Consider the following 144,179-nt stretch of genomic DNA (forward strand, 5'->3'; position numbering starts at 1 on the left):
CAACGGAACGTAAATAAAAATACAACCAACGCAATCGCTACCAAGACGAACCTTTTGACACCGCCGTTGTGTATGTAGTCCAAATATTGACTGATCCTTAGGGGGGCGAAAATAAACAATAACTAGAAACGGCTGTTCCTGCGAAACAGCAGTGAGAATGCTGAAAACCTGAATGGGGATAGCTGACCATGCTAAAAAAGCTGAAAATAGTGAACATTTAGTAGAAAGTTATAAGCTGAAGCTTCAAAGCAACCGAAAGGTATTTTTGAAAGGGGCTGGAGCAGCATTCCAACAATGATTTGAAAGGATTTACCATTACTTTTAAAGGGAGAATAATTTGCACAAAAACCTTAATATTTTAAAAAGTATAAAAGTGAGAAATGAGAAAATACCTGCAAACTGAAATGAATTTCAAAAATGTGTGAGTCACACAAAAGAGGCAGTGTAAACTGAACTGCATCATCTAACAAAGCTAACAGCTAAAATAGCCTACAATGCGGGAGAAGCTGAAAGCTGAACTGTTAAACAGAAGAAGAAGTAGGCTAGCTAGTCGTAACAAGAATATTATCGTTTTAACAGATGAAATTATAGTTGGGATAGTATTAGCAGTAGCAGATGTAGCCTATGCGTTTACTCGGCTTTCTTAGTAGGATTCAATGTGTTGATGGAATGAACCATACAGCAGTAGGGCCGATACAGGAAGACACGGCGACACTTTGTTGCAGAAGGATGATGGTGCAAGTTTTGTCCGTGGAGCATACAACGATTAATAAAAAAGAATCATGTAGACGCGTTTATTGAGTAATCGCATAACTAATTACACATGTAAACGGAGTAATCGTATTATTGGTATAAACCGACAATTGCTAGTAATCGTGTTTCTCATGGTCAAGTAAATGTACCAATCACCTGTGTGAGAGACTGAGTGGTGCGTGTCTGTCGTTACGGTGATGGTGCAGCTATGATTGCTAACGCGGTGAGGGCGCAGAATAAGAGAAATGTAGCTAGAATCCACACCTCAAACAAGATAACCTAGACGCAAAACTGTACGTCCAATCCAAAATCTAATGATATTTTCCGAGACCCAAGACTCTGCCGAAACCAGAGATATTCTTTATATATATGTGCAGTCAGAAATACGACTCTACCTGCAGTTTCAAAAACGTGTTCCTTTTGCTTTCCTGGTGCTTGTTTGTTTGGTTGCCACGGTGATGGCGCAGCTGTGATAGCTAACGAGCTAGGCAGAGAGAAAAACGAACATTTACCTAGAATCCACACCTCAAACAAGTTGACCTAGACGCAAAACTATACGTCCAATCCAAAATATAAGGATATTTTCCGAGACCCAAGACTCTGCCGAAACCAGAGATGTCCTTTATATGTCTGTGCGGTCAGAAATATTTCTCTACCGGCAGTTTCGAAATCGTCTTCCTTCTTGCTTTCTCTGACTGATTTTACTCACCTCTCCATTGAAGTTAGTGAGAGAATTTGAAAGGCTGCTCTCGCTTCAAGGCTCATAGCTGAACATCTGTAAATGTGAGCTCTTTAGTAGTTACATTGGCTGAAAGAGGACAATTTTTCCTACATTTTAAGGTATAACTTGTTTCTGTAAGTTAAACTATATGAACGTTAGAGGAATTTGTTTGACAAATTAGTTGAATATCAGAAAAAGAGCAGCAAGCAGAGTGTGCCACTCTGCTTGCTGCTCATTCATAAAAATCAAGAAGGAGCAAACATTTTAATGTATTTCAAACTGTCATAATTCAAAATTGGCTGAATATTTGAAAAAGCTGAATCATTTGGGAATAGCTGAATGTATTGTGAACATTTTAAAGGTTGAATGGTGTCTCTAGCTGAAAGTATGCTGAAGTAGTTACGTTTGATAGAGGAGGAAGCTTTTTAATGATTTGAAAGGATTTACCATTACTTTTAATGGGAGAATAATTTGCACAAAAACCTTAATGTCTTAAAAAGTATAAAGGTGAGAAATACCAAAAGTCATAGCCAACATCTCCTGAAGGAGCTGAACGTTTTGATACATAAATTGTAGGAATCGGTGAAAGTATGCAGAACTAGTTAAAGGCCAAAAAACGGAAGAACTAAGAAGTTGAAAAACAATAGTGAGAATGCTGAACAGCATTCTCACAATAAAGAGAAACAGGAAAACAATAGTGAGAATGCTTAACAGCATTCTCACAATAAATAAATAAATATATATGTGAGAGAACAAAGGTTGTGCCCTTGCCGAAGGCAAAGCACACCCAATAAATAAATTACCGCTTTGTCATTGCCTGCGTAGCTGGCTTTGCATAGCTGGCGCGAGGTGAACGACCTAAAGGCCTAATACCTATCTAACGTTTCAGTGTGAGTTCTAGTTGGTTAGGGGAAGACCTTTCCGAATCAAAGGTGTAGGCTTGACAGCGGGCAGTAGCCGAAGTTCCTGATGAGTTTCCGGTTTCCAGTTGCGGAAACGTTCACCTGCTTGTGTCACTCTGGTTGATGGGTAGGCTATAGGCTATACGTAGGCTACGTGCCCTGAGCATATTAAATTAAATTATTTATTTGATCAACACTAATGGGCTAGGATAGCTTAATAGTTATAGGTTTTTGTGTGTTAGCCTATCTATGATATTGTTCATTTACCTTTACATATAAGGACTATGAAATATTGTCCCTATATTGTTAAGCACCAGGTCTACTTAAACACTAAGCCTTTTATTTACAGGTTTCTGATTTTCATTGTGAGAAACCTGTCTTGCAAAGAAGCATTGATGAAGTGTTATTTTGAGGGGGCCCAGTGGGCTAATGTCAGGAGGTTGTCCTATCTGGACCAGGGAGGCTTCAAGGCAAGCGCTCCGAAGTTAAAGAGATTGAGGGAACGGTGTTTAACATATTTTTTGTAAAAATAAAATTATAAACAGTTTTATGTTTTTTTACTATTGAAGCCCTAACATAATGTTGCTAATGTTGTCCACCCTACTCTCTCGCTCCTCAAAACTGTCCTGTAAGTTGTACTGTGTGTTTCAGGTAGACCTAGTACCCATTGGACCAGTTACAGTAACAGTGTTTCAGGTAGTAGCCATCTGAGACGTAGCATTGTTTCAGGTAACCATACCAGTTAGACCTACAGTGTTTTAGGATAGCCATAAAGCATTACTCATCAACCAAACGGTGTACAGTTTTGTGGATAGGCGGTAATGGAGAATAGTGTGTATTGTGTTTTGTGTAATGTGAGTTGTGAAGATGTGGTTGTACTGTATATACTTAGTAATTTCACACCACTTTGGTTGTCCTTCATGGGAGGCTTTTTAAATCCCCTATGGTTGACATAATGTCAACTTGATATTAATTGGAGTTGCGTGTCCAAATTCCACAGATACGGTACTAATATTAGAACTGAGGAAATTCATCTTTTTTCTTTCTCTGAAGTTTTTTTGTTTTGTTCAACCATCGATTCCCACGGAGACTCCCTCTAATCCATGGAGCTGCTTATTTAAACTACCAAACTCACAACTGGACTGAAGCCCAGTGGTTTAAAGCTAACAGGGAATTGCAAGTCGCACAGAAGTGAGCCCCAAGTCACAGCAAGGGGGACCTGATAGGGTCCAGCTGTTTGGGGGGTTGGTAGGCTATGCTGGCTGAAGATACACAACCCCCCCTCCTCAGAGTGGAGGAAGAGCACCATCCGGGTGAGGTTCACCAGAGTCCAAAGAGCATTTCACATACTGCAGTGAACCTGAAAAATAAACAGCGCCTCAGCTGGGGAGTCTCAGATGAGCCCCCCTCAGCCCCCACCCCCTCAGCCCACACACACACATCCCAACCACCAGTCTAAGGAGACTGCTCAGACCAGCTCAGTGATGAAGAAGGATCATTTTACAAATGGAGAAGGTAGTTTAGGAGGCTCTCCTCATCCTGGATGACAATGATAAACAAACAAAAAATCACACACTATTTTAAGATGTTTGTTTTTAGATTACATGGCCAACTGACAGATGAGGAAGGAGGGAGGCTGCGTTCCTGTGAAAATACTTTTTTAAGTGACGATATGTCACAACAATTTGTCCAGACTCCTCAGGTCTGTTGTAAATTTATGTTCACAGTTACATTTATTCACTGCTTTTATCCAAAACAACATAAAAAGGGGCTTTTAAGTGCAGCAGATCATTTTACACTGCACAAAAACATTTGCAAGTCTGCAGTATGTTTTAAATGTTTTTTGTGTTTGGCCACATTCCATGCGTATTTCTGTACCAGATCCTATGCATGACGTTGTTCATAAACTACCATCAATCTGTTGCTGTCAGCCTGGCATATGCTGAATTACAGCTATAACTTTGACACATGGCCCTGAATTAGATATATCCTTTGCTCAGTGGATCTCAGGGAGCTATAATTCTTCCCATGGACTTTGACAGTCGCCCCCTAAAACTGTGAAAGTAAAATTTAATGACGCTTGATGAGAGCAGTTTTGAACTTTCAGATTTCTGCATGCACTATTCCTTACCCTAATTGTTGGGGAGTGTGTGTTCATTTGGAGGTTGGGGCCCCAGAGGGATGTACAGGACAAGAACAACACTGTTATTCATAGGCATTAGTTAATTTACTCACGTCTGCTATTTTGATCCCAGAATGCTTGAAACAGGAAACCGTCTTTGGTGGACTTCCTGGTGTTCCCTCAACCAGAGTTATCTGGCCAATAGGGTTAGAGAACAGTGAGTCACATGATCCGAGTCGATACTGTGTTTCTGTCACTCCACTGACACAACATACCTGTCTTGTTAAAAGGAGAGACTAGTGTCTGGGAGAGAAAGCCTTTTGTAGCATTCACTCAGTAGGAAAGAAGGTAAGCTGCTCTGCATACTATTTTTACGAACTAATGACATGCACTAATGCAAATATCATTCCTATTTATTTGTACAGAAATATGTACATATGCACAGTATGTCTTATGAAGGAGTTTCACTTCAGAGAATGAGGCTCCTCACCTCAAAGTATGTGTGAACTGATGTGTTTTACCCCAGCTTGACCCAGTTGTTTTTTAGCCACAGGTAAAGCATTCCTGGTCCAGCAGTTTCCCAGCTGTGAGTCTCAGAGCCATGAAGAAGACTGTGGTATACACCCACGTGCCTGGCAAGGAGAAAGAAGTTGATATTATCAACATCAAGGGCATCGAGGATATAGGATATGTCCAGCAGGAACCTATAGTAAGTGGTCCCCGTGGTGCCCATGGAGGTAGAGTGGTGGCATGGTGTCTAGAGTGGCACGGTGGCAGCATGTTGGGAATGGAATTCCTGGAATGGGTCCGGTACAGTGGAACCACTGTTGACAGTGGAAAATTCCTATTGATTCCCCCAAATTCTTATAGAGTTCCCACCTCAAAAATTCCTGTAATGTTGGAACTTTACTTGTGACTTTGTGTGAGACGACAAGTATAGAGCAGTGAGGGTATTGTCATTGTTTCTTTCTCGGTTTGACAACCTCTTTTTAGGCCCAATTAATTAGACAATGGATGTGTTGTACACACACATACACTTAAATACACACAGTAATGCCCTCTGTATAGAGTTTATACCAGTTGGCACACAGACAAAAGTTTACAGCATTAAATTTAAACATTGACATTAAACATCGGCTCTCTTGGCTCTCTTTCCCCTCTGTCCTTAGTTGAACTCTAATTGCAGTTACTGAATATGTTGGGGGTATTTCTGGACCCAGACAGTTGGGGCCTCATGTATAAACGTTGCGTACGCACAAAAAGCTTGCGTACGCTGGTTTTCACGCACACGGTGTGATGTGTGTATATTAGACTTATATGTTAGTTTTTCTATATAATGTTCTGTTTGTCTGTTTTGTTCAATCATTTGTCTTTATATTTTACTGTTGTCTTGTTTTGCTTGTCTTCAGACTTGTAAAGCGACTTTGGGTATTTAGAAAAGCGCTATAAAAAATGATTTATTATTATTATTATGTATAAAGATTTACTTGACGTGAGAATGTGCGGGCCGTCACGGAAACTTTTGAGCAGACGTGAGAATGTGCGGACCGTCCGCAAAGTCTTGTCTGGCTCTGTAACATGGCGAATTCTAACTGAAAAGTGCCGAAACTCACCAAACATTACAAAATAAAGTTTCCACTTACTGTCATACGTCTATGACGTTGACTATTCAGATCACACTTTCATTTTTTTTCTTCTTTTTTTTTTCATTAATGTGGATGATCACATCAAAATGCCAAAACCCAAACGGGAAATGATAGCTCTATATAGGCTACTGTTTAATCCGCCACCACTTAATAACTTCTGTCAAATTTGAGGGTGTCAAACGAACGACAAATTCACTAAGGAAATCATGCTGTTATGATGCGCCACCACTCGTTTCTTAATTTCGAGTTTTACATCGGACCTTTTCTTCTTAATTTCTGCCATGGTCCGGTTCTCCGAACCCACAGCATTTACGGCCCTTTAATAATAATAATTGTATTTGTAATGCACTTTATATTTAGCTAAATCTCAAAGTGCTACAGGTAAAAAAAGAAAGGGCGCATGCGCCTGACAGTTTTCTCCGCCGACTTTCTTATGTTGCTAATGCCTGATGACAGACCGACAAACAGGACACATTTTCTCGCCTCCACCTCTATTGTTAGAACCTAGATCTCAGTCTGTGAAATTGTTATTTTGTGTTTAGACATTTTAATTCAGACAAAGAAATGACCTCAGGAGCGTATTTATAGGCTATCTGCATCAGGGCCGGATCCAGTAGATGGTCCCCAAACCATCTACTACTGCCCCTGCGACAAGGGATATTAAACTCAAATGAATGCCCCAAATCCTATCCAGCATCACATCAAACCCAGGATATGTCATGGGTTTGGGTTAAGCCCCGAATGTGTATAACGTCTGGCTCCGTGCCTGATTAACACTCGGATCGTTAAACAGACTCAAAAATGATAACATAATGGTTATATAAAAACTTATACGACCCCCTTCCGTAATCATGATGCCCCTCCAGAAATGTTCACTGCCCCCCCAGTCAAAGCAGGCTGCATCCGGCCCTGATCTGCATATTCATTTATGGGAGGAGGCAAGGCGGGGTCAGTGGCTCGTTCACGTGCGGTCAATCTCACATTGATTGTGATTTATAAAGGAAAGGTGCGCAGGACCTGGCGTACGACCGGTTTTATACATGTGAATATTTCTGTGCGTAGGTACTTTTCGAGTTTTGGCCGTACGCCATCTTCTGGTATGAAAGCTGCGCAATCCTTTATACATGAGGCCCCTGGTCTGAAGGAAGTTTAGGGTAGACCTCAAAAGTGGGAGCTACCATAGGTCTTCCCACTGTGATGAAATAACCAGGCTGGGACAGGCCATGCTAACATGCTCATGTCCAGATCACAAAGATGTCCTCTTTTTCTGTGAACCGGGAAATGTGTTTGATCCCTGCTCATGTGAAGTCCTATGCTCACACAGGATTGGGATAAGGCTGCGGCATCAGATGAGGTAGAGGTTTTTCCAGTTTCTCCAATTTTAGAGGTGTTTCCAGCTGTCAAGTTTGAGTCCCTGGACTTCACTGAATTTATACACATTTTACGTGTCTGACGGATGATCTGGGATATGACCAAACGTCAGAACCCAGAAGTATCTCTCTCGATACAGAGATTAGACTTCAATCAGAGAAGTCTGATTTGTGAGACTAGATATGACCTCATCCTGAGAGCTGAGGAGTGCTGTGAAAACCACATCCTTATGTTCCCAGTGAGAAATGAACTTTGACCCTGCTTCCTGCTCGGAACAGACTGACACATGTTGTCCTCAGGGACAGCACTGGCTGCTGCTGTACAAGGGCCTGCATTTGTTAGCTTTGTATTTTTTTTACTCCTATAAAGCTATAATAAATTAGACCCTAGATGCTATTTTTTAGGGTAATGTAATATTAAAGGTTTTTTTTCTTGTTAAGTTCGCACTTCCCTTTCAGTATGCAACCCATTTGCTATTTTGTCATTCTGCGAAATTTAGTTGAGTTCATTCATAATTTCGTTTTTCTGTTAATTGTACTGATCTTTATGTCATCTTCCCTCAAGGTTTAAGGAGTCAATTGTAGTTTCAAGTGTGCATGCATGATCATTGGGTTGAAGATTTAGCTGAAGATCTAGGGACCCAAATGAAACATGTGTTTATGGTTGGGGTTTAGGTTAGGGTTAAGGTTAGGGTTGAGGATGGGGTTAGGGTAGGGGTAGAGTTTGTCATCAGGGTCAGGATTACATTAGAGTCCATTTGTCCGATGCCTTTTTTTTTTTTTTTTACTTTTAGTTCACTCATGAAGCCTGCAACTTCTGCCTTGTCCGAAATAACAAACTGTTCCCGCCCATTCATTCTCATATCCAAATGAGATGGGGGAATCGATTGTTTCTGAGAAGGATTCTGCATAAACAATATTTGTCCACATTTATATGTATTTGATGTTTTCTCCAGATAAATCCAAGACATTTTAGGGATCTCATCATTGTCTTGATCAGTCCAGCCTTTCCCCAAACGATTACTCGTAGATGCTTTCCAAGTATTAGAGGGACCTATCTGGTCCTGGTATTGTGTCAGTGACACATTTTAAGTGGTGCTTTTCCTGGTGGGATGGGATGTTCCCTGTCTGAGAGCCTCATCCTAAATGTTTGTGTAGCTTGTATATAGTTTACAAGTAAGGCTGTGACCCCTGCGTCATTAGTGCTCCCTTTCAGTGTCAAACAGAAGGCATGTTATTGCTGCTAATATGTAAGTAGAGATGAGAGAGGGCACCTTGAAGTAGTTTGGATCAAGGCTTTATAGTTCTGTCTAATTTTAGCTTGTGGCTTCTCAGACGGCGTCTCAAGTAACAAGACGATCCAGCAGGAAAGAGTTTGGGCTTAGTTAACTCTCATGGACACGAGAGGGAGGGAAAGAGAGAGCAAGGGAGAGAGAGGGAGAAAAAGAGAGGGAGGTAGAGTGAGATAGTGAGGGAAAGAGAGAGGGAGGACAGAGACAGAGTGAGGGAATGATAGAGGCAGCCAGAAAGATTGAGTTGTGTTTAATAGCATTAGTCTTGTGCGGTGTTCGCGAGTGATGGGAAGATGGCAGGAGAAGCAGAGCGGATCCCAGGGAGTCCTCTGTCTCAGAGCTCAGCCAGCAAGTCCCGGCACTTCCTCAAGGATGTGGTTTTTCATGGCAAATTTGAAGTGAGTGAAATGTCCGAGAAAGTTTGGGTGTGTGCGTGTGTATGCGTCTGTGTGGACAGTTGTGCGTATGTGTGTTTGTATATACAGTCAGTGGGTGTGCAAATACGTGTGAGTGTCTATGTGAGTTTGTATGCGTTTATGTGTGTGCATGTTTCTTATGTTTTAGAACATCAACACACAGTACATTGATGTGCTAAATAAGTCATGCTTTGTTTGTACAATATGTTATCTGTTTGCCAGAGGTTTACCATAATGTTTGTATAAGCTTAGTGGCCAAATGGTAGACCTCTACCTTCTATACAGTGATGAAGTCTACGTGATACGCAGGCATACACTGCTTCCCCCAAAAGTATTCCTAAATAGCCCACTATAAAATGAGCAGTGATACATGGGTGCGGGTATCACGAGGAGGTGGGGGGCTTGGTAGGTTGCCCACTACTTGTTATAGACTACACCACTGCTCCTATGCGCTATTTCCTCAGTTAACCTCAGCACTGACACACACATACACACACTCACTCCACTGAGACACAAACACCATGATCCACACTGAGACACAAACACAACATGGACACACTCCACTGACACATACAGACTACACTGACATACAGACCCCACTGACACATACAGACTCCACTGACACATACAGAATGCCCTGATACATACACTTCATTGAGGAACACACACACAAGGAGACACAGGCAGCCCTGACACACTGCTTCAGTGATGAAGGGCAGAGGGGAAGTTAGAGCATGCAGTCTGAACTCCATCATCTTATCACGTTCTTGACTAAGTCAGCTCATAAAAACACACAACTTGCTACATGCGGCCCTTGAACTTCTGAGAGAGGTTGCAGACCTCAACCACAAACGTTCTTTTCTTTTGAATCATTATATCCAGGGTGGGGGCTGTATTTCATGAGGGAATAGAAAATTGAGAACTCGTTAACAACATAACAGAAACACTGCATGTGCAGAGTCTGAAGCTCACGATTATCAACAGACTGCACAGTCCCATTGTGTTGCCCCCCGAGACCGTGATTGGAATAGCATGTCTGAGATTTCCCTAGCTCATCACATAGAGACAGAATGTGGAATTGTCAAATTAGGTCGTAGTGATTGGATCGAGTGTATGTGGGTCGGACCACTTTGCTACATATGGGACTAAAATAGAAAATCAGCTGGGTCGCTGTTAGGAAAACAGTCTGCAGGGATATTGGACAATATTATTGTAAGTGATAATACAGTACTGCCATTCAGAGTATGTTGATGTGGTAGACGGTATGGAGGCAGAGGGTGGTGGTTTGACCTCAATAATCCAGACCTGTAAGGATCACCGTCAGTCAGCTATGCTGTTGAAAACACAGCTTCAAATGTCCAAATGTTAAACATACACAGCCATATACTCATGACTCCACTCATACATGTTAGAGAAATTAAGGATGTAACCTTATGTATGGATCTAAATGACTAAATGTAAATGTTTTATACTGCATAAAAGGATACTAGTGTTCAGCATTCCTTGCGTGAACTTAACATATAACACTGTACAATCACACACAGACACTATAACACGCACACAAACTGAGCGCTCACAAACATACATACACACAATAGCACGCTTGTGTCAGCCTCTTTGTCGGGGTGAACATCTTGTATGAATTTGAATGTCTCTATATCAGACAAGTATTCCAGAAGTGTTCTAAACTAGCATGATCAAAATGATCTGATGTCAAACCAGCCGGATATTGATCTATTAGTAGATTGTAGATAAGCCCATCTCTCCTGGCATTCCAACCACGTGCCAGACTTAACCTGACAAAACCGGATCAGACACACAAATATGACTCACGTCACAAATAATCTTACAATTCATAATACATTATTAGCTACGTCATCTGAAACTAATCAAAGTGTCCAAGTAGCCATCAGAACTCAGGAAAATGACAAGAAGGAAACAGAGTGTCCAGGTAATGCTATGTTAATGAATAGTCCTGTGTTGATTTACGTATATAACACAGAAAACTGGATGAACTTAGACTGGTATTCTGAAACTTTTCCATCCTGCCTGCCTTGCTATTGGCCACAATACCCCTGCCCTCCCCCCCAAGGCACCAAAAAGCCCTATAAGCCACATGCAGGGGGACAAACACAGTTCCACCTTGACCTCCTCTAGCAGTCTCACTGGTCCCTCTCATCCCATGCGGTAAACCGCGCCCCTCACACACACACAACCCGCAGACACACACAAACACACACACATCCAGGCAGAGCCCCCAGCCTCTCTCATGCCCGTCCCTCCCCTCTGTCCCCAGCTCCTGAACTCACTCACACCAGAGCAGAACACACGATGCCAGCACGGACTGTACTTCCAGGACGGCGAGAGGAGAGTGGACTACATCCTTTCCTACCAGGTCAAAAAGCCCCACAGCTCGCATCGCCAGGCCTCCCGCCTCACAGACAACGCCCTCACACGCAGCCTGCGACGCGGCAGGGCACATGCGCCCTCGTCCTCCTCGTCTGGCACCCGCGGAGGAGGTGACCTCGAGGCTGGATCCCAGGACCAGAACCAGGACTGCCATGAGGATGATAAGAGGGTCAGGAGAGAAGAGTTTGAAGGCAACCTGAGAGAAATGGGTCTGGAGCTGGAGAAGGAGGAGGATGTAAGTTGGGTTTTCTGACCACCTGTTGTTTCTCTCCCCCCCCCCTCTCTTTCTCTTCATATTTTATTTTTCTCTTTCCTTTTTCCAACCTCATGTCTCTCCCTCTGTCTTTCTCTGTATTTCTCTTTCTCTCTCTCTTTCATCTATATATCTTGTTTTCTAATGCTCTTCATCTTTCTCTCTCTTCTCTCTCTGTCTCTCTCTCTGTCTCTCTATAATTTTTTTGGGACACACCCAACACCCAGTTGTTAACCCTCGTGCTGCCTTCGGGTCACATGACCCAAAGGTTCATAACGAACCATTGTTGTGTTTACCCAATTTTACCCAATACAAAAACAAATAAAAATAATTTTCTTTTAACCATTCCAATGTGGGGGGTCTGAGACAGCCCGACAGTTAAAAGAAAATGCTTCACTTTGTTTTTGTATGAGGTAAATTTGTCGCAATACGACGGTGGGTCACAATGACTGATGGGTCAGAATGACCCGAAGATAACACAAGGGTTAAAGTCAGTTTTTCCATGGGTGGGGGTGGAGTGGGCGGTTGTCCACTGCTAGCATTAGCTTGCCACTGCAAGAGATTGAGAGTGTGAGAGAGGCAGAGAGAGGGGGAGAGTGTACATTCCACTGCCACACCACTGCACCTCTGCCTCATTGTTCCCAGTCGGTGTGGTCTGATGAGCTGAGCTCAGCTAGTTTCCCTGGAGCCCCAACCTCAACACCTACACAAAAGATACATTGTGGTTTGGCACTGCACTAGCTGAAACCAGCCTATAGTGGTGTAGAGGGGGTGGGGTAACCTTTTAACCTGGCCACAGACACGGGTGTGTGTGCTGGCTTCAGTCATCACAGAAATCTATCGTTGATTATGTAGTTTATTTTATACTCCCACAATTGTTTTTGTGAAGCACTTTAGCATTTAAAATTCTTAAATGTTCAGTTCCCAGTATCTTTAACATATTTTTAAATGTTGTTTGTTTATGGATTTAAAAAAAATAATATATATATATATATATATTATGACCAAGAAAAAAACATTTTATATGTTGTAAAACCAACCACCTATCATCCTACCATGTTGTTGATGTCCTGACTGGCCCAGTGAGAAATAATCGGAGACCATCCAAGAATTCCAAGTGCTGAGGATGGCAAGATGTCAGCTGCCAGTAGGGATCTCTTTACATAGGAGGCAAGGAGGCAGGAAGGAGGTAGGTGGGAGGCAGGTTGGAGGCAAGGAGGGAGACAGGGAGGAGGGCAGAAGGCAAGCAGGAGACAGAGGGAGGCAGACAGGCAGGCAGAGAAGCAGGCAGGGAGGCAAACAGACAGACACAGCCTGGGAGGGAGGGTGAAAGCAGCTATTAAGAAGTGTCATCCTGGCCCAGTCCCACCCCTGTCAAAGCCAGTCATAGAGTTAGAACTCTACCCTCCCCCACACACCAGTCCCCACAGATCTTGGGAACTGGCCTGGTTCACAAAACAAAATGGTTGACAAGGAAATATGACAGAGAGTTGGCTAGGAAATCACCACTGACTTGATAAAAAATTATGTGTATGCATTGGACTTATGAGTTCTGTGGGCTGTATAATACATGTGTGTATGGCACTTGCTTCTAGACCTGGCAAACCATGTAGTGCCAGATGGAAGATCACTCAGAAAACATTCACCCCCACTGCAATCTTGGAGCAGCATGTCTACACTCACAAACACACTTGCACGCTTACATGCTTACACACAAACACTCACTCGATCTTAAACGAACACACTCACACACATATTGTTGCATCTTGTTTCATCTTATTGAGATTCAACCACCTCTGCAACCCAGCGTTTTCTCGGCCCATCAGGTTTGTATAGTTACATTCCCCTGGGGAGGAGAACACAGGGTTGAATCTACTCGGATATTGTCTCTCATTGGAGGACCACAGGGAGTTATGGCAGGCTATTTGATGGTTTCCTCCAGGGCCGGAGTTTATTTTATCGAATTCTACATTAGCAAAACACAAAAAAGTGGCTTCGTCCCAAGATCTCTACAGACAGTGCAGCTAATTTAATGCTCAACACTTGAACGGGGGCTTATTACTTGAAAGAGGAATTATTTACTGTGTCGTTTCAGTTACACTATCAGGGCTTGGAAATACTGTGACTTGCTAAAGTAGGCAAATGACTAATAGAAAATAACATTTCATAATAATTTCAGTAAATCAAGCAGCGCTGCAAGAAATGTTGTATACAGCTAGTAAACTAACGTTAGCGAGCATCGCTAACGACATGGCTAACTCAACTTCGGTAGGCTATCCTCAGTATTTGAAAGCTAGCTAAACTTATACTATATCTAAAATAATTTTGTAGATCAAACAATGGATTTTGCCACTAAATGTTGGCGTTAACTTTTTTATTTTTTCTACAACTCCCCTTTCTACCCGGCAGAGGCTGATTTACCAAGGGATCCTTTTAAACAGTGGTTCTCAAAGTGGGGGTCGCGAGATGATTTCCAGAAAACAAGGAACATTTTAAAACAACTAGAAATAGCATATTTTTAACCAGTTAAAAATAGTAGTTAAATTAATGCATGCAAATAAAAAATCTGTCAGCCTTTTGATTTTCCATTCACTGTAAGTACGGCAAACCATCTGCCATCCGACCAGGAAGACGCATTAGTTGAACTGTCAAGCGACCGAACGTTATAGGCAGCGTTCTCAGCCAAGACACTGGCTGAGCTTTGGATTTCAGTGGAGAGGGAATACCCATGGCCGCGGGAACTAGGGGTACTGAGGGTGCTGCAGCACCCCCTGACAGCACGAGAATTTAAAATAATATGACTTGAAAATCCACCACCGCGGCACAGCCCCGCAGTAGGGGACTGGCCATCGGGAGGACCGGGAGAAGAATAACGATGGAAAACCAGGCTAAGAAACGTAAGGGTGGGGCTGAAAAATTAATAGACAAAGGTTTTACCAATTGAAAGACGTCTATGTTTATTTTACACAAAGCTCAAAAACTATTCTGCGCTCAAATAAAGGCCAAAAAATGCGCGCGCTGGCATTAACTATCGAATTCCCGAACTAGCATCACATCAAACATAGAATGTGCATGCATTAGCAGGTATTAGCTGTGGTGGCGTATATGGGTGCCGGTTCTGGTGGGCCGGTCTGGATCAAAGTCCAGGGCCTATTTTTACTCCCACGTATATGTAAACCACCTCCATGGATGCGGGGGTCGCGAGTCACTGGCACCATTATTTTAGTGGTCGTGGGCTGAAATGTTTGGGAACCCCTGCTTTAAAAGGTGTATACTTTACAGTTGAATATTAGCTGATTTTTAACCGATACAAATGCTGCTAATGCTTGCTAGGTACACAGCTGCCGACGCTAGCTAGCTAACGTTAACACAAAAAATATAACGCTATATATAAAATTATCTTTACCCGGACAAGTGACTTTTGTGCATGGACAAGTGAACGTCAATGTAGGTCTACTTGTCCAAAGGACAAGTGCCTCAAAAAGTTAATGAAGCCCTGCTTCTATTTCTAGATCTAGATAAGTTTTCCGGTACTTATCTGAACTAACGACATGATCACTGTCACTGGATATAAAGAAAACGTTGACTTGGTGCTAATCACTGACAGTAAAAAAAATATGTGTCGTTATTGTATGCACTGCTGTTCGTAGACTAGCTCCAGCGCTCGTTGCTGCGTTGTTAACCCTTGTGTTATCTTCGGGTCATTCTGACCCATCAGTCATTGTGACCCACCGTCGTATTGCGACAAATTTACCGCATACAAAGACAAAGTGAAGCATTTTCTTTTAACAGCTAGGCTGTCTCAGACCCCCCACATTGCGATGGTTAAAAGAAAATTATTTTAATTTGTTTTTGTATTGGGTAAAATTGGGTAAACACAACGATGGTTCGTTATGAACCTTTGGGTCATGTGACCCGAAGGCAGCACGAGGGTTAAATGATAACAACTCACCAGGACACTTTACCAACTCTCCACTCATTCTCCAATTGGCTTTGCCGGCCACCAGTTCTCGGCAATTCCTCATTCGCCCTCCCACGTCTGACAGTCGCTCTCTTTCTCTTTATCTATCTCTTAGGGGAGGTCATTCTCCCTAAAACTTGAACGATATACGTATCCTTTTCTTTTGTTCATATCGTATTTATAAAACAACATTTAAAAAAATGTATACGTCTCAAATACGCTTTTAAGAGAAATCTTTAGAATTGGTTAGTAATTTTCTCAAGTGTATGCACAGTATTAAATATATTGATGCTGATTAAGACTCCTGTTGTGAAACTGTAGGGGGTTAAATATTGGCCAAACAACCAAAACTAATTCCCCTATGGTTTAAAGGAAGATGGGAAACTAAACAGTGACATGAACCAAATTATGTCAATTCCAATGGAATTAATTGACTCTATGGGTTAAATCAGAGCAAGAATGGTCAAAGTAAGGTTTCACACTTGTAAAGCGACTTTGGGTATTTAGAAAAGCGCTATAAAAAAATGAATTATTATTATTATAAGGTTAAAATGAAATAAACATTTAATAACATTGCAAATGAATGCAATCAATTACAAGGCAAGCATGTTACAAAATGAAGGTTAACTCTGACTTATATACGCTACCATGATTATTGTAAACCAGAGATAGAAAGCAAGATGTGAGGAAGGAGAAGGAGTACAAGGACAAGCCAGAGCTGAGGAGGTCTCAGGAGATCAATAATCCACAGAACAATGCTTTGCAATTCCTTTTATACACAAGAACAACCAATCAGACCAAATCTTGACCCACTCTTATCAATATATTAGCAATTATAAAGCAAGGCTACAGTAAGTTACACAATGGGGTGTGAGAGCCATCAAGTTGAGACCCTGTCGAGCAACCCCAGATTTTAGCATATGAGAGGTGGGGGCAGGTTGACACTCAGCCTTACAAAACTCCTGTTTACACACACTAAAGTTTGTTGCTCCAGATGATTAAGCCTACAGTGTATGTATTTACTGTACATGCAATCAAAGAGTATCATGTCTACAGATATGTGAACAATAAAGTTAAGCAGAGAAACTGTTGTGTCTTTGATCCAGAGCAGGACTCCTGGTATTGGCTTTGTGAAGATCCATGCTCCTTGGAACATCTTGTGTCGCGAGGCGGAATTCATGAAGCTAAAGATGCCCACGAAAAAAGTATGTTGAAAATAAGCTTATAACAAACCTCTTACCCGTTACTGCTGCCATAGTCCCAAATGATCAAAATGCGTGAGCTGGGACATGAGTACAGCTCAGAGGTGGAGTCTTTGACTACAGATCAAGAGGTTTCTGGTTTAAATTCCCCCTGAATGTCTCTTTGGGCAAATGGATCTGTTAAATGCATATGGTTGCCTTCAGTAGTATTTGGTTCTGCATATGGTATTTGATAATGTTGATAGTACAGTATTTGGTGCTGTATGCAGCTTCATGTCTTCCTCATCTCGATGTTGTCGTTGTTGTGTAGGTGTATGAGATAAAGCAAGGCAGCAGTGTGTTGGAGAAGATCAACACGTTGATCAGCAAGGCCTCTGAACCTCTACACCCCAATGTAGACGAGACCCAGACACACAACATCAAGCACCTGTCCTACACCTTCTCCAGGGAAAAGCAACACCTGTGAGTGGGCTTAATATGTATTTTTATAATTATTGTTATTATTTATGTTAGTAGTAGTAGTAGGAGTAGTATGTGTATTATTTGTGTTTTTCATAATAATATTATATCATGGTCATATGGATGGATATCAGGGCCCCGTTCGTCGTAAGGGTTGAAGCTAAGTTAATCAATTGTCCCTTTAGCCCGTCAACATTAGCGAGATGAGTGAGAACAGCAAATATTGGTTCGTCAACGGCTGATCCGCATCCAAATCATGTGGTTAATTTCAATCAGGCTAAACTTATCAGGGAAATTGCACGTGCACGTCCTACTTCAAAAGGCAGGAAAGGTCGATCACCAAAACCGTGATTTTCTAACGGTATGATGGCGGAAAAGACCAAAGAGAGAGCGGTGATAGGCTATTCTCGCCATCCGAGCAAACTATTATAATGAGTCTCTAGACAATATATTATCATGGCTAAGTCAAACACCGCCACCGCTGCCAGAGCAAGACAAGCAGCTTGGGAAAAAATTGCCGATAAGCTAAATGCGAAAGTTTTGGGGAAATGTATAGGCTCATCTTAAGTGCCTCATTACCCCAATTAATCAGATCACATGTCTTTAATTGTGCCTGCTGGTATAGGCTTAATGGAAATCGAATGAGATCTTGCTAGCGAAAATAATGATCTCCACTCTTTCAGAATAAGTAGGCTAAATAAAAACAAGGCCAAAGAGTATCTAATTGATACGAATTCATAGACAATTATGAGGATATATGTGGGCTACTGCGCTTATATCATGTACTATATATGTGTATATGCATGTAGGCATATGTGTAAATCCCTCTTTGATGTCATTGACTGGGACATGACCAGGGAATATGATGAATTGATTCATCAGCTGGTTAAGCGCCAAGTACACTTTTCTTACAGCAACGCATGCTGCGGCTTTGCCAATGTTTTCTGCATCGCCTATACTGTATAAAAATGTAGCCTATAGCCTACCTGACGCAAAAAAACCTCAAGGCTATGCAGTCTGAAGCAGTTAAAGTTTCAAGTAGCTTTATTGTCAATTTCTTCACATGTCAAGACATAAAAAGGAATCGATATGACGTTTCAGACTCTCCCACAGTGAAACATATAAAAAGCACAGGCACAACAAATAAGACAAGACATTTCGTAAAACATAGCGTTACATATTCACATACAGCAGCATAAGCTCATAATAAAGCATAAAGCTTGCTGCAGCGTGTGATATTTGCAATGTACGGCCCGAGAAGGTCTTGCAAATAAATGAGTCCATGTCGGCTGAATCGATATCGCTCAAACAAGAACTCATCCGTGTGAAATAAAGGATCTAATTGGCAATCGCGAAGAACTCTATTGGTATGGAAAGCTAATCGAACTAAAATATAGCTCCTTGGTAGCCTGGCTGCCAGCCCAACTTCGTCCCGCCCACAAAAAAATTTGGTCGGGAAGTTGGGTCTGGAGGGTCTCGTATTGGGGACAACTACAGAAAACCAGAATCTGGGCGGACCAATGAAATTGCCAGGGCGGGCTTTATACGATGATGGACAGATGATCAACAGTAACGTAATCACCCACGTCACAAAAGAGCGCTTAAGTTGAATTTGTTTTGAACAAACATGGCTACCGCTGGAGATCTGGGATGTTATGATTCTGCCATTGAGTCTGTTTTAGAAGACATCGACAGCGCATTAATTTTGAAAGAGGAACAGAGAAACGCAATCAAGGCATTTGTCGATGGAAAATATGTTCTTGCCGTCCTTCCTACGGGATTCGGTCAAAGTTAACATACTACGTTGCTCTGATTGGTTGTAGATCTATTCAATTGAGCGAAGAGGCATTTGTTTTCCAGGTTCGTTTGAAACACGCCCCATAGTCACAGCCCAACGGCGAGTTCTCAGACTCATATTCTGACTAGAATTATGAGTATGACAACGTCAGGCTAGGTCCTTGGTCAACTGGGTCTCTCAAAAAGGGAGCTGCCATGTTATTTTCTGGGGGTGTGGCAAGCTTATCCAGCTACACTTACGTTAGCCTGCTCTGGAGCAGGTTAGTGCTAATTGATGTTACTATGGTGATTTATCGAAAGTTGCTTCCACGAACCAAAAAGAGGGGCGTTTTTTATCTTAGCCTGAAAATTAGCTCGCTAAACCGCTTAGCGAGCTACGACGAATACCCCCCAGAACACAATATGCATATGTTTAGATTTAGTTTCTGCTTTAGTTCTTCTTGCCTGAAGCAGCATTAGATACACGTCCAACTGGTGGCATATGGTTTCCAACATATGGCATATTCCTGATGACGCACATTGAGGATAGAAGAAAGCCCTCATATTCTCTGATTAATTTATGTTTTTGAATGTCAACCAAAGTACTGGAAGGCTGGTAACTTCCCACCATCTTGAAATTGTTGTCATATCAGTGGATAGTGAAGTATCAAGGAATACTATCAAGTATTTATTGAAGAGGAAAACAGCATACATAATGGTACATACAATTTCCTGAAAAGAGGGACAGAGATGGGGGGGGGGGGTCAGTGGTTTGTCAGATTGTGACCATGGTTGTGTAACTCCTCCAGGAAGGGGCAGACCAGATTACACACACGTTCTATCCCTGAAGTCCAAATCAAATAAACCCAACATCTCCATGTTATGTTTAATGTTCAAAACAAAGACTTATCGCCTCATCTAGCAGAACGTCAGTATTTATGGAAAGCAGAAGCTTTAACAGGGTTGTGAGGGTATGCCATCGTGGTTGTTGTGCTATTATATTGAAAGATTGGATGGAGAGGGTAATCTCAGTGCTCTATGCTATGACCACATGCTACTCCATCCCTGGTGCAAAATAATCTCCTGCTCCATACCTAGTGTACTAATAGGACTTGAGAGCCTCTCTAGATGTTTTTCAGTACCTCTCAATGGGATAAAAGCTCCTGCCACAGTGTTTATCATCTGCTGATCTAACGCTAGATTGTCTGTGTTCACCAACTCAAACTCTGCTCTTTTTCTTTCTTTCTTTCTTTCTTTTTTTCTGGCTTTTGTCAAAAGGTTTGATCTGTCCGACAGAGACTCCTTCTTTGACAGTAAAACAAGAAGTTCCATTGTAAGTACTGCACCTCTCTTTAAAGACCTCGCTTTACTCTAAATATCCACAGTTGCAGACATTAAGTAACACACTGTTAACTTTGTCTATAGAAAGTTTTATGAGTGTTTTCAATCCAAAGCCACAGTTCATAGAAAATCTGATGTCCTGTAGTAACGACTATTTAGACGTAAGTCTAGCCCTGTTGGCCATGTAGGTAATGTCCAGGGGCCGTATTCACAATACATCTGAAGACAAAAAATAGCTCCTAGCTTGCCCATTAAGGAGAAACTCTTTAAAATAAATTGTCAGTCCTAATTTTAGGACTCCTAATTTCCAACTCTATGAGTATTTCACAAAGCGTTTTAGTGCTAAAACCAGCCCCTAAATCTGTCAAAGGTTAGGGGTGGTCAAGAAGACTTCTAAGTCACTAAGACCAAATCACAAACAACCCTAAAATGTCTGTTGCTGGCAAGCCACCTGGGAATGTAAACATTTTTGAAACATTTTGTGACATTGAGCTTTTTAAAAGGTATTGTCGGGTATCAGCGCTTGACATTAAAATCTTTGCTCACCAGCCACTGTGGCTAGTGGTTTTCCAAAGTTACTAGCCACTCAGTAATTTCATTAGCCACAATTTTGTTGTTGGGAAATTAAGTTTTATTTGATTAAAGTTGACTACGGTTTGCTACAACAAGAGTTGTCAGCCCTGCTACAATAAAAAATATAGAGAGAGAGATATATAGAATTCCACCCGCCAAAATGGCTAGTGAGACTGACTGCTTTACCCGCCACAGCCGAATTCTACCCGCATTTGGCGGGTGGGCGGGTGCTAATGTCATGCCCTGTCGGGTATTATGATTGTAGTAGAGTTGTCAGGGATTCAGTCACTTATAGAAACAACCCAGTGACACCGGAGGTAAAGGTTGACAACTCTACACTACTTGGCCACAGGGAAAATGCAGCTATGCTTTTTGCTAGCCTAACATTGCATCAAACAAAATGCCCTCTGCATACCCCACGTCAACAATTCATATAGCTGCCTTGATGCATATTCGCTATTTGTTTGTGAGATGCACATGTAAGAGAATGACAAGTAGCTTAACATATAGTTGTTTAATTAATGACGCAACCCAGGGCCCCAGACTAACTTTTTGCCTTGGTTGCACTGGTGCGCCTAACTTTTTTATTTAGGTGCACCCAAATTTTTCCTTGCGTCGCCACAATTTCACCTTTTTATCACGCTCCATATACATTTATATATTATGTAAATGATCTTAAACAAGAATAAGGTGTAGGTAAATACTTTTTTTATTTGAAGCACAATTATACTGTATATAAAATGATTTTTTTTTAAGTGCTTCACTGAGCTGCCAAACTAAAACATTTTAAGCAAAATAAAATATTTCAAAATAGTTTCCCTGAACTGAGACCTAACATTTCATGGCTCAAAGTCTTATAGCGGGCCCCCCCTTGCTGTCGCATGCCCTTCAGATGGCCAACACCTGTAATTTGGCCTTCTTGCTCTTTGACTTTGGCTAAACCAGCTTGCCACACTCTCCCTAGCATCAAGATCCGAGCTCCATGGGTTAGCTCCATGGCCCAGCTTCGTAACTCAGGGGTGGGCAATTAATTTTTACAAGGGGCCACATGAGAAACCTGAAATGTGTTGGAGGGCCGCATCAACGATAACTTGAACTTAATTCTGCTCACTATTCATTTTCTCCCATTGTAACAAGCAGTAAAGTATATATTTTGATTAGCTGCTACTGGTTATCAGAAGAATAAGGATATTCTGTAAATATTTATATAAATATTTTAAATGTTGGTGTAGGTCAAATAGGAAAAGACTATAGAAGTAATAAACAGTAAAAACAAAAACAACCATTACATCAGTGTTTCATTTTATTTGTAACTAGTTAATCGTCACAAACACTGAAAAGTTGTTTTGCAGTATCTTAAAGATATGCAATTGATCAACTTAATATAAAAAGCAATACTTTTTAAAGTTCATTTTGTTCTGTGAGAGAAATCCAGTGGGCTTGAACAAGTGCATCTAAATCTGGTTGAATGTCTGAGGTGGATATGCGAAGGACAGCTGACAGGTGATGATCAGGGTCTGCAGCTCAACTAGCAAACCATCAGCGGCCTGCACCCACTGAAACAGTCAAGTTCTTATTATGTCCGCGTTAGTTTCTTTCTTTAGTCCCTTAGTGCCGATTCAAATCCTTCAACACAGCGACCTGTTCTCCACAAACTAAGAACACAGCTTTGACTTTGACCTCAGTAAACAAATACTTCCAAATAAGTCCATGTCTTGTTAAAAACTCTACATTCTGTATCAACCTATCGTTTTTCATTTTTGAGGGCTAACCAGTGTAACGGAGTGAGAACCGTGAAACTCACTCCTCAGGTATGTAAGAGGCCACCCGCGTCAAAGAAGAGCTAGCTTTTCTTTGGCGTAGTTGGTAGTGGTCGCGCTTGGCAAGTCGGAGGCCGAGCGTTCGAATCCCTTGAGTGGCGATCTACCTAGTCAGACGGAGCGTGGCTACGGCTCTTACAGACCCGTCACACCAACAGCTACTATCCTGTCGGAGAGGTTGCGCAAGCGCACATATGTAAATCGCCTGATCACTGTAGTCTTTCAGGACTACATATTTACTACCGCTCAACACATTTATTTATTTTTAATTTTTGATTTACCTAACGAGGGCCGGATTGGGACAATCCGTGGGCCAGTTGTGGCCCGCGGGCTGTACAATGCCCAGGTCTGCCATAACTGATTCTCTGGTGCTCAGGTCGTAATTTCAATCACACAGCACGGAGCAGTGTCGGCCTACAGGAATATCTGGACCACAGCCAATCAGAGGCAAAGACCCGCCCCATCTCTGTCTCTGATTGGTTTAGACCACAATATGATCCAACCATGAGTGTGAGTTCCGTCAAACGAGAACAAACGCTTCGTTCGTGGAGAGGCAGCAGATGCGAGGAGGTTAGGTGCACCGGTGCGACCAAGGAAACATTTTTTACCAAATTGGTCGCACTCTAGAGCCCTGCAACCTACAATTGAATATCTTTATTTGAATATGGCAAAATCTTTATTTTCAAAACCTTGCAAATTGCAAAAAAAAAACCTTGTTCTACAATATTTCTATGATGAAATCATATACAGAGATCCATCCCCTATTAGCAAATCACTGTGGGCATAGTAATGTTAACATCATCCATAGCAACAAGATCAACCCCGCCCTTTGTCTTAGTTTAAGACTCCCCCCCATTCTTTAGTAAAAGTTGGTCTCATATTTTGTGAATATGTTTTAGGAGGAACTTTTACTGCTTTTTAGGAGATCTCTTAGTGGTAATATTAAATGTTTTGTGAATACGGGTGGTTCTGCTCTGTTTAATCTGCTCTCCTCTCTTGTATATATATCAGGTTTTTGAAGTATTAAAACGTACAAAATGCACCAAGGCCAAGTATAGTATGGGTAAGTCAAACCGTGAGTTTGTCTTTGTAATATCTTGTTGTATTGGTGTGTGTGTGTGCACTTGTCAATAGATAGGAATCTCTGTGGGACATGATGAGGACCCCCCCTTTAGACCGCCCTGGGTCATAAACTGAGACTCAAACTGATTTGAGACATGTCAGTTATCACCCACGCCAGCAATGCCTGCCCTCCTTGAAAGGCAGCATGTTTACATTACAGCGCTCAACAGTCTCTACGGGTCTCCACAGTGTAGTCTGTAGAATGACCCCACCCCCATTTGATCTGGTATAGCTTAGTGGTAGAGCATTTTGCCCCCCAACCCCCCTGCCCCCCTCCCCCTGTGAAGTATCTGCTAAATGAACATATGATGTGGTGTTTAACCCCTCTGTACGCGGTTCCTTCCTTCAGGCATCACCAGTCTGCTAGGCCGCGGAGTCTACACTGCAGCTTACCCTCTGCATGATGTGAGTACAACACAGCCTGACCACACTAACCTCAAAAGAGATGCACTTCTGAGGCCTGTTCCATAAAGCGAGTTTACCGAATAAACCAGACTTATGTCAGTTAGTCAGACTCATTTCTAGTTCATTCGGTTCCATAAAGCTAGCTCAACGTAGTTCGAACTTGGTTACTATGGCAACTTAGGCTGCGAAACTAATCTGGTCAGGGTCAGGCTAATTGTCCGGCTTAGACCGTGTTCTTGCTTAACTAGACGTTCAGTTCAATCAGTTCAATATGTTCAACATTGATAGAAAATCAACTTAAATAGCCTACATAGGCTACAACATTTAGCCTAATGCATTAAACGGTGATGAACAATGATTTGATATAGCCACGTAACGTATGGCTATGGTAGTTTGTGATGTCAAATGTTTAGGCATCAGGCATAGGCCTATCTCAATCTAAAATATCCGAGTATAATTATCATAGATAGTTGTTAACAATTGCAAAAATAACTTAATTCCATAGGCTACATCTATCCTCCATTTTCCCGACACAACAACCATGTTAAAAAGTTAGACTACTGGGTAATGTATTGATTAATAGTAGGCTATTTAAAACATGTCAAAAAAGTCAATTTAGATGTGTTTAGAGGGTGTCTGTTTTTTAATCAACGACGTAAAGGTCTAAAAAAGGACCTCGACCTACGTAGCCTATCGTTCACGTCAATCATGGCATGTAATTTTATTTTGATGAAGCGGTGGATGAGAGCTGTCATAGTACACGGCTTAAAGGGAACGTTCTTTCTGGAAGAAGTCACGTGGCCATGTGCATTGCTTTTGCCGTGGTGGATTGTATGATCCATATTTGACCTCTCAGGCTGCTTCAGAATAGGGTGCACACGCAATTAGCTTGACTACTTAAATATGACTTGAATTAGTAGGACTGCGTGAGCTGAAATTGTCCTTTATGGAACCGCTTTAGCACCGCTTGACTAATTAAACTTATTCAAGTCTGGTTTACATTTACATTTAGCAGACGCTCTTATCCAGAGTGACTTACAGTACGGTGAAGTGCCTTGCCCAAGGACACAACATCATTTTGCACGGCCGTGAATCGAACCAACAACCTCCTGATTAATAGCCCGACTCCCTAACCGCTCAGCCATCTGACTCCCTAGAGTCAGATGGCTCCCTGGTTTGGGACTTTAAGTTGATCTTTTTTGAGCTGCCTTCATGGAACAGGCCCCTGATCCTTCATTTTATGTTGTACTTTTGATATGCACAGGGCTTTCAAGTCTCATGCATTTGCCGTGAGACTGCATTTCAGTCATTTCTCAAGCGCTCAGGCAACACCTTGTATTTCACACACATTTCAACAATTTCTCACGCTGAGAAGAATCAGAATAAGAATCAGCATGAGCTTTATTCGCCATGTAAGTCAATGTAAGTCACACTGTGGTCTAGCAGGCTAGACCACTAAGCAGGGTGTAGGGCAGTGCGTCACAACCGGACAGAGCAGGCAAAAGTGCGTTCAAACAAAGAAACCGATTCATTCACCAACACAAAGTATTTCAGGAAGCAAACATAATTTATTTGAAAGCAAAAAATAGGCTTCTTAAAGTCGCTCATTTGGATCCTGCCAATGGTATACACAAGATCAAAGTTCCTCTGGCATCGAACTCAGTTAGTGCCAGGTATGCTCCGCCCTGCTTGGTGTGTGGGTCCACTCTTTTGTACTCTCTCTCTCCCACACCTGAGCTCCCGCTTCAATCAAAGGGCTGAGGCAATAGGTGCGTTCGACTTCATGCAGCGCCGGCGTCGCTTGCAGCCGCCTGCAGCCCGGCTGACTTGAAGCAGCCAATGGCATTCTCAACTTCAAGGCAGCCGGCTGCAGCCGGCTGTCGGCGCCGCCGGTGCTGCCTGAAGTCGAACACACCTATTTGCACCTGTCTGCGTGGTGCATTCTGGGAGATGTAGTTCTCCTGTCAACCATCTTGTGCCATGGTAGCCACTCCTGGAGAGAAACATACCGTCCCTCTACCACACGTTCTCTCGTGATGCCACAACACAAACAAGGAATCTACTGTGGCAGGAAGGTGATGAACCACTGGTGATGTTTTTTAGACAACTATCAACTCGGCAGAAATCTGCGCCTCGTTCGAATCTTTTTTTTTACTGAAGCTGTAACCTTAATTACGGCCAAAACATTTTGAAGCCCTATACTCTTATACGATACTAATTATCAATTGGAGTATTAATGGAAAAAACGAAAAGACTACTTGAGAAAGAAGCAGACAGAAGGGTTGCATTATGCATTTGAAGGTTATACTGACAAACTGACTGAAGAACGAAATAACAACGTGAACAAATTAAGATAGCGTGGCTCATTGGCTGGTTTAATTCCCATGTGCAAGGCGGTAAATAGTGTTAAAATTTGCTGATAAATTTGCCGTTTGTTCGAAATACAAATGTAACTTCATGAATTTTGTTTTTTTATTGTGTCTGCTTAAATGTAGTGTTTTGTTGCGTGGTAATTGTCATTGTTGTGGTGGTTTACCATTGTAACCATGAGTTAAATGACTGTTACGTTTGATAAGAAGAGCTGGATTAAAGCAACATGAGACCATATGCCGGAATTAGCTTCTTTCAGCTAATAATAAGTGTCACTTTGCGAGGGCCCCCGTTCTCGTCAAGTGATGCAAGATCGGTGGCATTGGAGGGGCCCCTAAACATATAAATATTATATTAAATCATAGTAAATGGACATTTATTAAGTTTACTTCTTTAAGTACTTACATTAATTGAAAGTGCACTTGAAAGTATTCCAAAGTATATTTTGAAGTACTTTAGGAAGTATACTTCATGAACTGAAAGTGCACTACACATGTTACTTTAGAGTATTCAAAGGTATACTTTGAAGTACTTTAGGAAGTATACTTCATGAACTGAAAGTGCACTACACATGTTACTTTAGAGTATTCAAAGGTATACTTTGAAGTACTTTAGGAAGTATACTTCATAAACTAAAAGTGCACTACACAGGCTACTTTACAGTATTCAAAAGTAAACTTCAAATACACTATAAGTGTACTTTAAAGTGTACTAAATGACCTAAGAGTGGGCCAATTCAGTTTACTTAAATAAGTACACTGCTAGTATACTTTAGGTACCATGATAATAGTATACTTTTTATAATTAAGTATACTTACAAATTAAACTTGAAGTATACTTCTTTTTTGTAAGGGTTCTCAGCGTGAGAAGTGGTTGAAATGCGTGAGAGATACAAGGTGTTGCGTGAGAGTGTGATAAAATGGTTGAAATGCGTGAGTCTCACAGCAAATGGGTGGGACTTGAGAGCCCTGTGTAATGCAAGCCTGTTACATGAGACATTGTAATGTATTTGGGGTGCATTCAATTTGACTCGTTGTTGGCACTGATCGGATCCCTCCTTACGGTGGGTTGAACAAATCAAGAGTACCAGAGAATCTGACAGTGTTTGGTAACAGTACTCAACCCTAGTGTGATAATTATCCAACAGTCTTGCCATTGCATTTCCTGATTAACATTTTAGTCAGTCAGTCATTTAGCAGACGCTCTTATCCAGAGCGACTTACACTAAGTACAAGGACATTCCCCCGAGGCAAGTAGGGTGAAATGCCTTGCCCAAGGACACAACGTCATTTAGCACGGCCGGGAATCGAACCGGCGACCTTCAGATTACCAGCCCGATTCCCTAACCGCTCAGCCACCTGACTCCAAGGGAGTAAGGGAGTTTGATCATGTGAATGCCAGTTCAGTTCCTCTCCTCCCATGTGAGGCTAATGCCCCATCTGGTGCTGAATCAGCGAAACGTTTTGCGCTGGGGTAACTTGACCTAGTGATCTTGTCTGCCATGAATGTGACCCTCATGACTGTGAAGCCTTCATACAACCTCTGATGTAATCAAGTTTGCCACAGGCTGAAGCTGAAGAAGCCCCTGCTGGAAACAAACCACAGGAAATGCCAGCATGCAAGCCTGCATAACTCTGTTTCATGTGTTTTACAGGGAGATATAGAAGGAGATGCAGAGCCCAATGACAGGAAGGTGAGTGAGATCTATTGTCCTACTCATCACTACATAACTACACAGAGACTCATGACCACATCTCTGTGGTTGTGTTCTAGGGACAGCTCACGTAAATAACCAATGTTCTTGACTGGACCATTCCCTTCTGTACGTTCAGAAGTTGATTTATCCTGATGACTTTTTAAGTACGCATTCACGTTTTTGAGAAACTTCCAGCAACACTTGTTTGCATTGTTAGCGTTGCTAATGGAAACAGATGGGTCCAGTTAGCAAGTGATTGCTGCTATTCATCTTCGACATAGTGAGCTACTATTGCAGCATTCGCCCACAGCCTGGGATAGGGATAAGTATGGAGATAGGGATAGGATTTGGGTTAGGGACATGGATAGAGATTGAGGTGGAGGTAGAGAAAGAGCTTGGGCTGAAGCTGGGGTGGTGGCTGATTCTTTGTTTATAAATGTGTGTGGGTGCATGTTCATGAATCTGTACACAAATGTCTGTATTAGTGTTCTACGAAACTCCGTCTTACTGCTTACCTATGAGTCGTGGATCTCAGTGAACTTTTTACACCAAGGACAGGATAAGAGACAACGTGAAACCAAAGCACCATGGCAATGTACTCATTAGCATAAACACTTGTATCAACATCATTGTGTTAATGTTGTGCTGAGGAGCCATCTGGAGCAGGGGGGCTGCCCTATCATTGAAGGCCAGAATAATGATCCGAAATTGAGGAATTCTCTGGGAAGTGGATGTCAGCCCCCTATTTTATCCCCGGCACCTCTGGCAGCAATTACAATAAGCCCAGCTTGGCAGGAGAGACCGAGAAGAGGGGTGCATGTGTGTGTGTGTGATTGTCTGTGTCTGTGTTTGCTGGTGAGTGTGTTTTCTTGTTTGTTTGTGTGTGCGCGTGTGTGTTTGGTTAAAGACAAGCGCTGCCATGGACACGCTCAAGCTGATTCTTGTTCGTCTCTTATCTTCACCACCATCTGTGTTGTCCTGGCGTGGTCCAAATCTACAGCATTCTACTGTTTTGTTGGCACATACCTAATATCCTGATGCAGCTAATGTAATTGGAGCTGATAAAATCAATGTATTTGTTTTTTGTGTAGTGATTCATTGTGATAACAACCTTGTGTTTCTGTCAAGAGAAGAAATGTAGCCATGTTTTAGATATGCTCTCTCTGAGACTCAAGTTACTATGGTAATCCCTTACAAAAAAGAAGTATATAAAAGTATACTATACGTATACTAAAATATGGATAGTACACTTTTAATTCACTTTTGATATACTTTTGAGAAGTATACTTAGAAAATTGTTCACTTTTGATATACTTTTAAGAAGTATACTTAGAAAATTGTTCACTTTTGATATACTTATAAGTATGCTTTGAAAATAGTTCACTTTTGTTAGAAGTATAATTAGAAAATAGTTCACTTTTGCTAGAAGTATAATTAGAAAATAGTTCACTTTTGGTGTACTTTCAAGTATGCTTTGAAAATAGTTCACTTTTGATATACTTTTAGGTATGCTTTGAAAATAGTTCACTTTTGATGTACTTTCAAGTATGCTTTGAAAATAGTTCACTTTTGATATACTTTTAAGAAGTATGCTTAGAAACAGAAAATGGTATACATTTCTTCTGGAGTAGGATGTACGTTTTCTATTATTATACAGCAAAAACAGTAATAATAGTAATAATTTTAAAGTACATTACAAGTTACATTTTTTAGATCCATCTCATTCTAATTATTCATGTCTATGAAAATCTATTATGCATTGCACATTGAATCTTTTTTGGTACTGAAGCTGTAACCTTAATTACTGCTAAAACATTCTGAAGCCCTATAATCTTATACTAATAATTATCAATTGGAGTATTAATGGGAAAAAAAAGAAAAAAGCTACTTGAGAAAGAAGCAGACAGAAGGGTTGCATTATGCATTTGAAGGTTATACTGTCAAACTGACTGAAGAACGAAATAACGACGTAAAAAAATGAAGATAGCGTTGGCTGCTCATTGGCTGGTCTATTCCCTTGATGCAAGGCGGTAAATAGTGTTAAAATTTGCTGATAAGTTTGCCGTTTGTTCGAAATACAAATGTAACTTCATGAATTTCGTTTTTTAAATGTGTCTGCTTAGAATGTAGTGTTTTGTTGCGTGGTCATTGTTGTGGTGGTTTACCATTGTAACCATGAGTTAAATTACTGTTACGTTTCATAAGAAGAGCTGGATTCTTAAAACATCAACGCTTGCGCAGTGAATAGCTTCTTTCAACTAAGAAACAATGTAACTTTGCAAGGGCCCCCGTTCTCGCTAAGTGACTTATAGTTTGAGGGGCTCCTAAACATTATAATATATTAGTAAGTAATAGTAACATTTTATTTATTACGTTTATTTCTTGAAGTACTTACATTAATTGAAAGTGCACTTAAAAGTATTGCAAAGTATACTTTGAGGCTCTTCAGGAAGTATACTTCATGAACTGAAAATGCACTACACAGGTTACTTTAAAGTATTCCAAGGTATACTTTTAAGTACTTTGGGAAGTATACTTTATGAACTGAAAGTGCACTACACAGGTTACTTTAGAGTATTCCAAGGTATACTTTTAAGTACTTTAGGAAGTATACTTGATGAACTGAAAGTGCACTACACAGGCTACTTTACAGTATTCAAAAGTAAACCTTGAAATACACTATAAGTGTACTTTAAAGTGTACTAAGTGACCTAAAAAGTGGGCCAATTCAGTTTACTTAGTACAAAAATAGTATATAAATAAGTACACTGCTAGTATACTTTAAGTAACATGATAATAGTATACTCTTTATACTAAGTATACTTACAAAATAAACTTGAAGTATACTTCTTTTTTGTAAGGGATAGTATGATAGGATGGCCCCCCTTGTGGTAACATGGTAGGACGATGGTGGACGAATGCTCACTATGGAGGTAGGATGGTTTAAATTTACAATTATATTTATTCATTTAGCAGACGCTTTTATCCAAAGCTACTTACAAAAAAGAAAGTGGTTACTAAGGTAGTAAGGTGGTTACTATGCTAATAACTTAGGTAGGCAGGTCACTATGGTGGTGACATGGTAGTATGGTTCCTATGGTGGGAGGATGGTCACTATGCTGGTAGGTTGGTCATTTAGTCACTATCTCTTCCATTCATTAATTGGTCCATATACTCATCAACCTATCCATCATCATTCAACCATCCATTTTAATACACATCTATTTGTCTACCCATCCATCCATTCATCCACCCATCCATCTACTCATTCATCCATCCATGTATGTGTGTGTGTCAGAGGGCAGGGATCGAAAGGAGCAGGGCACTGGGGAATGAACATGAAGGCACACCAGAGGAACTAGAATATGCAGGCATGTGTCCTCTGTCAGCTCTGAAACAGTGATGAGTGGAAGACACACATCGACAAGGACCAGGCACACGCACACAGGTGCAGATCTGACCTAAATGAGAGGGAGACGGTGTTTGTGTGTTTGAGATAGACTGACGGCAAATTGATAGAAAGTCTAAAAATGAGACATACTGTAGATGCGGAGAGAGAAATATAGGGAGAGGGGGGGGGGGAGAAAAAGTCATAGAGAAGGGGAGTCTGAGAGATAAATAGATATATAAATATGCTCTGAGTCACACACAGAGAGAGACAAACAAGGAGAGACAGAAAGAAAGTCAGAGAGGCAGAGAGAGATCTGGGCTGTGGACTTAGTTGACCTTTCGAGTCCAGAGGGGGAGAGATAAGAGATAGGACAAGACCAGGATGACTGTCTGCTGGCTGAACCTCTGCAGAAAGTTTAGTGAAACGATGTATGCAGGTCTCTCTGAGACGATAACTATCATGGTGTCTGGGTTACATGAGGTTCCCTCCAGTGAAGACACAGTGTATATGAAACAAATAGGATTACATTGTATCAGCATAGAATAGGTTGAGTAATACTCTTGTTTTGGATGTACAGAAATGAGTTTATGAAGCCACAGGATTCTAGAGGGATACATTAGCGAGACTGATAGACTGACACTAGAATGTGCGTATGTGTGTGTACACAGTATATAAATACTTGTATGTATGTGTATGCAGTATGTAAAGCTGTGTGTGTGTATTTGGGCCCTGTGGTGGACAGTGTTACAGGAATGTGTGTGTGGATCATCTTACAATAAGCTGACGTGTGTGTCTTGGCTTTAAGAAATTGTTGCAGGTCATCGAGGTTGTGTGACTTGTACCATATATGTTCCACTACCCACATATTGTACATGTCACTGGCTACACTTAATATGTCCAGTCTAGAGTTACAGTATTCCAGTTCAAGTTTTTGCAAAGCCTAGTAGTGACACAAGTTTAGTGGCATATGTTCAAGTATACATTTATGGTTTGATATGGGACCAGTGTGAAACCCTCCACCCACTCCCACACAGACACACTACACACTCACATATTCACACACACCAAGCTCCCATACACACACCACACACACACACACATAGACACACATTGAAGACGGGTGCTAGACTATGTGACAGAAGGGGAGGACAGTGACATTGACATACATTCAGAGCTGGATCGAAAACACAGCTGTGTCTCCCTCATACTGTACACTGTGTTCTCACCCTCTCCCCTCCATCCCTCTCCATCTCTTTACAGCCTCACACCTTGTAGTTCTCTTTCACCTAGCAGCTCTCTCTCTTTCTTTTTTTACACTCTCTTTCTCCCTCCCTCTCTCTCTCTGGGCCTCATGTACTAACGCTTTTGCACCCACTTCAGGCGTATTTGTTTTGCAATTTGCGCATAAAAGCATGGCGAGGAATGTACAAACATGCCGCACTGAGGTTAAAGCGCAGACTGCCTGTCACGGGAACTGAAAATGGCAAATTGCGCTTTTCCGTGTCATGCAAATGCATTCACGGGAGGGTCAAGGGGAAAATGGGAGTTTCCCATAAAGAGATGGGAGGGGATGCGTAAAGTGCGCCAAATCCTGTATTCCGCGGTATGTACAAAAAACGCCCGTGAAAGTGCGCCTCTATTTTGCGGTGAAAATTCTGCACCTCTTAAAAGCAGGTGTAAACCTGGATGCACGCGGGTTCCCTGGCATATGCCTCCTGGTGAAACGGCAGCAGTAATCCGAGCAAGACGAAGACATAGGCCGAGAAGATGATATGAAAGGATTTTTGCCACCAGGATCACACTTTTTCAGTTGAGTGAACACGAAATCATTACGCGTTACAGATTAAGCAGCCATGCAATATTGCAGTTACTAGAATTTGTAATTTCGGTCCAGATTGAATTTTTTTGTGTCGGTGTGGAATTCCGGCCTTGTATAATATTTAAATTCGCTGTTACTTCATGAACAAGCACATACATTACATTTACATTTAGTCATTTAGCAGACGCTCTTATCCAGAGCGACTCACAGTAAGTACAGGGACATTCCCCCGAGGCAAGTAGGGTGAAGTGCCTTGCCCAAGGACGCAACGTCATTTTGCACGGCCGGGAATCGAACCAGGAACCTTCTGATTAATAGCCCGACTCCCTAACCGCTAAGCCATCTGACCCCCTGACATACATTTCGTTATCACTAAATCTTTTGGACTTTTAAAGTCTGTTTTGACTTTGGTGGCTGATCCTTGATAGAAAGAGAGAAGGAGGCCCATTAAATTGCACGTTTAAATGCTCGCCATTTACGGTATAGTGGGCGGAGAAAGGCGCTGATTACCCGATGAACTGCAGGTTTCGTAAGTACGACGTAAACTGAAGTATCACAGCGTGCGCAATCTGCGGGTTGGCCATTGCGCTAATAACACTACGTTTGCAAATGTACGTACATGAGGCGCTCTGTCTCTCTCATCCCTATGCCTGAGTACTGCTCCCTGTCATTTCCACAGTTGCATACCTGGCATCTGTCGGTTTTTGAGGGTAAGAGGGGGGGGGGGATGAGGCAGGGGGTGGAGAGCAGTAGGGGGTAGACTGGCTTCAAGAAATTGCACCCTGGCAACCTATATTTGCCCTCCATGACTCATCCACACACACATACATGCGCACACATCCACACACATGTGGTAATGCACACTTGACGGTTGGAAGGTCAACCATCTGCTCTCAGTGTCTCACAGTGACCATGTTTACCTTGTGTGGACCTGAGGTGGATACCACTCACTGATTGGTCAGCTTGGGTCAGAGAGGTCCAATTATCAGCAGTTGATATCTACCTGCTGAGCTGGGCTCTATACATCACTACGTCACTTACACTTTTTTGAACTTCTGTATTTTTCTTGTTTTCCTATGTCTGTCTCAGCTCTTGTATGAGGAGTGGGCCAGTTACAGTGTCTTTTACAAGTACCAGCCCATCGGCCTGGTCAGGTAGGACTTCAATTGAAGTGTGAATCAAATCAATAAAAATGTCATATTAATACACACTGTTAATACTATTGTCTGATTGTCAGCTGCCGGTCATAGGTAACATACTGTAGACCGACAGTCATGTCCTTTGTGAAGTAGCATTAGTGGTATGGTGGCATTAGTAGTCTGGTATTATAAGTACTGTAGTCTGATAGTAGTAGTAGTCTGTTAGTATTACAGTAGTCTAGTAGTATTAGTAGTCTGGCAGTATTAGTAGTGTGATAGTAGGAATACTATAATCTGATAGTAGAAGTAGTCTGTTAGTATTACAGTAGTCTAGTAGTATTAGTAGTCTGGCAGTATTAGTAGTGTGATAGTAGAAATACTATAATCTGGTAGTAGTATTAGTCTCTTAGTATTACAGTAGTCTATTATTATAAGTAGTCAGATGGGGTCAGATGGCTGAGCGGTAAGGGAATCGGGCTATTAATCAGAAGATTGCCCGTTTGATTCCTGGCCGTGCAAAATGACGTTGTGTGCAAGGCACTTCACCCTACTTGCCTCGGGGGGAATGTCCCTGTACTTACTGTAAGTCACTCTGGTTGTAGAAGTTATGTGGTCTGTAAGCAGTAGTCTGGTAGTATAAGTAACTGTGGTCTGGCAGTATTTGTAGTCTGGTAGTAGAAGTACTGTAGTAGAAGTAGTCTGGTAGGATTAGTTTATACCTCTGTCCTCCTCCAGAGTTCTCCTTCACTGTGACTAAGAGCTGATGTCCTGATAGCCTTTCTCCTGTCCCTTCCTAGGAAGTATTTTGGGGAGAAGATCGGCCTGTACTTTGCCTGGCTGGGCCTCTACACCCAGATGCTGATTCCCGCCTCTGTGGTTGGTGTCATTGTCTTCCTGTACGGCTGTGCCACCGTCGACGACAACATTCCCAGGTCAGAGATCAAAATATTGCCCCTGTAATTGGATGTCTTATGTTTGGGACTTGTTGTGTAGTATGTTGGCTACAAGGAAGTGTTAAACATCCCATGACATGCTGTTTTTGGATGCTTTTATATAGGCCTTAGTGGCCCCCTTATACTGTATCTGAAGTATTTTTCCAGAAATTCAGCCTTGGTGCAGAATTACAGCCACTAAGAGCTGTCCCACAATGAGCTTCTCTCAGGACATACCGTTTCTGTGTCTGTAGCTTTAAATGTTATGAGGAAGAAAGAGGCGGGGCTAACTGCCATGCTTCGGTCATTTGCAAGCCATGATGTCTCTCGAGGAAAAAACTATATCGTGCTTGCACCGTCGTAGCTCATTTGCTCATTGGTGGGCCAAATTCTCTTTGCGGGCAAAGCAGAGAAAGGGGAGGTAACCTTCCCTATTATGACATCATAATAGGAACATTTTCAAAACCGAGCGTTTGAGCTTTCATTTTCTCAAAGGCGGAGAAGAATACCCAGGGCTTGGTTTACACCTATCGAAATTTCTAGCCACTGGAGGACCGGAGGCAGGCTAGGGGAACTCATATTAATGTTAAATAACCTCCTAAAGTGAAAATTTCATGTCATAGGACCTTTAATGTCCACCTATGGATACATGGGTAGCTCACCATACATTTACCAAACTGTTCCCTGACTCAGTTTCATCCTGACACTGTCATTAGGACTCCTAGTTGCATATCAACTGATCTGCATTAAAATATTTCTCTAACCCTGAATGTACTGATGAAGACACTACAGGTAACATTTAGTTACATGAGTCCCCTAGGAAAACTAAAAAGGTAAAAAACATACAAACAAGTAAAATATATGAACATTAACCATTATTATGACATTGAGAGACATACTTAGAATAAACCATTGTTTTATATTATATCTTATAACATTGATATCCATCACTAAAAGGCTTTTTACCCAGCCAGGTTCCTCAGCCAGTTTTAAGACTGCTCTAAGACTGCTTTAAGACTGTATCCTAGCCTTCTCTGTCCTAGCCTCTTCTATCCTAGCTTCCTTGGTCCTAGCCTCCTCTCTCCTAGCCTCTTTTCTCCTAGCCTACTCTGTCCTCACCTGCTCCATCTGAGCCTCCTCCATCTTGGCTTCCTCTATCCTAACCTCCTCGGTCCTCTATCCTGGCTCCATGGCTTACAACTAACCTCTTAAATAATCCCACTCTTCCTGAAGGCATAAATAATGTAGTTTTAATAAAGTATTGATGTGGTGGAGGTGGCTCTCTCTCCTCCTCTCCCCTTCTCCTCCCCTTCTTCCTCCTACTCCTCTCCCTCCTTCCCTCTTTCCTCTCCTTCCCCTTCTCCTCCTCCTTCCTATCCTTCTCCCCATCTCCCCTTTTCACCCCCCCCCCCCCCCCCCCCGCCTCCTGTCCCCCACGGGCAGTCGCTGCCAAGCTCAGAGCAGGATGTGCGCTTCGCTGCAGACGATCTGATTTGTGATGTTCAACATCTGGCGAAGCAGCGAGAAGCAGCTTCCCCCTGGTTCTCATCTCCGCCAGGATATTTAGACGTGGTGGTTTGGCTTAAGGTGGCGGGACAGGCCGCTGGTGTGGATCCACATAGCACCTAGTAGATCAAACTGACGCAAGACCTGACTTCTACCACCCGCTCACACCAACAACAAAAAAGCACCTTTGGGACCTCAATGCAGAAACCAGAGACAATGTGTTTTTATTCAAAGCAGATATGGTAACTGTATTATTAACCAGTGGTTCTCTGAAGAGGCAATTAGGAAAAGAGAGGATGTAATTGATGGTGTTCATGTTTGTGCCCTAACTACACCTCCATCTCCGTCTCTCTCCCGCTCTCACTTTCTCTCCCTCTCTTTCTCTATCCCCATCCTCTTCTTTCTCTCCCTCTCTCTATCTCCCTCTCTAGCATGGAGATCTGCCACAGTAACAACAACATCACCATGTGCCCACTGTGTGATCAGGTGTGCAGCTACTGGGACCTGAGCACAGCCTGTGCCACAGCCAGGGCCAGCCATCTCTTCGACAACCCTGCCACTGTCTTCTTCTCCATCTTCATGGCTCTCTGGGGTAAGAGAAGGCCTGGCCCTGACCCTAAAACATGACAACCCTAAACCTAAGCAGAAAACTACATTTTAACCTATAGCTTGATAGGTATGGCTGTTTCTGTGAACAAAACAAAACATTATGATAAAGTGTTCACAGAAACAGCTGTGAAGTTCAAATACCAATACTTTTAACAATACACTACTAGTAGCTTGGTGGATTGACAGAGAGCGTTTATTTATTTTTTACGTGTTGAATAAAGATTTGTAGACTCTTAACAGTATAGTTAAGCACCTTTCAACAGTAAATTGTGGCACCTTGTCTCACATCTTCTGATTTTAGATTTAATTCATTTTTTGTTTGGAAAGATTAGAATAAAACTAAATCAACCATGATGCATATGCTGATATTGTGATACAGCTTAAGTTAGCTCTGTAATATAGATTGGATCATTACTGTGGTGTAAACATAGTGTATCAATGTAAAACTTCTGCCAAGAGCTTTCTGCAGTCCAACCGTGTGTGCATTTCACTAAACAATTAGACATCTTCTCTCATTTCCTCTCATCTTTCCATCTGCTCCCTGTTTAGTTACTTTTTTCTGCTGTTGAATCTTTCTATCACTCTCTTTCTTTTATTAATTTCCTCCATCTCTCTCCATTTCTTTCTTACACTCATTTCCTCTCTGTCTCTTTCTCTCTCCCACTCACTTCCTCCCTTTCTATCTGTGTCTATCTAGCAATGCTAAGCCATGCACAAGATCCTGTACTTTCTATGGCTGTGTGGGTTAACTTATGAAGGCTTCCTGTACGAAGGGCCTGTTAGCTGGTACATTCCTTAGCTCTGCTCAGTGTCCCAGTCCTCAGATGGGAGGCTGGATGTCACTGAGTGGAGCACTGAAGCCATTGGGTCTAACTCACTATTTATTTTGCGGTATGATTTTACCACTGTGTGTGTTTATGGATTATTTTTAGTCATGAATGTTATCGTGAGCCAGAAAGCGATACGAGATATGAATGTAGTTTATATCAATCTAAACTGCCTCTAACTGTTGTGTAAGCAATGCAGCAGTGATGTCACTGAGGTTGATGAGTAGAGGGAGGCAGGGCAGCACGGAGCAGGGCTTCTATTGGTTAGCCCTGGGAAGTCTCCAAGGAGACCGTTGATCTCCTTGATATGAACATTAACCATTATTATGACATTGAGAGACATACTTAGAATAAACCATTGTTTTATATCTTATAACATTGATATCCATCACTAAAAGTCTTTTTACCCAGCCAGGTTCCTCAGCCAGTTTTAAGACTGCTCTAAGACTGCTTTAAGACTGTATCCTAGCCTTCTCTGTCCTAGCCTCTTCTATCCTAGCTTCCTTGGTCCTAGCCTCCTCTCTCCTAGCCTCTTTTCTCCTAGCCTACTCTGTCCTCACCATTGATCTCACACCAAATTGAGTAATATGAAGCGTTTGTACTTGGTACATCTATTTCCCTGCTCCTAACCTCCTCCTCCTGCTCCTCACATAGAACAGTTTAGGGCTTCAGAGACTAGGTGTTACAGGTATTCCAGGCCCTATTCTGCTTGTCACTGTCCCCTCAAGATCCTACTGTACCTTTAACATAGCCTCTGCACACAACGTTCCTGTTACAGGCTCATTTAGTTCCTCATCCTTCATACTTGGCCATTTATTACTTTGGTAATTAACAAGTTAATAATTTATCTTCACAATCCTAATTATAGCACCGTTACCCTCTCCACATGATGGTTTTGGGTTAGTTTTGGATTTTGTAATTGGAAGTGCCATTCTAACTAATTTAACCTGTTCTCCAAGCTGTCTACACTATCCTGCTAATAAAGTAATGAAGATGACCACAGTAAGATGTGTTACACAAACAGGCCTAAGATAAGATACAGCAGGACATGATAGAAGCACCAATACCAAAAACACACCAACCATATCTCTTACTCAGAGATGAGAATCCAAATTGGCTCTCTATTTAAAGATAAAACTGTGTGTGTGCTAACCTGTTAAGCTGAAACCAAGGCTGCAGGTCTAAGAGGTTAGTCACCACTGCATCCTGTCACCAGACCACCTCTGTTGTACTGTCATGCCTCTGAAGATGTACTGGCTGTGTCTTGTAGCAGCCATGTTTATGGAGCACTGGAAGAGGAGGCAGATGAGGCTGAACTATGAGTGGGACCTGACGGGCTTCGAGGAAGAGGAGGTGAGCAAGACTGTGTAGTCATACATTTACATTTATTCATTTAGCAGACGCTTTTATCCAAAGCGACTTCCAAGAGAGAGCTTTACAAAAGTGCATAGGTCAATGATCATAAACAATGAGATAGCCCACATTGTGGGTAGCCAAAACATGAAGCGTACATTGTGAAAAGCAAAAAAGTGCCAATGGGAAGAAACATAAGAGCATGTAGTTAAACAAGTTACAACTAGAGGGTACAATTTCTGGGGAAATTTAGTTATTTCTGTATATTTTATATAAAAATGCATACTTATTATTTATGAAGATTGCATAGATTTAAAAGCATAGATTTGTTGCTGCTCATTTACATACCTAGCTATATGTTTGGCACCAACATTGTGTATGTAGTGCATACATTGAAAGAGTTTTAAGGGTGGGAAAATAGGTGGGCTAAGTAGAGCTACCACAGCCTAGTTTCACATTTCAACCACGTTTCCTGCGATAACAGAACAGATGTTGAGGTTAGTAGTCTAATAGTTTCACCAATTGAAAAACGAATCTGGGACTTGATTTAGGTAAGGAGAGCATATTCTGTCTCCGTTTGTCTGACCTAGGTTAAACCGCGGTAGATTTTTTCTTCTTCAGTGTCTCGCGTACAGCGTTGCAGTCAGCTACACTGGTTTAAAATGACAGGTAATGATAATTTCACCAACAAATCGTTTACTTGTAATGTAATGTCGTAATAAATCCAAAAACAAACATTTATTTGTGAGGAATGTTTATTTTAACGATTGAAAACAGATCACATACCGCTGTCCTATCACGAAACAAGGGCTAATGTCATGACTCTAACACCCAGTGAACGCCTAGTAGGCCTACTGTAGACTACCGTTTCCGAAAATAGATGTACTAGCTTAATAATATCAGAGTATATCATATTGTAGCCTACATTACATTTCATAATTGTGTTTTTTATCACATTGTTAAATGAGTAAATAGTTATCACCCTGGCCTCTTTGCTTGTGGCGTTTCTGCAGCTGTTTTGCAGTTTTAGGTAACCCTAACCCTAGTTAGCCTAGCTATCTCCCAGAAATTAACGAGCTGCTAAACTAATGTTCCACTACATGTAGTCACTCGTGTGATTGAAACGTTAGTGACTGCGGCTATCAAGCTAATTAGCTTCACTTTTTGCCACAAAAACTTAATTTCAGCCTAAACTGTGCAACGGAACGTAAAATTGAATACAAGCAACGCAATCGCTACCAAGACGAACCTTTTGACACCAACGTTGTCTATGTAGTCCAAATATTAAGGTATCCTTAGGGGTGAAAAAATAAAAATAAAAATAAATATACACTAGAGAGGGTACAATTTCTGCCCTCTGCTGACATCCTGAATAAGTGGACCAGAGTGACTGTCAAGCTCGTGGGAGCAACTTCCGGGTCACAACACAAAAATCTACGCAAAATTGTGAACGATTTCCACACACTATTTTAATTCCCGATTTCCATGTTTAAGCACATCAAAGAAAATCAGATAACGGGTCTTTTTTTCGTTTTATGTTTTCTATTATCGAAACAAAAAACGGAAAATGGGTAGTTTTACGTTTTCCTATTTCTAAATGGTAGTCGGGAAACCGCTCGTTTCCCGATTTTGGTTTTCTTATTTCAAAACGATAATCCTTTGGCCGCAAAGTACACGGACCATCGACAACAGCTGCCGCAATCGTCAACGGAGGCTGACGGGGCTCTCACGTAGCAAACAAATCAAAGTTTTTACAGCAACCTACATTACAATCTCACCACCTGGCAGTCTTCACAATAGTCATATCGTCATAACATTGCCATCCTTCTGTTTTTTGGTGTAGAATTGACCGAACTATAAAATTACGAAAATACTACTATGACGCTTTCTAGCATGGCTGCCGCCTAAAGGCCGATATATGCTTCTGCGTTTTTCAAAAAACGGCCACATGGGAACGCCCTCGTCTCCGTGGAACGCCCTCTACGAGCTCTCCGTCAGCCCTCGGAGAGCCCCGGAGAGCTCGACGTGCACCTCCTGAATTTTCTAACTATCCGTTGTAATTTCGGAGAGCGACGGAGAGCTACGGAGACCCCCTTGGCTGTGATTGATCAGTATTAAGAACCGCTTGCGTCAGGGGCGGGGTTGCCGTGATAAACAGGACGAACAGAATCCTTTGACCGCCATTGCTGTAAGTTTTCACAATTCATATTTCAGCTAAACAGTACATGTAAATCAGCATCTGAATTCAAATGTGATGAGAAATGGGCAGTGTAGTTGCTGAAAATGTGCGTATTTTATTGATGAAACGGCTAATTTGTAAATTTTCTCCGACTTCTCGATAACCTAGGTAAATAAACACTCCACGACGACTTACAAAAAACCGTTGCGCCACCTACTCTTCTGCATCTCCGTTTACGTATGGGCGGGCGCACGGATACGCACGGATACGGACGTTTTATCCATGCGTCGTTGCTAACGTGTGCTGATGTTGTGACGTAGGCTAGCACTGAGTTCCCTTTGTTGACAGAAAGCACTTTTTGCCACAAAAACGTAATTTCAACTTACACCATGCAACGGAATGTAAATATAAAAATTCAAGCAACTCAATCGCTAGCAAGACGAAACTTTTGACATCAACGTTGTCTATGTAGTCCAAATATTGACAGATCCTTAGGGGTGGGAAAATAAATAATAATATATATGTGAGAGAACAATGGTTGTGCTCGCCGAAAGCGTGAGCACACCCAATTAAACAACATGAACCTCAAAAGTGCAAGAGTGTACCTGTAGGAAAGCAAGCAACAAAGTACATACACACACATGCCACCCTCCTTTGTTAGTGTCCCCTCACAATCACTCCCACACACCATGGTGTCAACAGTCTTATAGTCTACCTCAAGGTTCTTTTTGTGTAACTGTATTGTCCTCCTCTCTCCCCTGTGGATATCTACAGGAAGCCCTCAAGGTTTGGAACATTTTACTATACACAGATGTTCTTATCTCTTCTCAGCCACCTTCTGCTGTCGTTCCTCCACACACCCTATGCCCCGCAAACCCCCTCTAACTATTCTTTCAGCAACTGTGTTGGGACCTCAGCATCAGAATCCTGCAACTTCCCCCCTCGTGCGCCAATTACCTCTCTCCCCTTCCTTCCCTTCATCCTCCCTCACTCCTCCCTCACTTATCCCTCCTCCTCCCTCCATCACACAGTCTAACTACCACCTCAGGACGTTTCCAGCGGTCTGCTCTGGAGTTCTCTTGCTCTCTAACTGTCCACAGCTTTCTGTCCTAGTCACCTGTTCACCTCTCTGTTCAACTCTCTTAGGGATGCCGAGCTGACCTCACAGCACCATGTCCTGCTCTCTCTCTCTTTCTTCCAGTCCCTCTGCTCTCTCCCCCTCCCCGTTCACAGCAAATTTGGAGGGACCATGCTGGTCCTCTAAACTCCACATCAGCATCTGCAATTTTGTCTTGAACAAAGATAGACCCAACCTCCAACATCTGTGATCATAACTCACTGGACTTTCCTGTAATAGGGAAAGTTCCCCCAAATCAACCTCCTATCTGATCTTACACACAGACAGTGACTTTATGCCTGACAGGTCACATGGTCATGAAACCCATCTAAAATAACTGAAATTGGGCTAATCAGATAGGAGGTTCTAGTTTTGGGTGGACTAACCCTCTAGCCCTGTCACTTCAAACCCACCATGCTTTACTGGTACACATGTTCGAAGGAACCTTCTGTTACTGCCTGTAAAACCTTCTATGTGAGGTTGGGGAGTGATATATTACCCCACTGCCTGGGGGCGTTTGCTGTTAGAGTGATAACTGTCCTCCTTTCGCCCCCCACTAGGACCACCCACGGGCTGAGTATGAGTTCTGTGTCATGCAGAAGTCTCTGAGGAAAGAACATCAAACACAGAAGGTACATGCCTCTTGTTCACACTTCCTGAATGATCTTTTTCATCTCATATTGCTAATCCTCTCAATTGCTGCTGCATGCTTCAAGGTAAACTCCTAATGGATTATCCTTTTGTTTGTCAGTTGAGACCTCACAATATGCACATTTTTACTCTTTTTAGATTTACAATTGTTGTTTCCTGGATGGAAGTTGATATAAAATGACTCCAAGCTATGGTTTGATTCAGTGACACAACTAGATTGTTGTTGTTGTTTGAGGTTGTTTATCTCTGTGACCTGGTTACCGTTTGGGTGCGTTGGGTTGCTGACGTGTCCTGCTGTCGTGTAGAAGTCCTGTGAGGTAGCTGAGGACCCAACAAACAAATGGAAGCAGACAGTTCAGTCTGCCATGGCAGGGCTGAAGCGGGTACTTCACCTGTCCTCCTCTACCTCCCCCCTCCTCCCTCACCTCACTCACTCTCACTCACTCCTTCACTCACACTGACCTGGTCCAGCGAGACCCACCCCACTCCATCTATGCACCCATACGTGAACCCACTCACACAAGCAGACACACACACAAGCCTACAAACATATGCAAACACACCCCCACACATCAACACATACACACAAACACACACACTTACCTCCCCACGTGTAGCAGATCTAAGATTCAGAGCATGTTGCCTCACGTGTATTTGACAAAGCTTCGATTTTGTTTGATTCTTTTTGGTTTTGATCTTCCTGTGTTTGTCCTAACCCTACAGTAATAGCATGTTGTGGCGGTCCTATCTACCGGTAGTGAGATGGAGATGTGGAGTGTTTGTGTAGCTCACTTAGTGACAGCATGAAGGCCTGCTCTGTGAACCTAACATCTGCTGAGAGGTGCTGACCTGACCTGATGGACACTTACTGTACTGTATTTAGAGGTTTTGCTACATAAATAATGAAAAATGAATAACACTGGACAAGAAGGGAATGGAGACATCTCAGCATCCTCTACTCGGTCTGAATAATGCATCACGCAGCTGTTATAACTATGTGATACTTGTGTCAGCCAGCATCCAAAACATCAATCTCCTCCTCCTCTCCTCTCTATGCTGTTGTTATTCTGTCTCTCTACTGGATGGGTGCTGCTCCTCCAGACTGCCCATACTGTATAAACATATTAACTTCACGCTCGTATGTAGCTCTCTCCCTCTTAATATTTCATCCCTCCATTTAGGCAGAGAAGGAGAAGCTAACGTGCAGAGACCGCTTTCCCGCCTACATGACCAACATTGTCATGATGCTTCTAATGGTGGGTCCACCATTCTGTTGGCTTGTCACGCAACAGATATCTTTACTGTATGGCGATCTGACAGTTGGTCTCAGTCAAGCTGTAGTATAATGTATTCATTGTAGCATTTAAATGAATTAAATCAGTCAGTAAGTCAGTCATTTAGTCTTTCTGAAAAGTCAATCCATAAATTAAGTCAAACACTTCCTGCGGTTCCTGCTCCCAGATAGGGGTTACCTTTGCGATCGTGTTCGGAGTGATCCTGTATCGTATCTCCACCACGGCAGCACTTCAGATCAGCCCCAACCCCATCACGCGGTCCAATGTGCGTCTGACCGTCAAGACCACAGCAGCCATCATCAACCTAGTGGTCATCCTCATCCTGGACGAGGTCTACGGAGCTGTCGCCCGCTGGCTCACTGTGCTAGGTAGTCCACTGTTCGCCACTGTGTAGCTCATCCACTATAACATTTGAATTGATGTCTGAATAAGACTTTGTTGTTTTCAGAGGTTCCAAAAACAGATAAGAGCTTTGAGGAAAGGCTGATCTTCAAAACCTTCATTCTGAAGTTTGTCAACGCCTTCACCCCAATCATATACATTGCTTTCTTCAGAGGCAGGTCAGTGGTTCAACCAGAATAATATTCAAATACTTCCAACCCTACAGAATATTCCCAACACTCAAGTACAAACTAACTACCAGCTCCTACATACCTACTGAGATATTTTTGCGATTAATGGTCAACAAAAATTATATTAAACTTCAAATGCATGTCCCTGACTCCTCTTGTGCTCTGTTCCCATAGGCTGGTTGGTCGCCCTGGGAGTTACCTTTATGTGTTTGAATCTTACCGTATGGAGGAGGTGAGCTACATACATCCTCCTCTCCTCTAAATGGTCCTCTCCACTCAGATGGCTGACACACAATTCTAAAACTCTTGTTTATGAGGAAACCAGATGTAAGAATAAACATTCAGTCGAGACCAAAGAAAAATAGCCATTAATTATTTGTCATTGATATATAATAGATTTCATTTCATTGTGTAAGAACTTAGCTGGCTATCATGTTTATTAATCATGCCATAAGCAAGCAAATCGACCAAAATTATAGCAAGAGACAGGCCCAGGGAGTTTTTAGGCGATCTTGAGGGTGGATCAATACTTTTTTGCCTCTGTCAACATTCAATTGACCATATTCGGTGTCAAACTGTTGTGGAACATCTTCGGTCGCTCCGATTTAAGAACAGGAAGGCTAGCGGAATTCCGCAGATTTCCGCAGATTTTCAGTCTGAATAACCGCAGAAAATGTGAACAAATCTGCGTATTACGTTTGGGCCTGGTTAAGAGTAGAAAATATTATATTGGTAAAGAAATTACCACAATCTGAAAGGTTGGTAGGATGTGTCTATTGCAAATAATCTTGGCCTAAAATCAGGATCCAAATCCAATAATCTAGTTTTTATGCCGTGAAGTTATAGTAGTTAATGTTAGTTAGTAGTAGTTATATAGTAATTAGTAATGAGTGATAAATATAGTAGCAGTCTGGTAACTTGTGTTCTGTCCCTCAGTGTGCTCACGGAGGCTGTCTGATGGAGCTGTGTATTCAGCTCAGTATCACCATGTTGGGAAAACAGCTCATACAGAACAATTTGTTTGAGATCGGCATCCCGTGAGTCATTGCATGCGCACACACACACACCATTCCTAAATCAAGAGTGTATTGTCTTGTGTGTAACTGTGTTTCTGTGTGTGTGTGTGTGTGTGTGTGTGTGTGTGTGTGTGTCGACAGCAAGCTGAAGAAGCTGATCAGGTACATCAAGTCCAAAAGGACAGCCTTTCAGGAGGAGGAGAGGGAGACGAGGCTGCAACGCTATGAGACAGACAACTTCCTGGAGCCCTTTGCTGGCCTCACCCCGGAGTACATGGAGATGCGTGAGTCTGGGATACCAACAATGGAGTAAAGAAGAGCAGAATACAACATACTATAGTAGAGTAGAGTACACTAGGGTACAGGGCTCCAGGCCCTGCCGTGCCCTGGTCTAACCTGGCCTGGTCTAGTTTGGTCTAGTGTGATCTGGGCTGGGCTAGACCCACCTCAAGTGTCAGGAAAACCCCTGGGTCTTTGTTGCCCGCTGGCCAGTTTTAGCCTGGCACATATTTAACCACTCTGCCATGGCAACCCCAAGGGAGGTGGGTCAGGAATAGCAGGCTTAGCAGGACACAGTGAGACGAGCCGGGCTGGCACACCACACTCATACAGCCTCAACGCTAAATGCTATCACAAATCTGTGGTAGTAAAAATAGTGTTGCGTTGGTTGAGAGTGTTATATCCTTATAGATTAATCTGAAGCTCCTGTCATCCACAGACTGGTGCTGTGGAACCTTCAATGTAGTACCTGGGCCTGACGGGAGCTGTTAGGAAGCAGACCTGGGTTTACTGTAATATTAGTCAACTACTTGAAGTAATCGATTGCTTTGAAAGTATTTAAGTAATGCAGGTTAATACTTGATTAGGCTCACATTTGGCATTAATGGATCTGGTCTGCTGATTCCATTGCTGTCAAATCAAACACACCCCATTATATGACAGTCCTCGTAATTGACCTGTTTGTTAGGAAGTATTGAGACTCACAGAGAAATAGACCGGAACTGTCTTAAAACCAACCTTAAGATTGACCAGTCTGCATGGCAGGGGAGAGCATGAGAAAACACCTGTTAAATAGTCAACATTCTCATTGGCCAAAGCTTTGAAGTAACCTTTTAAACGGCACAGTTTTTAAACAGGAAGTGACTCAACAGAAGTTGTGGAAACCGAGCTGAGAGGAGTCTCTGGTGAGAATTGGAAGGTCTGTTTCTGTTGGCTGACCTGTTGTTAATTGTCATGCTCAGAACTGTCACTAAGATCTAAGATCTAACCCCCAACTGGCCATCGTGAGAGAGCCCTAAGATTCCTTTCATGTTCTGTTTTTTTTTCTCAAAAACTGGAGTCAATTAGTTCAAAGGCCTAGCAGATTCCTGTGTCCCAGGCTCTGATGTTGGAGGCCCCCGACCATGGGCTGTAAGAAGTGCTGTAATTGATTCCTGAGTCACAGTGAGATGACCTTTACATTGTATTGACTCCTGCCATTAGACCTCAGCTGGCGGGCCAACTGGTAAATGTCAACGTCACCAGCAGTTAATGAACGTGAAACCGAAAGGAGTCATTTATTTTCTTCCAATTAGGACCTGTGTCTTTTGAAGCAATTTGAAACTCACAGGTGCTTAAACATTCAGTATGTTATGGCTTGTGTATCTCCGAGGCTTTGAGGAAGATAATATATACAGGACGGAGAATGGGGGTTCAAATTATTTTAAACTCAACTCCTCTCGGTTATAACGCCTGTGTGGCTGAACGCCCTGAGAGCATCTGTTAAATAACCTATTCTGATCTGATGACCGGTGAGGGAATTCATGATTTCACATGAATTCACGTGAGGGAAGACTAAAGTATTGACAGTAAAAAACCTAGATGAATGTGCTCTACATACTGTAATATTGGACAAGTAGCTAATTGAAGAGATCACTTTCCTCTTGTGTTCTCTGGACACTCATTTGATCTAGTCTTCTGCAGTGTTTTACAGTTTGTTTTGTCTGGCACGTGTCGGTGCCAATTTCACCATCAGGCTTTTTATGTGGATCTCTCATCCATCTTCAGGTCTTTAGTTTACTCTGCTGGGCTCTCTTTCACTCTATTCAACCTTTTCTCCTGTCCTGACCTCTTTGCTCCTTTCCTCTCCTCTCTTCAAGGAGGAATGTAAAGACTTTGGTCCATTGTTACACCACAATACCCTTTTGGTATTGGCTATCTAGAAAGCAGCAGTGTATTGTTCAACAATTTTGGCATATCATCCTTATAATGTTGCCCAGCTAAACTGTTGGAATCAACCTCTCAACATACATTACTTTTCACACCCAAGCCCCACAGTTATTTTAGGACTTGTAAATGTTTCACAGAACTCTGCACATTGCTCTACATTTACATTTACATTTATTCATTTAGCAGACGCTTTTATCCAAAGCGACTTCCAAGAGAGAGCTTTACAAAGTGCATAGGTCACTGATCATAACAACAAGATAGCCACAAAAACATTGCAAGTAGCCAAAACATGAAGCACACATTATGAACAACCAAAGTAAGTGCCAAAGGGAAGAACCATAAGAGCATGTAGTTAAACAAGTTACAATTAAACAACATGAACCGCTATAAGTGCAAGTGTACCTGTGGAAAAAACAAGCAACAATAATAAAAACAATATATCACAGCGAGTACAATTTTTTTTAATCAGTTACCACTAACCACAAGAGCAACAAGTCTCTAAGCAAGAGTCATTGTGATCCTTGAGGAAACTAACATTGGGTTAAGCGAACCATTCCTAAGTACCGTTGTACTCCCGGAACAAGTGCGTCTTGAGCCTTTTCTTGAAGGTGGAGAGACAGTCAGTGTCTCTGATGGAGGTGGGGAGTTGATTCCACCACTGCTCTAGTGTTGGATTTCTTGTAGTGGAGCTTTATTTGAAGGAGCACCTGCTGTTTTAACACAACCGTGTGTGTGTGTGTGTGTGTGTGTGTGTGTGTGTGTGTGTGTGTGTGTGTGTGTGTCTGTGTGTCTGTGTGTGTGTCTGTGTTTGACGATGCATGGCCTAAGCACATACCCTTGCCACCTCCTCCCCTTACTGTTTTACTGTTCCTTCTCTCATCTCACCCTCTCCTTCCCTCCCCTGTCTTGTCTCTATCCCCCCTCTTCCCTTATTTCTTTTGTATCCCTCTTTCCCTTCCCTGTCTTGCCCCCCCCCCCCCCCCCCCCCCCACACACACACACACACACAAACACACACACACATTTCCAGGCTATTCGAGCTGCAAGGCTCAGTAAATAAACCCTCTGTCCACTCAAACTCACTCACTTTAATATTATATTTAATATCTGTCTGCTTCAGATACTTCTTTAAAACGGGAAGCAATTGCGGGGCGTTTGCGGACCTGTGCAAAAACCATATTTGGTTGTTTTAGGTTTTTTTGGGGGCAATTTAGGCTACTTTGTTGCCTAGCAGATGCCACGTCGTTAAGGTCAATGGCTACATCTCCAAGGCAACCGCTTGTTGCTAGGTCCGTAAAAACGTTTATTTACCTCTGCGAACTTTCAGGAGGTATATAAACGGATTTATTAACTTTAGAAAACGTCTTCTGGACCAATAGGAACAGCGTATTGGTCCAATTATTACACTAGTATATAAGAAACATTTTTATTTGGTGTATTTATACTTTTACCACCTGAGACAGACTGCCTTGTGTACATGACGAGGAGGTACAGTGACAGTGGATCAGATAGCATCATCCAGACCAGTGTTTGCTCTTCTTGGGGTGGAGGTTGGGATCAGGCCTGGAGGTTTTCTGGTCCCATGTACTAGAAATGGAAAACAGAAATGGCTTTAAATTAGTAGGCATAATCTCTGGCCATTTTAGCAGCTGTGTGTGTACAGGGGAACTACTGAGGGGTAGAGAAGTGCATTCTATACACTGGTGTGTGTATGTGTTCACACGTTACTGTCTTCTTGTTCTGCAGTGATCCAGTTTGGCTTTGTGACTCTGTTTGTGGCGTCCTTCCCTCTCGCGCCTCTCTTCGCTCTGCTCAACAACATCATCGAGATCCGCCTCGACGCCAAGAAGTTTGTGGCCGAGTTGAGGAGACCGGTAGCGGCCCGGGCCAAAGACATTGGTGAGCATAAGTCAGCAGAACTTCAGGACTGAGTGATCAGAGCAAAGTTATAGAATTATAGTGTGGTATGTAGAAACATTCTTTTTTTGGAGTATAAAATGTATCCCTTAAACGTCTTGATTTCCCTCAGGAGTTAGCTGACCTGTTTATGTAAAAAAATGTTTATGTAAAAATACTTCAAAACTAAATTTTGAAGTATTTTCAGTCTGATGGATTTCAAATTTGAAAGACATTGTCTTTGTGACATTGTCCTCATTGCTCATGCCCTGATGTTGGTGAGCACTGTTGCCTGGCTGTGGTGTACAGGTGTTCAGGGATTTCTTCTGTGATTGCAGGTATATGGTACAACATCCTCAGAGGGGTGGCCAAAGTAGCCGTCATCATTAACGTAAGTTCATTATTGAAATCCCCATCATGCATTTGTGGTGGAGATAACCGACACAGTGATGGGGGCGTAGTTTTTCTGTAGCTCCTACATTTTGCTACATACTTCTGATCTAGATAGGGGGGAATGAAATGTTCTGCCAAAAAGGCCCAGTGCTTCATTCCTCCTTTCCAAGTCTGTCTACAATAACAAGTCTGGCTAAAATCCTGTGTTCTGCTGGCAACTTCAGACTTAGTGCTTTACTGTTCATTTATGTCACAACTTGGGGGGGAGCAAGTGGGGGGCACTTGTAAAACCACATAATTAGCCTCTAAGATGGTTCCCCCTGTGAAACCCCAAGCCTTCAGTGAAAAGCCAGCCATACTTGGTCAAAAGGAGCGTTGCACATGCCTATAAATTCCACAAAATAATCTCACATCCTGTCCTGTCTTCCCTGGAATGAGAGATTCCCATCTTGATCCTGATTTAAGACAAAAGGAGGTATTTCTTCCATCTATATGAAGCTACAGAAGATCCTTTAGTAGATTTAGTCATTGCCCTAATACACATATGTTACCCCTTTTCCACCGACGCGTTTTAATCTCGAACCAATTCTTTCTGTGGCGGCCTGGGGAAACCCTTCACATGATGAAAATTTGACTTTCTGGGTATTATACATATTTGGAAACTGCAAATTCTCCTGAATACAAATCTGTTTAAATCGCTCAGATATCTTTATCACAACTGAAGTTACATAATTTTCAAGTCAAAGTGATAAGGGAGAAAACTGCATTCAAAGATTCCACTCCACTTTCATTCTAGTTTATTGTGGCGAATATGGAAAGGAAATCCTTTTGTTCGTAATGACGTTGTGAATGTCAGTTTAACTATAGGCTACATTAATAACTTCTCAGAAAGTTCTTTTTAAGTTTAACAGCCTGACTTCATTGATCAGTTGTTTGGGGCTGCTGCAGCACTCAAAAGAGCAGGCAAACTGAGCATTTGATTTGACATGGCTTGAAAATCTTTCTAGCTGACATGTCCAAAAACCGTTGAAATTAACTGTTTTTCATAAGTAATCATATACTTTTTGTACATTTCAATGAAGTTTAGGGTGTTACCTATACAAAACATCAAAAATCTCAATTTTGACAGAAAACGATTTTCTTTTATGGCTTATAGCCACCAATGAGCGGCCGCGACATCCGACGGGTTTCCGCAGGCCGCCACACGTGTTGGAGCCAGAGTGTGCAAGCTACATTCTCCCTTTGTCTTCTAACCTCTCTCCTCCCATGTCTGATGCTGTGATTGAGACTTGTTTACCCTCCTCACCTTCCCCTTTCCTCTCCTCTCCCCCCCTCTGTTCCCTCCCCTTCTTCTTCTCTCCTCTCCCTTCCCCTCTCTTTTCTTACACCCCCTCTCCTCCACTCTTTTCCCCCTTTCCTTTCCTCTCCTCTCCCTTCTCCTTTCCTCCCTCCTCACTCTACTTTTCTCTCCTCTCCCCCTTCCTCTCCTCTCCCTTGCCTTCCCCTTTCCTCTCCCCCCTACTCTACTCTTCTCTCCACCCCTCCTTTGCTCTCCCCTCTTCTGCTCATTTCTCCCCTGCAGGCATTTGTGATCTCATTCACCTCAGACTTCATCCCTAGGCTGGTGTACCAGTATATGTACAGTCCAGATGGCTCCATGCATGGGTTCGTAAACCACACACTCTCCTACTTCAACGTCAGCCACTTCCAGGAAGGCAAGGAGCCCAGTGACCCAGAGAATCACCAAGTGTATATCTGCAGGTGAGACACATCATATCACCATGACAACCAAGACCCCAATTCAGGGGTAGATTACCGTATTTTTCGGAAATAAAACCACGCCTTGTTTCCCGATTTTACAGTTTTCTTGTGGTTGTACGGCTTATATTTCGAAGCGGCGTATAGCCCGATTTTAGAACAAAAAAGTGACTTTGTCCCAAGATTTCTACAGACCGTGCAGCTAATAGGGGTTATGCGGAGAATACTGAAGTGTTTTCCGCATAACCCCTATTTAATGCTCAACACTGGAACGGGGGCTTATTGAAAGAGGAATTATTTACTGTGTCGTCTCAGTTACACTATCAGGGCTTGGAAATACAGTGACTTGCTAAAGTAAGCAAATGTCTAGTAGAAAATAACATTTCATAATAATTTCAGGAAATCAAACAGCTGTGAGACCCAGTGAAATATTATATAGGCTACAGCTAGCAAACCAACATTAGCTAGCATCGCTAGACTAACTACATTGGCTAATTCAACTTCGGTAGGCTATCCTCAGGATTTGCAAGCTAGCTACACTTATACTATATCTAAAATATTTTTTTTGACATAACAATGAATTTTGCCACGCATGGACATAGGCTACTATCCACAACTTAAGTGTGTTACACAGTGTCGGCTGCCCTGCATATCAAAAAACAGACTAGGCCTATATAAAAAAAAATATGTAGGCTATATAGACTATAAAAAACAAGGAAAACACATTGAGAGCCCCAAGTTTCAACTGCCAGGTAAAGGAATTCCGTAATGTAGGCAAAGTAACAGATCTTCATCCACTTCCATGGGCTAAATAGTCTAAAAATCCCTGAATCTGGCAACAATGCCTTTTGGGTATCTTACGTGCCTTTAACGCCATAACGCCCTTATTGAACTTGCACATTTCAAAAATGCTAATCATTACGTTCTGCTAGATGACGGTAGAGACATGAAAATATGTAGCCTAAGCGGTGCTAAAAAGCGCAGGAATAAACTGTTGTCTGAACAAGCTCGAGCAAAACACTAAAAGCTATTATCAACATCTTTACAGAAACACTACCGCAGGTAGCTAGCAGCAGCACGTCTTCACCAGCAACCAACAATAAATATACTTGCTTAGCCTACTTATTGGCAAGAATAAATGTTTTCCTTTCCTCCAATAGTTGTGTGTTATTTCTAGTGGTGGGCATAGATTAATTCTTTTAATCTAGATTAATCTCAATGTAATCTTGGCGTTAATCTAGATTAATCTAGATTAAAATGGCTCATTTGAATTCCGCCGAAGGCATTCAGAATATGTGTGCTACCCAAATAATGACTAAAAGTAAGTCTTTGAAAACGGGTTTCTCAAGAAAGGTGGCTCATTAGACCAGGAGCTCATCTCCTGTTTCCAAAATGCATCACAAACTGCTTGAGAAAGCTGTTCTACTATGATAATTGGTGATGAAAATAAATTATGTTCAATAAGATGTACTTGTGTTTATTAACTGTTTATTAGATTAGTTAGCTTGGCTGATAGAGCTGTGCTGACGGGCTTGCCTCGGTTGCACTCAAACATCGTAGTTTGACGACGACTCTTCCCCTGCGCTACATCAGTGCTTGGCCCGGCATCTTCCACATTAGCTAAGGGATGCTTTGCGTTTAGGTGGTATTTGAGAGTGGAAGAACTCCTACAGTAAACTAATTCCGCATAGCACAAGGTGCAAACAACCTTAGTCTTGTCGAGGTTTCCATTGGGAAGCTTCTTAAAAATAAATTTTCCCTGAAGCAAACCAGGCGGCTTCATAGCTGCATCCATGTTAGCACGTTTGATGTGATAATTTCATACACAAGGCATACACACAGGTTCGAAGACTCGTTCTCGCCCCCTACAGTGCAATTCGGCTAGGTATACATCCACGCTAAAATATCAAGGTGAAAGTCATCATAGCTTGCGTAGTATAGATCCAGCTCCAAACCCAACTTTGAGAATAGATTAACGGCGATATTTTTTTTATCGCCGATAAGAGTCGCAGCGCGTTAACGCCGATAACGGCCCACCACTAGTTATTTCACAGTGGCGATGCTATCCTTGGTGCTGAATTATCAGAAGGCTAGCGCTGTCTTTGGTTTTGAACAATGACAAATGTGTGGCGGCCTGCGGAAACCCTTCACATCGTGAACATTTGGGTCTTTCTGGGTATTAGCCTATACATATTTGGAAACTACAAACTCTCCTGAATACAAATCTGTTCAAAACTCAAAAGAGCAGGCAAACTGAGCATTTGATTTGAAATGGCTTGGAAATCTTGCTATCTGACATGTCCAAAAACCGTTGAAATTAACCGTTTTTCATAAGTAATTATATACTTTTTGTAGATTACAATGAAGGTTAGGGTGTTAACTATAGAAAACATCAAAAATCTCAATGTTGACAGAACACGATTTTCGATATTTTATGGCTTATAGCCTATAGCCAACAATGAGCTGCCGCGACATCCGACGGGTTTCCGCAGGAAGCCACACAAATAGGCTGCTGTTGTGCTTTTGTTATTTTTAAACTTTTTTATTTCTCTCTCACATTGGGTACAGTTTATATTTAAAGGTAGACAGCAATGAATAAGATAAGATGGAGATACATTTTGAGTGGATTTAAGGGAGGGGCTTAAAGCTCCGACTTTGTGGGGGGGGGCCTCTGCAAAGTCCTGGCCGCCACTGGTATTACAGCATGCTGTAAGATCGCTTATAGCCTACTCGTGCATTGCTTGGTATCATTTTTCCCGTACCAAGTGCGACATATATTTCAGTGCGGGTTAAAATCCGATTTACAAACACAAAGTTCCCATTCTGGTGGGGTGCGGTTTATAGAAAATGCGGCTTGTTTTCCGAGAAATACGTTACTACCATCACACCTGGGTCTCTCTTACACCCATGTGACCACCACTAGACCAACAGGACATCCTTGTTTTTTGGGGAATATTTCAAATAGATGAACTGACATTAATTTTAAAGGATATTGGAATAGTACATGTAACAGGTTTATTGTCAAATTACATAATTATAATTATTTTCAAGGACATCCTTTATTTTCACGTTTCCGTAACAGTGCAGCCAAGTAGACTGGAGAATACAGGATATGAAATAGAACACCCTAACCTGTAGTATTTCATGTGTTTGATGCTGTTCAGGTATAAAGACTACAGAGACCCCCCATGGTCCTCCACACCTTATGAGATCTCCAAAGAGTTCTGGGCCGTGTTGGCAGTCAGACTGGCTTTCGTCATCGTCTTCCAGGTAAGCTGGGGGAGGGAGGGTCCCTAATGACCTGACCACCATGACACAGAACAGCACATTGGTCTACTGGTAGAGTGGAGGCAGGTGAAAGTAAACCCCACTGTCCCTGTATACTCTGTCTTATTAATATGATGCCTCTTCAGTCATTTATTACTGGATACAGCGTTGTTCAGCTATTATAAGATCATCACAGTGTCTCTGCTTGCTGACCCTTCTGTGTTCTGTCTTCAGAACGTGGTGATGTTGATGAGTGACATTGTGGACTGGCTGATACCAGACATCCCCAAGGACATCAGCCTCCAGATCCACAAGGAGAAGATCCTGATGGTGGAGCTCTTCATGAGGGAGGAGCAGGGCAAGATGCAGGTGCTGGAATGCATGACCCCTAGTGGCAGGAAGGACAATGGCAGCAACAACCACAGTCCCCAGCCCCGCCCACGCTCCTTCCCACACAGCAACACTAATAACTTCTAGTGGTTAGCTAGCATGTTAACTTTTTAGCTAGGCAGTTAGTTAGCTTGTTAGCTTAACAGCTTATTAGCTTGACAGCTATCTAGCGTGTTAGCTAGACAGCTAGCTAGCAGAGGTTTCCATCTTAAGCTCTGCGTCCTTATCCTTGTCCAGACATTCCAGTGAATGGGAGAGGTGCTCCAACAGGGGAGTTGAGGGTGATATAGGAGAGCCTGTCCCAGTGCACAATGCCTTTTTTGTCAATAAACTTTTCCATGAGTTACTAACTGCCAAGCTAAGGCCCAGTTTATACATCTTTGCCTTTGAGGTCTATCATCAGGTTTTTCATCAGAGTGGTGGACCATGTTCTAAGCAGGGGGGTGAACAAAAAGAGAGAGAATGGTTGTTTCCACTTTCTTTTGCACAATGTCATTATGAATACTTTTTTAACAATATGTCTGGCATCAAAGGTATTTCTATATGTTGTTTATTCTTCTCTTTAAGAATAGTAAAGAGAGTTCTCTTTATACAGTACATTTTACATGAGACCTTTTTAGTAGCAACTTACAGTCACTGTGCAAATAAACATGTTCAGGCTTATCTTTTTAGTCATTTTTTTAAATCAAGTTTAATGCTTTTAGTCAAGTTTAATGCAAAGTTTTTCTTCATGTAGCTAATTTGTTCTGACAATTTCTTTTTCTTTCTATATGTTTTATGATTTGGGATAAAAACATTTTTTCTCTTGCATCAAATTGATGAAATCATAAAAGGGGATTATAAAAGTTTGTGCATAGAACAAATTATAGATGGTTCTTTATCTTAATGGGTGAAAGTTTTTTTGTATGTCATTGATAGCCTATATGAATGTCCTAATAAATCTACCAAGCCAATTTAGTAAAGTAGCATCAAAACAGCTCCTGTAAATGTCTTTATAGTTGAATAATTGTGTTTTATAGCATCATGGTCTCCAGTATTCTGCACTGATCTAACACTTCCTGGCCAAAGTTTTCAGTGTTTTGCCAAATCCAAATCCACAGACTCAAATCATGTTCATGTTGTCTCATTTCATCCATGTGTTCTTAAACCCATACAATCATAGAAAAGTATTTGCATTAAATAAGTCAGCTGTTTATTGTTGTTTACTCAGCAACACCCTGAGTAATGAGCTCAGAGCGAAGAAATCCATGAAGATTTTCCATGCGAGAAACTAGGCTACAGCCTGACCATGTGAGCCTCCATCTAAGTCTGCCATAACACTTCCAGTGTCTCTCTAAGCTTCCAAGCCAATGAGAATATTATTTCACATAATGGAGTAAAGGAAATTTAAAAGTGTTCTTTTAAACTGTATATTGTTTACACATTAGCTTCTGTTCACTGGATGCTTCAGTTACATTTCTCATTTATACTATCTTCAGAGGACAAGAACTCAGATTCTTTAAAATGTCAAAACTTATGTATTCATAAGTGAACATAATTTCATAGCAGCATATCTTACCATATCAACTATATGTTGTAATTGTTTCGGACATATTCTGCCTATTCTTTTTTGATGTGATGTTGCCTAAAAAATATATAATAATTAAATTGAATGTAAACCATATATTTTGATGTGTAATGACTTTTCTTTTGGAAATAAATGTATAAGTTATAGAAAAAGAGTTATGGATTACACTGGCTATTACACTTACCCTTGCTCAACAAGGGTTTTTCCAACAAATAAAACGAAATCATAGCGTTCTGCTTCTTTGTAATTAACAGGTTTATGTGATACATGTCCTGCCTAAATGTAGCAAAATTATTAAATATATTTTTAAAAAATATGATTGGTAGCATCTAAGAAAACAATGTACCACCCAACATTCTGGTCCATTCTCTCTACAGTTAACTCACAGGTAAGAGTTCCTAAAAAAAGATCCTGGCCTGTCTTTTGTCATAACGGTAAAATTATTTAAAATTCCAAGCAACTGAGTCCAGTTCCTGTAGAGCAAGTTTGCACAGGTTCCAGCAGGGTTCTGGGACAGTTATGGGTGATCTGGTAGCTGTGAGAGTGAGGCTGCCCAGACCTCTGCTGTGACAAATGAGCATGAGGGAACCTTCTGGAGGCAGGGCTCACAGGAAGTACTTCCTCATATAAATAAAGACATACTGCATGTTCCCTGTCTGGGTGACTCTGTCTCCTTGATAGCACTTGCAAAAGCCATAGATGGGAAACTGAGAGATCAGTCTGACTGGGGAATTGTCCTGAAAGATCAAAGAATGTCTTGGTGGATATACCCTGGCAAACTTTAAGTGATTCATTTTTTTATTTAGTCTGTGTTGTACTTCCTTGTGTGAATTGACACATACTTGCACAGAGAAGTCAACTGGCTGTCAAAACAGTCTTAGTTCCAGAGAATTCCATCTGGGCATCTTATCTTGATGGTCAGTCTTGAAACCAACCCTGCTATGTTTACATTGAGCCACTAGATGGCAACATTCATCTTTGTACTGTGCTGTCCTGCAACCTTTCTGCAAGTGGTGATCCATGGGGCTATGGCATTCCATGAGGATTTCACAGTTTATAATTTAAAATAAGCTTTTAATCCAAAGCGTTTTACAGTAACATTTGTCTAGAATCAGATTGTGCATCCCAGTTATTGCACTGCTTGAATCGGTTATACACATCTTGAATATTTCATCAATGCTTTATTATTCTTTCTGTGTCTATTTTCACATACGTTCACATCCTCTAGCCACAAGGGGTCCTCCTTCTCTCCCTCTTCCCACCCAGTCATCCCACCCTGTGTCATCCCACCCTGATGACACAGCATCTCCGAGACCCACACCAGGAGGACAGACATTGGCTGACAATCCCTCTGGGGAACCCACCGTCATTGGCCCCCCGCCACACACACACGCACATACACGTTAGCAAACACAAACCATCATGTCCCTCCCTCTCCCACCACCTCCCACACAATCAGGACCCCCCACTCACTCTTTACATCAGCCAGCAATGCCCAGAAGCGCTCTGGAGTTGTAGCAAGAGAGGGGGAAGCCGCTTGGCGCTGTATGGGGCCTGACCTCCTCAGATAGGGGGAGACAGGCTGCCACGCTGGAGTAAACCCCCACTGGTGCTGCTGGTTGTCTCCTTCCTGGGTGGGCCCCTTGCCCCATGCTGAGTAACCCCCCTCTCTCTCTGTGACCTCCCGTCGTCCACCCAGCAAACCACCTCACCCACAACATAGACAATCCTGGGAGGAGAGGGGGAACTTAGGTACAAGCATCAGCATGTGTGTGGAGTATGTGTGTGTGTGTGAGTGCATGTGTGCGTGTATGTCGGGGGTTCTCCCAGGGAGTTCTGACGCACACAGGGAGATCTTGGAGAGCTCTGCATACGTAGGAAGACACAACAGGGAGGAGGATGCAGGACTCAGGAGGTCTGGTCTGGAGACTCCCAGCAGGGCTCTTAGGGGGGTGGGGTGTTGTCCCGGGGAACACCTCATACGTTTACAAGACACCCAGAGAGCACTTTTACAAGGAACTTAGATTTAGACTATGATTGTTTAACTTTGTTAGAATTGTAAGATTATATTTATTTTGTGAAGATTTGTTTGAAATATTATCTTATTTTGGTATTGGCTGGATGTTTTACATGATTTAATTAATGATTTGAGAATTGTTATATTTTTTATGTAATTTCTGAACTTTATTACTCCATGCAGCTTGTCTGTAATGTCAAGGATAGTTTTAGATTTGGCAATGTGATACGCAGCAAGTGATCACCAAGTACCAAAGTTGTTAGTGGAGGGGATTAAAAGTATACATTTTCAAAGGGTTAAGCTGTCTCCGTACTGTTACCTGCCCATGACCCAAAAATAGATTCAGCCTAGTAACAGTTAACACTAACCAACACCAGTGTTACAGGATGCTTTTGTTCAAATGTGTAACAGTGTTAAAATATATGACCATAACTTTTGTTGTTGCTGTGAAGCACCTTAGGAACCCTTCCCAGAAAGTCTTGTGTTTGTATGTATGAGAGTCCTGACATTCACTGCTCTGCTCATCCATGATGCATTTCTGCCCCCTGGTGGGCATTCCTGGGGATGGATGGCTTGAGGAGTTGACTTTTAGCAGTTTGCCTCAAAATTCATCTTCCTTTTCTCTGGGTTAGATAAGAGTAAGCAGGACAGGAAAATGTTCAGTTAAATGTTGTTAGATTAGTTAGGTTAGATTAGACAGCTCTCTGAGGAGCTCCTAACTGGAGACCCCCCGAGATCTCCACCGGGTATTCCCGTTCCGAGGTGACAATAGGTGACAGACAGGGTTCTCAAGTCTCCTGCATTTCAACTATTTCAATTAAAAAACACCTTGTATTTATCACACTGAGAAGTAAGGGATAACTTGTCCCGCTTTATACAATAAATGGACAAGGCACAGGCATACAGAGGGAGGTTTTCTGCCGAATAGATAGCTGTCTAGAGTTATACAGAGTTAAATGCCACCTACCAGCCAATCATAAACATCACCAGCACCCCTCCCTCCCAGTCTCCCGTAATTGTTTTACCCAAACGTTGACAGATTATGGTAACCTCACGCCAAACTTTTTATAAAACTTGAACATACACCCATAGAACTGCACCTAACCCAACCTAGACCCCCAAGGAAGACAAGGAAAGCCTCACAGGACAACTCAAAGAAACCCTGGGAGTAACATGCGATTGTGAGTATCGTATTTTATGGTAAATAGGCCGCATTTTCACACTGCGTGTGACGAGTGGTTGAGTTGGAGGACGGAGAACAGCGGTGACATTGGTACCGTGACCCGGATCATCAATCAAGTTGGTGCCATTCATCGAACTGGGATCCGTCCTGCTACCTCATCGTCTGCAGGGAGCTGAGGAGGGCCACGACCAAACCGTCAGATTGTAGATACAACGCTATCCACAACTTCAGTAATTTTTTGCAGTGTGTTTAATTTGCCTTGTTTTGCTTAGTATGGATGTCAGACAAATTGGTTGCTCAACCCAGCTTACTCCAACCTATGTTGGTAGGGGCAGGGGTAGGGAAGTGTTGGGGCTACCTATTCCATTTCCAAATGTGGGTCCATTTGTAAGTAATGATGGCAGTAGCGATGAGGTCACAAATCCTGTTCCTTTAGTCAATGGAGACAATGTAGCCAATATGGGCCGTAAACGAACTAATCCACCTAAGTTGCTTGATTTTAGTACTTCTACTCCCAGCTTGAGTGATAGTACAGACTTAGCCATCTCAGAGGCAGAGCCAAAGATGTAGTCAAAATTGGGACCAGGGCCCCGTTCGTCGTAAGGGTTGAAGCTAAGTTAATCAATTGTCCCTTTAGCCCGTTAACATTAGCGAGATGAGTGAGAACAGCAAATATCGGTTCGTCAACGGCTGATCCGCATCCAAATCATGTGGTTAATTTCAATCAGGCTAAACTTATCAGGGAAATTGCACGTGCACGTCCTACTTCAAAAGGCAGGAAAGGTCGATCACCAAAACCGTGATTTTCTAACGGTATGATGGCGGAAAAGACGAAAGAGAGAGCGGTGATAGGCTATTCTCGCCATCCGAGCAAACTATTATAATGAGTCTCTAGACAATAAGCATATAATCATGGCTAAGTCAAACACCGCCACCGCTGCCAGAGCAAAACAAGCAGCTTGGGAAAAAATTGCCGATAAGCTAAATGCGAAAGTTTTGGGGAAATGTATAGGCTCATCTTAAGTGCCTCATTACCCCAATCAATCAGATCACATTTCTTTAATTGTGCCTGCTGGTATAGGCTTAATGGAAATTAATAATCGAATGAGATCTTGCTAGCAAAAATAATGATCTCAACTCTTTCAGAATAAGTAGGCTAAATAAAAACAAGGCCAAAGAGTATCTAATTGATACGAATTCATAGACAATTATGAGGATATATGTAGGCTACTGCGCTTATATCATGTACTATATATATGTGTATATGCATGTAGGCATATGTGTAAATCCCTCTTTGATGTCATTGACTGGGACATGGCCAGGGAATATGATGAATTGATTCATCAGCTGGTTAAGCGCCAAGTACACTTTTCTTACAGCAACGCATGCTGCGGCTTTGCCAATGTTTTCTGCATTGCCTATACTGTATAAAAATGTAGCCTATAGCCTACCTGACGCAAAAAAACTCAAGGCTATGCAGTCTGAAGCACAGTTAAAGTTTCAAGTAGCTTTATTGTCAATTCTTCACATGTCAAGACATAAAAAGGAATCGATATGACGTTTCCCAATGAAACATATAAAAAGCACAGGCACAACAGATAAGACAAGACATTTCGTAAAACATACCGTTACATATTCACATACAGCAGCATAAGCTCATAATAAAGCATAAAGCTTGCTGCGGCGTGTGATATTTGCAATGTACGGCCCGAGAAGGTCTTGCAAATAAATGAGTCCATGTCGGCTGAATCGATATCGCTCAAACAAGAACTCATCCGTGTGAAATAAAGGATCTTGGCAATCGCGAAGATCTCTATTGGTATGGAAAGCTAATCGTACTAAATTATAGCTCCTTGGTCAACTGGGTCTCTCAAAAAGGGAGCTGCCATGTTATTTTCTGCGGGTGTGGCAAGCTTATCCAGCTACACTTACGTTAGCCTGCTCTGGAGCAGGTTAGTGCTAATTGATATGTTACTATGGTGATTTATCGAAAGTTGCTTCCACGAACCAAAAAGAGGGGCGTTTTTTATCTTAGCCTGAAAATTAGCTCGCTAAACCGCTTAGCGAGCTACGACGAATACCCCCCAGAAATAGTAGTCTTGACGATAAAGTCAACCCTGACTCAATCTATGGTCTCCTGAGACTAAATTTTGGCCAGAGTCAATATTCACCCATCCCGCTACAGGACTTCTACACAACCTTGCCAATGGAACAGGAAGGACCATATGACTACTGGTTGAGACTTCACAGACCTGCGGACACTGCTGTAGAGGGCCTGAAGGGACAGGGTAAGATAAAAGATGACCTCAGTATTGACATCACAAGAATGTTCATAAGGCTGCAGTGGTCATCAGGTCACTCCAAAAGCTATGTATGATCTAGATGTTACAGTGTATGGATGCAGAATGGTAATTCCTGCACTCGTCGTGCCCGGTCAGGCAGATGAGATAATATTGGGCAGTAACTCTATAAAAATCCTGATTAAGCTGTTAAAGGAGACAGATGGTTACCGGAGACTAGTGTCTGCACCTGATAATGATCAAAGTGATGAACAATGTCAGTTTATGTCGCTTCTTTCCAATTCAGAGAGATGGAGAGGTGAAGCTGTGCCAGATAGTGTAGGTGCTGTCAAGCTCAAACGGAGTGTGACTCTAGAACCAAGGAGTGAGCATCTAGTCTGGGGAAAGCTGCCATCATCTACAGTCTTCTCAGTGGGCAGCACGGTTATCGTTGAACCTACACAATCCAGATCTAAACCGAGACACATACTTGTTGGAAGAGTAATTACACCTCTGTGGGGAGATGGTTCTGTTCCTGTGAAAATGATCAACCCCACTGACAAAACTATTACCTTAAGGAGGAACGCAAAGATTGCTAATGTGTCTCCCTGCATAGCGGTAGAGGACTTACCGGAGGCTGACACTATTCGGTCTAATGTGCAGTATGGGCAGCAATCTGACAGTTCATCTAGGACAAAGGAAGACATGGCAGCAGTCCTCAAGGATCTGGGATTACAGGACATAAACTTGGAATCATGTGAGGTGTCACTGGCCTGGAAGGACAAACTGCTACGCATAATTGAGGGACACGAAACAATCTTTTATAGACATAAAATGGATTACGGCGAGGCCAAGGACTTTGTACACAGAATCCATTGGGTCGACGACAAACCTTTCCGCCTACCTTATCGGCGAGTGCCCCCCGGCCACTACGAAAAGCTGAGAAACTGCTCTAAATGAAATGGAAGAGAGGGGCCTCATACGCAAATCTATGAGCAAGTATGCATCTCCACTTGTTTTGGTGTGGAAGAAAAATGGAGATCTTCGGATTTGCACTGACTTCAGATGGCTTAATGCCAGAACAGTGAAGGATGCCCATCCCTTGCCACACCAGGCTGATGCGCTAGCTGCTCTGGGCGGGAATGCATTCTTCTCAACAATGGACCTTACATCAGGCTTCTATAATGTTCCTGTATACGAAGCAGACAAGAAATACACTGCATTCTCATCACCCTTCGGACTGCATGAGTACAACAGGTTACCCCAAGGCCTTTCCAACAGCCCAGCAACGTTCATGCGCATTATGATGTCTATATTTGGGGATGAGAACTTCACAAGTCTACTTTGCTACTTGGACGACCTCATGGTGTTTGCACCAACTGAACAGTTAGCGCTCGAGCGTCTCCAAATGGTGTTCTCTCGGTTGTCTATACACAACCTGAAGTTAGATCCAAAAAAGTGCAATTTCTTGAGAAGATCTTTAAGATTTCTTGGCCACGTGATCTGTGAGAATGGGGTACAGACAGACCCAGAGAAAGTTCAGAGCATCAACAATGTACAGGTGACAGATCTGATGGAGTCAGACCAAATTACACCATGTTCGAAGAAGATTCGTTCATTCTTGGGAATGGTCCTGTACTATGGGCATTTCATAGAGAACTGTTCAGTTAAAGCCAAGCCGCTGTTCAAGCTTACAGCAGGGCCAACCAAGCAAAGTGTGGCACAGAGAGGACGCGGATGGAATCGGGGCTGTGCTTTCACAGATCTCAAAAGGCGAGAAGACGGCCAGGCCTGTTGCATTTGCTAGTAAAACGCTCTCCCATTCCCAGATGAACTATCCAGCACACAGACTTGAATTCCTTGCGTTGAAGTGGGCAGTCTGCAACAAGTTTAGCCATTGGCTAAGGGGACGACACATCACAGCCTGGACGGACAATAACCCACTGACCTACATACTGACGAAGCCCAGACTTGATGCGTGTGAACAGCGCTGGGTGGCCAAGCTTGCTTCGTACAGTTTTGACCTCAAATATGTTCCCGGCAGTAGAAATGTGGTAGCCGACGCTTTGAGCAGGGAGCCATTCGTCCAGTCATGTATCAGTCAACGACTCGTGACAGAGCCCTACCTATCTCTCTTGGATCGAGTAAACGGAGTGATCAATATAACAGTACAGGATGCTTTCAGAGCCAGCAACAATTACATGGCAGTGGTGAGCTTGACTGGTGGGAGTTCACCTGGAGAGGTTATTGTTACCGCCTCTTTGCCTAGGGCAGGTGGTTCCATTTCTGCTGATGAAGTTTCTGCCGTTTTAGATGCACAATGCTCAGGTGGGCTGAGTGAAGTATTGGGTATAGGGGCATCTGTCCTTCAGCTTCCACAATGAGTTCACTCTGGGGAAGGGCTGTGGGTTGGTCTAACCCACAGCCCTTCCCCAGAGTGAACTTCTGAACCTTCAAGAGCAAGATAATACTCTGTGCAGAGTTTTATACTACGTCCGGAAACGTCATAGACCTACTAGACATGAACGTGCGTCTGAGCCTCGCGGCGTGATCAGATTGCTGAAGCACCTGAACAAGCTCACCATCCGTGATGGGATATTGTACAGAGAGCGGAGGGCGGAGAATATGAGAAAAAAGCTCTTCCAGTATGTCGTACCCGACTCTCTGAAACGGCAAGTACTTGTCGGCCTCCATGATTCAGCAGGCCACCAAGGGCGTTCTCGAACATAATCGCTAGCGAGACAGCGATTCTTTTGGACAGGGATGGAGCAGGACATCGTTAACCATGTGAAGAACTGCCATTGATGCATCGTGGAGAAGACCCCTGAACCGAATGCTCGTGCTCCACTAGCAAACATCCTCACTTCAGAGCCGGTGGAACTAGTTTGCATCGACTTTTGGACAGCGGAACAGGGCGACAACAAGTCCATTGATGTCCTAGTCATGACCGATCATTTCTCAAAAATGGCCCATGCGTTCCCTTGCAAGAACCAGTCTGCAATGCAAGTTGCCTGTCGGCTGTGGAACGACTTCTTCTGCATTTATGGGTTCCCGAAGCGCATTCACTCTGACCAAGGGGCTAATTTTGAGAGCAGATTGATTAAAGAACTTTTGGAAATGGCTGGAGTAAAAAAGTCACATACTACACCATACCATTCGATGGGGAATGGGATCACGGAACGCTTAAATAGAACGCTTGGTGGTATGATAAGGTCTCTGCAGTTGAAGTCCAAAGCCAGGTGGCCGCAGATGCTTCAAACGTTAACCTTCTGTTACAACTGCACTGAACATGAGACAACTGGCTTTGCGCCTTTTTATCTCATGTTTGGGAGAGTCCCACTTCTTCCAGTCGATGTCATGTTTCAGAATGTTCTTGCAGACACCAGTGTAGTGGACTGGTTGAGCTTTGTGTCCCAGTTGAAGAAAGACCTGAGTGAGGCAGCCTGGATTGCTCAAAAACACAGCCTCAGAGAGCAGACCCGTCATGCCAATCTCTACAACAGCAAGGTTAGAGGATCACCGTTAGCAGTAGGTGACAGGGTTTTGCTGGCCAACAGAGGTGAACGGGGTAAGAGGAAGGTTGCAGATAAATGGGACTCGACCATCTACGAAGTGATATCAGTAGCACCGGACATCAACGTGTATAGGATCAAGGATTTGGATACGGCCAGAGAGAAGATTGTTCACAGGAATCTTCTACTTGCCATAAACTTCCTCCATATAGACGGTGAGCCTGACCAGAATGAGAGGCAAAGTGAATCAGAGTGTGAGGATACTCCTGAGGTCCCTGAGGAAGGAAACAGCAATGCGCAGACGTTGGACTGGCTCAGACAAGTAGCTGAGTCCAATGGGAACTGTTCTGAAGACTTACCTGACGTAGTTGACAGTTATTCACAGGATGGCCTAGCTAGTGACCTGAGTGAAGTCATGATCTACCAGGATAGTGATGTCTCTAGTGACGACAGTACCCAACCTTTGATAGGCAGTGTCCTTGACTCCCCTGTTTGTGAAGCTGACCCAGTAGGCAATGACAGGACAGGTTCCGTAGTTTGCACCCAGCCACGTAGCGTCATGCTTGAGTCCACCAGAACAAGAGTTGGTAGAATTACTAGACCTCCTTAGAGGCTTATTTGTGAAGTGAATGACCAAATTGTAACTGATTTGGTGCCATCGGGGGCATCCTTGTTTTCTTTTGTCAGGAGTGTTTTTGCAATGTAGATTGGTTACGGATTGGTTACGGGAATAAGCAGGAGCTGTTTACACAGAGCAAGTGTTTACAGGGTTGAATGTATGAGCCGCGTACTTGTATGAGAGGTGTAGTAGGCATTTCTTTATTCTGTGTTTAGTTTGATGAAGGAGCTGAGTCGAAAGGCAAAGCTCTTTATTTACCAGTCGATCTACGTTCCTACCCTCCACCTATGGTCACGAACTGTGGGTAGTGACCAAAAGAACGAGATCGCGAATACAAGCGGCCAAAATGAGTTTTCTCCGCAGGGTGTCCGGGCTCTCCCTTAGAGATAGGGTGAGAAGCTCGGTCATCCGGGAGGGGCTCAGAGTAGAACCGCTGCTCCTCCGCGTCGAGAGGGGCCAGTTGAGGTGGCTCGGGCATCTGATAAGGATGCCTCCTGGACGCCTCCCTGGTGAGGTGTTCTGGGCACGTCCCACTGGGAAGAGGCCCCGGGGAAGACCCAGGACACGCTGGAGGGACTATGTCTCTCGGCTGGCCTGGGAACGCCTCGGGGTCCAACAGGAAGAGCTGGTGGAAGTGGCCGGGGAGAGGGATGTCTGGGCCTCCCTGCTTAGGTTGCTGCCCCCGCGACCCCCGGAAAAGCGGAAGATGATGGATGGATGTTTTCATTGACATGTACGATGGTGCTCTATGAGTGACATGTACGATGGTGCTCTATGTGATTCATGTTGTTTACCTAGGGGGTTTAGGTAGGGTGACCAGATTTGAGTTTGTGAAAAAGAGGACACTTCCTTCGTCGTGAGGGGGGGAAGGTGAAACGTAAGGGAGATACCCTCGTTTTAGATATAATTGTATATGATCGTGTGGACAATAAGACGCGGACGCGGTCTATTTTCATAACTTGTATTTTGCCACTGCTCTTCTCAGTGGCGGCCGGGACTTTGCAGAGGCCCCCCGCAAAGTCGGAGCTCGAGGCCCCTCCCCTAAATCCACTCAAAATGTATCTCCATCCTATCTTATACATTGCTGTCTACCTTTAAATATAGCCTCTATATGTGAGAGAGAAATAAAAAAGTTTAAAAATAACAAAAGCACAACAGCAGCCTATTTGTGTGGCGTCCTGCGGAAACCCGTCGGATGTCGCGGCAGCTCATTGTTGGCTGTAAGCCATAAAAGATCGAAAATCGTTTTCTGTCAAAATTGAGATTTTTGATGTTTTCTATAGTTAACACCCTAAACTTCATTGTAATGTACAAAAAGTATATATTTACTTATTAAAAACAGTTAATTTCAACGGTTTTTGGACATGTCAGCTAGCAAGATTTCCATGCCATTTCAAATCAAATGCTTAGTTTGCCTGCTCTTTTGAGTGCTGCAGCATCTCCAAACAACTAAAAATAACTTGCTAAGAAGTTATTAATGTAGCTTATACTTAAACTGACATTTACATTCACAACGTGATTACGAACAAAATGATTTTCTTTCCATATTCGCCACAGAATTAGAATGAAACGGAGTGGAATCTTTGAATGCAATTTTCTAGCTTATAACTTTTTGACACAGGTCAACTTTAAAATGATGTAACTTCAGTTGTGATAAAGATATCTGAGTGATATGAACAGATTTGTATTCAGGAGAGTTTGTAGTTTCCAAATATGTATAATACCCAAAAGACCCAAATGTTCACGATGTGAACGGTTTCTGCAGGCCGCCACACATTTGTCGTTGTTCAAAACCAAAGACAGCGCTTGCCTTCTGATAGTTCAGCACCAAGGATAGCATCGCCGAAATAACACACAATCAACGGAGGAAAGGAAAACATTTATTCTTGCCAATAAGTAGGCTAAGCAAGTATATTTATTGTTGGTTGCTGGTGAAGACGTGCTGCTGCTAGCTACCTGCGGCTGCGGTAGTGTTTCGTCTGTGGAGATGTCTTTAATATTCCTCTCTGGCTGGTCTAAATAAGTGGGTAATCTTCGTTTTGTTCGACCTTGTTCAGACAACAGTTTATTGCTGCGCTTTTGGGCACCGCTTGCATATTTTCTTTTACTCATGTCTCTACCGTCATCTAGCAGAACGTAATGATTAGCATTTTTTAAATGTGCGCGTTCAATACGCGTAATGGCGCAAAAGGCACGTAAGATGCGCAAAAGCCATTGTTGCCAGATTCTGGGATTTTGAGACTATTTAGCCCATGGAAGTGGATGAAGATCTGTTACGTTGCCTACATTACGGAATTCCTTTACCTGGCAGTTGAAACTTGGGGCTCTCAATGAGCGCCCTCAAAGTGTTTTCCTTGTTTTTATATATATATATTTTATATTGGCCATTAGTCTGTTTTTTGATATGCAGGGCGGGGCCCTTAGGGCGTGGGGGCCCCACCGCCTCGCGGGGGCTGCGGGGGCTTCCCAGCCGCCACTGGCTCTTCTTGACATCGCCATTCAAACAGCCCTCACTGATTTCACGTAATGCTTTCAGCATCAAGCATACGGCAACTCCCGAGGGACAAAACACCCATGTCCGTTGTCACATAGAAACAGGGCTCGACAATAAAGATGGCCCGATGGCCCAGGGCCAGTAAAAAGTAACGTCGGGACAGTTAAACTAGCAACTCACTGGCCCGATCGGGCCACTGCAAATTATTGATTGGAAAAAAAATTTGCATTGTAAAAGTTAACATCCTTCATATGTTTTGCTGTCTGCTAAATGCATAAATAACTTTGCGCGCACAGTTGGCAAATCAAGAGTTGAGTAGTGAGTGACCAGTGGTTGTCAAATTGTAATTCTCTAATCTCGATACATTTTTTAACAACTGGCGCGAGACAAGAAAGTGAAGACGGCAGCAAAGTAGAGCTACGAGCTCAAACGGAAAAAGCTTTTTTTTATGGAACGAAGCACGTGCACCGACAATTTTCGAAAACAATCCCTGACCAGCCATGCTAGCAGACAGCACCTGGTTTGCGTGACAGCTAATGCGGAGGGTTGACAATCCATCTTCCAGGTCGTTGACCATGCTGGTCAGGAATTTAAATGTAGATGCCCATCGTGTTATTGCACGACTTATAACAACTGCATATCACGTAATTAAGACGGGCCAGCCGTTCGCCTCGGTCCCCCAGGCTATCGAACTGCAGCAGAAGAATGGTGTCGACTTGGGTACTTAGTATCATACTGATGAAATGCTATGTAAGCTTTTATATATTAGCATTGAGGGACCAGAGGTTTCAGTTTCTGCCAGACAGAGTTGTGCAGAGATGGCTGTCAGCAGGGAAGAGAGCACGTCATGTTTGAGGTTAAAAGTCAATTGTTTTGCTGACTATTACCTTTAAATTTGTTATCACTAGAAATGTGATTTCATTGTTGTTATTTTTATATCCAGTAAATGTTCAATAAATGGTTAAACATGTTAACAGAATAACACAATTTATAAGTCTTTGGTTTTATTGTAACAATGATAAATTACAACTTTTGGAGGGGGGGGCCAGTAAAAACTGTCTTGGGGCCAGTAAGTTTCAAACCCACTGGCCCAAAGGGGCCAGTGCCAATTTTTTTTAATGTTGAGCCCTGAGAAAGGTCTGCTACAGTAGGCTATCCTCAGGATTTGCAAGCTAGCTAAACTTATACTATATCTAAAATAATTTTGTAGACAATTCTTGTAGATTCTGCCACTAAATGAGTGACTTGGCTTTACTTCTGGACATACTATCCACAACCGAAGTGTGTCACACAATGCTGTAAGATCGCCTATACTCGGGCATTGCTCTTGGTACCCAGAATGCCCTGCGGCAAGATGAAAAGCTACTAAGTTAAGGGACTTAGCTTAATTAAATAAGTGTTGTTTGGAGTTCTATTGTTGTGTTCGCTCTGTTTTGATATGTGTAATGCTATGGTCAATAGTTTAGATAATTTGAGAGTTCACCTTGATTGCGAATGTTGTCTAGTTAGATCGGTATCCATCGGGGTGCGTCTCGCGTTTCTCCTTCAGCCTTACACCCCCACCCGCCACCTACGGTCTTCTTCTGACAACCGTCTGGTGGTCCCACCGCTCAAGAGCGCCTGGTCCCAACACAAGCACTTCTCCTGTCTGGCCCCCCAATCGTGGAATCAACTCCCCACCTCCATCAGGGACACTGACTGTCTCCCCACCTTCAAGAAAAGGCTCAAGACGCACTTGTTCCGGGAGTACAACGGCACTTAAGAATGATTGGCTGGACCTGATGTTAGTTTCCTCCAGGATCACAATGTCTCTTATTGAGAGACTTGTTGCTTTTGTTGGTTTGTTGTAACTGTCTTAAAATTATTGTACTCGCCATGAAATATATTATTGTTGCTTGATTTTTTCCACAGGTACACTCTTGCACTTTTGTGGTTCCTGCTGTTTAATTGTAACTTGTCTAACTACATGCTCTTATTGTTCTTCCCTTTGGGACTTATTTGGTTTTCACAATGTATGCTTCATGTTTGGCTACCCGCTATGTTTGGGGCTATCTCGTTGTTATGATCAGTGACCTATGCACTTTTGTAAAACTCTCTCTTGGAAGTCGCTTTGGATAAAAGCATCTGCTAAATGCATGAATGTAAATGTAATGTAAATAACCATAGGCCAACAAAGTTTGACAGTGAGACCACAAAAAAAGGCTTTTAACATCAGTGGACCAGAAGTAGTAGTGTGCAGTATTGAAGCATGTCAAGCCTACTTCCTTTTATAAGGCCACATTTACACATAGCCGGGTATTTACAGAAACAAATATTTTTGCCCCTCTGTTTAAAAAAAATAACGTCGTACACAACAGGATCGTTTTCAAAAATGTTTCTGTTTACATGAACCCGCATAAATGCGCCCCTGAGCGACATCATAACTATGCCAAACCTGTAGGCAGAAGTATAACGAGAAGGATAAAGCCATGCAAACCAATCACAATTCTCAAAATCTTCGCCTCTGCTCCTCGATATATAAAAAATCAGTTGTGTTTGTAAATACAAACAGGCCAAAAGGGTTTGCATTAACGCATAAATGAGAACTACCAGAGAATGTCTAATAATGGGAGAATTGCCACTCAGGAAACTTCCGGGTTCTGAACAGGTTGCAGTTCCACTCTAGTTACATATGAGGGCGCTAACGGTCGAGTGCATAATGAATGGAGGTCTATGGTAGCCTGGTCCTAACCAGACTCTCGTACATTTCATTTGTACAGAGAGTCTGGCCTTGCTCCATTGACAAGCGTTGACTTCCTTGTAGGCTGATACTCTGTTGAAGTTTAAAACTATTGGATCTGCCCAGAGCCACTCTGATCTGCCATAACCAATCGCTAGCGTTCGCCTTAGCCCCCTTACAAAAAAGAAGTATACTTCAAGTTTATTTTGTAAGTATACTTAGTATAAAAAGTATACTATTATCATGTAAAGTATACTAGCACTGTACTTATTTATATACTATTTTTGTACTTATTTATATACAATTTTTGTACTAAGTAAACTGAATTGGCCCACTTTTTAGGTCACTTAGTACACTTATAGTGTATTTCTTATATTACTTACTAATATATTATAATGTTTAGGAGCCCCTCAAACGCTTCAGATTATAAGTCACTCTCCGAGAACGGGGCCCTTGCAAAGTTGCACTATAGTTTCTAAGCTGAAAGTAGCTATTCACTGCGCCAGCGTTGTTAGTTTGGAATCCAGCTCTTCTTATGAAACGTAACAGTAATTTAACTAATGGTTACAATGGTAAACCACCACAACAATGACCACGCAACATACCACTACTTTCTAAGCAGACACATTTAAAAAACGAAATTCATGAAGTTACATTTGTATTTCGAACAAACGGCAAACTTATCAGCAAATTTTAACACTATTTACCGCTTTGCATCATGGGAATTGACCAGCCAATGAACCACCCTATCTTAATTTTTTCACTTTGTTATTTCGTTCTTCAGTCAGTTTGACAGTATAACCTTCAAATGCATAATGCAACCCTTCTGCCAGCTTCTTTCTCAAGTAGCTTTTTCTTTTTTGGGTGTGCTTTGCCTTCGGCAAGGGCACAACCTTTGTTCTCTCACAGCATTCTCACTATTGTTTTTCAACTTCTTAGTACTTCTGCCGTTTTTTGTCCATTAACTAGTCCTGCATACTTTCACCGATTCCTACAATTTTCAACCTTAACATGTAGGAAACATTGTCCTCTTTCAGCCAATGTAACTACTAAAGAGCTCACATTTACAGATGTTCAACTATGAGCCTTGAAGCGAGAGCAGCCATTCAAATTCTCTCACTAACTTAAATGGAGAGGTGGGTAAAATTCGTCAGAGAAAGCGAAAGAAACAAGATTTTGAAACTGCCGGTAGAGTCGTATTTCTGACCGCACAGACATATAAAGGACATCTCTGGTTTCGGCAGAGTCTTGGGTCTAGGAAAATATCCTTATTTTTTTGATTGGACGTATAGTTTTGCGTCTAGGTTAACTTGTTTGAGGTGTGGATTCTAGCTACATTTCTGTTATTCTCTGCCCTCAGCGCGTTAGCAATCATAGCTACACCATCACCGTGGCAACGACAGACACGCACCACTCAGTCTCTCACACAGGTGATTGGTGCATTTACTTGACCATGAGAAACCCGTTTACTAGCAATTGTCGGTTTGCCAATAATACGATTACTCCGTTTACATGTGTAATTAGTTATGCGATTACTCAATAAACGCGTCTACATGATTCTTTTTTATTAATCGATGCTCCACGGACAAAACTTGCACCATCCTCCTTCTGCAACAAAGTGTCGCCGTGTCTTCCTGTATCGGCCCTACTGCTGTATGTTTCATTCCATCAACACATTGAATCCTACTAAGAAAGCCGAGTAAACGCGCTGTAGCAGAGCCAACAGACAAACCACGTACCATCACACCTTTTCCCTACCCCCGACAAGGAGAAAGGGGGTTTTCCCCCTTGTCCTTATCTCCAGAGCAGGAGCTTCAAAGCTTCTGGCCCAGCATGGGGTCAGAAGGTAGACCAAAATGGCCTTACAGTATGGAGACAAAGGATTTTAAGGAAGAACTAACTTTTCTGGATTTACAAACATATTCTCAAGGACTACATGGCTCATGGACACTATTTCAATGACAGTAGTTGATGTGTTATAATGTATGCTTTCCCTTTAATGCTGTGTTGATATACAGTTAGGTCCATAAATATTTGGACATTGACACAATTTTCATCATTTTGGCTCTGTATACCACCACAATGGATTTGAAATGAAACAATCAAGATGTGCTTTAAGTGCAGACTTTCAGCTTTAATTTCAGGGTATTTACATCCAAATCAGGTGAACGGTGTAGGAATTACAATACATTTTATATGTGCCCCCCCCCCCCTTTTTAAGGGACCAAAAGTAATTGGACAATTGGCTGCTCAGCTGTTCCATGGCCAGGTGTATGTTATTCCCTCATGGGAGTTCGTTATTTCATTGACAAGGAGCAGATAAAAGGTCTAGAGTTCATTTCAAGTATGGTATTTGTGTTTGGAATCTGTTGCTGTCAACTCTCAATATGAAGTCCAAAGAGCTGTCACCATCAGTGAAGCAAGCCATCGTTAGGCTGAAAAATCAAAACAAACCTATCAGAGAGATAGCAAAAACATTAGGTGTGGCTCAATCAACTGTTTGGTACATTCTTAAAAAGAAAGAACGCACTGGTGAGCTCAGCAACACCAAAAGACCCGGAAGACCACGGAAAACAACTGTGGTGGATGACAGAAGAATTCTTTCCCTGGTGAAGAAAAACCCCTTCACAACAGTTGGCCAGATCAAGAACACTCTCCAGGAGGTAGGCGTATCTGTGTCAAAGTCAAAAATTAAGAGAAGACTTCACCAGAGTAAATACAGAGGGTTCACCACAAGATGTAAACCATTGGTGAGTCTCAAAAACAGGAAGACCAGATTAGAGTTTGCCAAAAAACATCTAAAAGAGCCTGTACAGTTCTGGAACAACATCCTATGGACAGATGAGACCAAGATCAACTTGTACCAGAATGATGGGAAGAGAAGAGTATGGAGAAGGGAAGGAACTGCTCATGATCCAAAGCATACCACCTCATCAGTGAAGCATGGTGGAGGTAGTGTTATGGCGTGGGCATGTATAGCTGCCAATGGAACTGGTTCCCTTGTATTTATCGATGATGTGACAAAAGCAGTAGGATGAATTCTGAAGTGTTTCTGGCAATATTATCTGCTCAGATTCAGCCAAATGCTTCAGAACTCATAGGACGGCGCTTCACAGTGCAGATGGACAATGACCCGAAGCATACTGCGAAAGCAACCAAAGAGTTTTTTAAGGCAAAGAAGTGGAATGTTCTGCAATGGCCAAGTCAATCACCTGACCTAAATCCAATTGAGCATGCATTTCACTTGCTAAAGACAAAACTGAAGGGAAAATGCCCCAAGAACAAGCAGGAACTGAAGACAGTTGCAGTAGAGGCCTGGCAGAGCATCACCAGGGACGAAACCCAGCGTCTGGTGATGTCTATGGGTTCCAGACTTCAGGCTGTCATTGACTGCAAAGGATTTGCAACCAAGTATTAAAAGTGACAATTAGATTTATGATTATGTTAGTTTGTCCAATTATTTTTGGTCCCTTAAAAAGGGGGGGGGGCCACATATAAAATGTGTTGTAATTCCTACACCGTTCACCTGATTTGGATGTAAATACCCTGAAATTAAAGCTGAAAGGCTGCACTTAAAGCACATCTTGATTGTTTCATTTCAAATCCATTGTGGTGGTATACAGAGCCAAAATGATGAAAATGGTGTCAATGTCCAAATATTTATGGACCTAACTGTAATTTGATGTTTTAATGTAACTTCCTTTCCTGTTATTATAAATCAGTCAATCTTGATATCAAAATTATTCGAATCTACAAACTAAACCATTTATTAATGTTGTATTGTTATATTTTGAAGTATAAGCAATACATGGACATTTGAAATAGCTGAACTCTGAAAAGTTATCAATCAAAGAGTTCACCTCCAAAAGGACACCCCCTTTCGCAAGGATTATAAAACCTCGACGCACAAGCAATCCTGGCTTTTTCGCAAGGATTCACCGGAAGTGTTCGCGACACATCTGACCTATCCTTCTCAATCAGCAACTCACTGGACCACTAGGAACTTGAACGATTCCTTTGCTCTAACCGTTTGACAACGATGAACGGAACTTTGACTCTTCTTCTTCAAACTGACAACAGTAACTGCGATATTGCTACATTTCTTACTTTGGCATATTGTGATTTAATTTGTTACGTTTGATTTTAGTTTGCAAATGATTTAACCTAACTTTCGTTAGGATTAGTTAACATACTCTCCCATTGTTCTCCAGAAGCCTATCTCTCTCTCTCTCTCTCTCTCTCTCTCTCTCTCTCTCTCTCTCCCTTCCCCCTCCCCACGCGCTCTCAACCTACCATCTTGTACCAACCCTCATCATAGTTTAGGACCTACTGTATACAGTTCAACTCAACTCACTTTCAACTAACCTATAACTTCTCTGGTATTTGTTCATTATAATTACATTTCCTTAAATAAATCATTGTTTATAATACTCGCGTTATCCCTCACGTTGTCTGATCTGCTCTACTTTCATAGAAATTCACTACTTAAGATTAGACTGATTATTACGAAGGCTATTATTCAATAAGGTTTCCTCTGTCCCTTTAACAAATAAGAGGTGGTGCCCCCAAGAACTACATACTTTATTATAAATTAAGTATTGCTAATCTTAAACGAGCAAACCCCGCTACAGCGCTCAATGGTAGGCTACATCTGCTACTGCTATTACTATCCCAACTATAATTTCAGCTGTTAAAACGATAATATTCTTGTTACGACTAGCTACCTACTTCTTCTTCTGTTTAACAGTTCAGCTTTCAGCTTCTCCCGCATTGTAGGCTATTTTAGCTCTTAGCTTTGTTAGATGGTGCAGTTCAGCTTCCACACTGCCTCTTTTGTGTGACTCACACATTTTTGAAATTCATTTCACCTTTCAGCTTGCGGGTATTTTCACATTTCTCACTTTTATACTTATATAAAATATAAAATATTAAGGTTTTTGTGCAAATTATTCTCCCTTTAAAAGTAATGGTAAATCCTTTCAAATCATTGTTGGAATGCTGCTCCAGCCCCTTTCAAAAATACCTTTCGGTTGCTTTGAAGCTTCAGCTTCTAACTTTCTACTAAATTTTCACTATTTTCAGCTTTTTTAGCATGGTCAGCTATCCCCATTCAGGTTTTCAGCATTCTCACTGCTGTTTCGCAGGAACAGCCTTTTCTAGTTGAGTGTGCTTTGCCTTCGGCAAGGGCACAACCTTTGTTCTCTCACATATATATTATTGTTGGAATGCTGCTTCAGCAGTATTGTTCTTTGAATCTTTATTCAAGCATCTTCTTCTTCTTCTTCTATTTCTTCCATGACACCTTTCAGCGCCTTCAAATCTTCAGCTATTAAAACCGTTCAGCTATCATAAAATTCAGCAGTTTCAGGCCATGGGTGCTATGACTTTTCAGCTTTGTACCTCTTATGCTTGAATTAATATAAATCAATATTCATAATATTTTTAACATGGTTTTCCAATTGAGTTTTCTTTCAAATCCTCTCAAACTTCTTAAAACTTCTTCAACTTCCAAATCCTTCTTCTTCCTCAATCTTTCAGCTGGAGCCACCATTTAAACTTTAAAATGTTGACAAAATCCTAAACTATTTTTTAAAAATTCATCTTTTTGATATCTATTCAACTTTTTTCTATATCACTGATTATGTTTCATGAGTTTTTCAAACCGTTTCTGAGATTTACATGGGTTTCTATGTAGAGAGCTAGAGTGAGGCATTGGAAGGTTGCACAAATTCAGAGTGACAGCAGAGTCCGAAACCGTTTTTTTTTTTTAATTGAAGTTTTGCCCTCACGGCCACAATATTAACTTTTCAAGCTTCATTTTGGATCAAAACGATGCCGTGCTTGTGCTGGTCGGTATGGAAACCCACAGTTATTTACTTTTTGCGTGAGGAGCCCGAGAGTGAGACAAAGTCTGTCTCAAGCCCCATAGAGACTAATGCAAATGTTGGGACAAATTCGTCAGAGAAAGCAGAAAGTAGACGTTTTTAAAACTGCCGGTAGAGTCGTATTTCTGACCGCAAAGACATATAAAGGACATCTCTGGTTTCGGCAGAGTCTTGGGTCTCGGAAAATATCCTTATTTTTTTGGATTGGACTTATAGTTTTGCGTCTAGGTTAACTTGTTTGAGGTGTGGATTCTAGCTACATTTCTGTTATTCTCTGCCCTCAGCGCGTTAGCAATCATAGCTGCACCATCACTGTGGCAACGACAGACACGCACCACGCTAGCTAGAGTAAAAGTGTTGCTTAGGTAGACCTACAGTCTAGCTCCAACTGCATTTAGAATCTAACAAGCTTACGATAAACTTTAACTAAAGCTGGCTATATAAAATAATACTAATAACAATTCCCTGTCAACACACCCATGTGGGGCCCATGTGGGTTGTATATGGGCTAGTGAGTGGGCCCCATATGGGCTGCCCACATGGGGCCCACTCAGTTTTGTCATGGGGTTCCATAGGGGCCCCATGTGGGCAAGCCCATATGGGCTGAAGGTGGGCTTCGGGTGGGCCCTAGCTAAATCCCACATGGGCAACCCAGGTTACTCCCATCTAGGACCCACTAGCTGGGCCCCATGTGGGCTGATTATGGGTCCCTGATAGTACTACCCTATGGTGATTTTTGGGGCTTATTTTACAGGTAGCCCAAACAGTTATTTAAACAAGTTACAATAACAAAGAGACCAGTAATACAATTAATTACATTTTTATTTGTGTTAGAATGCAAAAAAAAATCAGTAGCAAACATAAATTCGGTACCACACAAAGAATGATTGAAAACTTGCATAAACCTTAACCTTATTTCACACATTAGATTTTTTTTTCATGTCTTTCAATTATAATTTTATCTATAAATGTTTAAATATTCCACATCATTTCTATTAGAGTTCAACAATTCCCTACAGTTCATAGTTAAGACTATTTCTTACTTTTCCACATCTTCATACTCCTTTAGCTGATTCATATACATTCAAGCCATCAATGTAGTTCAGCTCCAAGTCAAATACCATTTTTACAGTTTTAAGTTTTTTATCGATGTCTTTCAACTTATTCATCATTTGATCAAGAAATGTTATTCAAACCTCTATATATTCAACTTTTTTTTTTTTTTTACAGAATGCTGACCTTGAAAAACTTTATAAACCTTTATAGACCTTTTAAAAAAAAAATCTTCATACTCAGCTATCCAGGTTACCTTTGAGCCTGTCATCTTGGTCTCATTTGAGATTCTCTATTAATATTATATCCTAGTGTGTGCAGTAATAATTGTAGAAAAATGAATAGCACATATTGCAATTTAGACAAAAGAATCTAACCTGCCATTTGCAATTTTTTGCTGATTCAGATAAAATATAAATAGTATATATATATATTAGTTTTAAAATATAAAACTAATATCTAGATCTATATTTTTAGTATATACATCTAATTATTATATTATTAATAATATTTTTTTTTGGAAATGTTCTGTTAATTAAAACAAACTTTAAAACATTAAACAAAGTTTAAAATAAGCCAATGAAGAACTACTCCCAACACATTCACAACAACCTATTTAATTTATCCTAAATTGTACCAACATGTATACTTATTTATTTAAACCTGCAGTGTGTAGAATTTTGGGTTTTATTTCATAGCAGATTTTGTAGAAAGTAATTATAATATCCATAAGTACATTTAATTTAGTGCATAATAGCTGAAAACAATGTTTTGAATTATTATTTTTTCCCTTAGAAGGGGTCTCATATATGTCCATATTTCTGCATATTTTGGACCAAGGCCTAGTGTCGCCATCTTGAAAGTGTCATAGTTGGAATGTCATCAGGTGCATTGTTTAAAATGTAGAATTGTTCTTGTCCTTGAAGGCCACTGTAGCTTGTTATTATTCGAAAGGGTTGGGGTTACCCAGGGAGTTTTGCATTCTAGAACTTAGTAGAACTTTCTTGATGATGTCATATTACACACTGCACCTTTAATAGGCTATGTTTAAAGGTGCACTGTGTAATATGACATCATCAAGAAAGTTCTACAACGTTCTAGAATGCAACACTCCCTGGGTAACCCCAACCCTTTCGAATAATAACAGAAGGTACAGTGGCCTTTAAGGACAAGAACAATTCTAAATTTTAAACAATGCACCTGATGACATTCCAACTATGACACTTTCAAGATGGCGGCACTAGGCCTTGGTCCAAAATATGCAGAAATATGGACATATATAAGCGAAAAAATAATAATTCAAAACAGCTATTTTTTCAGCTATTATGCACTAAATTAAACCTACTGATGGATATTATAATTATTTTCTACAAAATCTGCTAGGAAATAAAACAGCGCTGTCAAAGAGACAGCATCTGCTCATTAGCAACCTGTCGCACTAGTGTGAGTGGACTTGTATTCATCATATTATGGCTCCTCAAATGTCTGAAGTCTTTGTTGAGGGGTGGCCTGTCGGACCTGTCGATTACCCCCCCGGTCCCTAGAACCAATGAACCATTTGGAGATGGCCTTCTCTGCATCTTTACGGGTAATATTGCTGGTCATCTGGTTTTTCTTCATGCCTCCTGCAAGAAATAAATATAACGGTCATTTACTTACTGTATGTGCCAACACAACTCTCCACCAGGACTGTAAAGGCAACTATGTTAAGAAAAGCGCTGTATAAATTAAGATTACACACACTCTTTAACACACCAGTTAGGCATCTCGGAGACATGAGCAAACATACTGCTCAGCCAGGACAACAAACATTACATAATGTTAAGGTATTATAAACAACTTTCTAGTATCTGTACAACACTTAAAACATTATCCACATGCACACCTACCATATCATATATATCACTTCAAACAACTTCAAGGCCTTAAACTCCCTCTTCCCGTTTCGGCCCAGAAGGTTGTAATTCCTAGACAGGCCGTGGTCTAGGAGGAAGGCCATCATCCTTCTTGTGGCCTCATCAATAGTTGCCCCCCCAATGTCAGCCACAGCTGCGACCTGAGGGGAAACAAAGGCAATACAAAGCAAATTTATCAACCTGAAAGAACTACCATAAGCATGGGTGTGAGCACACTTGGGAAGTTTCAGATGAAATTCACTGCTAGCCCGCTAATAAAATTGAATTAAGTTGTACTACCCTAGACTTAACATATAGTACATACCAGTTCAGACATGACGTTTGTGTTCGCCAGTTTTTCCTCCATGTTCATGACATCTTGAACCGTCTTTAAGGGGAAACCCTCTGGGGTAGAAGAGACGGTGGAGACGGTGGTTCCACGCTGTTGTAACAGCGCTTGCAGCATCCTCCCGTGAATCTTTTGTGTTTCTTTCACCTCCTCAAGGAGGGTTAAGATGCGCACGAACATGGAGTCTCTTACTGGAGATGGAGCGGTAGGCGGTGACCTTAAGCTGGATGTAGCGTAGGATGGAGCGGTAGGTGGTGACCTGAGGTTGGATGTAGCGTAGGATGGAGCGGTAGGTGGTGACCTGAGGCTGGATGGAGCGTAGGATGGAGCGGTAGGTGGTGACCCGAGGCTGGATGTAGCGTAGGATGGAGCGGTAGGTGGTGACCTGAGGCTGGATGTAGCGTAGGATGGAGCGGTAGGTGGTGACCTGAGGCTGGATGGAGCGGTAGGTGGTGACCCGAGGCTGGATGTAGTGTAGGATGGAGCGGTAGGTGGTGACCTGAGGCTGGATGTAGCGAAGGATGGAGTGGTAGGTGGTGACCCGAGGCTGGATGTAGCGTAGGATGGAGCGGTAGGTGGTGACCTGAGGCTGGATGGAGCGGTAGGTCCGATGGGGCTGTCATCGTCCTCATCCTCACTTGTAAAAATGACTTTCCTAGAAATGTTTAATACAAGCACAATCAATGAGTTAAAGCATTTTAAACATGTGATGTTTACTTTTATTAATTTATTACATTTAATATTATCTATTATTTAATCGTATATCTCTTGTATTTTGTCATTTTTGGAAAAAGTGACAGCCCTAGTATACATCCCTCATTTTGACAGATTTGAACACAATACACTTAACAAAAGTCTCACAAAACTTTCCCTCCCTGTATCATTGGGAGAGTGTCAGCATCCATTGAGTATCTACCATTTCACGATTCAAATAGACTCACCTCCTTTTGCGCTGTCCTTTTCCCAAGTTCTCGGAATCAGACTCGGTCAGGACATCTGTATTTTCCTCGTACTCAACCAATTTTGAGCGGGCAACTCCATACGTTGCTGTGGGAGACAAACAAATGTGTGGCAGTGAATAATGATGACAGGCGTTCTATACATAATCCCTTACTTAATACACATGAACTTGAGATTACCGGCTTTTCTCTTGACCGTCAACTTGAATGTTGCCCAATCAGTGTGCGGCTCCAGTTGTTCTGCGACCGCCTTTGCCATGTTGATCTTGGCTGGTGGCCAGTAACATTCGTCCTCCTCACCCCCGGTAAACCATTTCGTTACAATAACTGCCAATCCGCCATTATTTTCAAATGCCACTATGGCGAAAGGCAACATGCTTAAAGAAAAAAAAATACATAAAATACATACAGTTGCGAGAAAAAGTGAAAATGCAGAAATACAAGTAATCCCAAAGGGTTCACATACTTTTTCTCGCAAATGTGAATAAAAAAACAAATCGGTAAATCAAAACGAACAATAAAAAATAAATAAATAGCACACTAGTGCAGGAGTGGCAATGCCACGTATCCAGTCTTGAATGGCAACAAAACCATTTTTGTTTTTAACTCCTCAACAGGTAACAGCTGCAAGTGTTCAGATAAATTGAAAACAAAAAGAATTCCAAGACGTGAGGAGTCCATTGGATAGTTGAAAAAGTTTTTGTCAGTTTCAAAGAAATTACACAGGACTTCAACAGTTCCAGAATGTGACAAAATGTTCCGCACAATAAGAACCCTTCCCCCCACAGAAAAACAGTTATCGCCACGAGAGGAGGAGATCATTGTCTGTCCATCATTGTAACGCCTGTATTGATCCCATGTTGCAGTTGAATTAATCATAGGTCCAGAAAAGTGGAGCTGTTTAAGTGGGCTGCAAACTGATGTGCTCTTTTGGCTTGCCACTTTCTGTTTCTCATGGAGCCGCCTGACTAGTTGTTGGACAGGGTTTTGAGGCCGACGGACAAGTTTTTTAAGTTTACCTAAAAATGTCTCGAAGGGAAATGCTGAAATACTATCTAACGGGCCGAATTTCCGTGCATCTTGAGCTAAGTGGATCAATGAATGCATGTTATAGCTGACAAAATCATTGCCATAAATTGCAGCAAAATCTGTTACGAAGAGTTTCAAAATCTCCTCAGCATAGTCTAAATTGTCAGGAGAACATAAGGCAGGACTCAGAAGAATTCTCATAGACACAGATAGAAGTAAAAAGTTTCTGTACATTCTACTGGGAATATTATTGAGGAGAACAACAGGGCCAGTGTAAAGTAAAAATTGCCGAAGCTCTGTAGCTTTCCATTTACCAAATTCAAACATGGATCGTGGTTTCCTTGCAAAATTGCTAGGTATATATTGCCTGATAGACACCATATATGCCAACATTACAACAAAAAAATGCATAGCTTGCCTGGATTTCTGCGGCCCCTTCAACCAAAGAAATATTAACTTGCGCATTGCGCCCAAGCACACAAGGTGCATATAATCTAAAACAAAACTGCTAACTAATCCTATACCCAGATCATTTAGGGGGGAGGCTGACAGTTGGTGCTGTTGATAGCCTTGCCTTTCAAATTGCTCGTCTGTCCTGAGCTCTGCTGATATTTCAGGATAAACCACCTTCCCATTAATGTACTGGCCTTTTTGAGTGCACCTCTCACACCCGTAATACCCAGTGTGGCCTTTGGAGCATTTAAGAAAGGCCCGCGCAGGTGCATCACAAATAAAAGCATCGGGTAATGGTACACTGAAATGTACACCATTGTACACAATACCTCTCTGAGAAACGGCTTTCATATCTACAATGAATTCTTGCAAATACTCTTGGACATTTTTGGGTTTGGACTCACCGGAGTACACTCCAATTACAAACACACTACACTCTGGAATTTCCTTAATCTTTCCCAGAATAGGCCACAGACTCATACTGGAGCTACGAAATAAGGGCAATCCATCTATATTAATTCGAAGTGTGAGAGTATCTGTCATATTTGATAAATGTCCAAGAGATGTTAGTTCAGCTATGAGAGCATTTTCGATTCCAAAGTGGTAGTAGGACCCTCCATCCACAGCCGAAACATCGCAAGATCTGTCAGTAGACATAAGAGTTCTGGCATCCATTGGGATATCAAGGCCCTTCCTCCTTAGGATTTTAAGAAGTGCAGACAGCGCTGTTTGTGGTATGTTGAATTCTGAAGCCCATTCTGCAAGCCCACATTCATCATCATCATTATCCTCTTCCAAGTCGGAACATGCATCTCCATGCGAATCACAGTCACTATCACCAGCAGGCACCCAGTTTTCAGAATCCAAATCATCAAATGAGGAAATGTTGCAATCATAAAAGACAGAGGAATTCTCTTCAAAATCATTTGATGACTTCTCAAAACAGTTCTGATCACAAGCATCGTAGAAAGTATCCATGGAATCTTCTCTTTCAGAGTCCTTTAACAAATCATCTTGTGGGTATTCCCTTTCAGAGCGATCCTCATCGATTTCAGAGTCTTTTGCCAACAAATCATCCATCATCAACTCATTTTCAACAAGACGCAAATGTTCCTCCACTTTCACTGATATTTTCCTCTTTTTAGTTCTTTCTGAACACGCCATTGTTTCTAAAAAAGAAGAAGAAAGTATTTAAGTTTTTAGCTATGATTAAAAACTGCTTGTTAAAACTAGTATTAATAGAACTTTTTTTGAATTTTATTTCATTAACTGCTCTTACAGGGACTACAGGTAAGTATTTAAAAAGTGACCTTAGCGACAAAAATACTTATTTTTAGTGTCAAATTACTCTTTTTAACATATATACACAGGTAAGTATTGCATACAGTCAAATTACATTAAAAAATTAAAATCCCAGATCAGTAATACCACATTTCTCCAGACTGAATAATCTATGAATTTGTATAATTACCTACTGTGTGTCTCACTGCTTTTACTTTAAACTTCTATGGATTATACTAATGAACTGAATTATCTAACATAACTAGTCTTTGACCCACAGCCATTTACTATATTATTTTCACACAGATTACAATTAAAGTTTTAAACACTGACAACCGCACACTACTTATCAAAACGTCATGCAATCCTTCATGACTGGGGAACACCCAGAGGATGTGCCGTTAGCATTTACTAGCGATTAGCATTATCTTAGCCTGCTAAACAATACAGTTTTCACTCCTTATTGCTCACACAAGTGAAAAGTAGTAGCTGTGTGTACAGTGTACACGACGGGCGAGCGAACGAACACACACACACACTCTCGTTTGCCGTATTTGCCGCGCGCGGGAGCGCGACGTTGTGTGTATGAGAGTGTGTGAGCACGCCTATACAGCGCTGACACACACACACACATTCTGCAGACTAATAAGATAATAAGTGAAAATAATATCCAGTCTAACAGAACTGCTATTACAACAAGAACTAATAATATCACCACAGCTAAAATCACTTTTATTTCTGGAAAAGAGTACGGCAAAGAGGCGAATTTAGCATGTTGAGACTATAGCCTAACCATCTCTCTCCTTCTCATGTGTGTGCGCGCTGCGCTCACCTCCTTAACTTTCTCCATAGCCCATCAAAAAAGAACCAAATCGTCCCTTCTCTTCAAAACAACTACACAACATACTCATCCAATTCGAGAAAACCGGAGGGAAGGCAACAGACAAGAAACAAGCACAAGTGGAAAAAGCAGACGATAAATTTTAGCTTGTGCTACAGCTTGTTTTAACCACTTGCTAACTAGGCCTGTTTGCCTTGCTAACAAGTTTACAACCAAATCCTTCCAAACAATATATGTAAGTCAACCACTCAAAATAAGCTCAAAACATGCTTGATATTAACTTAATAAATTGGACTTGTATGTTCAACACCATGCTTTAACCAGGTTTAATTACCATAGCTAGCTGAAAGCTGCTAGCTAGTTAGGCTGAAACCTCATTGGTTTACGTTCAAAACTGGCTAACCGAACACTCTCCAAAAAAGCTTTTAGTAAACCTCATGCGTGAAAAATACATCCCCCGTTTAAGTATACATAGAGGCAGATTCTTACCTGTTTTTTCGTGTTAAACTGATGGTGTCTGAAATCCGATCGTCATGCGACTGACTGCTGCAGAAGTTATCAGACAAAGACGCTCTGACGTTGGTACTGGTACTGAAGGCGGGAATTTTTTAGGCGGCAAATTCAAAAAACAATATATTTTTGAAAGGCGGCAAAGTGACGTTTTTTTTTTTGCTCCGTGATGGGGTGGAACTGGGAAACCTAGATAGTACAATAATATAATAAAATAATAGTAAATGTATTTTATTACAATATTGTCTGTTGAAATTCATATTTAGTCTTAAACCACTATTAAAGTGCAATGGCTACACTTCTAAATAGCTAAAAATCCTGATAAAATTTGAATAAAAAGTGGAACTAGCCAGTGACTGTTGTTAAAATAAGCCTATAACAAAAGCATCCATAATCAATTTTGAATATCTTAAGAGTGGAGCCCAGCTGGAACCCACTTATGCCTATGCGTAGTTTAGCCCATCTTATGCCCATCTACTGCCCATGTGGGGCCCAACAACAAAGCCCACTCTGAGCCCATGCCCAGCCTAAGCCCATCTAGCCCAAGTGAGGCCCATGTGGGGCCCAACTAGACGTGTTTGCAGGGTTGATATGTGGTGGTCGAAATATGAAAAAATGCAGGATTTTCGTGAATTTACCAGCTAACTTGCTTCGGACCACTTAATTTGCAATTCATTGTTGCTAGCTCTACTAACTAGGCTAATAAGAGCTATATATAGAAGACTTACTTTGTATGCCAACGAACACCAATAATTAGGACTATAAGCCAACTGACTTCTGGTTATGATACACGTGCTCTCTAGGTAGCTTCAGTAAAAGTGTTGCTTATGTTACTAGCTAGACCTACAGTCTAGCTCTAACTGCGTTTCGAATCAAACAAGCTATAATCTTACGATAAACTTTATCTAAAGCAAGCTATATGAAATACTACTAATAACAATTGATATGTGGTGGTAAAAATATGAAAAAATGAAGGATTTTCATCAATTTACCAGCTAACTTGCTTCGGAAACACTGAAAATGAATGGGGTTGAACGGTGGAAAATGCAATGTTTGGAACGCTTTACTTCCGCATTCCTCGATAACAATGGGAGTCTATGGAAGTGTCGCAACTCTCTTTTTCTATGGCTCTGCTGAAAACTAGCTGTTCACAAGCGACAACTTGCTTCTGAATGGTCATTTCAAGTAATTGACAGTTGCCGTTGCCAATGCTCATCCATATCCTGTCTGGCTAAAGTTAGACCTACACATGAGCAACGGACAGCGACGTTGAAGAGAACAGTTTTAATCAACATCGAGGTAAGCGTGATAATATAATAATATAAATAACATTACTATGTGCAACAAGTCATATTTAATTAAAATGAATTAAATATGAAAAATGAATGAAATGTATTTGTTACGTTTGTGTTGTAGCTCGCACACTATGGCAAATCTGGCTAATGTTCCGTTACTCTAGTAGTACTGAGCTACAGTAGACAAAGCTAGAGCTAGCTTGTAGTAGCTCGAGCTACTAGAGCTACTAGTTTATTTTATAGCAGTTCTCCCATTCGTGGTTTTACAATAGCTTTTAATAATGTAGAATGGACCGACCAATCGGTTATATATATATATTAGCTACAGGTCTATCCATAAAGAGGCTAAAAATTCCCGGCCAGTAGCTAAGTAGCTACAGTACTGGCCAATTTAACAGAGCACACCACTCGATCGTATTCGATGTATATTGCTAGCGCCATCTAGCTACAGCAGCTAGTATACCCACTGTATAAGGTTACATTTACATTTAGTCATGTTTAGTCACAAGAAGATTATAAACTTGTATCTACTTACTCAACGTTACTTTTCAAAAGCTGGTACTGTATCGTTAGACCACCTAGTTTGCTTAAGTGTCCTCTAACAAACTGCCCAAAATAACGGCTTTTGTCCGAATGTTTAGCCACAAATTCACGAGACAGCCATCTCGTGCGATCAGCTTGCCGCTTGTTGATTATAACGGGACAAAAACATTTACAGTACTTGTTTGTACCGTTTTAACGTTGTTTATATGTACAGTTTGGGATGTAGAGTAATATACGAGGTCTATCGGTATACTGCAAAAGTAAATGCTTAACTGATAGTTGCCATGCACTTCTAAAAGTCTAACAGCAAATGTCAAATTATGTCAAAAAATACCTTCAAGTCATGAGCTAGCTCGGCTATTAAACCAACTAAACACCTCCTTAATTACTAAAGTAGGCCTGTTGGATTACTCCTCCTCTTATAATGTTATGTTCTGATTGCCAGTGGGTTGTTGGTTATGGTGACTCTTATTTAGCATGTAATGAGCAAATCTTTAACATGGTTCTGTAGCAAGATGAGTTTAATGTTCTTGGCTGTTTCTGTAAGAGCATCTGCTAAATGACTAAATGTACTTACTACTTTTATTTTCCAGTGAGCAGAGCGTTGAAGATTCTTCCTGGTGATCTGCTGCCCATCATCAACAGTGTTGGGGACTTCTGTGTGCTTCTTCTTACCTCCTGCTATAACAACCATTCTCCATTCCACAAACATAGCTGTTGTCTCTACTCATTTGTCAATATGTGTACAGCAATCAAGTGCCAAGAGGGTGTCAGGTGGCTGAGCGGTTAGAGAATCGGGCTAGTAATCAGAAGGTTGCTGGTTCGATTCCCGGCCGTGTCTAATGACGTTGTGTCCTTGGGCAAGGCACTTCACCCTACTTGCCTCGGGGGAATGTCCCTGTACTTACTGTAAGTCGCTCTGGATAAGAGCGTCTGCTAAATTACTAAATGTAAATGTGTGGGTTTTCATTCAAACAACCACTATACCAGCTGATTTTACAATCGAGTTGCTGCTCTTTATTAAACGGGAGCCACAAAGTGAAATCAGATGGTGTAGTGCTTGGTTACGTAAATGTTTTACAAAGTTATGTAAATGTTTTGTTAGCACGGTAGGCAATTTGGTGACAACCTGGCTGGTGTGTCACTGACTATCCAATGTTATCAATCCATATAGCCTCTCTATTATAATTGCACATCCTCATTACAATTTCCAGAGGGCTCATCTCATAAGCTCCGCTAAGGATATCCCTCCTGGAAAATGCACATTCATGTTTGTTAGTTCAGACTGTCAATAAATCTGCCATCTTACAAGTTTAATGCAGTTGACTGGCTTGATATTGCACAGGTTTTGCATCCCTTATGTAAGAGCCATTTTCATTTGTTTATATATATCGCATCAATTTGCACACACCGCAACACTCATGGGAATGTAAAAATGTTTGTTGATGGAGCTTCATGGACACATGGACTTGCATGTTCAATGGAAGAACATTGTGATCAATAAAGGGCCATCAAAACACAACGATGACTACAAGGAGTCTGTGATTTCAACAGCCAGCTACGGAGCGGTGTAAGGTAGAAGAGAGTGAGTCAGCTAGTTTACTATAGGCATAGACTGTTTTAAGTCTGTATAGCAGCCCCTAAGTGGCTTTAAGTTTTAGGCTTAGCCATTATACATAAACTGACTTGTTAATCACACATTGTGGTGCTAATTGTGTGTTATTGTTTAACCACCCACATGTGGCTGCACAGAGTTTGCCAACCATGGTTTCTGATGTTGTATTATGGGGTAGATTGGTGTATAATTGGCCTTGTGTATATCAGGGTGAAGGCTATGAATGCAAGTAGGCCTATGAGTGTGTAACCCATTGACATTGTCTTACAATACAAAGTGTAGCACACAATGAGGGTTCAGGAAAATGTTCCGATGACACAGGTTATTACTGGATAAGAGCGTCGGCTAAATGACAACGTTATTAACGTAGGCTAATAGACTATTAAATATGCAAGCTGTCTTTTAAAGACTCGATGTCCAATACTTTTCATGTCTGGGAATGTTTGAAACTCGATTAAGACGTCGTCAATGACGAGAAAAAACTGAGCAAATTTAAGTGTAAAATTAATGATAGAGAAATGTCCGAATCCGTTCCAAAAACGGGCCAGTTCCGTAGAATGATACTAATTTGTATCGGATCTGGAACGGATCTGGAACGGATCCGCAAAACGGATGCGACTGTTACGCGATCTGCCGGAACTCAGCCAGATCCGGCACGGAATCAGCTGCTATCTGGGCAGTCTCTCACACAGGTGATTTGTATTAGCTGATTAGTGGAGTCACAAGACAGAGCTATTCAGTCAACTCGTCTCATTAAAAGACTAAGAGCACTATAATTTCAGCTACTAAAACGAATATACTACTTCTACTACTTCTACAGTTTAACAGTTCAGCTTTCAGCTTCTCCCGCATTGTAGGCTATTTAAGTTCTTAGCTTTGTTAGATGATGCAGTTCAGCTTCCACACTGCCTCTTGAAATTCTACTATTTCTTCGATTGCTTCACAACGTTCAAACTTATTCTCCCGCATTGTATTTAAGCACTTAGCTTTGTTAGATGATGCAGTTTAGCTTCCACACTGCCTCTTTTGTGTGACTCACACATTTTTGAAATTCATTTCAGCTTTCAGCTTGCGGGTATTTTCTAATTTCTGTAGCCTATTTTCAGCAATTTAAAAACAAATAATTCATCTTTCAGCATTCCAACGCATTTTCTGGAGGAAATGCACTTTCTAGTTTATTTATTTATTGTTTATTTTCGGGTCTAGAGCTACAGCCGGATGAAAACCAGGTGAACACGTTAATTTATACTATGGGGGCGGAGGCGGAAGATATCGTGACTTCACTTCACATGACGGAAGAGGAGGCAAACGCTTACAACACTGTCATAGATAAGCTAGAGAGACATTTCGTGGTGAGGAGAAACGTTATTTTTGAGCGGGCCAAATTCAATCAGAGACAGCAGGAACAAGGGGAGACAGTGGATAGTTTTATCACTGCACTTCACTGCTTGTCAGAGCACTGCGGCTACGGACAGCTACACTACGAAATGATCCGGGATAGACTGGTTGTAGGCTTGCGCGATAAAAAACTGTCAGAGCAACTGCAGCTGGACGCGGAGCTTAGGTTGGAAAGAGCTGTGACGCGCGCGTGAAAGTGTGAAAAAACAACAGGACCTGTTGAAGAGTAACTTTAAAGCAGAAACTACAGACGTGGACAGCATTCAAACAACATACAAATTTGACAAAGGCAAAGGAAGACAGCAGAAAATGCAGGCTAGAACATGATAAAAGCAGTTATCAGAGACAACCATGTAACCAGACACGGTGCATGTGGTGTGGTAGAACAAGGGTTGAACATCCTACAGACTGGTGCGCTGGGATGGTCACTGTACCAAAGCCAGACAAAGATGAGGTGCGCATCTGCGTGGATCTGACCAAATTGAATGAGTCAGTCAAGAGGGAAAGACACATGCTCCCGTCAGTCGAACACACGCTCTGCCCTGCTCACAACATTCCTCACTCCCTTTGAGAGGTTTTGTTTTAATCGCCTCTGCTTCAGCATATCCTCAGCACCAGAACACTACCAGAAGAGAATGTCCCAGATACTGGAGGGACTCGACGGGGCCCTGTGCCAAATGGACAACGTGCTTGTGTATGGAGACACACAGGCCCAACACGACACACGACTATTTGCAGAGCTGGGGAGGTTGCAGGAGGCAGGCGTCACGCTGAGAAGTGAGAAATGTGAATTCTCAAAAAACCATGTCAAATTTCTCGGACAGATCATAGATGCAGCAGGCGTGAGAGCAGATCCCCCAAAAAACGAGGGCAGTGACAGACATGGAGGAACCTGAGGACGTGAGTGGAGTGAGACGATTTCTTGGAATGGTGAATCACCTGGGTAAATACTTACCTCATCTGTCAGAAAAGACACAGCCACTCCGGGACCTGTTAAAGAAGCAAAACGAGCTCATCATCTCAAAAGTCTGACACCAGGCGACCATGTCTGGGTAAAGGACACAAAGGAGAAGGGGACAGTGATAAGACAGGTGGAAACACCAAGGTCATACATCATTGACACTCCCAGAGGGAATCTGCGCCACAACCGAAACCACCTCATCTCTACGCCAGTGGCGCCAGCAGCGCAAGCCATCCTGCCAGACCATCCTACCAGACCATCCCACCAGACCATCTTACCAGAGCCAGAGCAACTTACTGGTCAGCCAGTGGGGCCAGGTCATGCAGAGCAGGGCTCAGTTCAACCATGCAGTCCTGAGCCTCCGGCACGCTACCCTGTAAGAGAGAGACAGCCTCCAGGGTACCTGAAGGACTTGGCTAAATAGTAGGTACCCCTGGTGAAACTGAGTGACTTCTACGGGGCAGAATAAACCCCCACACTCAGTAGAAGGATTGGGCAGTCCACCCCACCTTCTTAGTTCAGATTTTCAGTTAATGTGCACATGCTTATTGTTCATAAGACACAGTTGGGTATTACTCTACAGTTAACTTGTGATATAGTTGGTTACAGTACAGAGGTGCTAGTTTAATATATCAGTACAACTGATCTTAGAAAGGGGGATGTAGTGTTAAAGGCTTTGATATGACAGGATGTGATATAGCCTAGGGGGAGGGGCTGTAAAAGGGCAGTTGAAATAAAGGCACGGTGCTTGGCACTCGTCCGAACTCTCTGTGATTATTTTCTAAGTTAGAATCACTTAACTCTACAATAACTATTTACTTTATTTATTTTACTTTGTGATGTGAAACACAATTATGAAATGTAATGTACAATATTAGCTGATATTATTAAGGAAGTAGGCCCACATCTACTTTCGGAAACGGTAGTCTACGGTTTCACTGAAGCATTAGCATCATGACATTAGCCTCTGTTGCCCGGGCAACACATACTACAGTGGTCTATGATGCATCTGTTTTCAATCGTTAAAATAAACATTCCTCATACATTTTCGTTGTAGGATTTATTATGACATTACATTACAAGTAAACGATTTGTTGGTCAAATTATCATTACCTGTGGTTTCAAACCAGTGTTGCTCACTGCAACGCTGTAGCCTACTCGAGACACACTACAAAAACATCTACACAGCTGTTTAGGATGTCAAACGGCGACAGAACATGTTCGGCACTCTCCTTAATTAAATCAAAAGTCTTTCAATAGGTGAAACTATCTGACTACTAACCTGAACTTCATTGCCACAGCCTAAACTTTGTTAATCTGTTCATGAAAATAATTAATTTCAGCCTAAACCGCACAATGGAACGTTAAATCGAATTCAACCAACGCAATCGCTACCAAGATGAACACAGCAGTAGTCTAGTACTGTACTGTAGTAGTACAATTTACCGGGGCAGCTTCTCCACACAGGGTTATATTGCATTTTGCGTTGTTACTCACAATGATCGCTACCAGTGAGCTTTTTATGAATGAGCGATTTTCCACTAAATAAATGTCAAGCTTATTTACGTTTTTGGGGGCATATTTTCAGTTAGCAGATGGTACTGTTTGAATCGCGATTCCATCTTCTACTGGTGGTAATAATCTTCAAAGGGGGTTCTTTATTCATGAATGAATGCAATATGAGTAGGCTAAATGCCTTAAAATCTCACGAGAAGGTAAAAACTTAAAAGGACGTTTAAGTCATAGAGATTATAGGTCAATTTTTACACCGGTCTGCCAAATGTATTCGTTTTGATTCAACTATGAGGCTGCCTCTTGCAGGGGAAATGAGAATACATCTATTTCATTCTACACTTCACTTGTATTTTGAGTTGTAAATGAGCAGCAAAAAAAACATGCTTTTAAATCTATTTAATCTTTATAAATAATAAGTATGCATTTTTATATAAAATATACAGAAATGTCATAAAAAACGGACCCCCCTGTGCAACCGACGCAAGCAAGCACACCCTACAATTTCACCAGAAATTGTACCCTCTCTAGTTTCCATTAATACTCCAATTGATAATTATTAGTATAAGATTATAGGGCTTCAGAATGTTTTGGCAGTAATTAAGGTTACAGCTTCAGTACCAAAAAAGATTGAATGTGCAATGCATAATAGATTTTCATAGACATGAATAATTAGAATGAGATGTACCCTGTAATGTACTTCAAAATCATTTTGACTGTTTTTGCTGTATAATAATAGAAAACGTACATCTTACTCCAGAATAAATTTCTGTTTCTAAGCATACTTCTTAAAAGTATATCAAAAGTGAACTATTTTCTAAGTATACTTCTTACTATTTTCAAAGCATACTTAAAAGTTTATCAAAAGTGAACTCTTTTCTAAGTATACTCCTTAAAAGTATATCAAAAGTGAACTAAAAGTGTACTATCCATATTTTAGTATACTTTAATATACTTCTATTTGTAAGGGCCAATTCCTTCACCACTACTGTAACAGAGCTAGCTGCCGTAGCTGGACAATCAAACTGTTCCCGAACCCCGTGGGGAGGAGGGCCACAACATCATGGCCACCAACAAAACTCAGCAAAACTTGTTCTTGCTCTGGCTTTAGCTTATGGATATTCGGCAGCGTTGCCACAAAGGACCGAATGGCTTTGCTCGCATCTTTCTCCGCCGCCATTACGGAATTACAACACAAACTAGAGCACGACAGCCACTCCCTCTGTTCGCTTATTGGCCGGTAGAAAATTAACCGGAGACATCTGACTTACTTACCTCATGGCCAGACCTAGTACAGAAGCAAAATCAAAATTGAGCAGAAGTACGTAGGACGGCAAAGCCAGGCTAGGTCTATGGAGCTATACCCCTCAAAATCCACTTTTCTCAGGATATAATCTTTTGTGTAGTAATTTGAATTCTGAATTCGAAAGGGGAGGCAAAACAAATACACACGGCTGGGTGTTAAACATTTTTAAAAGTCGCCTTTCTGTTCTAAAAAGCCTTTTAAAATGTAATTGACGTCATACACATTGTACGGCCAGAGATACTGCTTCACGGCAAGCTCTGGTCACTTCCATTTTTCTCTCGAGGCATCGACAACACAGCTGACAGGGGAGGCTCTCCCTGTCAATACACATGCTAGAAAGAGCTTTGGTTTGCTAATGTTGTTGCTAATGTTGCTAATGCTCTGACATTCTGGTTCTGCTTCGGATGCCATCAAGCGGGATCTCTGGTCGTAGTCAGTCTTTCACTAAACAATCAGCATTCGTTAGCAGAATGCTAGCATGTTATGGGCAACAACGACTTACCCTGTAAGAAATCGAAAGGACATAAGTACTCGTTCATTCAACTTTCGACCTGTAATCCATGTTGAACATGCAAAAACTACAATCAAATCTGAGATTTCTCAACAACAATCAGGTGAAAGAGACCAATTTAGCCGTTTAGCTCCATAAACTCCCATTCATTTTGCACTCGACCGCGATCACTCCCAGTGGAACTCTGGTGGAACTGCAACAAAATTTGGTACAATGGGGCTTAATAGGGAGTGGCCAGGCTCTCCTTAACCCTTGTGTTATCTTCGGGTCATTCTGACCCATCAGTCATTGTGACCCACCGTCGTATTGCGACAGATTTACCGCATACAAAGACAAAGTGAAGCATTTTCTTTTAACCATTGGGCTGTCTCAGACCCCCCACATTGCAAAGGTTAAAAGAAAATTATTTTAATTTGTTTTTGTATTGGGTAAAATTGGGTAAACACAACGATGGTTCGTTATGAACCTTTGGGTCATGTGACCCGAAGGCAGCACGAGGGTTAAGCAGGCTCTGGCACTACCTTAACAGCATCCATGATCAGTAAGAAAACTAACTGTAACATAGGACGCTCACATGACGTGATGCATTTTTTGTCGCATACTGTGACGTTTGAGATCCTAAAACTCTGTTTGACCTAGTGCACACGCAAACACAAAAACAGAGTTTTCAGAAATCTCCACTTTTGCCGGAGTTTTTAGAAATGATCGTTTTCCGTGATAAAACCTCCGTTTTCGTGTAAATGAAAGGCCAAACCGCATTAAAATATGCGTTTTTCCTCCGTGTAAACAGGGCCTAAGCAGGCGCGCAGGAAGGTATTTTGAGTGGGGGTGCTGAGGTACTGTCTATAATCTAGGCTACAGTATTTGCATGGGGGAAAAATTATATGTATATATATATATATGCTACTTGTTGCATATGGAAAATAAAAACTCGGACATGAACACTCGAACTCTTGCTCACTAGCGCTCGCTCACACAAAAAAAGTTCTAATTGGCCCATGTTCGTTCACGTTCTTCTTTATCCATTAGCAAGTAACAACTTCCGTGAACCCCATATAGCAAGATGCATGCCTGTGATAGCTAAAAACTAGCAAACACATTTTTCCCACGTCTATTTTCTTCCCCAAAGCAAAATTATTTATTATATCGTTTTAATATATATATATTTAATTAAAAAAATTACTAATACCTTTATTTATTTTTTCCTTCCCGCAGCAAGGGGGTGCTGCAGCACTCCCCTTCCCGCGCCACTGGGCCTAAGTGTAGCCTACTTCTTATTACGCGGGGGGTATCTGGAGCATGCCTCCGCCATTCTTTCAAATCGACTCTCCACCAAGAGACCCGCCCTTCTCTGACTCTGATTGGCCGGGGGGGAATGAACTTACACTACTAAAGTTGAATTAGCCAATGTTGTTAGCGATGCTAGCTAACAATAGTTTGCTAGCTGTATATAAAATTTCACTGGGTCTTGCAGCTGTTTGATTTACTGAAATTATTATGAAATGTTATGTCCTACTAGCCATTTGCCTACTTTAGCAAGTCTATGTATTTCCAAGCCCTGATAGTGTAACTGAGACGACACAGTAAATAATTCCTCTTTCAAGTAATAAGCCCCCGTTCAAGTGTTGAGCATTAAATTAGCTGCACGGTCTGTAAAGATCTTGGGACAAAGCCACTTTTTTGTTCTAAAAACGGGCTCTAAGCCGCTTCGAAATAATAAGCCATACAACCTCAAGAAAACTGTAAAATCGGGTTACAGGCTGCGCCGTTATTTCAAAAAAATACGGTACAACTGAGGTGGAGTGATTCCAGTTATTCATGTATTGGTTGTCATTTACAAACTGTGAAAAGTTTAAAGATAATATTTTTAAGCTATGAGGTTGATGTCTGCAAACACATTTAAAGAAGGCTGTGTATATATGTAATTGAAGCAGGTAATCTCATCAGTATAAAACAGACCAGACAGCATCTGTGCCAGATCCAGGGCCGGATGCAGCCTGCTTTGACTGGGGGGGCAGTGAACATTTCTGGGGGGGCATCATGATTACGGAAGGGGGTTGTATAATTTTTTATATAACCATTATGTTATCATTTTTGAGTCTGCTTAACGATCCGAGTGTTAATCAGGCACGGAGCCAGACGTTATACACATTCGGGGCTTAACCCAAACCCATGACATATCCTGGGTTTGATGTGATGCTGGATAGGATCCTCCACAATTTTCCTATTCTAAAATGGCCGTGGGGCAGTTACACGACAGTAAACAAAAGCTACAAGACCCCCAATCAAACGGCCACGAGACACTTGCGTACCACTATCAACAGAACAGTAATTGTCATGTGCCAGTAGAGGCAGTAGGTCTGCAGCTGCATGAAACGACCGGCGAGAGTAGCCGCTTGCAGTCGGGGAGGAGTTGAAAACGGCTCTGTGAAGTCGGACATTCCAGCTTCTCGTGGTTTGCTGCGTTGACGTCAGTCATGGCTGATCAAGCACTGTTTGCTTACTTACTATTTATAATTAAACTTAGTCTTTCCGTTAGTGAAGATGCGGACTAAAACCCTTCAACACATTTTTTATTTAATTAAACAGTTTGGTCTGGATTTGAGCGTTGGCGAAACTGAGGTGTCAGAATAATTACAAAACACGCGTCAAAGTTGTCGTGTGTGAGTCTGGCCAATCATGAAATAGCTGTGTCGTCATTAGAACCCGTGCAGTGGCTCTTGAGAAATCGATCTCACGGTACTTTGATGGCTACGTCACAGTGACCTAGCCTCGGCGCCGTCTCAAATCGGACAAAAATTCACTGTTTCAAGTCAGCCGCCTGCAGCCGGCTGCAGCGCTGCATGAAGTCAGTCCATGTCGAACGCACCTACTGGCATGTACCACTAGCTACTGTCACGTGCCAGTGGAGGCACTGGCACGTACCACTCGCTACAGTACAGTACGGTTTCGGTTCTAACCACTACTGTTATTCAGATTGGAAGACTGCAGGCTGCACCGTCTTTGTGATTGCTGGTAAGTGCATTAAAGTAAATATGTAAAAGTAAACTGGTGTTGATGTCATGTTAGTCTGTTAAATATTTATATTAAACATAAAAGTTTAGAAACTTTACACTGACATTATTCTGACAACCTGAGACGTACAAGTCAGACAAGCTAGTAGCTAGGCTACGGTTAGCTGGTAGTATAGGTTCTTTTAAACATCCACAACTAATGTGAACATAGGCTGTAAGGCCAAATTGGCAATCTTTGCTTATTATTCACCAAAGTTGCTGAATATCGTGTCCATTGTGTGTTTGCTGCAAAACCGTAGCCATGTTAGCGCTAGCCACTACCCGCTCTTTTGTCTGTAGCAAGCCTAGCTGCTAGTACTACACTGCGGTGATCGCTGCTAGCTACTGCTAGCGCCTTGCAACAAATTAATTACTTCCTACGTCCAAATACATTAACTAGTTTGGACGTCAGTACCATATCCAAAGTCTCACTCTATTATACACATATAGTCTTCAACACACTATGAACCTATTACCGCAATAGTTATATTATCTAAAGCACCACTAGGCATTAACTCCACTCATGAACATGTAACGTGCAATGATGTGCTACGGTACACTGCGGTGGACGCTACTAGGCTAGCGCATACCCTTAACTAATAGTGTTTCCTTGTAAGATACACTTCAAAATACAACTAATGCAATGTAATGCACTGCATGTATGATGTCTAATTTCTCTGTACTGTGCTCTTTAGGTTTTGTCCGGGTCCTGCCCCCTTTTCAAACTGCATTGTAAGTTGTCTGTTATTAGGTTCCTCCGGTAGGAGGGAACCTATTGTTATTGTTGGTATTATTATTATTATTATTATTTTTCTTCTCCTTGCGCCCCAATATCTCAAAAAGTCCCTGGTCATAAATTTTCTAATTTGGCACATTGATACTACATCCAAGTGGGTACCCCCACACCAAATATGGGCCACATCGGACCATAGGGGGCGCCACAGGCCACGCCCAAAAGTCCGATTTTCAAAGTGATGGCATTTCCACCCCATTGCTCCGATTCTTCTGAAACTTGGTGTGCATGCCTCATTTTTCATGAGGAACAAAAAAGCCTAAGGACCCATAAGGTCCGCCATGATGGATTTTCCTGTACTGTGATAATTTGGGAAAACCTTCAAAATTCCTCTTCTCTTGAACCAAAGGTGAAATTGACTTGAAATTTGGTACAGATATGTATCATTGACGTATTTAAAAACGTTACTTAAGGCAATTGAATCAAGTACAAAATGGCTGAAATGGGTTTATTTATGTAAATGTCCACATTGCCTCAATATGTTTGTGTCACTAAATCAAATGTATTTTTGAAGGATGGTTCAAACTTAATAGGCTTTAAGGTGACATGCCCCTGAAGTACCATGCAAAGTTTCACCTTGATATGTCGAAATATGACTGAATTACAGCTGTTTGAACTTCGACCAAATCTGACAATGCTCGCCATTGGAGAAACAGCTTTTTTTATTATCCAGTTTTGTGTAATCCATGTCTGGGAATGGCTCAATTGGCTGAGATGTGCTGGTAAGCAAAGGGTTGTAGGTTCAAAACCAGTCAGAGGCATTGTTTTTCAATCGATCAATCCTCCGGTTATAAATTGATTTAAAATTCCCTTCCATGACAAGTTATGGCACTCCAAACAACCTTTTTTAAAAAACGATGAGAAAGTTATTCTATACAGCAGCAACCCAGTTTGATTACTTGTTTAGTTAAACAGGCAGACATCATTCTGAAATACCATGCACAATTTCATGCAATTTCACCTTGAAATGTCAACCATTTCTTAACCTTTGTCCCAAAGCTGACCAAAAACTAATACTCATATCACGCAGTCGGAGCACAGCTAGATAATCAGCGTCAGCACCCTTGGGTACCCAGCATGCAGTGCGGCGTGTCAAAAAACGCAAAGACTTGTGGAAAATAGTTTGGTTACAACAGCCGTGCGAGGGATTTCAGTTGTTGTGTTCGTTCAGTTAGATGTTTGTAGTGTTATTGTTGGTTAGTTAATATAATGTTGTTGGTCACCCTGATTGTGCATGTTATGTAGTTTAATGGGACCAGAGAGTCCGACTGCTGTACTGTCACAGGCTATTCTCGCAAGGAGCTGAATATGAGCTCTGCCCTAGCCCAGTTGCCCACATGACTATTGTTAGTTGTGCATTGACTGAGAGTCTGGAAAGAGATCAACTCAAGAAGAGTATGAATATAAGGGAGTCAGGTGGCTGAGCGGTTAGGGAGTTGGGCTAGTAATCTGAAGGTTACCGGTTCGATTCCTGGCTGTGCAAAATGATGTTGTGTCCTTGGGCAAGGCACTTCACCCTACTTGCCTCCGGGGGAATGTCCCTGTACTTACCGTAAGTCGCTCTGGATAAGAGCGTCTGCTAAATGACTAAATGTAAATATCCTATACAAAGTTAATACTCAGCCCTTACTAATCATTAAATCTCAGCAGTTGGTGTGTAGCAGAGAGGCTAGAGAGACTGACTTGTGACCTTATGCTCATGAGTTCAAATCCCCATTCAGCCTATTGTTGTTGGCCAAACATGAAGTAGGTTTGCTCTCTTGTTGTCCAAGTCTTGATCTTCTACAGTGTACATGTTTATAATATTTTTCCATTTTGCGGAGGAACCCGCATCGCTACTTGCAGCTATATTTTTCAATGTTTTTGATGCCTTTCACTCAGTCTTTACTTAATCACCAGTATCTCAGGATTTCATTCACTCACTACTCAATCCACACCACTTTACTCACATTTATTATTTGTGCAAGCATTTTACTATAATGTCATGTAATAAAGAATCTTTGAATATTGAATCTAATATTTACTGTTTCTTTGCTTTGTGTACTTTTTGTACGTCTTACAGGAGCAGTGAGGAAGAATCACGTGTGACAAAGCCACCGACATGGAGGTTAATCAATACGCCATCAGATGGTTTAATCTGGCTTGCGACTGCGGGGGTGGCCGCCGTGCCCGATCACACCCAACTGATGAGCTGTAAATATATGTGCTGTGTTCACATTTGGTTTTACTTGGTTTTGTTTCGTTTTTGTAATTTGATCTTTAACCATATTATTTTTGTCACTTGATTGTTGGTTTGTATTGTTTTTTTTTGTGTGCATCTGGATTCACGTTTACAGATGGTTTTTCATGCTGTAAAAGTTCTTTTGCCTGTTTAAAATAAAAAACTCATTTGAAAATTACAAATTGTGTGGGGTATTTGTTTGGGCCTTAATTGTCTGATAGCCTAACGATGAATCACAGACCAGGGCCAGATGAGCCCCAGATGTAAAATATGAGTCTGGGCCAGATCCGCACCACACGTCATGGCATTAATAACTGATCTGTCTCTGATCCGTAATTCCAACCTGTTCTGGTATTGGGCCGTGGGAAAGGATGATCCAGGTCCGTTAACCCTTGTGTTATCTTCGGGTCATTCTGACCCATCAGTCATTGTGACCCACCGTCGTATTGCGACAAATTTACCGCATACAAAGACAAAGTGAAGCATTTTCTTTTAACAGCTAGGCTGTCTCAGACCCCCCACATTGCAAAGGTTAAAAGAAAATTATTTTAATTTGTTTTTGTATTGGGTAAAATTGGGTAAACACAACGATGGTTCGTTATGAACCTTTGGGTCATGTGACCCGAAGGCAGCACGAGGGTTAAGCGAATCTGCGCCAAATGCTAATGAATACCTGGTCCAAATCTGGCCCAAACACATTTTGCTGTCTTGCACCACCAATTTCCTATCTTTTCAGTGGCATAGCTGGCTCAAGTGGTGCTTATGACAGTTGGTCATTGCGGGCATGAGTCAGAGGACCCTAGTTCAAACCCTGGAGTGAATTGGCAAATTGAGGGAGGAAGGAATACTAAATGCTAGAGTGATGTGATGACACCTGTTATTTATACAATATCATTGTCTAAAACTTTCAACCCTAACTACATTTTACTTTAGTGCCAGTGGATGACTAACCATGTCCTCTACAGCCCCTGGAGGTGTAGAGTTCATACAAGCAACGTCTATTTCGACCAACAGACTGAATCAGACCAGGTAACATACTACTCCTGAGACAAGCTGCTAAAACACACATTCCTTCTCAGAGGATCCTGATGCCTGGCGACATGGACTGCGTCAGGGCGCCAAGGCGACCAGCGGTGGGTCCTCATCTCTGCGGACTCCTGGGTCCTATGGTGACGTGGAGGCCCCGGCAGTCCTTAGCAGAACCAGGAAGTGACAGATGTTGTGACATCAAGCAGACCAGAAAGTTATAGAGAGGGGCAGATCGCCACGGTTGTGGATGGATAGGGAGATTGAGAGAAAAGGAGAGGGTGGTGGAAAGAATGACAGGTATAGAAGCCAAGGCATACACAAACATTTTTCAGGACAGGCTAAATAAAGTACATTGCTGAACAGAAAAAACATTCTTTCGGTGGTGATGTTTATCTTCTAGTCATGACCAAGAGGAGGAGTTTTTATTTTGAACAGTTATCAAATAGAAATAAGTTCTCAAGCTTATTCTAAAACATTAACCAATATGCTGTTTACTATGCACTTGGACTCACATTGAAATGGGGCACCAGGCCCGCACCACAACACACGGATGACTAATTCATCATTTGCAATGAGTCACTTTTCCACGAGTCCAGCTTTACATCAACCACCCCCCCTCCACACACACACTCTGTATCTCATAAGTATATACATACTTGCAGTAGAAGCCCTGCCCTGTTCCCCTCCCCTGGCAGTGACCTATTGGCAGGTGGTAGACTGGAAGAGCCAGCTAGAGTGGACACAGATCCCCCAGGCTCCTCCTACTCTGCTGTAGCCTCTTACACCCTCTTACAGGGTGCACTTCGTTCTCGCTGGGATTAACCACCTCCTGTCCGGGTCTCTGCCCTCCATGCTGCCTCCTTCTTTCACACTTTCCTGGCTGCCAAGATCTCCCTCCCTTCTCTTTCACAACCAAGGCCGTTGCTAGGAATCCCAGGCCTTGTGACAAAATATGTGCCTGCCTGCTAGCGTGACCACTACCAACTACGCCAACGAAAAGCTAGCACATCCCTGCCATGGGTGACCTCTATAGCCTACCTGAGGAATGAATTTAACCGATCTACACCGCTAACTACACGCTGTGCATGTTTCATAACATATAGGCCCTATCACAGGGCACTACACTGCGACCGAAATGGTCGCATTTGCGATCTTTTGAAATGCCATTGTGATCGAAATTTTGTATGGGTCGCAAATGTATCACTGATTATTTTTGTGCTTACCTTAGGTCTTAGGCAATATGCTATGATTTATTATGAGCATTAACAGTGATGTGTATTTTAAGAATACGTTTTAAAACGTGCTCTGAGCATTCAACACATCAAGTTGGCTTTAGCCCTGCCACGTACCCTCCCGGAAAGGTGTAGCCTAAAATTGATTAAAAAATAAATAAATCTACCTCTCGTCAAGACGCAGGCAGCAATGGCATATAGGTTCATCAAATCTGATGTGTTAAAATGAAGCGGACAATTGGCCATGTACGGAGCATGTGAGTGAGAATGATACGGACATATGAATTTCGACACCAGTGGCTCGAAGAATACCATAGGTTAGGGTGACCAGACGTCCTCTTTTACCCGGACATGTCCTCTTTTTGAGACCTAAAAAATGCGTCCGGCAGGGATTCCAAAATTGTCCTGGATTTTGCCTCGTCGGATATTTGTGTTTCTCTGGGTCTTCCACAAACTATTAGGCCCTTACAAGTTTTGGAAAGAGTACGTTCCACCTTCTTGCGCGAGCTCTGACTGTAGAGAGAACTGTCAATTTGATCAGATAGTGCGGCATGCAATACACGACCAGCACCCCCCCCCCCCCCCCCCCCCACTGTCATTACAGTTTACTTAAGTGTTCTAAATTAAAAAAAACTCATAAGGTCTGCGAAAAAGTAGTATTGCCAGTAGTTGTCATGGCAGAGTGTGCAGACTTGGGTTTACGTACTCGCAACATCGATCAAAATACAACTTGTATACAAAATACAAAACTGTTTAACAGACATACACGTTGACATGTGTATTTTTTTACAATTATATTACTCGAAGTCTGCTAATCTGTTGATACGACTACATTTACATTTAGTCATTTTAGCAGACGCTCTTATCCAGAGCGACTTACAGTAAGTACAGGGACATTCTCCCCGAGGCAAGTAGGGTGAAGTGCCTTGCCCAAGGACACAACGTCATTTTGCACAGCCAGGAACCGAACCAGCAACCTTCGGATTACTAACCCAATTCCCTAACCACTCAGCCACCTGACTCCCGACTACTGTAGGGAGTCCCAGCCAGCCTAGCTAGCGTCTAGTTACCACAGAACGAAGTTACGTAATGTGACGAGACTGAATTTAAAAGTACAAAAAACCCACCAGGACCCCCGACAACATCGGCAACCCTGCGCCAGTCCTCATTCTTTTCATTCATTCATTTTATTAACGTATCTGTACAAAATACAGAGACGTATCGTACAGCCACAGGATATGCAGCCACACAGGTGATTAGTTTCTCCTCCGTCTTGAAACTGAAAGCTAGAAATGTTAACCATGGTTGCTACGTTACGAGAAACAAGAACACTCCGATTGGACATCGGTAGTGGAAATCGCTCCTCATTTGCATAAAGTTGAGAAAATCTCAACTCGAATCGCGTCGCTACCCACAATGCACCACGCAAGCGATTCACCTGGCTCCATTGAAAATGAATGGAAAGCATGTTGTCGCGTTGTTCACTTTGCTGCAGTGTGAACGCACTGTTAGAGCTAAGGTACCAAGACGGATCAATGCACTGTGTGTTATGTCAATTCTGTGGGCCTTAAATTGCAAGACTGTCCAAATGTGTAACAGCGTCAAAACAATTCAAACACGTAACATTGAAGCTTGTGGGCACGTCCCACTGGGAAGAGGCCCCGGGGAAGACCCAGGACACGCTGGAGGGACTATGTCTCTCGACTGGCCTGGGAACGCCTCGGGGTCCCCCAGGAAGAACTGGTGGAAGTGGACGGGGAGAGGGAAGTCTGGGCCTCCCTGCTTAGGTTGCTGCCCCCGCGACCCGACCCCCGGAAAAGCGGCAGATGATGGATGGATGGAACATTGAAGCTTCACAATGACGGTATGAAGCACGCGATGTGTAGAGACAGGTTGGGCCTACATATCCCGTAATGCAGCAGCACCCTCAACTGCATTTTGGCGTTATTTTTCCTTAACCCTTTGAGGAGTACGATGTATATATGTCTATGAGTACGATCACACCTGTGTGATCAGTTCTGGGTGGACCCTGGAGAGTACGATCACACAGGTGTGATTAGAACGCGTCCTTAGAATATCCAGTTTGGCTTATTACGTAACAATAAAGCCTTCAGCAGTAGCCTACATGTATATTATAAACATAAGTCTCAATGTACTGTATATTTTGAAAAAGTATACCTTTATTATCCAGATGTAAACGTTCAGACAATTTAGTTAGCTAATGTTAGCTAACCAAAAATAACTCACGCTTTACTCACGTCACCTAGTAAACCATAATATTATACGTTTTCCTTGACTTGGCTATCACTTTCAACACATTTTAACTATTGTATTACCAACCAGAGATTGAAATAATAGATATACATTCACAAATATGCATCTAAAACATCCGACAATCGTCTTGTCTTTCGTCTCGTTTACATGCGGCCATCTTGGATTTGTTTGTGTTCCGGCAACAAAGATGAACTTTGATAATAGGTGCGTTCGACATGACCTGACTTCATGCAGCGCTGCAGCCGGCTGCAGGCGGCTGACTTGAAACAGTGAATTCTGGTTAGACTTTTTGTCCGACTTGAGACCGCGCCGAGGCTAGGTCACTGTGACGTAGCCATCAAAGTACCGTGAGATCGATTCGACTCTCGCCGATCGTTTCATGCAGCCGCAGTCCATGTCGAACGCACCTGATGTCCCACTTGATCCCGTACGCCTCAGTATTTTCTCGTGAGAAGAGTAGGTTATCTCGTTGACCCTTTGACACCAAGCCCCTACTCCTCGGCTTGAAGCAACGGCCCCGGTGGATGTAGGTGGTATTGCATTTCGTGTTTGACTTCCGTTCGTTTTTATTGGGTGTGCTTTGCCTTCGGCAAGGGCACAACCTTTGTTCTCTCATATATATATTATTATTATTCTTTTTGCCCCCCTAAAACTCAGTCAATATTTGGCCTACATAGACAACTTAGGTGTCAAAAGTTTCGTCTGGGTAGCGATTGAGTTGCTTCTATTGGGATTTACGTTCCGTTGCATGGTTTAAGTAGAAATTACGTTTTTGTGGCGAAAAGTGAAGCTAACGGTGGCTAACTTGCTAGCCACAGTCAATGACGCTACTTACGTCACGAAAACTCGCGTGGCTACCTCTAGCAGAACATTAGTTTAGCACATAGAGTTAATATAACTAGAGGAAGCAACTTTTGTCTTCCAAGATGGCGTCCCCATTCATTTCTATGAAAAGTGCTCAGTGGCGCAGTGAGGCAAGCGAGAGTACGAAACTGGACCGCGCCATCTTTCCACTTCCGACTCATCCGGTCTAGCTTTAAACAGTGGCTCTTTTTTTCCCTAGCTCCGAGACCTCGTGCACGCTTGCAACTAGCTGTACACGTCATACTTTGCGACAACCAGTCGCGAGCATAGATTTATATGGTTGCGAGCGTGAGCTAAGGCATTGCAGTGGCAGAATGGGGTACAAGTCCGATAAGAATCAGAGACATGATGCAAACTTTACGGAAATGTATGCCGTCACTGTATAGTATTCCTTTCACTTGTTTTTTAGAAATAGGCTATAGGGCTAAATATAGGGCTATTCTAGATGGAACTATTCTAGATGGAACATATGTTGTTTTTTTTCTCTGTGATTTGAGTATGATTTCCAACGCATTGGAATTTTGTTACCAATAGTGGAGATTTCTGTTACCAAAATAACTATTGAGCTTTCTTTGCCTGGCGAGAACAACAACGGAGCTAGGTGTTCATGTTAAAGATCCTGTAAAGTGGACCTGGAAACAAGTTTTAAGTTCGCCACATCACAGAATAATGTGTTATTAACTACCCAAATTCGAATGAAAAAATAACACCGACAAGTATGTTAAATTAGGCTTTGAAATCGTGAAAAAATCAGCAGTCTTCTCTCCTTGAGACTGGGGGGGCGTGTCGCCTGAAGGAGCTGAAGCTACGCCTGTAGCGGGGTTTGCTCGTTTAAGATTAGCAATACTTAATTTATAATAAAGTATGTAGTTCTTAGGGGCACCACCTCTTATTGTTAAAGGGACAGAGGAAACCTTATTGAATAATATTGAATAATAGCCTTCGTAATAATCAGTCTAATCTTAAGTAGTGAATTTCTATGAAAGTAGAGCAGATCAAATAACGTGAGTGATACGCGAATATTATACACAATGATTTATTTAGGAGAATGTAATTATAATGACCAAATACCAGATAAGTTATGGGTTAGTCAGAGTAGTACAGTGGCTGTATGCAAATGAGGGCGAGCAACACAATGGCTGTGTAGTGCGCGTGTGAAGGGGGGGGAGAGAGAGAGAGAGAGAGAGAGTGGGAGAGGGGTAGAGAGGGACAGGTAGGCCTTTCTGGTAACAATGGACGAGCAAGGGCAACTGACTTAACAAGGGTTAAGTTAACTCATTTGTAAAATACAATCAAACATCAACAATTTAATCACAACATGCCAAAATGTCACAAGTAAGAAATATTGCAAATCGCAGTTACTTTTGTCGGTTTGAAGGAGTCGTCAAAGGTTCGTTATGTCCAACGAATAGAAAGCTGAATCTCTCGTCAAAGTTCCGGGCGCTCAGTGAATGTGCCAATTGAGAGGAATAGGTTAGAGAGTCACGCGTTCACCTCAGTTTAATCCTACGAACAAGCGGGGGTGATTTTACGTTTGGGGGTTTTATACTCCAAAGAACAAGGGGGGGGGGGGTCCCCGTGAAGGTGACCTCTTTCATTGGTCAGTTTCCCCCCACCTGGGCGTCGTCCTGAGATCTGCCTAGGTGTGAAGTGACTGTACCTTTTGAGTTCCGTTATTTCAACTGTCCATGGAATGCTTAAACTTCAGAATATAACAATACAACATTCATAAATGGTACAATCATTTTGATATCAAGATTGGCTGACTTAACTATACTTGAAGGGAAGTTATAATCAAACCTCAATTAACCCTTGTGTTATCTTCGGGTCATTCTGACCCATCAGTCATTGTGACCCACCGTCGTATTGCGACAACTTTACCGCATACAAAAACAAAGTGAAGCATTTTCTTTTAACCGTTGGGCTGTCTCAGACCCCCCACATTGCAAAGGTTAAAAGAAAATTATTTTTATTTGTTTTTGTAGTGGGTAAAATTGGGTAAACACAATGATGGTTCATTATGAACCTTTGGGTCATGTGACCCGAAGGCAGCACAAGGGTTAAACGTTCTAAGTAAATGAGAAAAACACACATTATAACACATCAACTACTGTCATTGAAATAGTGTCCCTGAGCCATGTAGTCCTTGAGAATATGTTTGTAAATCCACATAAGAAAGTTCTTCCTTATAAATCCTTTGTCTGATACTGTGGGCCGTGTGGCCTCTGTTTCTGACCCCATGCTGGGCCAGAAGCTTTGAAGCTTCTCCTCTGGGAGAAGGACAAAGGGGGAAGACCCTTTCCTTGTCGGGGGTAGGAGAAGGTGTGATGGTACTGTGCTTTGTCTGTGGACTGTGCTACACGCCCCTCGCTGCCTAGTGCCTACCTCCGACCCAGATAATGGACGCTATGTCAAGCCGAACAAAACCGTATAGAATTAGTATTTATTTGTTCAATGAGTGAAACATACAGATGCATATAAATGAAATGTTCCCCTGAGTTGTAACAGGAAAAATGGACACCAGAGACAGCAGACAGTGAGCTCTCCAACTAGGCTACTTCTAACACATTAGCTACCATTTCACCAAAATACTATCATTCTACACCGAGTAGCCTAATATCAATTTAGCGGTTTGCACTAACTCATAGCAGAGATACCTCTGGAAAAGTTATCTAGTATAATTATAACAAGCACACAGAACTGAGTGATGAACTGCTGGTGGCGGTGGATGGTCCAGGTGCGACCGGAGGATGAACGGACGGAGGGGCGATGCTCGGTACGGCTCCGCGCTGCAAGAGAAGCCGTGTGTTGGTGAACCCCGTCTGTCTCTGGTCCATGTTAAAACTGTCCGCTGTGAAATGGTCAGTGCAGAGGCGGCTGTTGGAGTTTATCCGAAGCTTTACATGAGCGTCTCTTCACAAAATCTATCCACCTATTTTTCCTTTCATTAGCAATAGTGAACTTAAATGGCGTTGCAGCGCAGCTGTAGTTCTTGCATCCAGGGAAGATGCAGTTGCGGGTGGTGGGAGACATCCTGAAGCTAGCTAGCTAGCTGATGTAGGCTACAATAACAGTACAGCAGGAGGAGCCATTCAGTGATCTGACGTAGATAGGGCGAAATGACGTAGATAGGGCATTTTTTGGCTCCGCCCATTAAAACCTGATCTGAAAACGGAAGAGAAACTGTTCTTCGGTTTAACTCCACATTTCAGTGTGACAAAGTTTTAGCGCTATGCACATGCTTTCAGGAACTAATTTCACACGTATATAATGTACTTAGAAGCAAAACATGGAATTTACTTTACAGGATCTTTAATAGAATAAAAACGACCGGAAGAGCCGGAAGTCTAACAAGAAATGCAATACCACCTACATCCACCGGGGCCGTTGCTTCAAGCCGAGGGGCGAGGGGTGGGGGCTTGGGTGGGATAAACAAAATAACCAATGTAGTCGTCACTAATACGGGGTGCAAACTAGTTCACTTTAAAATGCGAATTGAGAAAGTGAAATTGTATAGAAATTCGATTTTAATGCGTCATAATCAATTTCTGGAACGTTGAGATTGATCCAAACTCACGCGCAAAAAGAACTCACTCTGGGGGGACAGTCGAGAAATTTAGAACGTACTCCTCAAAGGGTTAAGAGTTCAGGAGTCTGCCCATCTGTGCCCCAACCATAACATGTTGAAATCTAAAATAAATTCATTTTGCACTTCATAATGTAGGCCTACTGTATTTTCTATTGCAGTAAATCTATCCCAATTAATGTAAAAAAAACAAGAAGGCATGTGGTTTAAAAAATGGCAAGTAATTAAAGGTCCCATGGCATGCTGTTTGTGGACGCTTTTATATAGGCCTTAGTGGTCCCCTAATACTGTATCTCAAGTGTCATTCCCGAAATTCAGCCTTGGTGCAGAATTACAGCGACTACGAGCAGTCCCACAATGAGCTTTCCTTAGGACATGGCATTTCTGTGTCTATAGCTTTAAATGCTATGAGGAGGAGAGAGACGGGGCTAACTGCCATTGCAAGCCATGATGTCTCTCGAGGAAAAAACAATATCGCGCATGCACGGTCGTAGCTCATTTTGTCATTGGGGGTCCAAATTCTCTGTGCAGGCAAAGCAGAGAAAGGGGAGGTAACCTTTCCCCTTATGACGACATAAGGGGAAGATTTTCAGATCGAAGCATTCAAGCTTAAATTTTCTCAAAGGCCGGGAAAAATACCCAGGGCTTGGTTTACACCTATCGAAATTTATAGCCACTGGGGGACCAAAGGCAGGCTAGGGGAACTCATATCAATGTTATTTATAACCTCATAAAGTGACATTTTCATGCCATTGGACCTTTAAAGTGCACATCTGTACAGCCCTGACTATCTGTACACCAAGTATTTCATAATTGAATGTTTTTAGTTGAATAGTAACTCAGTAAGTAATTAATTACACAGATATCAGGCCATTGTCTGTTATTTGTTTTCACCGCGCGCAATGTCAGATGGCTAGCTAGAGTTTCAGGAAGCGTGAGAAGCTAATGTGCATGCCTGCCTGCTGCCACTATATTATGAAAGCTACTAGCTCACCTCTCAAATATTTTGCTGTTGTGGTGAAAATATCGTTAAAAGCTATTTCCCAGCATTGACTCTCTTTTCTCTGTTTTAATTATTTTCTTTTTTGTGCCCCAGATTTCTGTTGCGACAAAATCTTCCTGCCACCCGTTGCTAACGCAATACAACTGTCACACTGCACAATAGACCAATTATTTGTTTGTAAACATTTGGGATGCGCGCGCAACATGGTGGCAGAAAACCGGGAAAATATATAACGGCTAGAGAATTACATGGTTAATACAAATAGTTGGATTTAAAAAGACCAAAAAGGTTGAGGAGGACAGCCTTTAAGAGAGAAAGCGATTCCCTATTGATCTGTCACATCAGAATTTTGATTTGGGTCAGGAAAGTCTTGAATTTGAGTGAGAATGTCGCCCGGTAGACCGCATAGACTGTGGCAGCCATGTCTCTTGTCTTGGTCGCGTCATGTCAGAAAGTTAATAATTTTACAGTTCGGTCAATACACCAAAAAAGTCGAGCAGGGCAGCTTTCAAGAGATATGGCAATTCTGTTTTTAGCCAGCTGGTCCAATTATTTTTGTGATTTGTGTAAAACAGGCTGAGTGAGACTGCGTCCCCCGTTACACTGTTTCGAGTCAGACTCGGGTCGCTCATTGGCAGTGTGTTCACAATGTTGTATTTCACTCCATTCTGCACCAAAAACTTCAGGGAGGACTCCCTTTTGTAGATACGAGTCTGCTGAAGATAGCCAGCATTTCTTTAACCAAGCCTGTTTCATTCGTCATTTGCCTGCGAAAGCGACCTCCATTAGCCAGGCTAGTTTTGCCCGTTTCACTCGGTCAGGCTATTTAAAGGTCTAGGGGAACAAGTGAAAGTGTTTTGCATGGACAAGTGAAACGTAAATGTACTTGTCCAAAGGACAGGTGCCTCAAAAAGTAATGTCAAGCCCTGCAATCCAGTGGCCAGAGATGAAGAATTAGCTACCTGATCGACACTCTAAGGGCCCTATCTTGCACCCAGCGCAATTGACTTTGTCAACGACGCAAGTATCATTCCTAGTTTGCACTTGACGCAAAGCAGACTTTTCCCCCCACAGACGCACGTCGGTACATTAGGAAATGACCTTGCGCTCCCGGGGGCGGTTCAGCAAAAAAATAAGGCGTGTTCCGGCGCAAACGTTCCCTGGTGCAATTTTGCAGTTTCTTTGCCCACCACAGACCAGGAAAAATGTAGTCTAAAATCAATGGCGTGTTATTCAGATGCTATTTTAAGGGTGCATGCTTGTCCGTGCACACTGCTGGCGAGGCCAGGGTCTTCTTCCTGCAAAGTTACGTTGTTTTGATTTATTGTATGACTGTTACATTTCTTTCATGTCAATGATTAAAAAGATTTTCATGAGAAATCTATGTATGTGAACTTGATTTGTAACAATTGTGGCAATTTCCTTCCACGCCTGTTTAACCAAAGCTAATTTGGGTGGGTTTCTTCTCCCATCCCAATCAGAATCAGAATTCGGTTTATTCGCCATGTATGTTACACAAACACGGAATTTACTGTGGCAGGAAGGTGCAAACAATAACATATACAGGTCTTAAATTAAATTTAAAAAAGAACAATGGTTAAACAAATTCTAAGAACTAAACTATTTAAAAATATAACAATAAAAAAAATATATATATAAAAATAAGACTAAGAATTTGAATGAGCAGCATGAGTGGGCAACTTAGTGCAATGAGAAAACTGCTCTGCCTTTCCCATACAATGTCACTTATCTATCTGTTACGGCCCTGACGAGAACGTCGGTTTCCGGCTGTGAACCGCTCCTGGCGTGCGCCTGGCAAATCTGCCGTTATAATAGCAATCCGCCATGGAACAAGCGCGCCTGCTCTTAAAGGGAATGTGAGATGACGCTCTGATTTACGCCCAAACCACACCCATTAGTAATGTAGCTACTTTAGACCAACCAATTTTAGATTTGCGCCAGGCGCAGAGTCCCGCCAACAAAGTTACTTGCGCTTTGCGTTTTGATACTTGCGTTTCAGATCGTTAAAATAGGGCCCTAAGTGTATATACCTGGGAGAAGTTCATCTTTTGCCTCTGACATGCGCAGTTGAGCCCCCTTGACGTTGTGTGATGTAGGGTGATAATTGGTCTATACTTGGGAATAGGTAACGTACAGATGAAGCAGATCATTTATTAGAGCCGGGAGGAGGGGGACCCTAGAGATTTCTAAGTATTTAATTTAGAAAAGGTTGATTCTATATTTTTCTGCAAGTGTATTATTGGGTGTGTTCACACCTTCGGCGAGCACAACTGTTGTTCTCTCTCATATATTGCAAAAGAATATTGCAGTGGATTTTGGCAATTTGTTTTGGGCCGCTACCCACACGGTTAGCTGTGTTGCTCATTCCACGAATGCAAGTTGTACCTCGTTGTAAAGATGACTAATCAGGCTTTCCAACAATATAAAATACAATACCGATACTGGTATTATTGAAGGGGAGGAATAATTGACCGAAATAACGTTTCAGAACTTTTTTTGAGGAGTTTAGTTAGACTGACAGTCACAGCGATATCAGCGAGCCCTCAGCATTAGTACCTAGCTAAAAGTCTAGGAAGTTGAGGCAACATGTCTTCATCTTCTAGACAAGTGGGTTGTCTACTTCGTTCTTTTGGTGAGCAGTCTCACGAGCCCTACTTACCCAGCGTCATGGAGCCGACCAGATGAATAGTTATTTAGCACTAGCGTTGCTACCTGCATATACCTACAGCTGGCAGCTGTGCTCCGACTAGATTCAGACCTAGCCCCGGTAAATTGTAGAGCTAGCTAACTACTACACTTCTGCTGTGTGGGAATCGCGGCGCTAACCAGTCGAAGGGCGTACAAAAATACAGGAGCACACCCTACAATTTCCCCAGAAATTGTACCCTCTCTGGTGCCTCGTTCTTCTGTGTTTGTTTCTTCTGTGTTAGTTTTTAGTCTTTAATTTGTGTTTAATTCTGTTTATTGCGAATCAACTCGGATTATTTTGTCTTATTGTCACAAACTGTGTTAGTTTTAGTCTTTAATTCCGTTTATTACGACTCAACTCTGATTTTTTGGGGTGATTTTTCTTATTTTGTTATTGTGTTGCTATGGCAATGTCAAGGATTACTATTATTCTTACGAGAGATGAGATACTTAACATCAGGGACTCAACACCATCTGATTTATGTCCCAACTTTCTCGCCTCACCCGTGGATTTACTAGACCTACTAATCCAAGGCCTTGGGCACACAGTGAGAAGGAGACAGAGAGGAAAACGCACAGGAGCCCTGGTGTGATTTAGGAAGAGAGGTGTGCGGTCGCCTCTACCGAGTATTCTCCTCTCCAACGTCCGCTCACTGTGCAACAAAATTGATGAACTACGCCTTCTCATCAGGACTAACAGGGACTTTTCTCTTTCTTCTGTCTTGTGTTTTACGGAATCCTGGCTGACTGAATCTACACCGGACTCTGCAGCACAGCTGACCGGCTTTCAGCTGTTACATGCAGACCGCAATCCGATTCTTTCAGGCAAATCAAAAGGCGGAGGGATTTGTTTCTATATAAACCAGTGTTGGTGCAATGACGTGAAAGTGATCTTACAATCCTGTTCTCCCGAATTAGAATCATTTTTCATCTACTGCAGACCGTTCTACTCTCCCCGTGAATTCACTTCTTTTATTCTAGCTGGAGTTTACATCCCACCGCAAGCTGACATGCGAGAGGCTCAACGTCAATTCGCTGATCAGATATTAGGAGTGGAGAGTAGGAGAGACAATACACATTCTCCTGTTATTGTCATTGGAGATTTTAATAAGGGCAACCTCTCTCACGAACTCCCAAATTACTAAAAGTTAGTCAAATGCCCGACCAGGGAGGAGAATACTTTGGACCACTGCTACAGCACCATCAGCAGGGCTTATCATGCGGTTTCACGCGCTGCTCTGGGGCTATCCGACCACGCTCTTATTCACCTGATCCCGGCTTACAGACAAAAACTTAAAATTTCTAAACCTGCTGTGCGGAGAACAAAAAACTGGAACAACAGAGAAGCTGTGGAGGAGCTGCGTGACTGCCTGGATGACACAGACTGGGACATTTTTAGAACTTCTTCCAGCAGTCTGGACGAATATACAGAGGCTGTGATGTCATACATCAGCTTCTGCAAGGACAGTTGTATTCCAACACGCACCAGGGATATCTACAACAACGACAAGCCCTGGCAAGACTCAAACAGCTTCGTTTGGAGAAGGAGGAGGCTTTCAAGAGTGGGGACAAGGATAGGTTCAGACTGGCGAAATACTCTTTTGGCAAGGAGATTAAGGAGGCCAAACGACAGTACTCTAAGAAGTTGGAACATCAATTTGCAGCCAATAACTCCTCGTCAGTCTGGAAAGGCCTTCAGGTGATCACAGGCTGCAAAACCAAATCCCCCCACTCTATGGAAGACCTTAGACTGGCAAATGATCCGAATGATTTCTACTACAGATTCGACAGACAAAGGACCAGTCCTAACCCTGTCCCCACCACAGCTATCACATCTACTCTTCCCAGCCTGGACAAAGACACCACCCTCTCCCACAGAATGATCCCAGACAGCCCTCTTCCCCCCATCACACCTCTCTCCATTCAGGAGAGGGATGTCAACAAGCTCTTAAAAAAACAGAACCCCCGCAAAGCAGCTGGACCAGATGTTGTCTCTCCCTCCACACTAAGGTACTGTGCGGACCAGCTGTCTCCAGTGTTCACGGACATCTTTAACACCTCACTGGCTGAATGCGTGGTCCCTGCCTGCTTTAAAACCTCCACCATCATCCCCGTTCCCAAAAAGCAGAGGATCACAGGCCTTAATGACTATAGACCAGTCGCCCTGACCTCTGTAGTGATGAAGACCTTTGAGCGCCTCGTGCTGACCCACCTCAAGGCCATCACCAACCACCTCCTCGACCCACTGCAGTTTGCCTACAGAGCCAACAGGTCTGTAGATGACGCAATTAACATGGGACTCCACTTAATCCTCCAGCACCTTGATTCACCCGGCACCTACGCCAGGATCTTGTTTGTGGATTTCAGCTCCGCATTCAACACCATCGCCCCAGCTCTCCTCCAAGACAAGCTAACACAGCTGAGCGTGCCTGAGCCCACCTGCAGGCAGCGTGTGAGGCTGGGCAAGCTTGTCTCGGCGCCCCGGACCATCAGCACTGGAGCCGCACAAGGCTGTGTGCTCTCTCCTTTACTCTTCTCCCTCTACACCAACGACTGCACCTCCAGCCACCCCTCTGTCAAACTCCTTAAATTTGCGGATGACACAACCCTCATTGGACTGATCTCCAATCTCCTAATCTCCGACGAGGCAGCCTACAGAAAAGAAGTTGACAGCCTGGCTTTCTGGTGCAGCCAGAAACACTTGGAGCTGAACGCCTGTAAAACAGTAGAGATGGTAGCAGACTTCAGGAGGAGCCCGGCCCCAACCATCCCCCTCATCATGTGTGACTCCCCAGTTAACACTGTGAAGTCTTTCAGATTCCTGGGAACAATTATGGCACAGGACCTAAGGTGGGCGGAGAACATCACCTCCACAATCAAGAAGGCCCAGCAAAGGATGTTCTTCCTTCGGCAGCTAAAGAAATTCAACATGCCACAGAAAGTGATGGTTGAGTTCTACACAGCCATCATTGAGTCAATCCTCACCTCATCAATTACCATTTGGTTTGCCTCTACTGCAAAGGACAAAGGCAGACTGCAGCGGATCATTCGGTCAGCGGAGAAGGTCATCGGCTGCGACCTGCCGTCTCTCCTAGACCTGTTCCACTCCAGGACCAGCAAGAGAGCATGCAAGATTATCGCTGATCCTTCCCATCCCGGTCACCACCTATTTCAGAGACTCCCATCTGGCAGAAGGTTCCGGGCTATAAAGACCAAAACCTCGCGCCACCTGAACAGTTTTTTCCCCACGGCAGTGGTGCTCACAAACAAGCCCCCGGCATCACACTGACCCTGGGTTTGCCATTTCCAATTCACTGCATCTTAGCCCTGCACATGCCCAAATTATTTATTATTATTTAATATTCTATCTGGTAAATCATTTTTTTTATTCTTGTTTTGCTATTTTGTTGTTATGTTGTGTTTTATGTCCTATGCACCAATCACCAAGATCATTTCCTGTATATGTAAATATACTTGTCCATTAAAAAGAATTCTGATTCTGATTCTAGTTTTGGTTTGGAATATGGATTTGATTGACAAATAATTACGACACACATTGTAGCGTCCCCGACACGGGTTGGTATAAGCTGGAGGCACAGACGTGATATTTCCACAGTTAAGACTTTTATTGTCAACACAGGAAGCTATAGGTTACTCTGCCACACCCAAACTAACCCCACTCCACACTCGTCCGAACTCGCTGGTAACAGGCTAATACAACAGTTGCTAATCACAGTATAACACAGGTTCATAACAACAGCCACAACTCAAGAGCCCCGAACCCGCCCAAAACCTCCCCTTATAACACCTGTTGTCACCCGGAACTTCAAGGTGACCCCCCGGAATCCACCAATAATGTAATGTCCATTTCGTAGTCTAACCCCAAGACAACTTCATCCAATGCAGGGTCGCCACAATATGAAAACCATAAACAGTAATGGGCCCCTGTAAAGGAGTGTGCCCGAGTGGTTGGTTTGGGTCAGACTTTAAGAATGGACGAAGGTAAAACAGTACTTCCATTGAAGAATAGTCTTTAATTTTTATGTCAGGTCAATCCCTTAGGTCTTGCTCATGCCAGCAACTTCTCCCAACTGAGCTGTGCGACACATATTTAAACACTTGGACGATACCATTGGACGTGCGTCAAAATCAATTAACAGTTTCGCATGGTTTTCCTAGTTTAACAACGTACTCGCATGACACATTTCAAACATACATTCATGTCGTAATCAAACAATGCCATAAAACCAGTTCGGTAACACTTTATTTGAAGGGGTGTGAATAAGAGTGACATGACACTGTCATGTCACTGTCATAACCATGACATGACACATGAAAGGATGTTCATGAATGTTTATGAATGTTGTCATTAGGTGTCATTCGGTAAATTATGTCATTTCTTATGCAAGGTTGACATTGTTTCTGATGTCTTTGTTATGACAACTTGACATTAACTGAGACAAAATAACCTGTCAATGTCTTTGTTATGACAACTTGACATTAACTGAGACAAAATAACCTGTCAATGTCTTTGTCATGACAACTTGACATTAACTGAGACAAAATAACCTGTCACTGTCTTTGTTATGACAACTTGACATTGACTGAGACAAAATAGCTTAATTATCAAACTTGAATAAAATAATTTTGCTTTATTTGAGGTGTTGTCTTGCTGTTGCCTCTCCAGTGCACCTGTTGTCACTTTAATTTGCACCAAAACAGGTGACAATTGATTCACAATTGCTTATGCTTCCTAACTGGACAGATTGATATCCCTGAAGTTTAAATGACAATATTAATCAATTATGTTTTAGAGCAGTGTATTTAGCTTTATGTGTTAGCATTAAATACTACTGTCATATGGGGTTGGTTTTGACAATGGGGTTGGTTTTGACACGCTGTCATGAGACCATTATAATTGTGTCATGAATATTTTCCTTGACCTCAACTACAGTGGTAACATTTTCACTCGTCATAAAGATGTCATTAAGTGTTAATACACTGTCATATGCTTTTATAATAGTGTCAAGCATATTTTCATTGACCACAACTACAGTGGTAACATTTTCACTCGTCATAAAGATGTCATTAAGTGTTATTACACTGTCATATGCTTTCATAACATTGTCAAGAATATTTTCCTTGACCGCAACTACAGTGGTAACCTTTTCATTCGTCATAAAGATGTCATTAAGTGTTATTACACTGTCATATACTTTTATAACAGCGTCATGAATATTTTCCTTGACCTCAACTACAGTGGTAACATTTTCACTCGTCATAAAGATGTCATTAAGTGTTATTACACTGTCATATGCTTTCATAACAGTGTCAAGAATATTTTCCTTGACCGCAACTACAGTGGTAACCTTTTCATTCGTCATAAAGATGTCATTAAGTGTTATTACACTGTCATATACTTTTATAACAGCGTCATGAATATTTTCCTTGACCTCAACTACAGTGGTAACATTTTCACTCGTCATAAAGATGTCATTAAGTGTTATTACACTGTCATATACTTTTATAACAGCGTCATGAATATTTTCCTTGACCTCAACTACAGTGGTAACATTTTCACTCGTCATAAAGATGTCATTAAGTGTTATTACACTGTCATATGCTTTCATAACAGTGTCAAGAATATTTTCCTTGACCGCAACTACAGTGGTAACATTTTCACTCGTCATAAAGATGTCATTAAGTGTTATTACACTGTCATATGCTTTCATAACAGTGTCAAGAATATTTTCCTTGACCTCAACTACAGTGGTAACATTTTCATTCGTCATAAAGAAGTCATTAAATTAGTCAAATGCTGTCATAAAAGTGGCATTAAGTCTGTCAAATGCTTTAAAATCCAAGAGATTACCTTTATTGCAATAAACTTTTCGCACAATATAAAAGGACCAGCAAAAATAGAATGTGGGCCATTATGGCTAGCAAACCGGTAACAAATTTAAGCAAACTAACTTGCTTTCCTCAAACAGGGTTCTAATATTGTCCTAACGTACTTTTTGAACATAATATTTTTTAACATTTATCATTTAGCAGACACTTTTAGATGTATTCATTAACCCTAACAACAAAAAAAGCACACAAAAAAAGGAGGACCATGTTCTATCAAAGGTTCTTAAGTGTACTTGTACATTATTGGAAGCAGTTTTCCACTTTTCTTTTTTGCTGTGATCGTTTCAGCCATCTCTTCTGTCACAGCCCTCCTGCAGCGCTCTGCAAACTCTGAGATCTTCTCACTATTTTCGTCTCCAGGGAGCAGGGTCTCGAAGATGTCCGGAAATGTGATGGCTAGTTCAGCAATTATAGCTGTTCTTGCAATGGTGTTGCGGTCAACGTTTATTTTGGCAAAGGCCTTTTTCATGGATCCAAATTTACCGAATCTCTTCAGGGCATTCTTGTACCGGCGGATGACTCCATCCGTTGTGGTCACTTAAAATAAATATATTTAGTCAGCATCTATTTTCAAACATGTATTGTGGATTTGGCACTCAATACATAGTAGCAAGAAACAATGTGATTATAAAGACAATCAAAGCCTGTACGTACTTCTTGAACGGCTGTGTGAATCTTTGTGTTTCTTTGACTTCTTGGTCTTTTTTTTTTGTCTTCTGAGGATGATGAGGAGCTTGAGTCTGAGGAGGGGGCAGGAGACGTTGAAGTTGAAGATGAGGAAGGAAACTGAGCAGTCTTTTTAGAGCCTGTGAGAAGGGGTGGGGTGAAGCACACAGGTGTATAAGTAAACAAAGCTCAAAAACCTCAATTTAAGCTTTTTTTATGTAGGCTCACTCTATATTTATTTATTTAGCAGATGCTGTTATCCAAAGCGACTTCCAAGTAAGAGTTTTACATACTATACGTAGACCATGATCATAAACAATGATCCATATTATTGTCTATTGGGTACTATCTTAAGTTTAATAATATAAGGAAAACCCAGATTATTTTGCTTTCTCATCCATCCCAACATCTAGTACTGCATGAATAACGTTATTGCCATAGTACCTGACTTGCTAGTTGATGCAGGCACCCCGGGGGCTCCCTTAATTTGGGAAAGCAAAAAGTCCTTGTCTGTTTTTAAGTCTTTGTTGGCCTCCTCCAGGTTTTTAACACGGTCTTGAAGGTGTTCGATTCTCTGGTGATCCAGTTTGGCTTGTTGTTTGAGTTTCACCAACTCCAACGCCCCTGTTGGAGCCAATGCTAGAATTTGGGGGGTAAACAGATCTTATTGAATATATATTAAGCTTTTTTATATCTACTGTCCTAGGAACGTCTCTTGCCGCATACACACAAACAGGGTAACAGGCTGTTATGTAATGTAGTACAATAAACAACATTGTATTTATTCTTTTCTGGACTAAACCAGTAAAATAATTACTAGGAATGGCCCAAACTATGACTTGTTGATGTGCTACTATCAGCCAAAGGACTTCTTAATAAATGAAATTATTAAACACAGGTTGGCTGCTGCAAAAGATTTAACAGCCATAGACAAAATATAAGCAGCTAGCAATTTATTTATTTATTTAGCTAGTTGCTGGTTTTAAATTTCAAGTTTTGCTGGATAGTACTGTAACACAAAATTACTTACATAATTTCCTCTGGGAAACTTTCGCCCGCTTGTTTTTGCCTGGTCGAACAGAGACATCTTCATGTGGCTGGTCCTCTTCTTGTGGCTGGTTCTCTTCCTGTGGCTGGTTCTCTTCCTGTGGCTGGTCCCTGTTCACCTTCTCCACTTCATTCTCGTCTTCATTTTCCTTCATTTTTTTTCCCTCCACCCTCCCACCACGAGGTCGTTTATTGAAACGAGTTTCCATCTAGGTAGCAAGAGTTGTACAAAGTAAAGAACACAAGCATTATGTAATGTCAGCTCCATTAGTAAACTCACAGTTCCTCACGTAACTTTGGCTAACCTAGCTGTTTAAAATGAGCTCGCTAGAAGAAGAAACAATTATGCAGAACTAGGTTACTAGCTAACGTTAGCCTGATGCCCGTTGATAAGGCCTACAGAGTTAGCTTAGCTAGCTAGCCTAGCTAACACCAGTTAACTTTACCTAGAACGAGAAAAATCTAACGGTATGTCAATGGTAAGTTCGCAAAGAGAATCCAAGTGTTTACCAATGTTTACCTTACCTCAAAAATCTATAACTTTTGCCAACTTCGTGCGTTTATATCTTCGACGACCTGCTTCAATTAGTGTTAGTCTGGTGGCACAATGATGCTCTGTGTCGACGTTGCCGTTGGTAAGGTAAAGAGCGACGAGGGAGAGTCATATGACGTATTTTCCTGTCAAACGGATACCGAGACAAAAAATTTGGGCGCGACATTCAAGGAAATCCGGATCAGAGACAAATAGGTTTTTGGTTTCGAAATTACTGTTTCAATGGCAGGGTTATTCCAAGCACTTCAAAAAAATATAAGGCATTCTGATACAAAGAGGAAGAAAAGAAAAATTGTTAAATGGATGCAGAAATGGGGCATACTGAAGAGGAGGATGAGGTGTGCAAAATGTAATCAAAGCATGCATTTGGTGAAATGCAATCGCAACGATGGGTTGCGGTGGTAAGTTAAGCATGTCTATAATTTACGTTAGCTTGCTAGATTTACAGGTAGCCTACTTATTGTAATCAAAAGTATAACGTAATAAAAAGTATAATAATAATTATTATTATTTATTTTTTACTAATGCTGCCTACTTGTGTAACTCAAAATGCTAGTTGATTATGGAGCCTGAAAGTCTGAAATTGGCATTATGCTAGGCCTACTGTATAATGTGGACAGTAACGACACGACAGTATGTTCTAGAAAATATATTTGATCTTTGTATATTTGATATTTAACATAATTGAACCTTCTTTTCCCTCAGGGTCTGTAAGCGTCACAAAAGTTATCCACTGTCTGTGCGCAATGGCTCAATATTCACCAAGTCTCACACCCCTTTGGCGAAATGGCTTGAGTTCATGCTCAGGTACAGTATTCATTTTAGTTTTATTTCGTAAATGATTTAGCTGTGTGAGTTATTCATGTGTAAGTATGTTACACTATGTTCCACTTCCACCTCTAATGTATTAGCACTAAATATATAGTTCCTATAAAATAACCCCTCATATAAGTCTTATGACACCTAAAGTAGACTAATTGATAATTCAATTTTGAAGTGGCTACCTACTTTGGTTTAGCATAATACTGAGTGCTTGTAGTTTCATGTCAACCCAGTTCAATGACAGGCGATTACATCATTGCAACAACAATACAAATTAAGAATGACTACAATTAGGATTAATTATTGCTTTTTCTTTTTTTCAGGTTTGCACAAGGTTTGCAGTTGAAGCAGCTTGACATGATCTCTGAGGGGATAGCAGCAAGCTCCAAGACACTGACAAGGATGACTAAAGTACTCAGAAAGGTTGTTGCAATACTGTAATTATCTAGGTTAAAAATATATGTCAATGTTTGATAAGTCACATCCCACTGTAGACAATTGAATACAACATTGCTACACACTTATTTAGTACACTCAGTGACACATGCAATGCTTATGCATTGATGGTTAGTGCGTGTAAACACGTATAAACGCATGTAACGCACTAACACACTTTATTCCTAAATATTTGTATACATGATACATTTATCATATTCAATACTAAATCAAAAGTCAACTTACTGTTGTTTTATGTCTACATTGAAGGTGTGTGTTGCTGCCCTCAAGCGAATGAAAAAGAGAGGAATGAGAATTGGTGGTCGTCATCGATTTGTTGTCATCGACGAGAGCAAATTTGCCCACAAACGAAAGGTATACTTGTGTGCAGCTGTTCTATAACCTTACTTAACATTTATATACTTTGCTAATTTTAGGAGAAACATTCAGATGTCCGTTATTTCCTTTTGTCCACACTCTTTCACGCGTTAATTAATATACATAATACTGTAAACCGCAGTGCAAGTGGAAAGGATACCACATGTTAAAACATTTATACAGCCCAACCCTTATTAAAGTATATTTATTTACTTTTCAGTACCATCGTGGCCGATGTGGCAAAACTTGGCGCCGTGAATGCCAGTGGGTCTTCGGGATGCTGGAGGTTGATGGTCCTTCCAGAAGACCCATTCTGAGACTCGTCAGGGACCGCTCAAGGCAAACCCTTACAGGCCACATCCGACGACACATCAGGCCCAGAACACCCATCCTCACAGATGAATGGCATGCTTATAAGGGGCAGCTTTCCCAGTACGGATATAGCCAATATTCTGTCTGCCATAAAAGGAACTTTGTTGACCCTGACACAGGTGCTCACACTCAGCATATTGAGCGTGCGTGGCAGAAATACAAACTGGAAATATGGCGTCATAGAGGTAATCGCACTCCGGAGTCACTGAAGATTCAGCTTAAAATGATAGAGTGGCACCACTGGTTAGGGACACACCATCATAATGGTGTCTTGGGCAGACTTTTCCATGACGTGAAAAAACAAGTCGGGTAAGCGTAGGCCTAGAGGTTCTGTTTGAGTTGTTGGGTTTGGTTTTAGTTTGCTTAAATTTGGTAATTATGTTTGCCAGCCATTCTGGCATGGCCCACATTCTATTATTTTTTTATCGGTAATGTAGCTTCAGCATACCTGAAGCCAGCATGTATGTTTAAATGTATATTGATTTCTGGACATCTTTGAGACCCTGCTCGCTGGAGACAAAAAAAGTGAGAAGATCTCTGCGTTTGCAGAGCGCTGCAGGAGGGCTGTAACAAGAGATGGCTGAAATGATCACAGCAAAAAAGAAAAGTGGAAAACTGCTTCCAATAGTGTACAAGTACACTTAAAAACCTTTGATAGAACATGGTCCTCCTGTTTTTGTGTGCTTTTTTGTTGTTAGGGTTAATGAATACATGTAAAAGTGTCTGCTAAATGATAAGTGTTGTTAAAAAATATTACGTACAAAAAGTAAGTTAGGACAATATTGGAACCCTGTTTGAGGAAAGCAGGTTAGTTTGCTTAAATTTGTTACCGGTACAATCTATTTGTTCTGGTCCTTTTATATTGTGCAAAAAGTTTATTGCATTAAAGGAAATCTCTTGTATTTAAAAGCATTTGACAGACTTAATGCCACCTTTATGACAGCATTTGACTAATTTAATGACTTCTTTATGACGAATGAAAATGTTACCACTGTAGTTGAGGTCAAGGAAAATATTCTTGACACTGTTATAAAAGCATATGACAGTGTAATAACACTTAATGACATCTTTATGACGAGTGAAAATGTTACCACTGTAGTTGAGGTCAAGGAAAATATTCATGACGCTGTTATAAAAGTATATGACAGTGTAATAACACTTAATGACATCTTTATGACGAATGAAAAGGTTACCACTGTAGTTGCGGTCAAGGAAAATATTCTTGACACTTATGAAAGCATATGACAGTGTAATAACACTTAATGACATCTTTATGACGAGTGAAAATGTTACCACTGTAGTTGAGGTCAAGGAAAATATTCATGACGCTGTTATAAAAGTATATGACAGTGTAATAACACTTAATGACATCTTTATGACGAATGAAAAGGTTACCACTGTAGTTGCGGACAAGGAAAATATTCTTGACACTGTTATGAAAGCATATGACAGTGTAATAACACTTAATGACATCTTTATGACGAGTGAAAATGTTACCACTGTAGTTGAGGTCAAGGAAAATATTCATGACGCTGTTATAAAAGTATATGACAGTGTAATAACACTTAATGACATCTTTATGACGAATGAAAAGGTTACCACTGTAGTTGCGGACAAGGAAAATATTCTTGACACTGTTATGAAAGCATATGACAGTGTAATAACACTTAATGACATCTTTATGACGAGTGAAAATGTTACCACTGTAGTTGTGGTCAATGAAAATATGCTTGACACTATTATAAAAGCATATGACAGTGTATTAACACTTAATGACATCTTTATGACGAGTGAAAATGTTACCACTGTAGTTGAGGTCAAGGAAAATATTCATGACACAATTATAATGGTCTCATGACAGCGTGTCAAAACCAACCCCATTGTCAAAACCAACCCCATATGACAGTAGTATTTAATGCTAACACATAAAGCTAAATACACTGCTCTAAAACATGTATGGAACACGTAATCACCACAATATTACATTGTCATTTAAACTTCAGGGATATCAATCTGTCCAGTTAGGAAGCATAAGCAATTGTGAATCAATTGTCACCTGTTTTGGTGCAAATTAAAGTGACAACAGGTGCACTGGAGAGGCAACAGCACGACAACACCTCAAATAAAGTTAAATTATTTTATTCAAGTTTGATAATTAGGCTATTTTGTCTCAGTCAATGTCAAGTTGTCATAACAAAGACAGTGACAGGTTATTTTGTCTCAGTTAATGTCAAGTTGTCATGACAAAGACATTGACAGGTTATTTTGTCTCAGTTAATGTCAAGTTGTCATAACAAAGACATTGACAGGTTATTTTGTCTCAGTTAATGTCAAGTTGTCATAACAAAGACATCAGAAACAATGTCAACCTTGCATAAGAAATGACATAATTTACCGAATGACACCTAATGACAACATTCATAAACATTCATGAACATCCTTTCATGTGTCATGTCATGGTTATGACAGTGACATGACAGTGTCATGTCACTCTTATTCACACCCCTTCAAATAAAGTGTTACCGAAAAGCTTTCCCCGCCCTGCACCCTGGTTTTCTCCCACATTCCTGGAAGACAATGTAACAGGGAAGGACAACGCTAAACATTTTGAAACTGATCAGTGCACACAGAAACCCCATCCTGTGTTAAATCACCTCTACGCACACCTACTACCATAATCACCAACCATCATTCATATTTCTGTCCATAAGAGCGTAGCTTATAAACAGGACTATCATCCAGCGGAGAACCACTGCTTTACGTGACAGTCGCATTGCGTTCTGTCACAGCCCCCTCCAAGCCATGAGCCCCATGAATCATATCCACCTTTCCCTATGTTGCGACGGTCATGTTCACAACTCTCCATCCTTCCCCCATTTACCAGACCCTCACTGGCTTCAGTGCCCTAAGGAGGACCTTCTCCAGACAACAAGGGGGTGGGGGTGGAAGGATCAGAGGAGTTAAAGTGATTCACTGCTGACATTTCACAAATATTAGTGATCAGATTGTTGTACTGTGAGAGATTGTGTTCAGAGTGCTGTTCCTGTCACCTCCCCCTCCGTGCTCTTCTTGTCACCTCCCCCCTGCATGCTCCTGTCAGGTGGAGACTCAGTGTGACGCTCCACGGCCGTTAGTGACGTCATGACATTCCCACAGCCTGCCAAGACAATAAGTTATTTTGGACCAATTGACATGCCTTATGAAATGTCGTTATGACCATCCTGAAAACAGGGGCAGCACTGGGTCAGTGGTTAATGGCCGGAATGGAGGGCAAATAAACCTGGGTGGTTGACACAGCACCAGGGGCGAATCTAGGTTCCCACTTTTGGGGGGGCTAAGTCCCTAGATAAAACCTATTATTTTTTACCTGTGACCCAGCAAAACTAGGGGGGTATGGGGGCATGTTCCCCCAGAATACATTTTTGAAAATATCCTTTTAAATAGTGTCCTCTAGTGGGTTTTAGGAAGAGAAATTAACAAATTTAGATTTAAAATATGGCACAACAACATATTGAAGACATCTGCTGAGATAGGTGCCAATTATACCTATGTGCTATACCTTTAGGTATAACACTAAGTTTAAAATGGTAAAATAAACAAAATGGTTAAATCATCACAAGTTAATTGGGTGTGCTTTGCCTTCGGCAAGGGCACAACCTTTGTTCTCTCACATATATATTATTATTATTTTTTTTATTATTCTTTTTGCCCCCCTAAAACTCAGTCAATATTTGGCCTACATAGACAACCTAGGTGTCAAACGTTTCGTCTTGGTAGCGATTGAGTTGCTTCTATTGGGATTTACGTTCTGTTGCATGGTTTAAGTGGAAATTAAGTTTTTGTGGCGAAAAGTGAAGCTAACGGTGGCTAACTTGCTAGCCACAGTCAATGACGCTACTTACGTCACTAACGTCACGAAACCTCGCGTGACTACCTCTAGCAGAACATTAGTTTAGCAGCTCGTTAACTTCTGGGAGATAGCTAAGCTAACTGCTTTACTGCAAGGCAGCTGCAGAAACGCCACAAGCAAAGAGACCAGGGTGATAACTATTTACTCATTTTACTTTGTGATATGACACACAATTGTGACGTGTAATGTACAATATAAGCTGATTTTATTAAGGAAGTACATCTACTTTCGGAAACAGTAGTCTACTATTTCACTGAAGTATTAGCATCATGACATTAGCCTCTGTTGCCCGGGCAACACATACTACAGTGGTCTATGATATCTGTTTTCAATCGTTAAAATAAACATTCCTCACAAATACATTTTCGTTGTAGGATTTATTATGACATTACATTACAAGTAAACGATTTGTGGGTGAAATTATCATTACCTGTGGTTTCAAACCAGTGTTGCTCACTGAAACGCTGTAGCCTACGCGAGACACTACAAAAACATCTACACAGCTGTAGGAAGTCAAACGGCGACAGAACATGTTCGGCACTCCCCTTACTTAAATCAAAAGTCTTTCAATAGGTGAAACTATCTGACTATTAACCTGAACTTCATTGCCACAGCCTAAACTTTGTCAATCTGTTCATGAAAATAATTAATTTCAGCCTAAACCGTACAACGGAACGTTAAATCCAATTCAACCAACGCAATCGCTACCAAGACGAACACAGCAGTAGTCTAGTACTGTACTGTAGTAGTACAATTTACCGGGGCAGCTCCACACAGGGCTATATCGCACTTGGCGTTGTTACTGACAATGATCGCTACCAGTTTCCACTAAATAAATGTCAAGCTTATTTACGTTTTTGGGGGCATATTTTCAGTTAGCAGATGGTACTGTTTGAATCGCGATTCCATCTTATACTGCCGGTAACGTCATAGAATAATCTTCAAAGGGGGTTCTTTATTCATGAATGAATGCAATATGAGTAGGCTAAAATATCACGAGAAGGGAAAAACTTAAAAGGACGTTTAAGTCATAGAGATTAGGTCAATTTTTACACTGGTCTGACAAATTTATTCGTTTTGATTCAACGATGAGGCTGCCTCTTGCAGGTGAAATAAGACATCTATTTTATTCTACACTTCACTCGTATTTTCAGTTGTAAATGAGCAGCAAAAAAAAATGCTTTTAAATCTATGTAATCTTTATAAATAATAAGTATGCATTTTTATATAAAGTATACAGAAATATCAGTTGTAAAAATGTCATTCAAAAACGGACCCCTGTGCAACCGACGCAAGCAAGCACACCCTACAATTTCCCCAGAAATTGTACCCTCTCTAGTTATAGATGTCGTGGCTCTCTTTTATCATTCCGGTTCATTGATCCTGTGGGTATGTTATATTATGGCAACTTTCACAGCTTTTTCCAGCTTGGGTCAGACAGTCGCTCCCAGTCTGTTTATTTGACGTTATCACCATCTGTCTGCACGCTCTCGAGGCTCACTCACCCACTCACCCACTCACGCACGCACGATCAAACAGAGCCGTGCGCTTGCCACAACAGTCTCAAACAGGCAGGAGTCCTGTGCTTCTTGAGACTATATTTGATTTCTAACTCTAAAAATGAAACAAAATAAGTTCACTAAATCGGTTGTTAGGTGTGAATTTGACATTCTCAAAAAAAAAAAAAAAAAAAAAAGGGCTAGATACGCCCCTGCACAGCAAACCACTTGAACTGGGTTTGATTCCTGAAGACACTTCTTCACTTCTGCTCTGTTCTCTTCTCTATATTCTCATCTCACCCATCTTATCCTCGTTCCTGTTGTTTCATCAAAGCTGGCCATCATATATAGAGAAAGTGGGAATTTAAATTAGGAGGTTCTCAGTTGTCACTCAGGGTCCAGTGGTGCAGATAGCTGAGGGCTAATGACTCATAAAGCGTTCTATTTTTACACTGCAGACAAATCACAAACACACTACCGGGACTGTGTCATGCAAATGTTCTCTCAGTACGACTTAAACTTCACACATTACATATAAACCTCAGAGTTATAAAAAGCTGCGGGTGGTAATGTTAGTAGGCTCTGGGATATATCTGTTTCTAGTAAAGGATTTTTTTTGGTTGCATATTTGAACCATCCAACCACCTTTTTATTGCAGACCAACATACAGTAGCTAAAGCAACGCATAAGTCATATTTCCTTCCACTGAGAACAACTTAAAAAACACAACTTCATTTTTAAGTTCTCAAACTTACAGTGTAATGGCGGGCATATGCTCACATGCCCCCCTCCGTGCAGAACGAGCTAGCACACGACCAGTTCATACAGGCGCTCTCTCCTACGGATCTGTGCATACAGACCCAGCTGGCTCATCCTGAGTCATTGCAGAAAGCCTTGGAGAGGAAGCTGGTGTGGGCTGGAGCTTCAGCTGGGGCTGTGATGGGGGTGCAGGGAGACAGACCCTCTGTGCGGGCTGGGGGGCAGAGCAGCCCAGAGCTGGAAAAGCCTGCATGGATGGCTGAAATGACAGAACTAATTCAGGCTGTGTCACTACAGGCAGCACAAAACACACGCCCTGGTCCCAGGGTCTGCTGGGGTTGTGGCCAGCCAAGCCAGCCAGGCCATTTGGCTGTTGTGGCTTCTGTCAAACACTTCAAGTACTCCTGGGTGGCCTGCCCTTTACTGTAAGGACTGATCAGTCTGCTCTCCAGTGACATCACAGTGGTGCACAGGGCAGGGGCACGCTACTCAAACGCCGACGCCATGTCCCGTCGGCCCTGTACTGCAGACGGTTGCCGCCACTGTGAGCGGAGAGAGGGACAGGAGAGGGAGCTGTGTGCAGAGTAGGGGGTCTGTGCCACAGAGTGTCGGGGGAGCGGGCCTGTCAGCTGTGAGCTGCAGACTGTCTACATGGCTGCATTGGGGGAACAGCAGGGACGGGACGCAGACCTACAGCCAGTGCTACAGTGGGTAGAGGCGCAGGTGAGGCCACCATGGAAAGAGGTAACAGCGCTTTCATTTGCAACCTAAGGGTTGTGGTCAAAATTTGAGAGACTGCGGCTGGCGGATGGCGTGCTCCAGCGGGCATGGAAAGAGTCAGCTACGGGGGAGGAGAGGTGGCAGGTGGTGGTCCCAAAAGCATTGCGGGACCAATGGGGGGTGGGGACTGGACACTTTGGAGTCACAAAAACACTCAAGGGGCAGCACAAGAGGGAGGGATGTGGAGGACTTTTGCCACCGCTGTGACAACTGCACAGCGAGAAAGGGCCCCACAGGCCACTCTCACGCTCAGCTCTAACAGTTCCCGGTGGGGGCTCCCATGGAGAGGATGGGAGTGGACGTAGTTGGGCTGTTCCCCACCACAGACAGTGGAAACCGCTGGGTGCTCACGGCCATGCATTATTTCACAAAATGGCCCGAGGCCTATGCTCTGCCTGACCAGGAGGCAGAGACCATCGTCGATGCCCTGACAGCAGGGATGTTCAGCAGGTTTGGAGCTGCAGAGTCGATCCACAGCGACCAAGGCAGAAACTCCCATGTCCCGTGTGTTCGCCTCCATGTGTGAGAGGCTGGGTATGCACAGCCCTCCTGTTCCCCCTGGGCCAGAGTATGCCCGGAGACTCCAGGAGCGCCTGGAGACAGCCCACACCTTTGCCAGAGAGCAGCTGGTGAATGCAAGTGTGAGGCAGAAGAGGAACTATGACGTGCACACCCGGGGTAGGCACTTTGTGGCTGGGGAGCTGGTTTGGGTCTGGTCTGGGTTTCCGGTGCACCTGCAGGATGGCCGCACTGACGAGAGCTCCGCGAGTACCTAGCAGCCTTTGTTGTGCTATTGTTCATAATTTGTTTTGTCCATGTTACATTGTCGCTCATTCAGTACGACCGGCAGACACTTCTGGATATTAGGTTGTCACTTGGCAAAGATTATTTTACGAACTTTAATTCTACTTTCCAGAGTACGAGCTCGGACTGCAGTTGTTCCGCCGCTGTGCTTACCTGCAAGGCGGAAGCAGAAGAAACAAGGCCGACGTGCTGGAGTTCTCGTCCGAACTCGTAAACGGTGCTTCAAACCTGCTTTTCCAACCATCCTACTTGCTAACATTCAGTCCATCGACAACAAAATGGATGAACTTAATGCTCGTGTAAAATTCCAACGGGACATCAGAAACTGCTGTGTACTGGCGTTCGTCGAGACTTGGCTGTCTCCAGAGATCTCCGACACGTCGGTTACAACGTCGGGATTCAACGTATACCGCCAAACAATTTTTGTGTTGAAATTTAACACCATGTAATGTGTTTAAATTACACCACACAAACTAAGTAAAATGTACTCAGTGTTATCAATTAATATTCACAAAGTATTAGCAATTAATATTCACAAAGTATATCAGGTAAGGCTTACTTAATTTTTCGTAGTCAATTTTACTTGATTGTCAAATACAAAAAGACTTATAAATATAACTGCAAGCAGCAATGTGGTGGCCAAGCAGGTCAGATAAACCAGAAGAAACATTCGACATTAGTGACTGCGGTGTACCTGGCTTCCTTTGCAGTGGCTTATAGTCTCGCTAAACAGAGAATCAGAGACATGACAAGCTTGTCAGCTTTGGCTGGATTTGAACCTCTGATAATCTGTGCCAAATTAGGTGAATATTTGGTATTCACCAAAAACATTTTATTTGTTCATTCAAAATGGCGGCCACATAAATTCAGCTGGTATCACAATTTATTATGTGTCAGACACGGGATCGCCCCCTAGAGGTTAGATGACACAACCTTTTGTGGACCTCTTTGAAACAGGGTCCCGAGCACCTGTACCAAGTTTGTTGTCAATTCAGCGAATATTTCCTGAGATATGATCTTCATCGCCGACTTTGATCAGCTTTACCGGAATGTGAAAAGGTTTGTGAGGCTTGATCTGAAGATAAATGGTGCCATATTTTTGCTTATTGCAGCGCCACCTAGAGGTGAAATGGCATGACCTATTTTGGACCTCTTTAGAACAGAGTCCCTAGTCCTTACACCAAATTTGGTGTCAATGCAGTAAAGAGGTGCTGAGATATGACCTCACTTCTTTTATGGTGGCTTGGTTGACGACTTTGATTGGCTGTTCCAGTCAAAAGGTTTAGATAATCAAATTGTGTTGTGATGTCACAAAAGACATGCTTGGTCTGAAGATGATCTGTGCCAAATTTGGTGAAGGTTGGACAAACCTTATAGGAGAGGTAGCGAAAAAACGTTATATTCAAAATGGCGGCCACATCAATTCAGCCACATCAATTTGATTGGCTGTAACTAACAAACGGTTGCGAAAATCAAAGCTCCAGGGGATAACTTTTTCCTTGCGTCGCCACAATTTCAAGGTCACCTTTTTATCACGCTCCATATACATTCATATATATTATGTAAATGATCTTAAACAAGAATAAGGTGTAGGTAAATATTTTTTTTATTTGAAGCACAATCATACTGTATATATATATATATAAATATTTTAAGTGCTTCACTGAGCTACCAAACTAAAACATTTTAAGCAAAATAAAACATTTCAAAATAGAAAGTGCTACAGTTTAAAAGTGCTTCCCTGAACTGAGACCTAACATTTCATGGCTCAAAGTCTTATAGCGGGTCCCACCTTGCTGTCCCATGCCCTTCAGATGGCCAACACCTGTAATTTGGCCTTCTTGCCCTATGGCCTTGGCTAAATCATCTTGCCACACTCTCCCTAGCATCAAAATCCTAGCTCCATGGGTTAGCTCCATGGCCCAGCTTCGTAACTCAGGGGTCCGCAATTCATTTTTACAAGGGGCCACATGAGAAACCTGAAATGTGTTGGAGGGCCTCATCAATTTGCTCACTATTCATTTTCTCCCATTGTAAAAAGCAGTAAAGTATATATTTTGATTAGCTGCTACTGGTTATCAGAAGAATAAGGATATTCTGTAAATATTTATATAAATATTTTAGATTTTGGTGTAGGTCAAATAGGAAAGATTATAGAAGTAATAAACAGTATAAACAACAACAACAGTGTTTCATTTTATTTGTAACCAGTTAATCTTCACAAACACTGAAAAGTTGTTTTGCAGTATGTTAAAGATGTGGAATTGATCAACTTTATACAAAAAGCAATACGTTTTTTCAGTTCATTTTGTTCTGTGAGAGAAATCCAGTGGGCTTGAACAAGTGCATCGAAATCTCTCTGAATGTCTGAGGTGCATATGCGAAGGACAGCTGACAGGTGATGTTCAGGGTCTGCAGTTAAACTAGCAAACCATCAGCCCGCGCCCACTAAATCAGTCAAGTTCTTATTATGTCTGCGTCAGTTGTTTTTGTCACAGCTTTCACTTTGACTTCAGTAAACAGATACTTTGAAGTCCATGTCTTGTAGTTTTTCATTTTCGAGGGCTAACCAACAGCTAACTCTCCTGTCGGTGAGGTTGCGCAAGTGCACATATGTAAATCGCCTGATCACTGTAGTCTTTCAGGACTACATATTTACTACCGCTCAACACATTTATTTATTTTAAATTTTTGATTTACCTCACACGGGCCGGATTGAGACAGCCTGTGGCCGGTTATGGCCCGCGGGCCATACAATGCCCAGGTCTGCTAAACTGACTCTCTGGTGCTCAGGTCGTAATTTCAATCACACAGCACGGAGCTACAGGAATATCTGGACCACAGCCAATCAGAGGCAAAGACCCGCCCCATCTCTGTCTCTGATTGGTTTAGACCACGATATGATCCAACCATGAGTGTCAGTTCCGTCTTAGGATAACAAACGCTTCGTTTGTGGAGAGACAGCGGATGCGAGGAGGTTAGGTGCACCGGTGCGACCTAGGAAAAAATTTAGTCGCACCCGTACACATTTTGGTCGCATAGTGCGACCAAATTGGTCGCACTCTAGAGCCCTGGTGAGGCTTGGTCTGAAGATCAACTGTGGCAATTTTGAAGAAGATTCGACAAGAATTGTAGGAGGAGTAGCGAAAACACGCTTTTCCTTAACATTCAAAATGGCGGAGAATCTATATAACTGGGTATGACGTCCAACTGGGTTGGACTCGTCTTGATCCAGGGAATACAACAATACCTCATTTTGGAAAATGAGGCATATGGTTCGCTGCTTGGCCCCTAATAAATATAGCTGCAAACAGCAATGGGGTGGCCAAGCAGGTCAGATGACCCTGAAGAAACTTTCGACATCCTCAGAAGAGTGTTCCAAGTACATGCAGCAAGTTTGGCGTGAATCCATCAAAGATTTGCTGAGATACGACACAACTTTCTGTTTGGCGGCTCTGCTGCCGATTTCGATTGGCTGTACCGGACAAACGGTTTCGAAAATCTAAAATCATTTTGATAGTTTGTGTGAGGATTGCATTGACTATAGCTTGTAGCTTGACTACAGGTAACTAGCGACTGCGGTGTACCTGGCTTCCTTTGCAGTGGCTTACAGTCTCGCTAAACAGAGAATCAGAGACATGACAAGCTCGTCGGCTTTGGCTGGATTCTAACCTCTGACGTTGCCGTTGCCAGGACACCAACTTATCCTAGTGAGCGATTCTCAGTGCATATAGTCATATCAGTCAATATAAGCAGTTTTTCCGGTGGCAAGCGGTTGTCCGATTTGGCCCAAGTTTAAACAGCTGTAATTCAGTCCTATTTTTACATGTCAAGGTGATTGTGGTCTGAAGATAATCTGTCCCAAATTTGGTGAGTATTTGATACATTTTGTAGGAGTGAACAAAAACGTTTTATTAATTCATTCAAAATGGCGGCATCAATTCTGCTGGTATCACAAGTTAACATGCGTCAAACATGGGATCTCCTAAGATATCACGAGACATAGGAATCACTGAAATACAACAAACAAATCAACAGTTATTGGTCAAAACACAATTTTGCCTATTGTAGCGCCCCCTAGAGCTCAAATGACCCTACCTTTTTTGGACCTCTTAATAACAGGGTCATGAATCCATACACCAAGTTTGGAGTCAATGCATCAAAGATTCACTAAGATATGACCTCACTTCCGTTTTTCCGGATCAGTTGCTGAATTTGATTGGCTGTAACTAACAAACGGTTGCGAAAATTAAAGCTCCAGGGGATAACTTTTGTGAGGCTTGGTCTGAAGATCATCTGTGGCAATTTTGAAGAAGATTCAACAAGAATTGTAGGAGGAGTAGCGAAAAAACGCTGTTCGTTAACATTCAAAATGGCGGAGAATCTATATGACTGGGTATGACGTCATAGAGTGCGTTGAACTTGTCTTGATTCAGGGAATCCAATGATACCTCATTTTGGAAAATGCGGCATATGGTTCAAAGGTAACGTGTGTAAACACACCTTCAACTTTGACCCATTGGTGGCGCTAGAGGGTTGGAATGGGAGACATGAAACTTGGTGAAAGTGATGAGGTGACAAGTCCCAAAGAGTGTGCCAAATTTCACAACTTCTGACCATGTGGTTCTAGGGGCTGCCATAGACTCCCATGGCAGATGTATAATAAAAATAAATATAGCTGCAAGCAGCAATGGCGGATTCCTCCAAACATTGCAAACCATTGAAAAATGTATATTCTTCACAAATTGTCACTGTATAGAAAAATTCATGCTGCAGACTTACCAATGGGATACCAAATCTGAAATGCAATACCATCAAGATCCACAAGGGCCTTCGCTTCAAGCCAAGGAATGAGTGGGGGCTTGGTCAGCCCACACTCTCCTGAAATGTTGTGTTTGCGTCTCGCCAAGCTTGCACGTGTGTCAAGGGAAAGGCTGAGTGTGTGAGAATGTGGAGAGCGCGTGCTGAGGAGCAAAGGGAGACTTTTCATTGGAAATATCCATAGCAATTAGCCAAGCATGCATGTTTCAAATATTCACAATAAATCTATATTTCATCTTACAGTCAACTTTTTCTGAGATTTGTGTACTAAACATTCTCAAGAGTCTTCATGAACTTGTGATTGAATCAGAGTTTTTTGACTGGCAGATGTGTAAAGCATTATTTTAGCGTTGGAAATAAATTAGATTTCCTTTATGATAAGATGTAAATTCTGGAGAAGGCAGGCCGGAAGGAGTCACGACAAAGGAAAGGAGTGGACTTGGGTTTATTAGTCGAGCGGCCCGGATCAAACAATCAGTTCAAGACGAGCTGATGGCATGAGTGAGAACTCTGTCTCTCAGTCGTGCTTAAATACATGAGTTGGACAGTACAGATATAGAATGCACAGAATTGCTTCCTTAACCCTTGTGTTATCTTCGGGTCATTCTGACCCATCAGTCATTGTGACCCACCGTCGTATTGCGACAAATTTACCTCATACAAAAACAAAGTGAAGCATTTTCTTTTAACTGTCGGGCTGTCTCAGACCCCCCACATTGGAATGGTTAAAAGAAAATTATTTTTATTTGTTTTTGTATTGGGTAAAATTGGGTAAACACAACAATGGTTCGTTATGAACCTTTGGGTCATGTGACCCGAAGGCAGCACGAGGGTTAACGGGTCTTCAGTGGTCAGTACACTGATACACTAGAACGTTCAGCAGGTGAAGTGGTCGTTAATCACATAAGCCCTATTTGTACATGATTTTCCTTACTGTCTCCCCACTGTCTGGACTGCATGCTATATTCTGCTCAGAGGGGGCCTCACTGCATGACCTCTTGACCTTACCGAGACACAAGCTGTACATGTACCCAGAAACTCTGCCTTACACTTTATTTCAATCATTTTTTAAGATATTAATTTGCTTTCTCACATGGGAACATGATGTAGTGTCTTTCACGTGACACACCAAGTTTGGTGTTGATATTTCAAAGATTTGCTGAGATTTGATCCAACTTTCTGTTTGGTTGCTTTGTTGACGATTTTGATTGGCTGTACCGGACAAACGGTTTTGAAATTCAAAAATCTGTTGAAGAATTCAGTGAGGGTTGCTCTGTCGATGATACCTGCCAATTCTGGGGAAGATTGGACAACAATTGTAGGAGAAGTAGCGAAAAAACGTGTTTCCTAAATCTTTATTGTACAAAAAAATCCAATATGGCGGCCGTTATAGGTTATTGAGGCTTTTTTGTTCCTCATGAGAAATAAGGCATATCTAATGAATTTCAGAATTTTGGGACAAATGGGATGCGAATGGCATCACTTTGTAAATGGACAATTGGGGCTTGGCCGTAGCGCCACCTATGGATAATGGTGCGTCATTTGTGGTGTGGTAGTTACTCCTGGCCTATACTATCAATGTTTCAGGATTTTGAGAACTTTTTCTAAAATGCATTACCATCAAGATCCACAAGGGCCTTCACTTCAAGCCAAGGAATGAGTGGGGGCTTGGTCTGCCCACAATTGCCTGAAATGTTGTGTATGCGTCTCGCCAAGCCCGCGCGTGTGTCAAGGGAAAGGCTGAGTGTGTGAGAGTGTGGAGCGCGCGCGCGCTGAAGAGCAGGGGAGACATTTAATTGGAAATTTCGTTAGCAATTAGCCAAGCATGCATGTTTCAAATATTCACCACAAATCGACTTTTCATGTTACAGTCAACTATTCCTCAGATTTGTGTACTAAAAATTCTCAAGTCTTCATATGAACTTGTGATTGAATCAAAGTATCAATTTTTGACCGGCGGATGTGTAAAGCATTATTTTAGCGTTAGCGATAAATTCGATTTGCTTTATATCAACCATTTTTGGAGATATGAAATAGCCTTTGCACATGGTAACATGTTGTAGTGTCTTCCTTGTGACATACCAAGTTACGTGTTGATATCTCAAAGATTTGCTGAGATTTGACCCAACTTCCTGTTTGGTTGCTTTTTTGCTGATTTTGATTGGCTGTGCCGGACAAACGGTTTAGAAAATCAAAACGCCATGGGATAACTTTTGTGAGGCTTGGTCTGAAGATCATCTCTGGTCATTTTGAAGAAGATTTGACAAAAATTGTAGGAGGAGTAGAGAAAAAACGTTTTTCAATTAATTCAAAATGGCGGCCGCATCAATTCGGCTTTTATCACAAGTTATCATGTGTCACACACGGGATGTCCCAAGATATCATGAGACAAAGGAATCACTTAATAAAGGCAAACAAATCAATAGTTATTGGCCAAAACACATTTTTGCTTCCTGCGGCCACGCCCAGTAATCACATGACACCAAATTGTGTAGACATCCTCAGAAGAGGGTTCCGAGTCATCATACCAAGTTTGGCGTTGATATCTCAAAGATTTGCTGAGATATGACTTCACTTCTTGTTTGGCGGCTTTTCTGCTGAATTTAATTGGCTGTACCGAACAAACGGTTGTGAGAATCAAAATTCTTTTCGATAACTTTTGTGAGGCTTGGTCTGAAGATCATCATTGGTAATTTTAAAGAAGATCTGACCAAAATTGTAGGAGGAGTAGGCTTTCAAAGGTTTTCGATAAAACCGGAAATGGCGGAAAATCTATATAACCGGAAATTGACGTCATAGGGTGCGTTGAACTCGTCTTGATCCAGGGAATCCAATGGTACCTAATTTTTGAAAATCAGTCATACGGTTCAAAAGTTGCGTGTGTAAACACAAGTCCAACTTTGACCCGTTGGTGGCGCTAGAGTGCTCCAATGGGAGACATGAAACTTGGTGAATATAAAGAGGGGACTGTGCTTAATGAGTGTGCCAAATTTCACAACTTTTTACCATACGGTTCTAGGGGCTGCCATAGACTCCAATGGCAGAAGAAGTGAAATAATAATAAGAAAAGGTAGAAACACTTAAGTGGCTTCGCGGCTTGGCCACCAATAATAATAATAAAACTAACAATAACAATAGGTTTCCTCCTTACGGAGGAATCCTAAATATAGCTGCAAGCAGCAATGGCGGATTCCTCCTAACATTGCGAACCATTGAAAAATGTATATTCTTCAAAAATTGTCACTGTATAGAAACATCCATGCTGTAGACTTACCAATGGGATACCAAATCTGAAATGCAATACCATCAAGATCCACAAGGGCTTTTATTTCAAGCCAAGGAGTGAAGGGAGGGGGCTTGGTGAGCCTACCCATTCCAGAAAGCCTTGTATCTTTGTGTATGAGGGCGTGGCCTGTAGCGTCACTTATGGGTGATATTGGGCCATTTGTGGTGTGGTAGTTACTCTTGGCCTATACTATCAATGTTTCAGGATTTTGAGAACTTTTTACCATTGCATACAAAATCGGAAATGCAATACCATCAAGATCCACATGGGCCTTTGCTAAAGACCAAGCAATGAGTGGGGGCTTGGTCAGCCCACAATTGCCTGAAATGTTGTGTATGCGTCTCGCCAAGCTTGCGTGTGTGTCAAGGGAAAGGCTGAGTGTGTGAGAATGTGGAGCGCGCGCGCTGAGGAGCAGGGGAGACATTTCATTGGAAATTCCCTTAACAATTAGCCAAGCATGCATTTTTCAAATATTCACCAAAATTCAACTTTTCATCTTACAGTCAACTTTTTCTGAGATTTGTGTACTAAACATTCTCAAGAGTCTTCATGAAATTCTGATTGAATCAGAGTTTTTTGACTGGCGGATGTGTAAAGCATTATTTTAGCGTTAGAAATAAATTAGATTTCCTTTATTTCAATCATTTTTTAAGATATTAATTTGCCTTCTCACATGGGAATATGATGTAGTGTCTTTCACGTGACACACCAAGTTTGGTGTTGATAGTTCAAAGATTTGCTGAGATTTGATCCAACTTCCTGTTTGGTTGCTTTGTTGACGATTTTGATTGGCTGTACCGGACAAACGGTTTTGAAATTCAAAAATCTGTTGAAGAGTTCAGTGAGGGTTGCTCTGACGATGATACCTGCCAATTCTGGGGAAGATTGGACAAAAATTGTAGGAGAAGTAGCGAAAAAACGTGTTTCCTAAATCTTTATTTTACAAAAAAATCCAATATGGCGGCCGTTATAGGTTATTGAGGCTTTTTTGTTCCTCATGAGAAATAAGGCATATCTAATGAACTTCAGAATTTTGGGATGCGAATGGCATCACTTTGTAAATGGACAATTGGGGCTTGGCCGTAGCGCCACCTATGGATAATGGTGCGTCATTTGTGGTTTGGTAGTTACTCCTGGCCTATACTATCAATGTTTCAGGATTTTGAGAACTTTTTCTAAAATGCATTACCATCAAGATCCACAAGGGCCTTCACTTCAAGCCAAGGAATGAGTGGGGGCTTGGTCAGCCCACAATTGCCTGAAATGTTGTGTATGCGTCTCGCCAAGCCCGCGCGTGTGTCAAGGGAAAGGCTGAGTGTGTGAGAGTGTGGAGCACGCGCGCGCTGAAGAGCAGGGGAGACATTTCATTGGAAATTTCGTTAGCAATTAGCCAAGCATGCATGTTTCAAATATTCACCACTAATCGACTTTTCATGTTACAGTCAACTATTCCTCAGATTTGTGTACTAAAAATTCTCAAGAGTCTTCATATGAACTTGTGATTGAATCAAAGTATCAATTTTGGACCGGCGGATGTGTAAAGCATTATTTTAGCGTTAGCGATAAATTCGATTTGCTTTATTTCAACCATTTTTGGAGATATGAAATAGCCTTTGCACATGGTAACATGTTGTAGTGTCTTCCTTGTGACATACCAAGTTACGTGTTGATATCTCAAAGATTTGCTGAGATTTGACCCAACTTCCTGTTTGGTTGCTTTTTTGCTGATTTTGATTGGCTGTGCCGGACAAACGGTTTAGAAAATCAAAACGCCATGGGATAACTTTTGTGAGGCTTGGTCTGAAGATCATCTCTGGTCATTTTGAAGAAGATTTGACAAAAATTGTAGGAGGAGTAGAGAAAAAACGTTTTTCAATTAATTCAAAATGGCGGCCGCATCAATTCGGCTTTTATCACAAGTTATCATGTGTCACACACGGGATGTCCCAAGATATCATGAGACAAAGGAATCACTTAATAAAGGCAAACAAATCAATAGTTATTGGCCAAAACACATTTTTGCTTCCTGCGGCCACGCCCAGTAATCACATGACACCAAATTGTGTAGACATCCTCAGAAGAGGGTTCCGAGTCATCATACCAAGTTTGGCGTTGATATCTCAAAGATTTGCTGAGATATGACTTCACTTCTTGTTTGGCGGCTTTTCTGCTGAATTTGATTGGCTGTACCGAACAAACGGTTGTGAGAATCAAAATTCTTTTCGATAACTTTTGTGAGGCTTGGTCTGAAGATCATCATTGGTAATTTTAAAGAAGATCTGACCAAAATTGTAGGAGGAGTAGGCTTTCAAAGGTTTTTGATAAAACCGGAAATGGCGGAAAATCTATATAACCGGAAATTGACGTCATAGGGTGCGTTGAACTCGTCTTGATCCAGGGAATCCAATGGTACCTCATTTTTGAAAATCAGTCATACGGTTCAAAAGTTGCGTGTGTAAACACAAGTCCAACTTTGACCCATTGGTGGCGCTAGAGTGGTCTAATAGGATACATGAAACTTGGTGTAGGTATAGAAGGAACTGTCCTTAATGAGTGTGCCAAATTTCTCAAAAAGTTATCCAAGGGTTCTAGGGGCTGCCATTGACTCCCATGGAACTAGAATAATAATAAATATAGCTGCAGGCAGCAATGGCGGGTTC

General features: G+C 41.9%; 2 protein-coding genes across 5 annotated transcripts; one reads left to right on the plus strand and one right to left on the minus strand.

The window, feature by feature from the left end:
* The first annotated feature begins 4,203 nt into the window (after window positions 1-4,203).
* On the plus strand, window positions 4,204-58,588 carry LOC134021066 (anoctamin-1-like). Of its 4 annotated transcripts, XM_062461520.1 has the most exons (26): window positions 4,204-4,846; window positions 5,046-5,207; window positions 11,519-11,866; window positions 16,952-17,050; window positions 17,358-17,509; window positions 20,561-20,615; window positions 24,028-24,079; window positions 24,488-24,543; window positions 28,568-28,606; window positions 34,909-34,973; window positions 35,756-35,890; window positions 37,828-37,988; window positions 40,103-40,185; window positions 44,042-44,113; window positions 44,438-44,515; window positions 45,314-45,388; window positions 45,594-45,795; window positions 45,876-45,987; window positions 46,174-46,231; window positions 46,936-47,036; window positions 47,157-47,299; window positions 50,970-51,122; window positions 51,458-51,510; window positions 53,095-53,273; window positions 56,435-56,540; window positions 56,772-58,588. In XM_062461520.1, the coding sequence occupies exons 2-26, from the start codon at window positions 5,100-5,102 to the stop codon at window positions 57,012-57,014; spliced, it is 2,928 nt and encodes a 975-aa protein (XP_062317504.1). In that variant the 5' UTR covers window positions 4,204-4,846; window positions 5,046-5,099; the 3' UTR covers window positions 57,015-58,588. The 4 variants fall into 4 exon arrangements, with proteins under 4 accessions (XP_062317504.1, XP_062317506.1, XP_062317507.1 ...); XM_062461522.1 differs by lacking the exon at window positions 44,438-44,515 and having other exon boundaries at window positions 40,103-40,197; XM_062461523.1 differs by lacking the exon at window positions 44,438-44,515 and having other exon boundaries at window positions 4,205-4,846.
* A 63,022-nt stretch (window positions 58,589-121,610) lies between these two features.
* Window positions 121,611-123,255, minus strand: LOC134020629 (coiled-coil domain-containing protein 106-like). Its single transcript, XM_062460788.1, has 4 exons — window positions 123,084-123,255; window positions 122,498-122,677; window positions 122,042-122,182; window positions 121,611-121,924 (listed from the first exon to the last, which is right to left on the minus strand). Exons 1-4 carry the CDS (start codon window positions 123,253-123,255, stop codon window positions 121,611-121,613), a joined length of 807 nt encoding a protein of 268 aa, XP_062316772.1.
* Between the last annotated feature and the right edge of the window lie 20,924 nt (window positions 123,256-144,179).

The sequence above is a fragment of the Osmerus eperlanus genome, chromosome 5 (assembly GCF_963692335.1).
Source record: "Osmerus eperlanus chromosome 5, fOsmEpe2.1, whole genome shotgun sequence".
NCBI lineage: Eukaryota > Metazoa > Chordata > Actinopteri > Osmeriformes > Osmeridae > Osmerus > Osmerus eperlanus.

Excerpts from the sequence above, each read along its gene's own strand:
- LOC134021066 (XM_062461520.1), top strand. The coding sequence starts at position 5,100 with ATGAAGAAGACTGTGGTATACACCCACGTGCCTGGCAAGGAGAAAGAA. Across the intron at positions 45,988-46,173 it reads ATTGCTTTCTTCAGAGGCAG|GCTGGTTGGTCGCCCTGGGA; the intron begins GTCAGTGGTTCA and ends CTGTTCCCATAG. Across the intron at positions 47,037-47,156 it reads TTGTTTGAGATCGGCATCCC|CAAGCTGAAGAAGCTGATCA; the intron begins GTGAGTCATTGC and ends GTGTGTCGACAG.
- LOC134020629 (XM_062460788.1), bottom strand. The coding sequence starts at position 123,255 with ATGAAGGAAAATGAAGACGAGAATGAAGTGGAGAAGGTGAACAGGGAC. Across the intron at positions 122,678-123,083 it reads AGTTTCCCAGAGGAAATTAT|GGGCGTTGGAGTTGGTGAAA; the intron begins GTAAGTAATTTT and ends TGGCTCCAACAG. Across the intron at positions 122,183-122,497 it reads TGCATCAACTAGCAAGTCAG|ACTGCTCAGTTTCCTTCCTC; the intron begins GTACTATGGCAA and ends GGCTCTAAAAAG.